Raw genomic sequence first — 144179 nt, forward strand, 5'->3', positions numbered from 1 at the left:
GTGAGAGACTATTTATTTTTTGGATTTTGATAGGGAGAAAGTTGGTCCATGGGATTATGGTTCCTATTAACCAAGTTACCCATGTTTTTTTTTTAAGATTTATGTGGGGTCCCTAGAAAATTAATTTCTTTAGGTATCACTATCTCCTATCTCCTAGGTAGGTAAGTAACATTTTCACTTGGGAGAGAAATAAAAGAACATGGGTAAATGCACTTACCCGTATAAGTATTTCCCAGGGAACACATACCTGGGTAAGTAACTTCTTGAAAAGTGGACAAAGCCTAGGTGGAAGATTAGAATTAGATGCCCATCAATGAGTATTGAGTACTAGAAAAATGTATTTGTAATTTAGATCATATCATAGTCATGTGTAAATGAACTCTAACCTCCTAAAATAGTACTTGAGTTGAAAGTAGTGGGAAAAGATTGGTCTTTAGCGCATAGTCTTTGATCTTATAACATCTCAAGCATAAAAATGCTCAGTTCAATGGATGACAATTTTCGCCATGATTGTGGTAGAGTTATCTTGATCGAACCCAAAACAAAACTCGTGAGCTTTTTCTAACCATCTTCTTCCTACATTTTTCAATTATTGTTGAATTTCCATGTTTTTGTACTGGCACCGTTATGAATTGAATGAACTATGAAGAGGGCAAAATTGGGTTTCATAAAAGTTATAACAATAACGTCTAATCACATGTGAAACGGAATATGGTAGTATATTAATGATAAGGGCAGAGTTAGTCAATTGTTAGAAAACTTAGGAATAGTTTAAGGAATTTTCTAAATAGTAGGGGTGTATAAGTCCATTTCCTAAAATTTAAGGATAGTTTAAGAGAATACTTTAAGGTATTTTGGTTCGCATATTTAATATTTTACATCCTCACTCTATCCTTGTAGAGAATCTCTGGATTTAAGTATGCTGTCAATGGATTGGGTCTGGGTTGGGATAGGGTAGAACTAGCCCCAAATTTAGACCTAGAATTGAATCGATCGATTTTGGATTCGATCTTAATAAACCTATTAAAAATATTATATCTTTAATATATATAGCTCAGGTCAGGTCTGAATCGGCTCGAAACAGGGTAGAACCGGTCCCAGTCCAACAATAATGATGACCAATAAACAATAACCAGAACCGACCCTCTCTAAACCCTAGAGCCAGAATCGATACAGTCGGTTCGGTCCTGTCGGCGTCTATCGGGTTAGACCCGACCTATTAACAGCCCTTTAGATTTGAGAACGCGTTTCACGCTCCGAGAGCGCGAGGGCCCCCACTCCCCAGTACCCACCCCAAGCTGATCTGATCTCGGAACTAATTCACATCTGCGCCCACAACGTCCCACAGCACATCTCCACCGTGCATTGGGAACATCGACATCATCGGGAGATGCTCCCAATACACGGCGGGGATGTGCTCTGGGATACTGTGGGGCGCCCACTTGTGGGGCGCAGATCTGAACTCCCATGGAACCACCTTCCATTTGGATTCCTGAAACTGTGTCTCAAATCTCACAATTCACATTTTCAGAGAAACAATGGCTTCGATGAACGGAGCAGTATCCGTCGCCGAAGAGGATCAAGAAACTGGCGTTGCCTCCGTAAAATTCGGCAGCCGCGAAGCCCTCGAGCAGGTCCGCAAGCTCACTGATGTTGGCGCCATGACCCGTCTTCTCCATGAATGCATCGCGTATCAGCGAGGCCTGGATGTCGAACTCGAGAAACTACTCACTCAACGCACGGAATTGGACAAACAGCTCCTCAATCTTCAGAAATCGGCCGAGGTTCTCGAGATTGTCAAGGCCGATTCCGACTATATGCTCTCCAACGTCCGCTCGACTTGCGACCTCGCCGACCAGGTGAGCGGAAAAGTTCGAGAGCTCGATCTCGCTCAGTCTCGTGTTCAGAAAACGTTATCACGAATAGATGCCATTGTTGAGAGGGGTAATTGTATCGAAGGGGTGAAAAGAGCCCTAGAGACTGAAGATTATGAATCGGCTGCCAAGTACGTCCAGACGTTTCTGCAGATCGATGCGAAGTACAGGGATTCGGGGTCGGATCAAAGGGAACAGTTGCTGGCGTCGAAGAAACAGCTCGAAGGAATCGTTCGGAAGAGATTATCCGCGGCGATTGATCAAAGGGACCATCCGACTATTCTGCGCTTCATCCGGCTCTTCCCCCCGCTCGGCCTTGAAGAAGAGGGATTGCAGTTTTATGTTTCTTATTTGAGAAAGGTGATTGCTATGAGATCGAGAATGGAGTTTGAGCATTTGACCGAGATCGTGGATCAGAACTTGGGTGCACAGAATCAGGTTAATTTCGTTGGCTGTTTGACAAACCTATTCAAAGACATCGTGTTGGCTGTCGAAGAAAATGATGAGATCTTGCGTAGCCTTTGCGGAGAAGATGCAATTGTTTATGCCATCTGTGAGCTTCAAGAAGAGTGTGATTCTAGAGGTTCTCTCATCTTGAAGAAGTATATGGATTACAGGAATTTGGGTAAATTGGCGTCGGATATCAACTCTTATAGCAAGAATTTGCTTTCTGTTGGATCTGCAGAAGGACCCGATCCGAGGGAGATAGAATTGTATTTGGAAGAGATATTGTCGCTGACGCAGTTGGGCGAGGATTACACTGAATTCATGGTGTCAAAGATAAGGGGATTGAGTTCTGTTGACCCGGAGTTGGGACCCCGAGCTACAAAAGCATTTAGGAGTGGAAGTTTTAACAAAGTAGTTCAGGAAATTACTGGGTTTTATGTGATTCTGGAGGAATTCTTCATGGTGGAAAACGTGAGGAAGGCTATAAAGATCGATGAGCACGTCCCAGACAGTCTTACTACTTCCATGGTGGACGATGTGTTTTATGTTTTGCAGAGTTGTTGCAGAAGGGCCATATCAACATCAAATATCAACTCGGTCCTTGCTGTTCTTAGTGGTACCATGAACTTGTTGGGCAATGAGTACCAAGATGCATTGCAACAGAAAATAAGAGAGCCGAACCTTGGCGCAAGACTGTTCTTGGGTGGTGTTGGGGCTCAGAAGACTGCAACGGAGATCACAACGGCTCTAAACAACATGGACGTGAGTGCTGAGTATGTTCTGAAATTGAGACATGAGATTGAGGAGCAATGCGTAGAGGTGAGTAACAAATTTCCTATATTTATCCATTCATTTGCCAGTTAAAGTAGTGGGACATGTTTTCCTTTTTGAATTTCATGAATAACCATAAAAAAAATAAATGGCCTTTAGTCAGATTATCCAGCTGAGAACTCCGAGCAAAGGGGTTTGGATATTCTTAGATCTAATTCTATAGGAAGGCCAATTGGTTGCTTTTACTTTTCGTTCCAAATGATGTGGGTTCTTGGTGATCTATCAGGCATCCAGTAAGATGCTTTCTGGTGCTAGTTAAGCTTAGTCTACCTTCCAAAAGCTATATGGGGTAGCTCTTGCCCATAATCTTTTTTTTTTTTTTTCTCTTTCTTTTTGTTTTTCCTCCTTAACTTCTTCAATGGTATTTACTTGGAAACCTAAACTCAACAGAAACCTTTAAGAAATGGAGGTAGATGACATTAACCAATCTAAGCGGATCCTTAACAAGGCATTACTTTGTACCTCGTGTATGACAAATTATTATGACCCTTTGTCATCTGCTGGGATCTCCTGTCTATTGCCTTAAATGAGTTCAGACTGTTCAGTATATGCAGTTTATTTCAAAACGGAAGGAAAAGTATACTTCAGGTAAGAAGGAAAGCCAAAGGTACATGTGCTTAATGTGTAAGAAGGATGTGTTTACCATGAGAAAAGGAAAAAAAAATCATTAAGGAAGAGCTCCTTAACCTAAAGCATTATGGTGAAAGTCAAACCAATGGTAGTTTATACAGTGGCAAATTGAGACTGGAGCTTGCTTCATTATTGTAGTTGCAGTAACCAGTGGATATGACTGATATACCAAAAGAGCTTGTGCTTGATGGTAGGACAGATAATGGGAGCTAGATGGGTGTATGGCCTAGGAGAATGGCCTAGGAGAATTGCAGATATAGGAGGCTTATTCGAGCCATTTAAGATGTATTATCTTAAAAGCAACTAGAAAAATTCACAAACAACAACAAATAGAAGAAGGCAATTACCTGCACTATTTGTTTGAAGAATATTGATCTATTTGATCAAAATCAAAGAAGAACAATCCTTCTACAAAAATTGGTTCTGGAGAAAAGAAGTGGCCATCTTTGTTTGCCATCAAGGTTCAAAGTATCGATAAACCTGATACTCACAAATGTATGTATTGGGTGTTTCTCTGATGACTCCTATTTTTAGCTTTTTTTTTTTCAAAATTTCACAGGGGGTTGGTCTCAGGCCAACCTACACCCATGAAAAACATTAAACCCTGAAACAACCCTTATTTAGCGTATCAGGGCGCTATTAATATGATACGATATGCCCCAATACATTGTGATTTTTTGAACCTTGTTTGCCATATATGGCTATGGTTCATGGTCTATGCTTTCTCCTACATATGTTGTGTTAAAAAAGCAATGTATGTCATTGTTGTCTATATGTTGGCTAGTAGCGGTCTTATTAGGTAATCTTCCTTGGGAGTTTTGTTACTGTCAGGGAGAGGTGGCAAAATATTTTTCTCTTTTCCTTGAGTGATTCCTTAATAAGAAAGCAGGGGCAATTTGGTAACATCTGAAGTTGCTGAACTAAATTACTTATTGCTTTGTCTTAGATAAATCAATTAAATAGTAAAATATTCAATGGTATAGTAGCCTATCCAACTTCAGCAGCAGCATTAAGGAGCCCTTGACCTCCTTAAAATCTTATTCACTGAAAGACGAAGCAATAAGCTTCTCATGTCAGCCACTTCAGCTGTTAAGCTGTTATAAGAAAAAGACAAAACTAGACACTTCCCACCTTTACCACGACTCTACCATAACTTACATATGCCTTAAGAAAAACTTGTGAAATTTCAACCACATATTGCACCCTGGGAAAATCAATTGCTGTGCCCACTTCAAAAAATACATATATACTTCCACCATTATCCATTGGCTGCAACTCAGTCAGTACTAAAATGGCTATAAACACATAGGCCACTAGGTGTAAGGGTACTTTTGTCAGTGTACCTTGTATTATGTTTCATCCTAAATACATAAGAGAGTGGGGCACCAACCACTCTGATTTTTGGCTCTTAAGAAAAATACAAGGGGCTTTTCATGCCCAGGCACAAGGCACACTAGGCACACACCTTTTCAAAGGGGCCGTGCTTGAGCCTAGGCAAGGCATATGCCTTGAAATGCACGTCATCTGTGCAGCCAGGCATGCCTTATTTTTTAAAGGGGGCTAACCATAAATTTTATTAACAGTCCAAGAAATAAACCCGGGGGGGGGGGATGTAAAAGTCTTACCTCTCGAAGAAGCTATGCACCGAGGTTAGCCCTCAAAGCAGCTAGAGGGCATGCCTTTTAAATCACTTGTTGTCATGGTGCTGTACAGTCACTTCAGCTCTTTTTTTCAGCTTCTTTTGGAATTTGGTTAAGACAAGACTGAACTGCATCGGACTTGACCTATAAATGGTCCTAGGTCCAGTTCAGCAGTCTGCTGATTTCTCTGCCAGCGTTATCAATGTGGTGAGGGGCTTACTAGTTGTTTTGGCCTCTTTAGTCAATACAGTTACTAGTCACTAGTTGATGAAAAATATATGTTCTAAATTTAAAATATCAATATAATCGCATAAATAAGTTAACATAGTTGTGTTAGGCAGTCAAGAAACGACAATGTCCAGAAAATGAATGTGGTAGAAATGTGAATGCTAAGATGGTTTGGGCACATGCATAGAAGACTGCTAACTGCACCAGTTAGAAGAAGTGATTTGTTACACATTGAAGGGGCTAGAAGAGCTCGGGGTAGACCAAAAAGGACATGTGTAGAAGTAGTAAGAAATGAGTTAAGCACTAATACTTCACAACCTTTGGGATAAGGACATGGATGATGATGATGAGACTGCAACCATGTAATAAAAGAATGATATTTAAATTTAGTTTGCTTTGTTTTCCAAACATAAAATGTTAAGCTGGATAAGCTAGGATAAGGTATTACAACCTTTGTTCTTTGAAGAGTCAACCTTAACCATTCTTTGTGCCTTTTGTTTGTGGAAACTCTGTACCAGCAGGCAACTGATTGAAAGAAAAGTAGAAAACTTAAAAGAACTCCTTTACTACCTTCTTTTATTTTATTTTATTTTATTTTATGTCTTTTTTCTATTTTATATATTTATATATTGGTAGCCAGAGTTCTAAATTGATACCACAAAGTCACCTTCTCACATCCCTTTTGTTTATTTGCATAACTTAATCTCTAAGTAGACTCTATAATATGTTGTGGAAGGAGATTATCTTGGTACTCAACATAACCCAACCCTCTTTACAGAGGAAGAGGGTTGATCTCCTAGAATTAAGAACACAAGATGTTTAACATCACTCTAGCTACTTGAAGTCTTGAAGCAATGCAAGTATGCAACTGGGAGATAAATAAACAGATCAAAAGTTTTAACATGTTTGAATTTTTAAGTGCTTGAAGCACTTTAGTGCAATCCACATATTTTGCTTTTACTTGTGCATTTTTACTTTGGATATATTTTATGTCTCATGTGTATATATTTTAATTTGAACCATGGGCTTCTTAAAATATTTAATTTCTTTAATATTAAAGTTTTTATTTTTCTATTTTTTATTTTTTGATAAAAAATTTGCACCTCACTTCGAAAAGGAGTGCACCTCACCTTGTTCCTTGAGTGCTAAACGGTTGTTGTGCTTTTCTTGTGTGTTGCCCTTTTAAAATATTGACCTGGATCAATCACAACGGATGTATCTTAAATTTGTGCTCACAGCTCACATGGTTTGAGGAGTCTCAAGGCTTCATATTATCTAGCAAAGAGCCAAAGGGCAAAACTATGGCTGTAGGAGAGATACAAAACATAGAAGATATGGCATTGATGCTTGGCTGTAAGTTGGTGCACGTCCCTCAACCTATCTAGGGCTACCATTGACTGATATATGTATATCTAAGACAATTTGGAAACCAATCATAGAGTGTTCTGAAAGGATGCTAACATCATGGAAGATTATGTATCTTTCAAGGATGGTAAACTGTATTAATCAAAAGTGCTCTAGCTAACTTACCTAATATTTTCTCTTTTTTTTTTTTCTATCAATAACAGAATTTCATTAGAATTATGATAAAACAATTACAGGAATAGGAGAGGTAAACTTTCTCAACTCTCCAAAGTAGAATTTTGCTATTACAATTGAGCCCAAAACAAATGATTTCTTCTCACTCCTTGCTTAGCTAATACATCAGCAAAACCATTCGCGGTTCTTTTAACCCAACTGAATTTCACATCCATATCTTGTTTCAACCACTTAAATCTTTTCTTTTCGTTATTAAAAACCCAAAATCCTTTTTCTTCTTTTTGCAGCCACTCCACTACCAGCTTTGAATTGCCTTCTATATAATCAGCTTCCTTAGATTCATGTTGCCTTTGGCGGTCCCTCCATGACAGCCATAACCTCAGCCCTTAAAGAATCACCTACTCCAATTGGGTGGGCCTTACCTAATATTTTCTTTCCCTATTCCGTATTCTATTTGCAGTGGTAGAAAGATTGGAAAAACTCCAAAAGGATTTCCTATGGCATCACTGGAGGGATGAGTGAGTTCAACTTAATCAATTGGGATAAAATTTCTATACCTAAACAGAAAAGTGGCCTGGGTTTGAAAAGATTTTAGCAAGTTAATATTTGCACCACTAGAAAAATGTTGGTAGAGGTTTGGCTAAAAATCAAGTGGCATATGGAGATGAACTGTGACTGCTAAATTTGGATACCAAACTGTTGTAATGTACAGCGGCCTGTGGCCTTGTAGCAGCATTTCTGCCCTTTCCTCTTGTATTTCTTATGAGCTGTGGCCCTAAGTATAAATACTAACTTAGGCGCCGCCAGCTTTAGATTAATAGAATAGATTCTTCTCTTTTCTCTCTTCTCTCTTCCCTCTTCTCTGTCGAACTACATGGTATCAGAGCATCTCTGATCTGGGCGCAAGCTTCTCTTCTCAGATCGTGGTTTCTTTCCTTTTCTGGAAATCTGTTTTTTCTCAGATCGTGGTTTCTTCTTCTGGGCATAACCTTCAGCCCCTGATTTTTTCTTTCTTCTCTCTTGGTCGCTATACCAAAGAGAAGAGTGTGGTGGCAGCCGAATGCAGTAAAAGATCTCTCCAGATCTATGGTGGCAACCAAATGTAGTAAGAGATCTTTGTAGATCTGTGGTGGCAACCGAATGCAGTAAGGTGTATTTTTGGATTTGTGGTGGCAGCCGAATGGATCAAAACTTGATTTTCTGAGGGTTTTTCTATGTGCTGTGGGTCGTGGAAGATAGGTATATATTATTACATTCATACATAAACATTTGACCACTGTGAATGTCACAGTTTTGAGGCTGTAGGGACAGGTTGTCTCCTCCTCTTGTAAACCGAGGTGTTTCAACTAAGAGTTATCACCTACAGTACTGTTAAACATTTTTTTGGAGACTGCTATTTTTTTTTTTCAGCTGAAGAACCCTCTAGGCCTCTATATCAGATTCGGTTTTTGAAAAAAAAAACAGCAGTAGATTTTCTATGAAAATGGCTACTAAGGATTCAGCAACCTCTAGTATTACTTCCTAGCAAGGAAACTTAAATGGGGGGATGGACAGCATGAATTTCTCTATGTTTATTACCCCCTTTGATGGTCTGAACTATCTGGAATAATCCAAAGGCATCAAACTTTATGTTACAACTAGGGGAAAGGCTGGTTATATAAGTGGAAAAATAAAATAACCAAAGTCTGGTACTGCTGAATATGATTGATGGGATCAAGAAAACAGCATGGTTATGTTATGGCTGTTAGGCTCCATGTTACCTCATGTAAGGAAAAATTTCATATGGGCTGACACAGCCTGTGAAATTTGGGAACAAGCCAAGGCAACCTATTCTAAACAGAGGCACTTTGTCAAGATTTATCAACTTTAAGCAGAATCATCTACGTGTAAGCAAGGAGACCGTAGTCTATCTACATACTACTCAACCCTTACATCTGTCTAGAAGGAACTGGACTATTATCAGACCATTGACTGGAGGAATGATGAAGATGCAAAGGACTATAAAAAACTTGTCTCCCAACAACAAGTTTTTGCTTTCTTGCATGGGCTGAATCCGGCTTATGAGCCTCTTCGGGTCCAGATTTTGGGAAGTAGGGAACTTCCTTCAGTTCAGGAAGTATATGCTCTAGTCCAATCTGAAGAGAGCAAAAAAAATCTTGTGAATGTTTCTGAGGGGGAATAACCTATTGCCCTAGTTGCAAGAGGGGATAACATAGGAATTAAAAAGGGAGAACCAAGGAAAGGTGAAGATAAAGACAAATTGTGGTGTACTCACTTCTAGAAGCTTAGACACACTCGAGAAACTTGTTGGGAGATAGTGGGCAACCAAAAAACGAGACACTTCAAAGAAGCCTCCTTAGAAGAAATTTACTTCTGCAAATTTGGCCACACAAGACTATCAACAAAATAATCGAGCTACTATTTTTCCCCAAGATCCCAAGGAAGACATCATCAACTCCTTCAAAGATCATTTGGAATTGTATGGTAGGACATTCAGGCAGATAGATAGGTCGGTTCCTACCCCCTTCTACTTCATTCGCTTCTACATCAGGTAAAGGTGCTTCTACATTTCATGTGTGTACCTCTGCTCCCGAGTCACCTTGGTCATTGACTCAGTGGCATCAAACCATATGACTGGTAAGTCCAATCTCTTTTAGACCTACACTCTTCTCTCTGGAAGGGATAAAGTGAGACTTGTTGATGGGTCTCTATCCACCATTGCTGGTCAGGGATCTGTGGCCCTTCCTGATGGCATTGTCTTATCCAATACCCTTCATGTTCCTAAACTTCCTATTAATTTGTTATCTATAAGCAGTATTACATAGTCCTTAAACTGTTGTGCAACTTTTTCTCCCCATTCTTGTATTTTCCAAGATTTAACCTCGGAGAGGACAATTGGTAAAAGAAATATGGTTGATGGCCTCTACATCTTGAAGAATAAAGTTGGTCCTGCGGCATCAACCTCTGTGAGTCTTATGAATTAGTCTACAAACAGTCAACTGTGGTTATGGCATAATTGCCTTGGTTGTTTGTCCTTTTGAGTCCTTGAAAGTTGTGTTTCCTGAATTGTTCAAGTCAATGTCTATTACTAGTTTACATTGTCAAACATGTTAGTTGAGCAAGCATTGTAGAACAACTTTTTCATCAAATAATAAAAGATCTACTTTGCCTTTCCATGTTGTCTTTTCTGATGTTTGGGGCCTTGTAAACATACCTATTGAGGGTGGGTACAAGTACTTTATCAGTTTTATTGATGACTATTCGAGATACACTTGGCTATATCCCATGTATTCGAGAGAAGAGGTACCCAAGATTGTGCAAGATTTCCATTGCATGGTTTTCACTCAATTTCATGTTGAAGTCTAAATCTTCCAATCGGATAATGCGAAGGAGTATTTCCATCATGACTTAGCCGAGTTTTTCTCCTCTCATGGGTCTCTTCATAGAAGCTCATGTGCTAGAACACCACAACAGAATGGCATTGTTGAAAGGAAGAACCGCCATCTCCTTGAAGTTGCCCATAGAATGATGCTTCACATGCATGTTCCAAAACGGTCTTGGGTTGATGCTGTGATGGCTGTAGCTTATGTTATTAATCATATGCCATCGTGCCTCCTACAATACAAGGCCCCACATCAACTTCTTTTTCCTCAATCTCCTTTATTTTCCATTCTCCTACATGTGTTTGGGTGTAAGTGTTTTGTTCACGATCTCTCTCCTAGTCGGGGTAAATTGGATCCCAAATCTGTTCCATGTGTTTTCTTGGGTTATCCCTCTTCCCAGAAAGGTTACAAATGCTTCAATCCGATCACACATAAATACTTTGTGTTGATGGATGTGTCCTTCTTTGAATCTGAACCCTTCTTCCAAGCCTCTCCTCAAGGGGAGAATAGTGTGAAGGAGGAGAGGCAAGGTCCAACTCCTCAAATTCCTCTTCCCTTTATTCCTAACTCCTCTCCATTCTGTCTTCTTGAGGCACCGCAAGGGAAAGCTGAACTCAAAGGCTGTGGAGCAACTTGAGACTATACATCCAGCACCATCTGACTCCTTGAAGGAAAATCTAGGTACCCTTGTTCATTCTGATATTACTGAACCTATTGCTATTGATGACTCTACTAATGATCTTGATGTCCCAATTGCTCATAGAAAAGGGGTTTGATCATGTACTACTAAGCATCCTATTGCTTAGTTATTGTCCTACAAAAACATTGCTCCCTCATTTCGTGCCTTTTTGACTGCCATTGGTTGTGTCTCCATTCCCAAAAGTGTTGCAGATGCCTTATTTATACTTGAATGGACAGAGGCAATGAAGGAAGAAGTTGGTGCTCTTCACAAAAACAACACTTGGGAGTTAGTGAATCTTCCTGAAGGCAAAGAGCTAGTGGGATGTAAGTGGGTATTCACAGTAAAGCATAGAGCAGATGGGTCAGTTGAGAGGTATAAAGCCAGGTTAGTTGCAAAAGGGTATACTCAGGTGTATGGGGTTGACTACGCTAGGACTTTTGCCCCGGTTGCTAAAATGAACACTATTCAGATTATACTATCCTTGGCTGTTAACTTTGATTGGGAGCTCCACCAATTGGACATAAAAAATGCATTCTTAAATGGGGATCTGAAAGAAGTGTACATGATTTAGCCTCCTGGCTTTATAGCACAAGGGTGTGAAGGAAAAGTTTGCAAACTAAAAAAATCTTTATATGGTTTGAGATGTGATTCAAACCAATAAAATTAGTAGAATATTTTAGAATAAAGCAAAAGAAATTAGGGAAGAAGAAGACAACAAGAAAAAGAAGGAAGATTGGAGAAGAAAGGAGGAGTTCGATAATCTCCTCTTTCTCCCACTAATCCTTTTTAATAAACTTGCTTAAGTTACATAATTTACAAGATTGCCCTTAAGTAGGCATCCACAGCAGCATTATACTTAGAAAACATAAGCAAGAGCTAAAGGCCCATAAAGAAAAGGCCCAATAAGAAAACATAACAAGAAAGAACCAATTAGAAAGACACGAATGGGCTAGGGCCCATTCGGCCTAGTCCCTTTACTCTCCCCCTCAAGCTGAACATAGATATCCATCATGCCCAGCTTGCTTATATAATGAGCCAACTTTCCTTTAGGAACACCTTTTATTAAAACATCAGCCAATTGTTTTTCAGAAGCAACAAATGGTAGACAGGCTTCTCCTAAGGCAACTCTCTCTCGTATAAAATGCCTTTCAACTTCAATGTGCTTAATTCTGTCATGTTGAACAAAATTATGTGCAATGCTGATAGCAGCTTAGTTGTCACAATATAACATCATTAGCTTCTCACAGTCTATACCCAATTCATCTATAAGTGATTTCAACCACAAAAGTTCAGAAACTCCATGTGCCATTGCCCTGTACTCCGCTTCAGCTGAAGATCTTGCCACTATAGACTACTTCTTACTCTTCCATGATACAATGTTCCCTGCTACCATAGCACAGTAACCCGAAATCGACCTCCTATCATCAATACATCTAGCCTAGTTAGCATCAGTGTATGCTTCCAGCTTCATGTGTCCATGCTTAGCAAATAAGATACCTTTCCCTGGAGTCCCTTTTAGATAGCACAGAACTCTCTCAGCAGCTACTAAATGTGTATCTCTAGGAGAATGCATAAATTGCCTGATTACACTAATTGCATAGGAAATATCTAGCCAAGTCATGCAAAGGTATAGTAACTTTCCGACCAGTCTCTAGAACACTCCCTTATCAAGCAATAGTTCACCTTTAGTCGCTGACAACTTATGATTTAGGTCAATAGGAGTAGAAGCAGGTCGAGCCCCCAGTTTCCCAGTCTCTACAAGGAGATCAAGAACATACTTCCGCTGAGAAATGAAGATACCATCCTTAGATATGGCAACTTCAATTCCTAAGACATATACCCCTGGAGGTAAAGACATATAGACCTCTTCATTTAGGTCCCCATTCAAAAAAGCATTCTTTACATCAAATTGATGAAGAGGCCAATCAAAAGTAGTAGCTAAAGATAGCAAAAGTCGAACTGAAGTCATCTTGGCTACTAGGGTAAAAGTTTCTAAGTAGTCAATACCATACATCTGAGTATATCCTTTAGCAACCAAACGGGCCTTATATCTCTCAACAGTACCATCAGAATGATACTTAATAGTGAACACCTGCTTACAGCCAACCAGATCCTTTCCCTTAGGCAAATCCACAATTTCCCAGGTATTGTTCTTATGCAAAGCATCTAGTTCAGTCATCATAGCATCCCTTCATTCTGGTTTGGACAAGGCATCTGGGACAGATCTAGGAGTTACATGCGTGGAAACAGAGGCAACGAAGGAATAGTAGGAAGGGGAAAGAAGGCTATAGGACAGGTGTTTGGAAATGCAATGAGCTGTACATTTCCGTTTGCCTTTGTGAAGGGCAATAGGGAGATCAAGGTTAGGGAAGGTATCCGAAGTGGTAGAAGAGGGCTGACCTGTTACCTCAGTAGTGATGGGAGGAGTAAGAGGCACATCTAAAGGCGTGGAAACAACTTGCATGTCTCTGAGTCTTTGTCTCTGGTATCACCTCTGGATAATAGGATGGGAAGGAAAAGTAGGGGGATGAAGTAGGAGGAGGGCGAGTAGGGATAGATGACTCGACTGGAGGAGACTCTATAGAAGATTCAATGGGAATTGGAAGAGGAACAGATGGTGACAATGCAAACAACTTGTCTAAATTCTCTCCCTCAAGAGAAGTAGCAAAGAAAGGAACAAACTCTACAAATGTGACATCTCTAGAAACAAAGCGAGTGCCACGAACTGGATCAAAATAGCAGTACCTCTTCTGTGTGGAGGCATATCCCAAAAAGACACACTTGTGTGCTTTAGGCTCAAACTTATGTCTTTGATGACTGTGAATATGGACATAGCAAGAGGAAGTTCAAGTTGGCGGGGAAATGGAGACTGGATTTGTCCATTGAAGCAAAATCTTTCCTCTTTGAGCAGGGAAGGACAAAGGGGAAGGCTCTTTTGAAAATCAGAGAAGGGAGCAAGGCGTCGGAGAGGAGATAACTGAACTGTTAAGAATATGGGAGAGGAGAGGAAGTTCAAGCTGGCGGGGAAATGGAGACTGGATTTGTCCATTGAAGTAAAATCTTTCCTCTTTGAGTAGGGAAGGACAAAGGGGAAGGCTCTTTTGAAAATCAGAGAAGGGAGCAGGGCGTCGGTTCTCCTACCAGAGGAGGCCTGTGTGTGGCTGAAAGGTTTTGTAGATGGAGCTGTAAATTCCTTTCGAGAAGAAGGTTGGAGAAACTCGTTGACCTATGAGAACAAGAGGTTCGAAGCGGTGCTAAAAAGGAATGGAAAAGGGTGGTTCATTATGGTCACCGAATTCTTTGGTTTTAACAAAAAGCAAGTGTTGTGTATTCCAGAAGGTCTGAAGCGAAGAGGGTGGGCTTCTTTCGCTTCTAATCTTCAGGCTTTTCTCTTGGAGGTCGAAGGTGGAGTAGAAGAAGCCCCTGGCTCGAGGGATTATTCAGTGCTCCGCCCAAAGCTTTACCCTGAAGTTTTGGTGTCCAGCTCGTCTGTCCTCCGACGAGTAGCAGTGGAAGAAGGGAGAGGGAGCTGGGAGAAGAGGGTGGTTTTAGTGGCAGAAAGGGTGTTAGAAGACTGGACGAAATTTTTAGAAGTTTTAACTGAGAGGCTGGGATCAGAGGAAGATGTATTGTTGCTACCTTTTGCTGAAAAGAAAGCCCTCCTAGATATTGGAAATAAGACTTTGTTCTTCAATTCTTTCCTTGTAGAAGGAAGCCTGATTAAGGTCCAGAATTGGGCCCAGATTGCAACGAAGTTGAACCCAGAGCCGGCAGTTTTTGGATTAAACTTCTCGGTCTTCCCTTCAACCTTTGGAATGACCTTATTCTGGGGAAAATTACTAGAGCGATGGGTGGAGTTCTGTTGGAGGCTAACTTAAGTAACTTGAGAGCGGTGGAACTCAAGGTTGCTGGGATCAATCCGGAGAACTTGCCGCGGATCTTCGAAGTTCTCTCAGAAGAAGCTTGGCACAAGGTCTGGTTAGTTTCAGAAGTTGAAGCTTTGCTTTGGGGAAGACGACCAGAGGTTGAAGAATCTGACAAGCTCGCAGGGGGGTGTACATGTGGCCTTCAGGGGCTGGCGGGTAAGTCTGTTGAGTGTGGGCGTTTTACAGAGGAAGGGGAACAGGGGCAGGGGTGTCCCAAGTCTCGAAGCCTTCCTATTTTGGCTTCTTTTTCAATTTTTTTTGAAGAAGGGTTGTGTAAAGAGGGTGGCCCGTCCTATGCTGATGTGGCTAAGTTGGGAAAGATCGGTTCGCGCGCTAAGTCTCTCTCCGAACCGGCTCTAAGAATGGTTGAGCCGGTCGGGCCAGTGGGTGAACTTCCTATCGGTTTTAAAAGCTCACGTGACAACTTAAGTCATCACGTGGGGCGAGGCAGGCATGGGACGGTGATAGATGACTTCTTTCATCTATCATCGTCTAAGTTTCGCCCTCTCGATTGTGGAGGGGCGAATTCTGCGAACAAGGCTGGAGAGCGCCGGCCTTTGTGCTGGGTCTGACGGGCAGCCGACGACGAGCTAAATCTCAGCCTTTCTGATCGCCCGAACCCACGCTATTCAAGAGACAGACCAGAAGAGAAAGAAGAGGCTGATCAAGGCTGGTTGAGCTGCGGTTTAGTTTCTGATCATGTTGACAGTTCAGATGATTGTGGGAGTTTAGGCAGTGTGGCAGTTGAAGCTCTATCTAAAGGTCAGAACAATGATTCTTTTAGCCTGGACTGTTTGTTCTTAGGGGATTCGGTGGGGGAAGGAAAGGTGGAGGGGGAGGAGCGGGTGTTTGAATTTAACCCTTTACTGGCTGAGCCCCCCCTCAGTTCTAGTGCTTTGCAAGAGGCCGAAAAGGAGGTTGCTCGGGTTTTCTCAGAGCAGAACAAGGGTACTTCACAGAGAGGTACATACTTGGGTACAGAAAGGGGTCTTTGTGTTGATACAGCGACAGGGATTTCCCTCCCCCATCTCTGGGAGACAGAGTGCTCTGTTTTCCCAAAAAAGAAAGTGACTACCTCTTCGCCTTTGCTCTCTCCTCACTTCTCTACCTCAGGTAAATCCCTCAACTCTGTCAATTCAGTTTTGGATACTGATGAGCGCTCTGTATCTCTTGGGTGAAGTGGAAAGGAAGGATTTGCAGAGAGGGAGCCTCGAGGGGACAGACAGGGTTGTGGTTGGAGGTAAAGTGAGAAGGAACAAGAAGCTTCCTAGGAGTGAAGAGAGTGCTTCTTTAGGGAAAGAGGAAATTTTTGTGGAAGATTCAGTTGCAGAGTTTGTGAAAAAGTTGGGGTGCAAGCTGAAGAACCCGAATGACCTAAAAGCCTACATGCAGAATAAAGAGGACAGCAAGATGAAGTTTAGAAGGCTGAGTGAAGTGGAGAGATTAAAAAAAGATATTGAGGGGGACAAGAAGTTCGAAGTGAAAGGGATTAGAAGAAAAGGGTCTAAATAGTTCTTGGAGGACTTAGGGTTAAAGCCTTTAGTTTTCAATGAGAATCCTAAGTTGGAATGTGAGGGGGTTGGGCAGCTTTAGGAAGAGAGCAACAATTAAAGAGGTAATTAAGAAGTTCAATCTGGATGTGGTTATGCTTCAGGAGTCCAAAAGAATGGATTTTGATTGCAGCTGGGCAAGGAATGTGTGGAGTTTTAGAGGTATTAAGTGGGTGGCTGCTCCTTCGTGGGGTTCCTCAGGAGGGATTGTGACCCTGTGGAAAGAAGAGATTCTCTTAGGTGTGGAGGAGCTAATTGGAGATCACTCTGTCTCCCTGAAGTTCAAACAGGTGGCTGATGGGTATGAATGGGTACTATCAAATGTGTATGGCCCCAATGACTATAGGCAAAGGGAGAAATTATGGGAAGAATTGAGTGACATTAGAGGCCTTTGGGATGGACCCTGGTGTGTGGGAGGGGACTTTAATGTAGTGAGATTTATGGAGGAAACCAACAACCCCAGACAGAGAGTGACAACAAGTATGAGGAAGTTCAACCAATTTGTGGACTCTTTTAATCTCAAAGAACTTCCTTTCCTAAATAATAACTTCACTTGGTCCAACCTTCAATCTCAGCCAATTTGCTCTAAGTTGGACAGATTTTTGTTCTCAACAGATTGGGAGGATCATTGGGGCAACCTTACTTCTAGGGCTCTCCCTAGACTCACCTCAGACCACTGGCCAATAGTTTTGGTAAAAGAGGATTTAAGAGGAGTAGGGCCTACCCCTTTCAAGTTTGAAAATATGTGGTTGTCTCATCTGGGTTTCACTGAGAAAATCAAAGTGGTGGGAACAAGCGAATCCGGTAGTTGATTGGGAGGGAATGAGGTTCCACAAGAAACTCCAATACCTAAAATCTCAATTAAAGGAGTGGAATAGGCTGGAATTTGGAAGATTAGAAGAGACAAAGCAAGTTCTGGTGGAGCAAATTGAGGATTTGGACCTGAAGGAAGAGAGAGGCCCCTTTGGAGAGGAAGAAAGGAAGTTGAGATGGGTTTTAAGGAGGAAGTTGGAGGACATCCTAATCAAGGAGGAAATCAGTTGGAGGCAAAAATCTAGGTGTAAGTGGCTAAGGGAGGGAGACAGAAACACAAGGTTTTTCCATTCAGTGGCAAATGGAAGGAGAAAGAAGAATTACATCTCTAACTTGGAAGTTGATGGAACAGTTTTGTCTCACCCGGCTGAAATTGCAGAGACCCTAGTAAATCACTTCAAATCTATTTTCAGAAGGCCTATGAATGAGAGAGTGTGGTTGGAAGGTTTGGATTGGCCGACTCTAAGTGCAGAGAAGAGAGAGTGGCTAGAAAAAAGATTCGATATGGAGGAGGTAAAGGAAGCAGTTTTCTCTATGGATAGGACAAAAGCTCCGGGTCCAGATGGGTTCACAATGGCCTTTTACCAGGATTGCTGGGATATCTTGGAGAATGATCTTGCTTCGGTCTTTGAGGAGTTCCATAGGAGGGGTGTAATAAACCCGGGGTTGAACTCAACTTTCATTGCCGTAGTCCCAAAGAAAAAAGATGCCTCTCAACCAAAAGATTTTAGACCTATTAGTCTGGTGACTAGCTTGTACAAAATCATTGCTAAGGTGCTGTCTCTCAGGATAAATAAGGTGCTCCCCTCTATTATTGCACCCAACCAAAGTGCTTTTGTGGAGGGAAGACAAATCACCGATCAGATCCTCATTGCAAATGAGAGCTTGGAGAGCTTTAGAAAGTCAAAGAAGAAGGGAGTGGCCTGCAAATTGGATCTAGAGAAGGCTTTCGACTTGGTTGATTGGTCATTCTTGATGGAGGTGTTGAGGAGTTTTGGTTTTGGTGACAGGTGGTGCAAGTGGATCTAGGGCTGTGTTAGGACTTGCCATTATTCTATCCTGGTGAACGGGACTGTGGTTGACTTCTTTCCGGCGTTGAGAGGTCTAAGACAAGGAGATCCTCTTTCCCCTTTTTCTTTTCACCCTTATTGTTGATGTGTTTGGGCGTTTGATCCATAGAGCAAACTCGAGGAATCTGATAAGAGGGTGAAGAGTAGGAAGGGAGGAGGTTCCCTTAACTCTTCTACAATTTGCAGATGATACTATCCTTTTTCTGTGAGGGAACCTTAGTTGGATCCGGAATCTAAAGTTGACAATACAACTTTTTGAGTAGATATCTAACCTCAAGGTAAACTTCGACAAGAGTTGTGTGGCGGGAGTGAATGTGAACGAAAGAGACCTAAGGGAATCTGCAGATGAGCTAGGTTGTGCTATTACGAACTGGCCTCTAACTTACTTGGGCCTCCCTTTAGGAGATAATCCTAAGAGTATCAGCTTTTGGGCTCCGGTTGTGGAGAGGTTTGAGAAGAGGCTAGCGGCCTGGAAGAGGAGTTATCTTTCTTTAGGTGGAAGAGTCTTTCTCATTAGATCTACCCTAACTAACCTTCCTGTTTACTATCTGTCAGTGTTTAAGATCCCCTCAAAGGTTTCAAATCTTTTGGAAAAATTAATAAGGAACTTTCTCTGGGAGCCTGGAGAGGAGAAGAGAGATCATAGGGTGAGTTGGGAGGTGGTCTCTAGGTGTAAAACAATAGGAGGTCTAGGGATTGGTAATTTCAAGAAAAGGAACATGGCTCTTCTAGGGAAGTGGTTGTGGAGGTTCTCTTTGGAAAGGGATAAATTGTGGACTAAGATTGTGGCTAGCATTCATGGGCTAGAAGACAATGGCTGGGATCCTAGAATCTTGGCAAGGGCTTTTGCTGCTTCTCCTTGGAAATCCATCCACGATCTGCTTCCAGTTTTCTCCCCTTGGATCAGGTATGGTCTAAACTCTGGTAACCGAATAATTTTCTGAGAACATCTTTGGGTCGGGGATTCTCCTCTGAAAGACAAGTTTCCTTCCTTGTATGCTTTTTCAGACTTGAAAAATGAACCCATTTCTTCTTTCTTAGTCCCTTCAGCTTCCACTTCGGGCTTTGGTTGGAACCTTGGCCTGCGTAGGGCAATTAGGGATACGGACTTAGATAGCCTGGTAGCTCTGCTAGCCTCCCTTGAGGGTGTCTTCCTAAACCCTGCTAAGGAAGACACCAGATTTTAGACCCTTTCTAGCTCTGGTACATTTTCTTGTGCTTCTTTCTTTGAAACTTTAACTCAGCCTCCTACCCCCCTGGGGTTGTCTTTTCCAGTTAAGGAAATTTGGAGCAGACCTATTCCTCCTCGGGTGGGGTTTTTTTGTTGGGAAATTTTCCTGGAAAGAATCAACACTTTAGACTTACTCCAAAGAGAGAGACCCAACTATTGTCTACTTCCTAATAGATGTGCTCTTTGTAAAGCTGATGGGGAATCTGGCTACCACCTCATGGTCTCTTGTAAGGTTGCTAAATCTGTTTGGGAGTGGGTTTTCTCTCGTTTTGGGTGTTCTTGGTATCCTCCGGAGACTGTCCAAGGTTTGTTTTCCCCATCTTTTTTCAGTTGGCCTAAGAAGCGAGGAAGACTATGTGGAGGTGTATTAGGGCAGCGGTTTGCTGGTCTTTGTGGGAAGAAAGAAACTCGCGCATATTTTCTGATAAGGAAAAAACTTTGGAAGATTTGTTAGATCGAATCCTTATAAAAGCGGTCCACTGGCTAAAATCTTTGGAGTTGTTTTCAAATTGTCCTATGGACGACTTGCTAAGAAACTGGAAAGAGATTGCTCTCACTGCAAGATGCAAGAGGACTCTTTGTCCGTTCTGGTCCCCTCCCCCCTCGGGCTTTTTAAAGCTGAATTTTGATGGTAGCAGTGTAAGGAATCCAGAGCCCTCTGGGATTGGAGGAGTCTTCAAGAATGAGGAAGGGATTGTTACTGCTTTATTCTCTGGCCCTATTGGAGAAGGTCTCTTAGGGCTGAGATCCTTGCAGCGCTTGAAGGAATTCGAAGAGCAAAAGATCTAAATATTAGCCGTTTGATTCTGGAAGGTGACTCGAAGGTGGTGATTAATTGGTTGAAGACAGAGGACAGTGGTTTGTGGAACTTTAACAATGAGAAAAAGCAGTTCTTATGGCTGGGTAGGGACATAGAGATTCAGTACAGCTGGGTGAAGAGGAGTGCCAACTCATTTGCGGATGAGTTGGCCAAGCAAGGAGTGAATAGGGAGGCTGTTTTCTGGGCTAGTTTTTAATTTTCTTTGCTTTCCCTGAGTTTTTTGTTTTTGGGGAGCTAAGTTATTTTATCTCCCTTTGTATTCCTTTCCCTCTATTCTCTTAATTTAATGAAATTGATGTTAATGATAAAAAAAAAAATATGGACATAGCAAGTGCACCCAGACACCCTGAGAGGAAAAGAGAAGAGATCCTCATTTGGGAAAAGCAAGCTAAAGGGAGTTTTAAACCCCAGAACCCGAGAAGGCATTCAGTTTATCAAGTATGTAGTTGTAAGGACAGCATCACCCCAAAACTTAACAGGAACATGGGAAGCAGAAAGGAGGCTCCTTGTAACCTCAACCACATGTCTGTTTTTTCCTTTCCGCCACTCCATTTTATTGAGGAGTGTAGGAATAGGAACTCTAATGAATAACTCCAAAGGTATCAAAGTAGGAGGAGAGACTCTTCTCAAAATATTCCTTTGCATTATCAGATCGGAATATTTTGATCCAACTGTTAAACTGGGTAAGTATAAGTTCATGAAATTTTTGTACAATATTTGGTACTTCATCCCGGGATTTCAGAAGGTAAATCCATGTGTAATGAAAGAAATAATCAATAAAAAGAATGAAATATTTGTAGCCCCCCATAGCAGGTAAATGATATGGCCCCCACACATCAAAGTGCATAATATGGAAAGGAGAAACAAATCTTTTATTGCTCACTGAAAAAGATTGTCTACAATGTTTCGCAAATTCACATGACTCACAATGAAGACTCGATAGGGATATTCCCTTAAACATTTTTAGAAACAAATGACTCAAAGTTGGAAAAGACAAATGACCAAATCTGAAATGACATATCATGACTCTATTAAATGACTTTGATAAAATAGACTCCAAAGCTGCTCCACTAGGTAATCCAGGGCTTTGATCAAAGACATCCAACAAGTATATCCCATTCGCCTCGTGGCCACTCCCAATCGTCCTCTAAGACTTTAGGTCCTAAAAAACATAATAAGTAGGAAAGAAGGTTATGCTGCAATTTATTGATTTTGTTAAACTACTAATAGATAAAAAGCTAGTGCTAAGTTTGGGAACATGAAGGACAAAGGATAATACAAGTGAGTCAGAGGCTTTAATATTCCTCTTGCCAGAGATGAGAGCAAGAGACCCATCAGCAAGAGAAATCTTCTCTCTACCTGAGAGGAGCTGGTATGAACAAAAAAGGTTGGGTATGCTAGTCATATGGTTTGGTGCACTAGAATCTATGATCCAAGGAATTCTACGGTTACATGAGGCTATAGCATGATTTGCAGAAGCACGAATGCTTGAATGGGCAAAAGTGGATGTAGAAGGGGTGCCTGAGGAGGAAAATGCAACAATAGACTCCAAGTGGTTTATCAACTTCCCATCTCTCTCAAATTCTACCTTCACTGCTGCCAACTGTTCCATAGCAGATTTTTCTTCACATTCAGATAGTGTAGCAACATTTGCATTCTTGGGTTTTCCATACTGATCACCCTTCTTAAAGTTGTTGTTGTTCTGAAACCTCTCAGGAAGAAGATCTAGATGAAGCTTCCAACAAGAATCCTTAGTATGTTTCGGCTTCTTGCAGTATTCACATATCACCTCCTTTTTTTTCATTTAGCCCCTTTGGTTTTATTCTAGCATGTGCAAAATGTTCTGGAGGAAGTGGGGTCTGTAGCTGTACCTGTTGCCTGTTCTCTTCACTGCTCACTATAGAGTATGCTTGTGCAAGTAACACTTCATCCTTGGCCAGGATATTCTGCCTTGTAATATCAAATTCAGGATTGAGTCCTGTAAGGAACTCAAACACCATGTTTCTTTCCACAAATTTCCTAAAAGTTTCAACATCTTTGGTGCTTTCCCATACAAATGCTTCCATAACATCTATCTCCTGCCATAGTGATTTCAACATCGAATAATAGACAACCACACTCTTCTCCCCCTGTCTTAAATTCTTCACATCACTCTTTATTTTGCAGGCCCTTGCAACATTTAATTTTTGAGAATATGTCTCTGTCACACTATCCTAAATCTCCTTGGCTGAAGTCATCCATAGATAGTGTTGACTTATATGGGGCTGTATAGAATTTACCAACCACCCAATAACTGCATAGTTTATCCTGCATTCATTTCTCATATGTAGGATCAGTCTTATCCGGCATCGCCTTACTATCCGTTAGAAACCCTAGTTTACCTCTACTACAGACATGGATCTTAATAGATTGTGCCCAAGCAAAGGTAATTTGTCCTGTCAAGTTTAATTGTTGTCATTCTTGTCAAAATGGAATCTACGGGACCAACCCCCGACACCGGGATCTGCTTCACCTCACTTCCAGATTGCTTTATCAATCAAACGAAAAAAAAAAACAATGTTTTTAACCTTTATAGACCTAACTAAGGTCAGTCAAGCACTCAAAAGTCCCAAAACTAGGGTTTCACCGTACTTGGCCTTCGGGGAGAAAGAGAGAAGAGGTAGCCGCTCAAACCAGAGTTATCCAAAACACTTCCAACTGCAGCCACCCACTTTTGGAGATAAAAAGGAACCCTCCAAGCCTTGAGCGCCACACCCAAATAGCCTCTTCAACCCGTAACTGAAAATTCTCTAATTGGCTAGGGTTTTGGGAAAAAAAATCTACAGTCCCACTTTCTTGGCAATCTTCAGCCAGATTCTCACTCTCCAAACCCTCTACCAACTAGGCAAATAAGATCTCTGAATAATCAACAATTTATCTCTTCATACACCTTTCGATTAGAAAAAAAAGTGTATGGAAAAAAGAAAAAAAGGGGAAAAACGGAAGGGAAACCTGCTCTGATATCAAGATGTGATTCAAACCAATAAATTTAGTAGAATATTTTAGAATAAAGCAAAAAAAAATTAGGGAGGAAGAAGAAGACAGCAAGAAGAAGGAAGATTGGAGAAGAAAGGAGGAGTTTGATAATCTCCTCTTTCTCCCAGTAATCCTTTTTAATAAATTTGCTTAAGTTACATAATTTACAAGATTGCCCTTAAGTAGGCGTCCACATCAGCACTATACTTAGAAAACATAAACAAGAGCTAAAGGCCCATAAAGAAAAGGCCCAATAAGAAAACATAATTAGAAAGAACCAATTAGAAAGACACAAATGGGCTAGGGCCCATTCAGCCCAGTCTTTCTACAGTTTGAAACAATCTCCAAGGACCTAGTTTAGTAGATTTCACTTGGCCCTTCAGCAAATTGGGTTCAAGTAGTGCCAATCTAACCATACTCTATTTGTCAAGAGAAACCAGATGAATGTTGTGGTAATTGTCTATGTTGATAACATTGTGATTACGGGAAATTGGGACTCTGAGATTAAAAAGGTCAAAGAATCCCTTGCAATGCAGTTTGAGGTGAAAGATCTGGGACAGCTACGTTATTTCCTTGGTATTGAGGTTGCTCACTCAAAAAAAGGCATCTTCATTTCCCAAAGGAAGTATGTCCTAGATCTCTTGCAGGACATAGGAAAGTTGGGAGCAAAGCCTGTAAATTCTCCTATTGAGGAAAACCATCGGCTTGGTGATTGTATTGGAGAACCCGTGACAAATGTCAAGAAATTTCAAAGGCTGGTAGAAAGACTTCTCTACCTATCAATGACTTGGCCAAATATAACTTGTTGTTTATGTACTTAGTCAGTTTATGCATGCACCAACATCCTCTCATTTAGAGGCAGTTGAGAGGGTTCTCAGGTATCTGAAGAAGTATCTAGGAACTTGGTTACTTTTCAAGAAACATGATTATATGAAAGTGGAAGTCTACACAGATGTAGATTGGGTTGGGGCAGTTGATGATAGGAAATCAACTAGTGGGTATTGTACGTTTGTTGGTGGAAACTTGGTTACTTGGAGAAGCAAAATACAAAGTGTTGTGGCCAGATCTAGTGCTAAGGCCGAGTATAGGGCTTAGCACTAGAGTTTCTGAAGTACTATGGGTAAAGAATTTGATTGGAGAGTTGGGTCTCTATTGTGACAACAAGGCTGCCATAATATTGCTGCCAATCCAGTTCTTCATGACAAGACCAAGCATATTGAAGTTGACAAGCACTTCAGAAGGGAGAAACTTGAAAAGGGGGAAGTCTGTACTCCTTACATCAGTTCCAAGGAACAATTAGTAGATGTTCTTACAAAGGGTCTTCACTATTTACGGCATAATGAACTATGTAACAAGTTGGGCATGATTGACATATATGCTCCAACTTGAGGGGGAGTGTTGTAATGTGTAGTGGCCTGTGGCCTTGTAGGGATATTTCTGTCCTTTCCTCTTGTATTTCTTATGAGCTGTCGCCCCAAGTATAAATACTTTGGCGCTGCAAGCTTTAGATTAATAGAATAGATTCTTCTCTTTTCTCTCTTCTCTCTTCTCTGTCGAACTACATAAACAAAGTCAGAACCTTGTTCAGTTGCATTTGATGGCAAGGATTTGAGAAAAGTTGATTTGATACTCACATACATCTTTGCCATATCCAGAGCCAAGAGGCATTGGTAAGTGAATGCTATATGTTGGGCCCTGAGGCATTAACCACATTACTCAGATATGGCAAGGATCAGGCTCGATAAGGTATTGGATATGAAATTTCTACTAACAACTCAAGTGCTCAACATATGGCACCCTTGTGCAGGTATCAAGGTATCATAGATCATTGATTATGAATATGAAGTCTTCTGATAATTAATTGTGTCCTCTTTTCATGAGTATGCAAAAAGATAATTAAATTATATCACTAATCTGGGATCTGGTCCTTTTTGGAGAGTTAAAATTTTTTTTCCTTGTTTAAGCAAAGCAAATCTTTTTCCCGTGTTCTCCTCTCCCTTGTCCTTCTGAGTGATGGAAAGATCTCCAGTCTTTTTAAGAGTTGTGGAACTTCCAAGTCGTGGAACTTGAGAATAGAGACACATCTGATTTAATTAAGAAGCCCATCAAGACTGCTGCCAACCTCAAGTTATACAAATGATATTCCATGCTTAGTTGAAACATATGGGACTCTTGCTGATCTGAAAATCAAAATTCTCTTCTTGCCTATTATGCAGAACTAAGTGGGGTGGAGTTGCATGCTATTTCCTGATGTGTCAAGATTTTTTAAAATTCTTTTTCTTGAGAGCAATGGTTGTCAAAGAACATTCCATTATTATATCATGAGGTTCAAGAAACAGTCCTTGGATACAATGGGGACCATATTTTTGATATTTGCCAATATCTGGTAATAGTTCTGCCCATATCTTAGAGGCTAGTTTGGTGTATTTGAATGGTGTGAAGGCCAAGTTGGATCAGAAGTTTGAAATTACAGTTTTCTGTTGGGCTATACATGAACTGAAAGCCATATCTTAGAGGATTGAAATAACAGTGCAAAGGCCATTTCTGTAATGAGTGGGAATCCATATTATTAAAAAAAAGAAAACATGACCTTTCTTCTCTTTTCTTTTTTTCTGGTTAAGGGCATTATTGTTCCACTTCTCTCTTTTTGTTTATGCAATACAACTAAACCATAATAATCAAAATATTTGGTGCATACTTGAGGAAATCAGTTCCATTTGACTGCATTCGTACTGTTTGTTTTGGTAGGCAAGTGGGCTACACAACAGGGGTAGCCCTCCCCCAACCCCCCCACCCAGCCCTGGTGAAGGTGGGACTTTGATCTCAGGTCTCTGGTACAACCAACTGGAGACTTTGGGCCCATTTGGCGCGTTTGGTTTGTGGAAGATCTAGCCGCCAAAAGCCGGAGCACTGAAAAGACGCGAGAAGCCCATTTTGGGCTGATTTCAGGAAGCTCTTTGCGTCTTTCACGTTTTATTCTTATGTGGAAAGACACGGAAAGACGTGTATCTGCCAAACTAGCTTCGGGCCGGAAGATCTTCCCAAAAAGACTTGCCAAACGGGCCCTTTACCAGCGAGATAGCCAGTGCCTCTGACTGTATATGTAATTTGGTGATACAATTTGTTCATAACCACATGTATTGGTTGGCTCTTATATAATTCACCAGATTGTGTTCTTGTGAACATAATTGGGTCTTAGCTTGCTGTAGTTTGTACATTACATGATTATTATGATTGAACCTAAGCCTGTGTTTGGTTTGAAAGATAAGGTAGGGAAAGGTGGGGAAACCTATACAAACCCTTCCTTTCCCTACCTTTTCTTTTCTTTCAAGCCAAACACAGCCTAAAGGAACTCGGTTCCCTTTGCCATGTTTTCAGAACTGCTATTGCTGGCTCTGAAATCATTCACTAGATTGTGTTCTAGTACACATGATTGTCTCTTTGCATGTTTGGAAACATCATATGTAGTTTATCCATTAACATGATCATTAACTTTTTCATCAGGTATTCCCTGCTCCAGCTGACAGAGAGAGGGTGAAATCCTGTCTATCTGAATTGGGTGAGATGAGCAACAGTTTTAAGCAAACCTTGAATGTTGGCATGGAACAATTAGTGTCAACTGTGACACCCCGCATTCGTCCTGTGCTGGATAGTGTGGCTACCATTAGCTATGAATTGTCTGAAGCCGATTATGCAGAAAATGAGGTAAATGACCCATGGGTACAGAAACTACTCCACGCTGTTGAGACCAATGCCGCATGGCTTCAGCCACTGATGACACCCAACAATTATGACTCATTTGTTCATCTCATCATTGACTTCATTGTGAAGAGGCTGGAAGTCATCATGATGCAAAAGAGGTTCAGTCAGCTTGGGGGTCTGCAGCTTGACAGAGATGTGAGGGCTTTGGTGAGTCATTTCTCTGGCATGACCCAGAGGACTGTGAGGGACAAGTTCGCTCGTCTAACACAGATGGCAACTATCCTCAACTTGGAGAAGGTCTCTGAGATATTGGATTTCTGGGGTGAGAATTCAGGACCCATGACCTGGAGATTAACTCCAGCAGAGGTAAGGAGGGTGCTGGGCCTTAGGGTTGATTTTAAACCTGAAGCAATTGCTGCTCTTAAACTGTAACCTCCCTTCACATAGTGTATCTTATTCATCTCATTTTTTTTTATTTCTTATTATGTAGTTGAGTTTCTTCTTTTTCCTTTGGTTGGATCCATTTTGTTAGCTTTACGTTGAAGGAAACATATTAGGAAATGGAGGAATACCTATCAATGAATATATTCTCAGATCTCCATTTTTTTGTTGTAACAAGGAAGCAACAAAGAATAAAGATTATAAATAGGAACCATCTCAATATTTTTCTGATCTTGCCCATTTGGTGTTTTTCATGTATATGATTCTTCTTCACATTTGACATTCTCAACGGATGGTTACAATACTTCTTAGTTCCTTTACCATCTTCCTTTTATATCTCCGTTTGATCCCATCGTCTTGTAACTGAGATGGACAGAATTTCACCCATTTCCATAATCAAGTTCATGATTTTCATCCATCTCTTTTTATATCTCTGTTTGATCCCATGAGTTAAAAGACTTGAAGCTTTTATTTCCTGTGCCTCACTGTTGAGATCAACAAGAATTAGCATTCAACGGAATAAGAAGAATCATTGCCACAGTCTGAACAGCTATGGAATGGTATTTGAAGAATCATTGCCATAGGATTGGGAGAAAAGCTTGGCTATTTGAAGAAAAATAATGCTTCAGCTGTTTTAAAACTTCTTCCACGAGTCCAAATTTTCAATCTCTAAGCCAGTGAGTTTGACTGATCTGTTGATCAATTTAATTTTTTGTGCCTATATGCAAGGTTAAAAGTATCGTTATGTATGGGCCGATACGTATCGTTCCGGGACCCTTCCGATATGCCTATATAGTGGGTGTATCGGGGGTCTGACCGATTCAGGGGATGGAGGGGTCTTAGACCAGCTCCCTTGAACCAGTTTTGAAAAAAAATAAATAAAAAAACAAGTATCGAAACGCCCGATATGCCCCTACCGGCGTATCGGACGTATCGATATTTTGAACCTTGTCTATATGTAAGAGGGGGCAGTTAGAGCAATGGAGATGGAGGATTTGGGAAGGACAAATATACTTCAAACATTTTTTAAAAAACTCAGATCTCCTATCCACAAACTCTTCCCATAGGACACTACATTTGGACATTGCGAATCAAGGTTTTTAAAACTAGACCAGACAAGGAACCATTCTGGGTCCGATTTCCGGGTTGAATGACCTGACCGTCTAGTCCGAATGGATGGCATGTTCTGACAAAAAAAATAAAAAAAAGTTAAAAAATTGTTGTTTGGGTCGATGATTCAACCACTTGGGTCAATGGTTCGTTGGTCAAATCAATGGTTTTTGGTCAAAAGCAGCTATGAGGTAAAACAGGGTGGCCGGTTCCCAGTTTTTTTAGTCCTAGTGTCTGGTCCGATTCGGTTTTGAAAACTATGTTGCAAATTTCTCATGGGGAAATGTTTTCAATACATGTGGATGAAAGAATGGTAGGATCCATCCAATGGATGCCATGAAGGTTGCGGAATGGGTGGGCGAATTTCAAAAATTTTCCTACCTTCTCCCAACTAGGAATCATATTCTCTAAATTTAGAATATAATATTCAAGGATCCTACCTGAACCATAATCAAACCAGATCTGTACCAAAAGACAAATGGGAGGAATATACCTGATCCAGAGAAGCACTATCTCCCAAAGTTGGTGTTCACGCCCAAAGAATGCTCCAAGATCCGTTCCTGCTGAAGATGACACAGCTGTCGATAGAACAAAACTAGCAGGGTGCGTCCTACACACTGGATCCTTCACAAGAATCCTCTAGAAGTACTAAACACTGAATATTTTTCAGTCTTTCTTGCAAGACCGATGTCAAGAACAGATTTCTTGACTTTATTTTCTGCAAAGATCTAATCTTGCAATGGCAGATGGCGGCGGCAGGAGGAGATCTCCAAAAAAACGAAAAGGGCTAAACTGCTTTTCTCTTTTTCTGGAGAGTATGAGATCTGATCTCAATTCGCAGGAACCTTTCTTGCGATTTTTCTTGGTTCAAAATCTGTTGTATTTCTCTCTCAATTTGTTAGGGTTTCTCCTCCTTTCTTCTTGATTAAGAAACCTCCTAAATCAGGAGTCATCCCAATCCAAATCAGTATTTGGATAGGGGATTATCTTAATCCTATCTGCAGATAGAGTTAGGTTACTCCTGATCTTATCAGGAGGTTACCATATTCAAATCTAATTTGAATTTGGTCTCTAAGAGTGGATAAGGCTAAAGGCCCAATCCTTTTACTAACTTCAATCTCAAATTCGCCCCATGGATGGGTGATCATATCAGCCCACCTCGAAATGGGCTTTTGGCCCATTAAGTGTTCAGTGTCTAATTACTTTCCAATCTGCTGCCCGGTTGGACTTCTTTGTATGGCGTGGGACCCAAGCATTGATCTACACACCAACCACATGGGTTCAGCCCAGCCTTTAATACAAGGCCCAGCCGAATTCACTGAAAAACTCAATGAACCCCTTGAGTCCATCATATGGACCCTATGGGCCCAACACTTACATTAAGTGGTCCCTGGGCCAAGCCATCTTATAAAAATCCAGGGACTGTGGGCAGGTGCAAGATTAGCCCATCAGGTATTATCCTAAATGGTCTTACACTTAACCTCTCAGCCCTTAATGATCAAGCACTGCCTGACAAGAGATGACCTCTCCCTCGGTTGCAAGGAACAGTGCCGCACTCCCCTCTCACATGGATCCCGGGAATTAAAACCATTTGCAAACATTTTGAAACCGTACATATAAATATAAGTATGTTAATTTTGCAAAACAAAATTCCAACGATTGAAATCAATTGTCGGCAGTTTGGTTTCCATCAGAGAGAGTGCATTCCCGATCATTACCCTTTGTCCGACAAAGTGGCTGATTCTGTCACTATGATCACCCACTCAGATGAATTCTCAAACTGCCCCAACATACCCAGGTTTTGATCCCCGCTAAGGATCTCATTGATTGGCATATCAAAGGCAGCCTGATCCAGCACCTAGTGAAGTGTCATAATCGAGTCTAGGGGTCAGGTGTAACTTTCCAGTTTTGCCCATCTATCTCCAAGGTCCAGGGCAAGACTGGAAATCTGGTCCAGTTCAAGGATTCAAGTAATCTCATACTGCATGTGCCTCGGGTCTTACCCTGGTGGCTGAGACAGGCCATCCCAACACTTGGTGGCACACTAGCATCAGCCTTGGCAGGATAAATCTCCCCAGACTTATCCAACGGCTGTGAACATTTAAAACTAACATGAATCTCTATAAATGTCCAGTTTTAGGGTTTTACACAGAATTAAACCAAACAACATGAATCAAACATGCACTTTATTTATTTCCACTAAATAACAAAAGTACATCAAATCAGATTGAAGCTAAGGGCATACATAAACTGTCTAACAGTGGACATGCGGTAGTGTCTCGTAGGAGATCTAGAATGCTATTTAAATTCATCCATGTCATTTTTGTAATAACACATACAGGTATGGGAAAGGTGATTTTAAGACATTGAGATATGCTTTCGACATGGTATAAAAAATTAAGATATATATGCCTGTATTATGTTAGAAAAACTGAAAAAAAATTATAGGGGTAATAATTTTCAACCCAGCCTGGGCTTTGGCCCACATCAAGTCTGGAAATTTGTGGATCGGGCCTGGGCCCAACACTTCAGGCCCAGCCCATCTTGTAATATATTCATAGGTCTGGGCAGGGCTGACCACAAGGCTAGGCTATGGTAAGGTTTTAAAAATTAAAACAGAGAACTGTTTTGACCACTGGTTCCCGGTTCAAATGGTCCAGCCAACTGGTTCAAACAGATGGTCGATTCTGATTTCAAAAATAAATAAAATAAAAAAACAGCCAAAATACTTTGTTCAGGTTGACAGGTTGACAGTTCAACTGCCTAGGTCAATAGGTTGCCGACCAAATCAATGGTTTTTGGCCGATGAACAGTTTTAAGGTGAAACAGAACCGATTACCTAGATGGTTCCTAGGTCAACCAATCTGACCATCTGATCCAGTCCGATTTCAAAACCATGGGCTAGCCCTTACCTATCCTGGCCTCGCTTATGATCACCCATAATGTATGTATATACGCATAAGAAACATGTTTTAATAGTTTATGTGAAGTGTGAACTATTTGGATACGTTGAATAAACATTAAGGAATAGTAGAAGAATCAAAAGATGGCTTAAATTAAGAAAAATGATTAATTTCAACAATCAATTTATTATTTTTCTATTTTTGTTTCACATAAAGTTAACAAAAATTGATGAAAATGAATTACAAAGTTAGAACTTAAAGCACATTGTGACTTGACAAGTTTTTATATTATAGTCTTGTATCAATTGTTGGTCTCACCTATTTGGAGCCTTAGAAAAGTTCAAACCATCTACACTTGATACAAGGCATATCATATAGGTATCTAAAGGTAGGGTATGGACCTTCTACATGGGTCAATAGATTGCAATTATAATCATTGCTAAAAGCTTCTAACCGCTAGCATAGGTCAATAGATTGCAATTTAATATTCATCGGAACTTTTTAACAGTTTTTATAGGTTGTCTTGATAATCCAATTACATTGGCAATCCAAACTTTGTTAGATCCATGAATTTTTTCCAAAAAATATGGAAAGCCCAAGCATTAGTGATTTTAATATATATTATAAATGATTTTCATTGCAAGAAAGAACTATAATATGGATTTATCAATAATATATTAAATTCATAGATCTAAGAATAATTTATGCCAAAAATGATTTTTTCTTAATTTTAAAAACAAAAATTAAAGAATAATTTATTTTATGGGAAAATCTATAATACTAGAAAAGACATGGTGCCGGAAGAGTTTTGACCAATCAAAGCTCCACTGTGAATTTTGATGAATACCAGCTGATTGGTCAATCTCTTTTATGATATTGGTTGATTGGGTATAAGTTTTTCCGGTGTCATAGTTGAACCCTTTATTTTAAATATTCTAAATGATTTTCATGATAAATGAGAACCATAAGATGGATATATCAATGATATATTAAACTCATTGATCTAGAAACAATTTGATGTCTTGTAATGGATTTTTAGTAGATTGGAAGCTCAAATATTGTTTGTTGTTAGGGTGGCAATTTCTACCCCGCATATTGTTAGAAAGCATATAAACTTTATGTATTTGGTGTTGAATTTAATAATATTTTGAATTTTATGTGAAGGATAATTGATAGTTTACATATTTTTTAAATGTCTTAATCAAATAATTAAAAATTTGTTGTTTGTTTTTGTTACTTTACTTATTTGTTGTTTATATCTAACAAGAAATAATAGAAAATTAGATGTAGGTTCTAAATCCAATCCACCCCTACCCTTGAATGCAGGGAGGGTAGGGTCAAAGAGGGTTTTGCATTTTCATGTGCAGGGGGAGTTTGGATTTTCAAAATCCAACCTGCTATGGGTTTTGGGGCAGGTACGGGGGATGGTTTAGAGAGACGGGTAGGGTCTAGAATTTATAGAACCCTCCCCAAACCCACCTTATTTTTATGGTATCGACATTTTAGACTCCCATATTGTTGATTGTAATGTTACTAATGTATTCGTACAAATTCTGATTTGGAGAAACTTCAAATTCCGATTTCTCCTAATGGCCCATCATTTATTGAAATGTAATGTTGGCCTGATGCATTGTAAGTTGATGTGAAAAAATAGCTTTATGGAGTGTTACTTGAAACATCTAACCAAACAACAAAAAACAATAAACGTTTAAGTGATATTTTTCGATAAAACATTTATTTGAGAAACAACCCATCTATAAATGTCAATGAAATCAAACACATACTTAAACCTTCCTTAAAATTTATGATAAATACTAAACCCCCCCTTATCCTTAATTACCAAAAAGAAATACTAAAACCTCCCCTCTTTTAAAAAAATCTAAGACCTCCCCTATCAAACGTTTTAGCTATTATTTCTAACAGAGGAGTTAAAAGACAAATATGCCTTGGACAGAAAGCAAAACCTAATGTAAACACAACCGAGTTTGACTTTTGTAGACTTTTTTATGCATAAAGATCCATTCTTTTAGATATATAGCATAAAGATCCATTTGCAAGCATATCAAAAGTGAATACCATTTACACAGTATTTCTTTTGAGACATGAAAAATCCCAACAGAGGCAACAACTCCATGTTTGTAGATTGCAGACGACAATTCATATTGGTTTGTAGTGGAAATCTGAACAAGATAAAAGTGTTATATCTGGTCCAATTTTGCATCCATTTATTTATAATCATATGCAGAATTTGTACATTTACACACACCGACAGTGCAAAATTTGCATTCCAAAAATTAATGCAAATTTTGCACCACTTTGCTCCTACCTCAATTCTCTCTGTATAAAGTTGGGACTGCATCATCTTGCTTCTTACCTAACTCCCAAATAAATAATTCTTCTGTTACGTCCATTTGTACTTTTTACACGCACTGGTAGTGCAAAATTTGCATTCCAGAAACCGATGCAAATTTTGTTCCTACCTCAATTCTCTCTCTTATAAAATTGGGATTGCATCATCTTACTTCTTACTCACTCCCAAATAAATAATTCTTCTCCTACCTCCATTATCTACATTCTCTTTCATTTAAGGTGGAGATCACATCATTTAACTTTTTACAAATAGATAGGGGAAGTCGAATTTAAAGCAAAAGTACACCATGCACTTCCATGCATTTACACCAATGCAAATAAAATTTACATCCAAAACAAACTGACCTTTAAATTACTTGATTAGAGAGTGTAAATTGGGTCGTGCCACTTGCGGCCCGACACGAACTTGGATCGGCCTATCACGACGGTTTGCGGGCCGTACCAGGCCGGCATGACCATGCAGGCCATGTTGGGCTTGAGATTTTAGGTCCATGGGCCGGCACGACCCATATATATTTTATATATATTTATATATATATTATAATTATATAATAATATATAGTATATAATATATTAATAAAATAAATATTTTTTAAATTTTATTATACTAATTTATTTAATTATTGCATATATAAGCAATTTTATACACAAAATTCATATAAAATTAAAGTTTTAAGTTTTTTTATCAATTTTTTTTAAATAAATAGCTTTGGCCCGATAAACGGCCTGACCTGACCCAAGGCTCGGCCCATGGGTCCACATGGGCCCAGGCCATGGACCGTACTGGGTCGACCCCCAAAATTTTCACCAGAGAGGGTGGCATAGCCCGTGATGGCCTGTGGCCCAGCACAGCCCACACAAAGTGCGAACCACCCAGCACGGCCCACTTTACACATCTATACTGAACGTGCCATTTGTTGGAAGTTATTTGTCATTTTGCAATTAAGCTATATTCCTACTACAATTCATAATAATTACACAAATTGTCAGCAACTTTTCATTTTATCTCATATTTAAATAATGTGTTCTTACCATTTCGATAACTAATTATCAATTTCAGATGTTTGCTATAAAGTAGTTTTATTAAACTCTAATTAGTTTGCTTCAATTTTTACTCATCATTATATATAATGTAATTCGTTGTCTAGATTTTTATTTTTATGTCTTTATCAACTATGATGCCATGATACCGGAAAAACTTATAACCAATCAGGTGGTTTTTGTCAAAATTCACTGGATTTTGATTGTCATTGATCTTCCGGTATCATACCTTATTAATTTTTTTTTTTTTTTTTTCTGTATTTCTGTTACTTCATCCGAAATTTCGGCTGCAAGATCGGTGAAAATGGTTCCGTCGTTTTGCAGCCGAAATTCCGTATTTAACAAGTCGGAATGTCGGATGGCCTGGCGAAATGACGGAAATTTCGCCCTCAAACTTCGATCGGCTTTGTTCAAGTGGTTGGAAGCCAATCCGTGATTTTAGTGTTGGTGTCTGAAATGAAATGGGTTACCGGTGTTCGGTGGATTCGACTCTGGTATGGACGCTAGAAATGCGATCTCTTTCTTGTAAGTGCTATTTTTCCTTGCAAGCTTCTGAATTCTGATCTTATTCTCTTTGTATATGGGCTAAGAATTGCCATCTGGGTTTTGATCTGGAGTTCTCTCTGTCTTGAAAGTGGCTGATGTACTGATATGGTGGCAGATGGGATCTGGTTGTGAGAAGAGTGTGAACAGGTTTGTGCACTGGAAGCAGAGCATGGAAGGAAGAGACTCGTTTAATGTAGAGTGAATTTACTGGTTTTGTCAAGAATGGGAGGTCCCCTGCTATCTTTTCACTAAATCTTGGGTAATATTATCTTTTTTCCTTTTAGAATTACTTTGTTTTGATTGTTATCAACTTCATTCACTTTGATTTGGACTGATACAAGCAACTGTTGTGTAAGAGCTCGAAATTGTTTGGGTATTGAAGTTAGAAAACCACTTTAGAAATAAAATATGCCAACCACCGATGTTTAAGAGCTCAATGATATTTGGAATGCTAAAATGATTTTGTCCTAAACAAAGTAAAACAACAAGTAGGTGAATTTTTAAAAACTTTTGAAAGACCAATTGAAGGGGAGAAAAAAAAATCCCAATTCCATGAGAGTGAGATAGAGATTTATAATTTATAATGGTTTTGTAAGAAAAAATGCAGTAGGACATGGAAAAGTGAAGATTATAGGAGGAACCACTTTGAAAAATAACTTAGCTTCTTATCATTTTCTATGCTCTTCCTGAGGAGTTCGGAGAAAAGTTGATGAAGACCAAGTGCACTGACAATTTCACAAAAGAGAAGTGTGGATCCAGATAGAGAAATATTGATATGGAGAAACATAAGCGTGCTTAGCCTTACTAGAGACCACGAACTGATATTCAGCTTCTACACTTATGAGAGACAATATATTGTTTCTCTGCACACCAAGAGACAGAATCAAACCCTAAAAAAGTGCAAAAGGGCTGTAGCCCGTAGTCACATGGACTCTCCTAAAGGATGATGTGTCTATGTCAGACACATTGTTGGAGTTTGACACTTAATGGATTCTTGAGGACACTTCTACATAACATTTCCTTTTATTTCCTGGCTTATTTGACATAAATGAACAGATAATGTACAAGACAAAATTGCTATTTTTCATATCAGACTTTACTTAGGCTGCATTTTTTTGAAGGTGTTTAATGTTAGAGTTCAAAAAATATGAACTATTTTATTATATACTTTTTCATAGATGTTTCTGCAAGTCTACGTTTTCTCACCTTGCTGAATAAGACTCTTGGGCACACACTCGTAAAAAAAAAAAAGACTCTTGGATGTACATCGGATTCTGATTCCTGTATCCATGTGACACTATGCTGTAGTATTGTGATGAATGTAGGGACAACCAACCTACTCTGCATCTGAGAAACCATAAAGATGATGACAACTTTGAAGATGAATAAAGAAACCCAAATGCAATGTTCCATGAACATGAAGGAGAATGTGCTTAATAGCTTGAAATTCACCCAATTGCGAGATCATTCATCTTCCGGTAAAGGAAATATTTGGTCATTTCCTTGTTAAATATTGTACATTCCATAATACTACAATAGAAAGTGATATCAGGAAAGGGGTCCTTTGGAATAGCCATTCCCAACAATGACCCCAGCCAGCTCTCTGGAGCCTTGAGGGAGTGGATTGGATACAGAGCTAACATTGAGCACTTTTTACATAAAATGACCACTCTCACTACATTCTCACACCTATCAGCCTGACATTTTACCATCAAATTTAGAATAACCAATGCATTTTTTTGGAGCCATAGGAGCAGTAGGGTTTGCAACCATCCATCTGTCTTATTCAATAAATCGAGAGCATGTTTAGGCTGCATTTGGCATTCCTTATTTTAAGGACTTATCTCCTTTTTGCAGTTAAAATGCCCCTATGAACACTGATTTTTTAACAGAAAAAAGGAGATAAGTCCTTAAAATAACGAATGCTAAATGCAGCCTTAGATTGTGTGAAAGTACTTATCCAATAAAAGAAAGATTGTGTAAAAGTCATACTAGAAGAAGAACATTATATCTTAATACCAAGAAAAATACTGCAGAGGTCCTGGGGGACTGAGATCTTTCATGGAAAATCCCTTGCCAAGTTGAATGATGCACCAGGCTTCCTCCATGCATAAAAGCAGTAACTTAGGGCCCGTTTTGCTTGCAGGAATAGGGGTCTGGAATCAGAATTGGAATGACCCATTTCAATTCCAACTGTTTGGTTGGGCAGAATTGGAATCCCATTCCCATTCTTGGTAGAATGACATTCCCCTATTTGAGGGAATGGCCATTCTCTCCCCCTCCCTTGGGAATGAAATCCCATTCCAGCTGATCCCAATTCTCATTCTGATTCTGTCTGAACCAAACAGACTATGGGAATAGACCATTCCGGTTCTGATTCTGACTGTGAACTAAATGGACCCCTAGTTCTCTCAGAGGATTGGAATACAAAGAGGAGTCAGCATGGCTACAAATAAACCTCATAATATGAATATTGTCATGAAAGAAACCAAACCAGACCTTCAAAGCACATACATGATCTTGAAAATTAGGATACTGGAATCCTAGATATTGTATGGAGATTCATTTTTATAAGACAATGTTTAAAAATGTGGTATAAGGTGAGGTACCAAGGCTGTTTGATGTATAAGTCATGGGAAACCTAATTTTAAGAAAAACATCGAGATGAAAACTAACCAGCAACTATTTCTTCCCTTTAATCAGAAAAGACACAGTTAAGAAGGTAACCAGAGCACCTCTCTTCTTTACAAAGAGAGTATGGTATGAATGTGTCTGCGTGTATTCAAAGTGAAAAGGGCAGCCCTGAACCTCCCAAACCAAGCTCTCAGCAGTTGCTTAAAGCCATAGAGTGGCTTCTCCAATTTACATACCTTACCCTACATTTCTTTCCCATACATCCTAGGAGGAAGAGACATATACACTTATTCATGCAACTCCCCATTCAAGAAGGCATTCTTTACATCAAACTGATACTGTGGCCAATCAAAATTAGCTGCCAAAGATAACAAGACTCTTACAAATGTCATCTTAGCAACAGGGGCAAATGTCTCCAAGTAGTTTATCCCATATGTCTGTATATACCCTCTAGCAACTAAATGATCCTTGTACCATTCAATAGATCCATTTGCATGGTATTTTATAGTGTCAACTCATTTGCATCGAACAAGCTCCTTGCCCTTAGGTAAATGTCAACTCATTTGCACGATATTTTATAGTGTCAACTCATTTGCATCAAACAAGCTCCTTTGCTAATCAAAATTAGCTGCCAAAGATAACAAGACTCTTACAAATGTCATCTTAGCAACAGGGGCAAATGTCTCCAAGTAGTTTATCCCATATGTTTGTATATACCCTTTAGCAACTAAATGATCCTTGTACCATTCAATAGATCCATTTGCATGGTATTTTATAGTGCCAACTCATTTGCATCAAACAAGCTCCTTGCCCTTTGGTAAATCAACCACATTCCAAGTAGCATTCTTATGCAATACCTCTATCTCAATTTTCGTAGACTTAGGGATAGGCCGATATACTGATAAAAAAAAGTGCCTCTGATATAGACTTAGGGATAGGCTAATAAGAAATAAAGGCTAAGAAGGAATAATATGATGGGAAGAGCAAACCATAAGAGAGACACTTTGAGGATACAATGTGTAGTGCATTTTCTGATACCCTTTTTTATGGCAATGAGTATATTAAGGTCAGGGAAAGGCTGTTGCAAAGGTATGGGCTCAATACCTGTTGTCTCTTCAGCAACTTGGAATGTAGGAGGCTCAATTGCAGAAGTGGAAACAACCTATTCATTCCTAAACCTTTGCTGCTAGTACCACCTTTGAAGGATAGGAGGAGGTGCAAATGAAAGAGGGCATGGAGGCAATGGTCAAGGAACTGGAATGGGATAACTAGGAGATGGCTCAATAGGAGGTGACTCAACAAGAGGCTCAGATGAAGTCTCCCCCTTAGGAGAATGACTATAAAAGGGAATGGAGACAAAACAAATGCCACTAATAATAGTAACCCTTTTATGTGGAGGCATAATCAAGGAATATATCTCTACAAGCCTTTGGTTCAAATTTGTGTCTTTGTGAGTTAGGGATATGAACGTAGAAAATGCAACCAAAGACATGAAGAGGAAGAGAAAAAAGATCTCTATTTGGAAATGATAGGCTAAAAGGAGACTTGAAACCCAATACTCTAGATGGCATACGATTGATAAGATAAGTTGCTATAATAACAACTGAAGGGATGGGATATCCATCTCATGGACGCCCAAATCTTGCGGAATGGATAGGGCGAATTTCAAAAATTTCTCCCATCTTTGCAGGGAATCGAATTCCCTATTTCAGAAAACATATTTTCAAGGATCAATCTTGAATCAAGAACCAAATCAGATCTGAACCAAAAGTAGGAGGGAGGATATACCTGATACAGAGAATCAATATCTCCCAATGGAGGTGTTCACGTCCAAGGAAGGATCCAAAATCTGCTCCCACTGAAGATGGCGCAGTGAAGGATGGAGCAGAATCAGCAACGTTCTTCCAAAAGAATTTGACCCTTCGCAAGAATCAACTGGATGGCTTGTGGGTACAGCTCCAACCAATCTTTTCCCAAAAGATTGGAATCAAGATCAAATCTTGATTTCTCCCAAGAACTGGAGATCGAACTAAAGGGAATGGCAATGACAGGAAGGAGGCGGCAAGAGAGAATTCGCAATATGCACTCTCTTTCTGTGATTTCTTTGCTCTGAAGAGAATTGAACCTCAATCACACAAAAACTATATTCGCCCCTTTCTTCTTTCACAATCTTAAAGGGATCAGCTCCTAATCAGATTAGGAGTTGCTAATCCAAATCATATTTGGGTTAGAAGTCCCTTTAAGTGATAAGGGATAATCCTTATCTTATCTGCAGATCAGATCAGCCATCTCCTAATCTAATTAGGAGGTTTCCAGATCTAAATCACATTTAGATCTTGGACTCTCTAAGTGGATAGGGTCTAAGCCCAATCCCATTAGCTGATCCACTTCAGAATTCGCCCCCCTTTAATTGACTGATCAAATCAGCCCAGTTCGAAATGGGCTTAAGGCCCATTTAAGGTTATGTACTCAATTAGCCTTCCAAACTGCTGTCCAATTGGGCTTCCTTGTATGGCGTGGGACCCAAACATTGATATACACATCCGCCACATGGGTTCAGCCCAGCCTTTGTTACAAGGCCTGGCCGAATACACTGTTATGGACAGTGCACCCCCTAAATCCCATCTTATGGGCTCTATGGGCCCAACACTTACCCTAAGTGGTCTTTGGCCCAAGCCACCTTGTAACACCCAGGGACTGTGGGCAGATGCAAGATTAGCCCATCAGGTATTATCCTCAATGGTCTTACACTTAACCTCTCAGCCCATAATGATCATACACTTCCCGACAAGAGAGGACCTCTCCCTCGGCTGCAAGGAACAGTGTTGCACTCTCTACTTATATGGATCCCGGGAATTAAAACCTTTTGCAAACATTTTAGAAACCATAATATATACTTTTATATCTCATATAAAATATACTTTGCAAAAACAAATCTCAACGGTTGAAATCGGCTGTCGGCAGTCTTGGTTTCCATTAGAGAGAGTGCATCCCCGATCATTACCTTTGTCCGACAAAGGGGCTGATCCTTTCACTATGATCACCCACTCAGATGAATTCTCGGATTGTCCCAACATACCCAGGTTTTGACCCTTGCTAAGGATCTCACTGATTGGTACATCAAAGACAGCCCAATCCGACATCTAGTGTAGTATCATAATCGAGTCTAGGGGTTAAGTGTAACTTTCCAGTTTTGCCCATCTATCTCCAAGGTCCAGGGCAATACTGAAAATCTGGTCCGGTTCAAAGGTTCTATTAATCCTACACTGTATGTGCCTAGGGTCTCACCCTAGCAACTGAGACAGGCCACCCCAACCGATTTGGTGGCACTACAGTGTCAGCCTTGTCAGGATAGGTCTCCCCAAACCGATCCACTGGCTGTGAACATTCTAAACTAACACGAGTCTCATTAAGTGTCCTGTTTAAGGGTATTACACAGAAACATACCAAGGGAACATGAATCAAATATGTACTTTTATTCATTTACAATAAATTCATAAAGTACATCATTCTTGATTGAAGCTAAGGGCATACAAAACTGTCTAACAACAACAGCCCCCCAAAATTTGGTAGGAACATGTGAGGTAAATAAAATGCTTCTAGATACTTCAACAATATGACAGTTTTTCTGTTCAGCAAGTCCATTTTTTGTGGAGTGTGTACACAAGGGATTTGGTGAATAGCCCCAAAAGTATCAAGATAAGAAACAAGACTCTTCTCAAAATATTCCTTTCATTATCCAATTAGAATATCTTGATGAGTATCAAATTGGGTAAGGATTGTTTTTTGATAATTGAGAATTGAATTCATTAATAAAAAAGAATAAGACTTTACAAGCATCCCTTGGAGAGGCGCGAAATGCAGCCTCTCCTAAACATTATAGAAGATCAGAAAGAGAGATTACAGAGCTGCCCAAAATAACCCATCCCTAGAGGACCCTTATTTAGCAAGAGCATCAGCCAAAGCATTTGCCAACCTACCCACCCATTGGACTCTAAGAGTTATGTGTCTGATTAAGCATTTGACTTTTTCTATGATATCTTTATAACTCTAAACAATTGAGTCTAGATTCAACAACCAGCCCACAATTACCTTAGAGTCCCCTTCAATTAATAATTTCTCTACTCCTAGTTGGTTGGCAATCTGGATTCCTTGTATTACAGCAAATAACTCAACCCTTCATGAAATTGTTTCACAATCTTTAGGACTTCATCACATGAACGCATCAAATATATCCAAGTGTCCCAAGAAAAGTCATCAATAAACAAAATAAAGTATTGGTAACCACCCATGGAAAGTAAATGGTAAGGCTCCCACAAATTAGAGTGCACAAATATGGAAAGGAAAAGTAGATCTTTTATTACTCAAAGGATAAGTGTTTCTACAATGCTTTGAAAACTCACATAGCTCATAATACAAACTTGACATACCAACTTCTCTAAAAAATTCTAGAAATAAATGACTCAAATCTGAAAAATACAAATTTCCTAGCCGAAAATGGCACAGCATAACATGACTGATGGACTCTGAAGAGGAAGATCCAAAAGCAACTTTCAGGGGTTGTCGTTGGCATTGCTCAAGAACATCAAGCAGGTATATTCCATTCACCTCATGGCCACTCCCAATCACCTTCCAAGATTGCAAATCCTAAAAAAAATGCAATAAGAAGGGAAAAAGGTTATACAACAGTTTAATGATTTAGTCAGGCTACTTACAGACAAAAGGTTGGTGTAGAGTTTAAGGGCATGAAGGACAGAGGTAAGGGTGAGGGAATTTGTGGTCTTGATGTCTCCCTTGCTAGAAATAAGAGCAAGAGATCCATCGGCTAGGATTATTTTGTCAAGACCAAAAATTAAGTTATAGGAATTAAATAAGGTAGAAACACTAGTTATATGATTAGAAGCTCTAGAATCTAGAATCCAAGGAATTCTACAATTACCTAAGGTAGTTGCATGGTTGGAAGTAACACGTATACCTCAATGTGCAAAAGTAGTGGAAGTTGAATTACTTGAACGATTAGAAGCTGATGCAACTGTGCTCTCAAGGTGATTAATCATCCTCCCATACTTTCAAATACTGCCTTCACTTCTGCCAACTGTTCAATAATAATCTTTTCATTAGAACCCTTGTCACTATCTGGAACCATGGCTGCATTAGTGTTCTTGGTCTTTCCATTTCCATCTTTCTTATTGTTATTAGCATTCTTGAACTGAGTCAGCAAAAGTTTTGGGTGTTAGTTCTAGCAAGTATCTGTTGTATGTTTTGGATTTTTGCAATACTCACATATAGCATCCCTCCTTCCCTAATATCCCTTAGGTTTCACCCCTACATTAGCAAAGTAGTTGACTGGAAATACCCCTTGAACCTATACTTTCCTTCTACTTTCTTCACTACTCACAATAGAATAAGCTCGAGAGAGGGTTACATCATCCTTTGCCAATAGATTTTGTCTAGTAATGTCATATTCTGGATTCAGCCTTGTAGAAATTCAAATGCCCTATTTCTTTCTACAAGTTTTCTATATGTTTCAGCATCCTTTTTACTCTCCCAAACAATTACCTCCATCAAATCAATGTCTTGCCACAACTTATTTTTGATCAATGACAAATAGCTTTCATTAGCAAATAGAACTTGAGTACAAGATTTATGTTTTTTATTTTTGGGTGGGGGGGGGGAGATAAGCTCTTTTAACTGTCCCACCAAAAGAGACAAAAACAAAGTTATACATGAGCCCAAAACAAAGCATCCCTATTTACCCCTTGGTTAGCTAACCCATCAGCCATGGAGTTGTCACTTCTATTTACCCAATTCAACTTGACTTCAATATCCTTTGTCAACCATTTGAATGTCCTTTTTTGTCATTGATGTAATTCCAATCCAGTCACCTCTTCCTTCAGCCAGCTCACCACCAACTTAGAATCTCCCTCTATAACAAGTTTATTAATATATTGGACCTGAAAAGAGAGCTATCACATTTCCATCCTCATTCCTTAGTACTCCTCCGATGCCCGGGGGATCTGGATTCCCCACACTACTTACATCAAAGTTCGGCTTAATAAACCCACTGGGAGGAGGGGCCCAAACATGTACTAAAGACACTATAGATGGGGTTGAACTTGCAATTTCCTTCCAATTCCTTATCAAATCATCACTCTATTGTGAATCACCTCCAATATGGATTGTACCCCTCTTTCCCTGTCTTCAAAAATTTTCCTGTTCCTTTCTTCCCATATAGCCCAACATGCTGCAGCCCTTATGCTTCTCCACATAATTCTCCCTAAAGATTTTAGCATTGAATAATAAACTGCTAATGGTTTCTCTCTCTGTCGTAAATTAGTCACATCATTTTTCAATTTATATGCTCTAGCCACATTCAGTATCTAGGAGTATATCTCTGCAACACTATCCCAAATCTCCTTTGCAGAATTTACCCACAAGTAACGTTGGTTGATATGAGGCTGCATTGAATTCAACAATCAACCAATAACAATATAATTTTCTTGCATCCACTTCCCGTGGGAGGGATCATCTTCCTTAGGTTCCTTCTTACTACCGGAGATATATCCCCACTTTCCTCTACTACAAACATATTCTCTCACTGACTATGATCAATCCAAATAATTGGTTCCGTTAAGCTTCACTATGGTCACAACCAGTGGAGTGTCAACAGAGGCTCCCGAAGCCTGTCCGAACTCTGAGCTATGCTTGATCTCTATTTCAGAGTGCTCCATCACTTCTAAAAATTTAAGAAACAATCTTCAAACAACAAATAAGAATGACCAAAAAAGATAGCAATTGATATTGACCTCAACAGGATCCCCAGACTGTGATTTCACTATACCTAGCAACCCGGAAGAAAACAAGAAAAACACAGCCGCTCCTTGTAGGCCTTCCAGAATTCAGTTCTACTTGAATCGATCTCTATAGGGATCAAAAGAAACCCTTCAAGCCCTAAGTGCCAAGTTGGAACCCCCTCTAGGACCTTTAATTCAATAATCTCCAATTACTAGGGTTTTGAGTAAAAACTCAAAGAACCGTCTTGGGCACCAATCTGATTGCTTCTTTTCTCCTGAAATCCTCTACCAACTGAGCTGATTATCTTCTTTAATCAATTATCCATTCAGTTCTCCTTACACACTACGTATGGGATTAAAAAGAAAAGAAAAAAGGTAGTTGTATGCTCTGATACCAAGAAGAAAACTAACCAGCAACTATTTCTTCCCTTTAATCAGAAAATACAGAAAAGAAAAGAAGTATGAGAGCAAGAGAGTAAGACAAGAGAAGAGAAGAGAGGAGAAGAAAAGAAGGAGAAGGAGAAGAGTCAATCGTACTCTCTCTCCAGCCCTAGTATCTTTTATTTAAAATAAATTAGATGTAATTGTAATTACATAAAACACCCTTGATGGATGGCTGCTTCTAACACTTGAATAAAAAAGGTTAACAGGCCCATTAACATAAAAACCAAAAACACATAAGACTGAACTAAGTTATGGCCTATCCGGCTCAATATTTCTACACATCAAACTAATTCCAAATATGAAATGTGCAGTGGATCTAAGGGACCACAGTCCAATTAGTCTCATGTGTGTATAAAATTATACTAAAGGTGTTGGCTATAAGAATGAGAAGGGTGCTGGAGAATGTCGTCTCAGAAACCCATGGTGCTTTTGTGGATGGGAGACTAATGGTGGATGGGATCCTAGTATCTAATGAGCTTTCTTATTACTTCTAGAGTCAGAGGTGGAAGAACAGGGCTCTTATGCAAAATTGATTTGGAGAAGTCATATGACCATGTAAACCGGCAGTTCTTGGACTATATTCTTAGAAGAATGCATTTGGGCTCTAAAGAAGAGAAATTGGGTGAAGGTGTGCATGGAGGCTTTGAGAAAAGTGGTGCATAGAACTTCTACAAGGGATTTCTTGGAAGGCTGCAAAGTTGGAGGGGACCAAGTTGAAATGATTCTGCTTAAGTTTGCTGATGACAACCTGTTTTTCTGTAGTTCATCCCAAGAACAGATAGAAAATCTCACTTCTATTCGAAGGTCATGATAAATCTTCAGATAAATATACTCATAAATGTGAATTAATGGCTGTGGGAGAGGTGAAGAATTTAGAATAGTGGGCCGAGAAATGGGGGTACAATGTGGGTAAGCTGCCTTCCAAATGCTTGGGGATGCCTTTGTGTGCCAAATGCCTTCCAAGTATCCTTTTTCTTTTTGATAAGTGAAGAAAATTTATTAAATAAAAAAAAACAAATACAACCTAGAACGGTGTTGAGGGAAAACCTCCATAAGAGCTAAGAAACAATAGGCATCCAAATCCCAAACAAAAGGCCCCCAAATGACTTACACCCCAACCAACCCAAAAGGAAACAGAAAAAACCAGCAACCCAAAACTAGAAGCAACCTCTAGAACAATCCATCTGAGCCCAGGAACCAACATAGAGCAACCATAGACATCCATTTCTCACCCTCTCACCTGCATCGTTACCCACATCTCCCTTCACTCTTCACCAATGAAATCTAACTCCTTCCTTTCACCTTCCTCCCATTTCTCCCCAAATGCCTTCCAAGTACCCTTGGGTGGACGAATAGGGCAATCTGGAATAATGTGATCATGTTGTTTATAATAAGTTTAGACATTCTTTTTCTTGCAATGAGAAGCAATTTGTCCAAATGCTTTACATTCATAAGTAGTCATAAGTCTAGTTTCTTCTCTTAGCAGCTCCCTCATTACTGAATCCAAATCTGGAAGTGTGCCTCTACTCAAAATGTTAGACCTTATAATTTCATATTCAGGTCAAGGCCTCGTAAGGAACTGACACTTCATCTTCTCAAATTTTTCTGAAGGTACTTAACATACTCAAAAGAGTCAAAAGGATCAATGTGAATTAATTCATGTTCAGCCCACTAGTCAAGGAACCCAGCATAATGGTCATGGCATTTCCTCTTCTCAAAATGTTTCTGAAGGTACTTAACAAACTCAAAAGAGTCAGTTGTCAAGTGTAGGAAGAGGAAGAGGAAGAAAGAAGAAGAAGAAGAAGAGTTACGGGAGAGAATAGGGTGTTTTTATTCACACCTAGAATGTTTCATTATATATTAAGTCAGAAATTACAGTCATGTCCCTATAAGGGTGCCCACAATACAAATAATAGGAAAAGACAACAATACCCCTAAAGCCAAATGCACATTCCCAACACTCCCCCTCAAGCTGAGCATATATATCTATCATGCCCAGCTTACTCAAGTTTCTATCAAGTTTTGGCTTGTTGAGACCCGTAGTGAGGCAATCAGCAAGTTCGTTCTCTGTCCTTACAAAAGGCACACATATTTCTCCATTAGCTATCTTTTCTCTAATGAAGTGTCTGTCAACTTCAATATGCTTTGTGCAGTCATGTTGAACAAGGTTATGAACAATGTTTATGGTAGCTTGATTATCACAGTGTAGCATCATTGGGGTTTCAGCTTGGATCCCAATCTCTGATAACAAAGACTTCAACCATAGAAACTCTGATACACCATGATCCATAGCTCTATATTCAGCTTTAGCATTAGATCAGGCAACAATAGATTATTTTTGCTTTTCCAAAATACAACATTACCGCCTACCAAGGTGCAGTAACCGGAGGTGGATCTTCTATCATCTATAGAACCTGCCCAATCAGCATCAGTATAAGCCTCAACCTTGAGATGTCCCTGGTTAGAGTATAACATTCCTTTACCTGGACACCCCTTTAGGTAGGCAAGAATCTGTTGACAGCCTGCATATGTGAAGTTCCAGGACTGTGCATATACTGACTCACCATTCTAACAACATAGGATATATCAGGTCGAGTCAGGCACAAGTAAAAAAGCTGACCAACAAGCCTGGTAGACACCCTTGTCTGGAAGAATATCTCCATCATCAGCACTCAGTTTATGGTTGGGGTCAATAGGAGTTTCAATTGGCTTGCACCCCAATTTCCCAACCTCATGAAGGAGATCAAGGACATACTTCCTCTATGAAATGAATATCCCTCCCTTTGACCTTGCCACTTCGATCCAAGAAAGTATCTGAGATTCCCAAGATCTTTGATTTTAAATTCAGAAGCAAGGAATGACTTTAGTTGGTTTATCCCAAAGTGATCATCTCCAGTGACAACAATATCATCCACATACACTATCAGTAAGGTGAATAGGCCATTAACCCTTCATATAACAATGTATGGTCTGCTTGTGATTGTGTAAACCCAATTCTAAGAATAGCCTTCTTGAATCTATCAAACCAAGCTCTAGGGGACTATTTAAGCCCATAGAGAGATTTTCTTAAACGACAAACCTTCCCCTCACTATTGGGTAAGATTACCCCTTGTGGTAAATACATGTATACCTCCTTCTGAAGATCTCCATTTAGGAAGGCATTCTTCACATCCATCTGATATAGAGGCCATGAATGGTGAGTAGCGAAAGATTCGGATAGAGTTCATTTTGGCTACAAGAGCAAAGGTCTCTTGATAGCCAATCTCATATGTTTGGGTGTATCCTTTTGCCACCAACCTAGTTTTGTGTCTTTCAATTGATCCATCAGCCTGATGTTTAATGGTATACACCCACTTGCAGCTCACTAGGACTTTGCCTTCAGGAAGAGGCACAAGCTCCCAGGTGTGGTTTTTTAAGAGAGCCTCTATCTCTTAGTTCATAGCATCCTTCCATTGAGGTAACTGCACTGCATCTGAAGCATTACGAGGAACAGAAACAGAGGAGATAGCAGTAACATAGGCATGATAGGAAGGTGAAACCGTGAAAGAGCATCATAAGAAACATAGTGATGGGGTAGGCAGTGCATTTCCTTTTTCCTTTTCTAACTGCAATGGAAAGGTCAAGGTCAAATTCTGAGACATCAGGCTCAATAATAGTAGGAGAAGGAAGTTTAGGGTTGCTTTCAGAGTTACCTGGAGCCGGGTGATTTGATTGTTGTGGACATTCAGCCTTAGGAGTATCCTTCTATGCCTTATAAACCATTGTTGCCAGGACCGTTGGAGAGGAATAGGAGGAGGAAGAGGAAGAGGAGGAGCAGGAATATTGTTACTACAATGGGAAGACGAACTAGGTATGTCCATAGAGGTAGGAACATGAAAACAAAAGGGAGTCCGATCATCACAAACACTCTCTCCTGAAGAAAAGGACGAGTGGACTGAAAATATGGAGTAGACTCAAGGAATGTAACATCCTTAGATACATACCTTTGGCCATTATGGGGATCAAAGCACTTGTCCCCCTTTTGGACTAGAGAGTAGCCCAAAAATATGCGTTTGACAAATTTAGGGTCAAGTTTCAGGCGAGAAGGATTCATGTCATGAACAAAGCAATTACAACCAAAGACTTTGAGAGGCAAACTAAAAATAGGATCCTTAGGAAACAAAAGTTGATGAGGTGATTGAAGAGAAAGGGATTGTGAAGGATGTCTATTAATGAGATACATTGCTGCTTCAATTGCATTTCCCCAAAATCGAGTTGGTACGTTCATCTAGAAGAGTAGGCCTCTTGCCACCTCAACAACATGTCTATTTTTTCTCTTTGCTACACCATTCTGTTGCAGAGTATGAGAACATGAACTTTGATGAGTTGCTCCCTTTCCTTCAAGGAATAATCACAAATGCTTTTCAAAATACTCCTTAGCATTGCCAAACCATATTATCTTGATGTGCCTTTCAAATTGTGTTTCCACCATCTTGAAGAAGTTTTGAACAATGGAAGGGACCTCATCTCTACTCTTCATCAGGTAAAGCCAAGTATATCATGAGTAATTAATCATCAATGAACAATATAAAATATTTATAGCCACCCATACATGGAATAGAGTATGGGCCCCAAACATCAGTGTATATCAAGTTGAAAGCAACATCATTCCTATTACTTGCAAGATATATAGTTCTACATTGTTTTGAGAGATGACAATCTTCACATTGCATACCCAAACTAGACCTAGACTGACATAAGTTTGGAAACAAAAATTTAATGGACTTAAAAGACACATGACTAAGGCGACAATGCCACAACTTCAAAAGATTCAAATTTTCATCATGACATGACTCAATCTGGCACAGTAATCATTGCTCAGAGGTTTGATAAAAAAGGTAAACTCCATCATCTTCATGTCCAATTCCAATCATCCTTCCCATTCTCAGGTCCTGAAAAACACAATGAGAAGGGAAAAAGGTCACTAAACAGTTATGTGGTAAAGTGCTAACAGACAAAATATTCTTGTACAAGTGGGGAACATGAAGGATAGAGCTTAGGGAACAATCACGAGTAAGCTTAACTCCCCCAGACCAGAGATAGGGGTATGAGATCCATCAGGTACAGTGATTTTTCCTTCCCCTGGAGCCAACTTATAAGAAGTGAAGTGGGAAGACATACCAATCATATGTGCACTAGCTCCAGAGTCCACAATCTAGGAGCTAGTAAGAGATGATTGACAAGTAAGTGCAGTACCTGTTTTTGCAAAAGCACTGGAAGAATTACTAGAACTAGTAGAGGCAAAGGGCCCAGACTTCTCAAGCTGAGTCAACAGAATCCTAAGTTTCTCCATCACATATCATGTGTGGGAGCCTATACATTAGGAGGGCAATCAGCTCCAACAGTAGTAAGATGAGCATTACCCTTCTTTGCGGTTTTAAACTTGTCAGGCTTTAAATGTGGATTCAATTTCCAACACCTATCCTTCGTATGTCTCGGCCTCTTGTAGTAATCATAATCACATACCACATCATCATGCTTTTCATTAGTACCCTATTTGTTTGTACTCGGCTTGGACCTTGAAGACATGTAGGCAGAATGATCCATCACTGGGGTCTGCATCATAGCATCCCTTGTACTCTCCTCTCCCTGCACAAAGAGTATACCGTAGCAAGGGAAACAATATCTGCACTCAAAATGTTTTATCAACTAAAATCATTCTCACCCATTCAATCCAGCCAAGAAGACAAACACTCGGTTCTTCTCAACATACGTTCGATACTGTTCACTGTCCTTAGGATTCTTCCATTCCAAGTTCTCCAAATGGTTCATTTCTTCCCATAGAGACTACAAAGAAGAGAAGTACATGGCTATAGTCCTCTCCCCCTGACATATATTACAAGCTTCTCTTCAGAGCTAATAGACTCAGGCTGTATTTTTTGCTTGAGAGTATGTGGCTTTAACACGATCCCAAATATCCTTGGCAGTGGAGAGGAACATATAATTGCAGGCAATATGTGACTGCATTGAACACACCAGCCATCACATAACCAAGGAATTATCCTGTTCCCTTCTAGAAAGTTTGGGGTCATCAGCTTTTGGCTTCTCCTCTCTACTAGTAATAAATCCCAGCTTACCCCTACCTCCAATAGTAAGCTTGGCTGATTGAGACCACTCTAGGAAGTTGGTTCCATCAAGTTTTTTAGTGGTTATCATACCACTAGAGACATTGACATTACCTGGAAGCACTCCGGAAACAGTTTGTAACTCCTTAGGCACTTCCATTTGAGTTGGGTAAGCCTCTTAACAGTTCTACAGCACTCCAACAACCAACCGACACACACAAGACCCACAAAAGATGGGAAACACTCGGCTGGAATCCAATGGGAGGCCCAAAACTGAACTGGCGGCAATATAGGAAGGAAAAAAGACCTCCCATAGAAAGATTAGAGGTTATTAGGATGTGGAACCACTTCCCATACCTTTAGCGATGCCAAATAAACCAAAACCAAAAGTTTCAAGCATGCATTGAACTTAGACAAGGAAGAAAAAATCCAAACACCAAACCAGTATTTTTCTGTAATTTTTTATTGTAAAATCCAGGAAAAATCAGACACATCAGGTGAAGATAAGAACCATACCAAAATAACCCTAAAATCAGGGCACACCAGAGTATATCAGATTCAAGGGTTGCCGTTGATACCTGTACGGACTGCTGACATCAACCAGCGGCGGTCTGACGTCAGCAGGTCATCTTGAGTTCAGGAGTTGGCAGAGGAACCTAGTCCAAGACTTCTTCCCGCTCTGATACCAAGTTGTCAAGTGTAGGAAGAGAAGGAAGAGGAAGAAAGAAGAAGAGTTACGGGAGAGAATAGGGTGTTTCTATTCACACCTAGAATATTTCATTATATATTAAGTCAGAAATTACAGTCATGTCCCTATAAGGGTGCCCAAAATACAAATAATAGGAAAAGACAACAATACCCCTAAAGCCAAATGCACATTCTCAACAGAGTCAAAAGGATCAATATGAACTAGTTCATATTCAGCTCACAAGTCAAGGAACCCAGCATAATACTCCTTTTATCTTATCTCCTTGAGAATAAGCAAAGATTTCAGATTCTATTTGATATTGCCTTGACATGTTGGACTGACAAACTTTCTTCAGGTAAGCATACAAGACTAATTTCCTATTGTCAAGCTTTCATTGCTGAAAATCTTTCACTACAGTTTCATCTAGTTTAGTAACAGTCCCATTCAAGTAACCTCTAATCCTTTTCCTTCAACAAAGAAGTCGAAATGGAACTTCCACATGGTGTAATTAGTTCAATCAAACTTCACAGGTATGATCCATTTTTTCAGCCATCTTCAAGAAATAAACACAGTCAAGAGAGAGAAAACAGCACTGAAATCGATATTAGAACTGAGAAAACCAAGCAGACTACCAACTAAAACTGATCAAGGTTCTGTTAGACACTTGAGAATACCAACCACTGAAGGAGAAAAAGATTCTTTAAGAAAAAAGTCCTTAACATCAAGTTTTCAGTGATGACAGTCCAAAAAAGAAAGATTTCAGGACTGCCGATCCAAAGGAGGGATCAAATACCCTTCAAAAAGTAATCCAAACTCAAATGAAACAATAGGTATGATACATAACCCTAGGGCAACACCAAATCTGAAAACCTAGGATGATTGGATCAGCCGATTGATAGAAAACTATAAAATACCAACCTGCTAGGCATCTTTTCCAGGTAGAACAATAGCTTCTTGGACTGATCAAAACAGCCTCCAGAGAGCTCTCAATCCAGCAGCTGAAGATGGAATAAGAAGCCCTTGTTGAAACACTTCTAAACCCAAGAATCAAACTTCTTTCTCTGTTGATCAAATCACCAGATCTGATACCATGTCAACTTGGTGGTTCGAACAAGAGAGAAAACAAACATTTTAGGGTTGTCAAGAGAATGACTCGACCCCCACCCCCAAAGAGCCCCTTATATATATACAATTACAGAAAAGCCCTTACAGGACTAAAGAAAAAGAAAAGAAATAAAGAGTACATAAAATACAATAGGGGCTATGATAGTACAGTACATCATCAGTAGGGGTGATCAAGAAAAAACAAAAAACTGAACCGAACCAACAAGACTAAACAAAAAATTCTGGTTGACCGAACCGATCGGTTTGGTATGTTCAAAAAACCGAAGGTACCAGTTTGGTTTCGGTTAACCAATATAAAAAACTGGCAGTTAACCGAATTGACCGGTATATATACATATTTATAGCATATAACATATTATTTATTCTTTACAATATAATATTTTATATGTATTTCTAAAAGTTGTACTATATATTTGTATATTTAATTATAATATATTTTATAAAAATAAAAAAATAAAAAACCGATGAACCAAACCGACAGTTAACCAAAGTGATCAACCGGTTAACCGATCGGGTTCAATTCGGTTTTGGTTACCAATTTTCCAAAAAACCGGTACAACCAGTTCGGTTTGGAAATTAGGCCCACGGTCAGTTAACCGAACCATGAGCACCCCTAATCATCAGGATTCTTCACATTTAGCATGAGAATGCCACTCAAGTGGTTCTCAAAATGTACCAAGTAGCAATTTAGATGCCACCTACATTATGTGCTAACAAGACTTGATAACTTGTTCCACATATGGCTGACATGAATTTTGTTTGTTGTAAATGGGTCTTTAAAATTAAGTTATGATCTAATGGTTCCCCAAAGTGTTTGAATGGTCAATTTGTTGTTAAAGATTGTAATCAAGTGGTTGTTGTAATTATCATTATTTTTAGCTAGCTTACCTTTAGCTTAATCATTAAACCTGCAATGATACAGTTAATTCTCTCCATTGATATTGCTAGTGGTTAGGAGGTTTAACAACCTGTTATCAAGAATACTATTTTTTTTTCTTTGCATTGATGTCTTAAAAGAATCAGTCTTCATGGAATGACCTTGGATTTCAAAATCCTATATTTCCTGATCATGCCTACTTGTTAGAAAATGCTCTGTATAGTATTAAACAAATTCCCAGGCATTGGTTTGACAGATTTCGTGGTTACATCTTAACAAAGGGTTTTTTTTTAATCATACTAATTTTTCATTATTTATTTGTTATTCTTTTTATGGGACTAATTTTTTTACTTCTTTATGCTGAAGGTATTATTGTTGCTAACAAAAACGAGTCATTTTTGGATTGGTTTGTTTTTCAGCTTAGGAGGGAATTTATTATCAAGGACTTGGATCCTCTTCATTATTTTCTAGGCATTTGGTAAAAAAAATTATTTTCTAGGCATTAAGGTACATCGTTCTCCCTCTACTATGGTCATTGCTAAATCCAAATATTCTCTTGAGAAGATTATTCTTGTCTTATTTCTTATTTCTTATTTTATATGTTGTACATATATTAGCAGGCAAAAGGGTATTTTTTTATACACACTTCATTTAAACAATAAAAAATAGGGCTGCACACATAACCCTAAGAGGATTCTCTTTTCCTCATTCTCTCTTCTCTTTTCTCTCCTCTTCTTCTCTTGCTACTGATTCTTTATCAAATATTTCTCTGTTTTTATTTTGACTAAAACTCTAATCTGATCAAACTTTCAAGTTGGTATCAGAGCAGAGTTTTTTCTCCTTTCTCCCTTGCATTTGGCCCATGTGCTGCTCAGATCAACTAGGTGTATGGGGCTATGAGTTGCTGATAAACACTGCTCTGGATCACCTGTTTTTGTGGAGGGTTTTGGAGAGTTTTCAGTTTCAGATCTGAAGCCTAGAGGATGTGACTGCTGGGGTCTAGTTACCTTTTTTGTTTGTGGCACTTAATGCTCTGTCTGTTTGATCAGTTGGAACTAAGGAGGAAACCGTAGTGATAAGTTCTGTTCTCTGAGTTGCTTATAGGTTGTGGCACCTGTTCTCCAGTTTAAGTTCAGGTGATTTTTGATCTGTGGAGACATAGAAAGGTGACTGTAGGTCACTTCTGTTTTCCAGGTTAAAGATATCAAAGAAGGAGAAGAAGAGAGGAGGAAGGGAGAAGAGGAAGAGAGGAGAAAAAATTTTGGATTCAAAATCCCATAGCTGGCGCCACCAGCTATTAGCTTTTAAATTAGGGCGACCCAACTAATAATAAAAATAAATAGAATTACAAAAGTGCCCCCTACGGCACTAAAGGACAGAAATATAAATAAAAACTGAAAACAACTAACTGATTTCAACTCTCCCCCTCAAGTTGGGACAGATATCAATCATGCCCAACTTGTCACATAAATCGTTGTGCCATGGATGATGTAATCCCTTGGTAAAGATGTCTGCAAGTTGGTCTGTGGAACTGACATATGGAGTGCACACTTCCCCATTTATAACTTTTCCCTAATAAAATGCTTGTCAACCTCGTATGTTTAATTCTATCATGAAGCATTGGATTGGCAGCAATGTTGATAGCAGCTTTGTTATCACAATACAAGGATATGGGACCATCAATAGGAAATCCCAACTCATTCAACAAATTCTTTATCCACATTACTTCAGCCACTCCATGGGACATTGCTCTATATTCAACTTCAGCACTAGACCTCGCCACAACATTCTGTTTCTTGCTTCTCCAAGTGACTAGGTTTCCTCCTACAAAGGTACAATACCCACTAGTAGACTTTTTGTCATCAACTGAGGATTCTATCGGCTGCTTCTAAGTGTGTAATCTTAGGAGCATGCATGAATTGGCTAAGAACACCCACAACATAAGCAATGTCTGGCTGTGTCATAGACAAATATAATAGTCTACCCACAAATCTCTAGAATTGTTTTACATCCTTGATAGTCTCACCTTGACAATCACCTAATTTGTGGTTTGGATCATGGGGGAGTCAACAGGCTTGTCTCCAAGTTTTCTTATATCCTGTAATAAATCTAGGATGTATTTTCTTTGAGAAATGAAGATCCCCTTTTTCGAACGGGCCACTTCATTTCCAAGAAAATACTTCAAGGGACCCAGATCCTTCACCTCAAATTGAATGGCTAGGAACTCCTTTAGTCTCTGAATTTCCACCTTCCAGTTGCCTATGATCACTATGTCATCAACATACACTATCAAGGCTGCAATTTTTCCCTCTCCTCTTTTCACAAATAATGTATGATCAATCTGACACTGTTTATAACCAATCTGTTGTACAACTAGGTGAAACTTGCTAAACCAAGCTCTCGATTGTTTTAGTCCGTACAAGGACTTCTTTAACCTACACACCTTTTCCTCTTCTTCAAGATCACCATTTAGGAAGGCATTTTTAATATCTAACTGGTGGAGATCCCAATCAAGGTTAGCAGTAAGAGAAAAAAGAAATCTGATAGAATTCATCTTAGCAATCAGAGCAAATGTCTCTGCATAGTCTAATCCATACACCTAAGTAAACCCTTTTGCCACCAACCGAGCTTTGTACCTTTCTACTATGCCATCAGCCCTATGCTTTATTATAAAAATCCACTTACACCCTACTGGTTCATTTCCTACAAGAAGATCCACTAATTCCCATGTACCATTTTTATGTAAAGCATTCATCTCTTCTTTCATTGCATCTGTCCATTCAGGTACTAAAAGAGCTTCTGCCACATTTTTGGGGATAGGGACACTGTTAGTGGAAGAGAGAAAAGCACGAAAGGAGGATGAGATGTTCTCATATGATATAAAGTGGGAGATAGGATGTTTGGTGGTATAGGACCTAACTCCCCTCCTTTGAGCAATAGGGATGTCAAGGTCATTGGCAGAAGAAGAATCAATAGCAATAGGATTAGGAATGCCAACATGAATAATAGTACTTGGTAGGATGGGATCTGTCCCCGATGAATCTGATGATGTTGGCGGTACAGTTTCAAGTTGCTCCACAGCTTTTGACCCCGACTGGCCCTTGCGGTGATGGAGAAAGACACGGAACGGAGGAGAGTCAGGTAGGGGAGGTTGCACTTGAAACAGTTTCTCCTCCACCCTATTCTCCTCTTGAGGAGAAACAAGAAAGAAAGGATCACTCTCAAGAAAAGACACATCCATGGAAACCTAGTATTTCCGAGAAACAGGGTTGAAACAACGGTAACCCTTTTGAGAAGGGTAGCCAAGAATACACAAGGAAGAGCACGAGGGTCAAGCTTACCACAGGTAGGAGACAAGTTTTGAACAAAACAACAACAACCAAACACACAAATGGGAATAGAAAAGAGGGGAGCTTTAGGGAATAGGAGATGATGAGGGGACTTGTACCCTAACACACGAGATGGCATATGGTTAATGAGATAGGTAGCAGATAACACAACATCCAACCAAAAACGTTTTGGAACACTCATATGGATCAGTAACACACAAACCACTTAAGTAAAAGGTGGTTTTTTCTTTTTGCAACGCCATTTTGTTAAGGAGTTTTTGCACAAGAGCTACGGTGGATAGACCCACACGAAGCAAAGAACTCCATGAGATCACTGTGGAAGTTCTTGACAGTATGGCCGGCCAGAAATAAGAGGAAGAGAAGAAAAGAGAAGAGGAGAAGAGAAGAGAAGAGAGGAGAGAAGAAAGAAGGGTTTTGCAATGTAACAGTGCTGGTGGCGCCAGCCTTTATTTTAATATATATAGGGCGACAGAAATAACAAGGGAAAAGACCCTTGGGCCCCTGAGTACAATAACAGACATAACAGAAAGAAAAAAACGAAAGAAAAAACGAAATAAAAAACACTTTAATTAACCAAACAAACCCTAACATCAACAACTAAATTATTTTAACACTCCCCCTCAAGTTGGAGCATAGATGTCAATCATGCCCAACTTGTCACACAAATCTTTGTGCCGCACATGATGAAGACCTTTGGTGAAGATATTTGCAAGTTGTTCTTCTAAGCTGACATATGGTGTACACACTTCTCCACTTTCAAGTTTCTCTCTAATAAAATGCTTGTCCACTTCAATGTGTTTTGTCCTATCATGCAGAACTGGATTAGCAGCAATATTGATGGCAGCTTTATTGTCACAGTAGAGTGACATAGGATTGCTCACTATGAAACCCAGTTCACCTAATAGATTTCGTATCCACATGATTTCCGCAACCCCATGAGCCATCGCTCTATACTCTGCTTCAACACTGGATCTAGCCACCACACTTTGTTTTTTGATTCTCCATGTGACAAGGTTTCCTCCTACAAAGGCACAATACCCACTGGTAGACTTTCGGTCATTGACTGCTCTTGCCCAATCTGCATCAGTATATACTTCCACTTTTAAGTGATTGTGTTTCTGGAACAACAAACCAGCTCCAGGAAACTTCTTGAGATATCTCAAGATCCTCTCTGCAGCCTCAAAGTGAGTTGTCCTAGGGTTGTGCATGAATTGACTAAGGACACCCACTGCATAGGCAATATCAAGCCTGGTCATAGACAAATACAAAAGTCTCTCCACGAGTCTCTGGAACATCTTTACATCTTTCAAAAACTCTCCCTGACTGTCTCCCAGATGATGATTAGGTTCAATAGGTGAATCAAATGGTTTTACCCCCAACTTGCATGTATCTTCTAGTAGATCTAGTACATATTTCCGTTGGGAAATAAAGATGCCCTTGTGAGAGCGGGCAACTTCAATTTCAAGGAAGTATCGTAAGGGTCCTAGATCCTTCACCTCAAATTTAGTGGCTAAGAATTTTTTCAGTCTCCAGATTTCAGCCTCCCAATCTCCTGTGATCACTATGTCATCCACATACACAATAAGAGTTGCAATTTTACCTTTACCTCTTTTCACAAATAGAGTATGATCTGACTGGCATTGGCACAAAACCCTAGAGATTTTTTTAACCTGCACACCTTTTGTTCACTGCCTTTGGCACAAAACCCTAGGGGTTGGGTCATGTACACTTCCTCTTCCAAGTCACCATTCAAGAAAGCATTTTTGATGTCCAATTGGTGAAGATCCCAGTCAAGACTTGCTGCCAAGGATAGAAGAATCCTGATAGAATTCATCTTGGCTACTAGAGCAAAAGTCTCTGCATAGTCCACTCCATATACCTGTGTAAAGCCTCTTGCTACTACTCTAGCCTTGTACCTTTCAACAGTTCCATCAGCCTTGTGTTTCACTGTGAACACCCACTTGCACCCCACTGGTTCCTTCCCTTCAGGAAGGTCTACCAACTCCCAAGTGCCATTTTTGTGTAAAGCATCAATTTCTTCCTGCATTGCATCTGTCCATTCAGGTTTATACAAAGCTTCTGCCACAGTCTTAGGAACGGGGACACTGTCCACAGAAGATAGAAAGGCACGGTATGAAGGCGAAACATGCTCATAGGACACAAAATTAGAGATAGGATATGATTAGTGGTACAAGACCTAACACCCTTCCTCTTAGCAATAGGAATATTAAGATCATTGGTGACAGGTGAATCAACATTTAGAGGAACAGATATATCAATGGGAGCAAGTGTACCTGGCTGATGAGACGGATCTGCCTCGGGTGAATCCGATGATGTTGGCTGCATAGTGTCAGGCTTCACGGCTCTTGAACTCTGCCGGCTCTTATGGCGACGATGAAAAACCCAGAATGGAGGAGGATCGGGTAAAGGAGGTAGTTGAATTTGAGTCGTCGCCTGTTTCTCCTCAACCCTACTCTCCCCCTGAGGAGAAACCGAGAAAAAAGGTTGATTCTCAAAGAATGAGACATCAATGGAAACATAGTACTTGCGAGCAATGGGATCATAGCAGCGATACCCCTTTTGAGATAAAGGGTAACCAAGAACAACACAAGGAATAGCCCGAGGATCAAGCTTACCACGAGTAGGGGACAGGTTATGGACAAAACAACGACACCCAAAAACACGCATCAGAATGGTGGACAGCGGGGCTGTAGGGAACAAGATCTGATATGGGGCCTTATACTCTAGTAGCCGAGAGGGCATGTGATTGATGATATATGTCGCACACAAGATTGCATCCGTCCAAAACTGTTTTGGCACATTCATATGAATCAATAAGCCACGAGCGACTTCGAGAAGGTGACGGTTCTTCCGTTCAGCCACACCATTTTGTTGGGGTGTCCTGGCACAAGAACTTCGCTGAAGTGACCCACTCGAAGCAAAAAACTTTGTGAGATCACTATGGAAATATTCCTTTGCATTGTCCGACTGGAAGATATGGATTTCCGTTTGAAACTGAGTGAACACCATGCATTGAAAATTGTAGAGAACACTGATGTGGACCCCACAGCTATGGTCCCACTCTGTCCGTAGGGCAGAATGTTCCTAGTCATCCTAGGGTTAGCTGTTGTTATTCTAGTTGTTATTTATTTTTCAGTTTTATATTATTATGTGTTATGTAAATACCAAGGGCAGATGTGTCCTTTCATGTACCTAGCATAACCTATAAATATTAAATAGAAGTGGCGGCAGCAGAATTATTCTGATTCTGTCCTTCCTTTCAAAGTTTGTGTTCTACTGCTCTCTCTCTACTCTTTCTCCTCTTTCCTCTACACTTTCTCTTCTTTTCGAACCTGAAATTTCTTACTGCAGTCTTGAACACCTACATGGTATCAGAGCCAAGTTAGGGTTTCTCATGTGAGTCTAATACCAGCTGACCACATGAGAATCTCCTAGGACTGGAAGCTGAAAAGGTGGAGTTCGCAAACTGATTCTTGGAGATCGCCAGAAGTGCTAGCAGCTGTTAGAAAATTGTTATGGTTGCAGAGTGTTGGTGGTCAGGAAGGATCAGAGAAGACTAGGGTTCGGGTAACCTTAGAAGGCAGCGAACAATTTTTCCTTGTAAGTTATTTATTTTCTAAGAGAAGTTCTATTAGAGAAGATAGGTTGGACCTATCTGGAGAGGGAGGCCGAACCATTCTAGAGTTTTCTCCCTTCGATTCTCTAGGGTTTTACAACAAACCCTACTGTTGGGCCGAACTGTCTCAGCTTTGTTTCTCTCTGCTCTAGGGTTTGAAAGTGATCTTGCGGCAAGCCCTAGTGTTAGACTGAACCTTGCGATCTACCTATTGTTGTCCTCAAGTTTATTGTTAGAATTGATCAGATTCTAGGGTTTCATATTAACCCTACTGCAAGTCTATCTATACGGTACTGATTGGGTTGTGCAACGGAACTGTTCACTCTAAGGACTAATTAAAACCCTAATTCTTCCAAGCATATCAGACTTACTTCTAAGCTGTTTTCAGAGTCTTTTGGGGTTTTCGAACTCTCTTAAGGGGTGAGAACCCTACAGACAGCTGCTGTTGTGTTTGCTAGTTGGTTTCAGATCAGAGTTATCTCAGTTTTGTGCACATACACTGTGAATACAGATCGGTTCTACATTGTTGTTGATTGTGATTGGTAGTCCAAGTGCTGTTTTTGAGACTTGACCGAGATGGAGTTTAAAAATCAGGCAGAAGGCAGCTTTGGGAACATCAGTTATGGTGGTGTTTCTGAGACGGGTGGTCAGATTACTACCGTAAAGTTTGATGGATCAAACTATTTGGAATGGGCCCAATCAGCCAGGATGGCTATTGGGGGAAGAGGTAAATTAGGGTACCTCTTGGGAGATGTGAAAAAACCCCCCAAGGGAGACCCTACGTATACCAAGTGGATCCAAGAAAACTACTTGGTTATGACATGGCTGTGTAATTCTATGCAGCCTCATATTAGCCGGAATTATTTGTGGGCTAAGACAGCTAAGGAGATATGGGATATTATGAAAGAAACTTATTCCCAATCCCTTAATGTTGCCAGAGCATATGAATTGAAATGTGAAGTGAAAAATCTTAGACAAGGAGAGAGACCGGTTTCAGTATATTTCTCTACCTTGCAGTCCCTGTGGCGTGAGATTGATCACTTAGAGACTCTTGAGTGGGAGAGTCCCAGAGATGCACAGATATATAGAAAGCAGGTCGAGACAAACCGGGTGTTTGAGTTTCTGGCGGGCCTAAATTCAGAGTATGATATTGTGCGGCAACAGATTTTGACTAGAGACAGTGTGACTCTCTCTCAGGCATACTCATTCATACACAGTGAAGGGACCAGAAGGAAAGATATGATGCAGCCTTAGCCCCTCACACCAGCCTTTGTAGCGGTCACACCCAAATCAGGAGGTGATTCAGAGAAGGACAGGAGGAAGGAAGACAAGAAGATTGTGGTATGTGAACATTGTAAGAAACCCAAACATACAAAAGAAACATATTGGAAACCGCATCCTCACTTGGTTCCTGCGAAGTTGAGAAGCAAGAAGGGCACTGCTCATGTGGCCGTGAACACTGATTCAGCATCCTCCTCTAGCACAAGAGGAACACCTTTAGAGACCTTAGCTGCAGTTCGAGCTGCCCTAATACAGTTAGAAAAGGAAGTTGGAAATTCAGCTCAGCCACCGCAGTCACCATCAGCTCCTGCCACATCTGCCTTCACACATTCAGGTACTCGAGCTTCAGCCTACCATGCCTCAGCTCCAGGTACTACTGAACCTTGTTGGGTAATAGATTCAGGTGCATCCGACCACATGACTAGCTTGCCTTCACTATTCACCACTTACCATTTGTCTTCTGGTAGGGATAAAGTGTCTATTGCTGATGGCTCCCTGGTTCCTATTTCTGGGAAGGGTGACATCAAGTTATCAGATACTATCTCCCTGTCATCTATTTTGCATGTTCCTAAGCTTGACACTAACCTTCTTTCAGTCAATAGTATTACCAAGCATATGAACTGCTCAGTAACCTTCTTCCCTGACCGATGTGTTTTTCAGGACTTGGAGACGAAGAAGGTGATTGGGACTGGCCGTGAGACGAATGGGATCTATCTGCTCGGGGAGAGGTTCCGTCAGGAAGAGTCAGTAGAGAAGGTGTCTTTTGTTTCTCAAAGTGTGAGTCCGGTTATGCTTTGGCATAACCGATTAGGTCATTTGTCCTTTCGATCTCTAAAGAGTCTATTTCCAGCTTTATTTGAGTCTGTTGAGTTGTCTCAGTTGCAGTGTAAAAGTTGTGAGTTTGCTAAGCATTGTAGAAAGCCTTATTTATTGAGCAATAAAAGGAGTAATAATTTTTTTTATATTGTGCATACTGATGTTTGGGGGCCTTATCACATCCCTTCCATGGGTGGGTATAGATATTTCTTGTTATTTGTTGATGACCATACCCATTTTTCTAGGGTTTATCTCATGCGTTCACGAGATGAGGTACCTGCCCTGACCCAAAACTTTCACCAAATGATCCTAACCCAATTTGATGCCAAGATTAAAGTTCTCAGATCTGATAACGCAAAGGAATACTTTGCTAAACCATTGACATCTTACCTTCTCAATCATGGGGTTATCCACCAGAGCTCTTGCCCTCACACACCTCAGCAAAATGGAGTTGCAGAAATGAAGAATAGGCACATCTTGGAAGTGGCTAGAAGTCTCATGTTTACTTCCAATGTTCCTATTCGCTTCTGGGGTGATGCTATCCTCACGACGGTATATCTTATTAATCGGGTCCCTTCTCGGGTCCTTGATATGAGATCTCCTTTTTCCCTTCTATACCCAAGTGAGGAGTTGTTTTCTATTCCCCTTAAAACATTCGGTTGTACCTGCTTTGTTCAGCTTCTCGGACCCCATCACTCCAAGTTCGAACCCAAGGCCTCCAAATGCATTTTCCTTGGTTATAGACAAACTCAAAAGGGTTATTACTGCTATGATCCTGTCTCAAGGAGGAAGTTTGTCTCCATGGATGTCACTTTCTTTGAGGGGACACCCTATTATCCTCGGGTTTCTCCTCAGGGGGAGAGCAGTGAGAGTGGGGGTTTGAGTCCTTGTCTTCAGGGGGAGAGCAGTGAGAGTGGGGCAGTTCCTTTACCTATTCCATTGGGTGATGAGAGCTACAATGGTGAGGGCAGTCAGAGGGATCAGGAGTTGAGGGAGAGCTGCAATGGTGAGGGTGGTCAAAGGGATCAGGAGTTGAGGGTCAATCACAGGCGGTGCAGGCAGGTTGATATCATCAGCAGTCCAGGCCAGCTCCAATCTCATCTGCAGCTCCAAGTCCAGGTATTACAGTCCCAGGGCCCACAGAGACTTCCTCTATTGTTACCATTTCACCTCCTACAGATGACCTTGACCTTCCGATTGTCATTCATAAAGGGAAACAACATTGTATCACATCTACAACCCACTGTATTTCCTAGTTCTTATCCTATGATCGCCTATCTCCTACCTACAGGTCCTACCTTAGTTCCATTTCCAATGTCCCTACTCCAAGAACAGTGCAAAAAGCCATATCCGTCCCAGAATGGAAAGATGCAATGCAGGTTGAGATGGATGCCTTGTTGAAAAATAACACCTGGGAGGTAGTTGATCTGCCCAAAGGAAAGAAACCAGTTGGATGCAAATGGGTATTTACGGTGAAGAATAATGCAGATGGCTCCATTGAGAGGTACAAGGCTCGGTTAGTTGCAAAAGGGTTTACACAGACTTATGGCATAGATTACTTGGAGACTTTTGCCCCTGTAGCAAAGATGACTACCATTCGGGTCCTATTATCCCTTGTAGCGAGTCACACTTGGCCTTTTATACCAAATGGATGTGAAAAATGCTTTTCTGAATGGAGACCTGTAGGAAGAGGTTTACATGCGTTTGCCTCCTGGATTCTATGATGCAAAAATAGGTAAGAAGGTCTGCCGGCTCAACAAGGCTTTGTATGGTTTGAAACAGTCACCTAGGGCTTGGTTCGATAGATTCAGACTAGCCCTTGTGACGTTTGGTATCGTACAAGCTAAGTCAGATCATACTCTATTCATCAAGAGGGTAGAGTCCTCCTTGACACTACTGGCAGTATATGTTGATGATATTGTGGTGACAGGGAGTGATAGCCATGAGATTGAGTCCCTTAAATAGCTCCTTCATCAAGAATTTGAGGTGAAAGACCTTGGTGTACTCCGGTATTTTTTGGGTATTGAGGTTGCTAGATCCAAACAGGGGATCTTTATCTCTCAGAGGAAATATGTCCTAGACCTGTTGGCAGAAACTGGAAAGTTAAGTGTCAAGCCTGCAGATACACCCATTGAACAGAACCACAGGATTAGTGCAGAGAGTGGGGAGCTTATTGAAGACAAGGTTATGTTCCAGCGATTGGTAGGAAAGCTCTTATATCTCTGCCTCACTCGGCCAGATATTACTTATGTTGTTAGTGTTGTCAGCCAGTACATGCATTCTCCTAGAACCTCACATCTTCTTGCGGCAGAAAGAATTTTAGCCTACTTGAAGAGATGCCCAGGTAGGGGTTTACTGTTCAAGAACAATAACCACATGAAGGTAGAGGTCTATACGGATGCCGATTGGGCTGGGAGTGTTAATGACAGAAGGTCTACCTCTGGATATTATGCCCTTGTGGGAGGTAACATTGTCTCCTGGAGAAGTAAGAAACAAAGTGTTGTCTCCCGGTCTAGTGCTGAAGCAGAATACAGGTCCATGGCTAACGGAGTGGCTGAAATCCTATGGCTAAGATCTCTACTTGAGGAGTTGGGTATTGAGTATGAGAAGCCCCTGATGCTGTATTGTGATAATCAAGCAGCTATTAACATAGCACATAATCCAGTACAGCATGACAGAACCAAGCACATTGAAGTTGACCGACATTTTGTACGAGAGAGGGTCTCATCTCAAGAAGTATGCCTCCCTTACATCACATCTAGTATGCAACTAGCAGATATCCTCACTAAAGCTGTGTCAAGAAAGAAGCTAGAGGCGGATCTATCCAAGTTGGGAATGATAAACATTTACTCCCAACTTGAGGGGGAGTGTAGAGAACACTGATGTGGGCCCCACAGCTGTGTTCCCACTCTATCCGTAGGGCAGAATGTTCCTAGTCATCCTAGGGTTAGCTGCTGTTATTCTAGTTGTTATTTATTTTTCAGTTTTATATTATTATGTGTTATGTAAATACCAAGGGCAGATGTGTCCTTTCATGTAACTAGTATAACCTATAAATATTAAATAGAAGTGGTGACGGCAGAATTATTCAGATTCTGTCCTTCCTTTCAAAGTTTGTGTTCTACTGCTCTCTCTCTTCTCTTTCTCCTCTTTCCTATACACTTTCTCTTCTTTTCGAACCTGAAATTTCTTAGTGTTCAAGACTGATAGCAGTCTTGAACACCTACAAAAATCTTTCACAATTTGTGGCACTTCATCTCGATATCGCATAGGGTAAACCCAAGTGTATCTAGAATAATCATCAATCAAGGTAATGAAGTACTTATAGCTAGCCGCAGTAGGTAGAGTAACAGGGCCCCAAACATCAGAATAAACAATATGAAATGGAAATTCAGATCTTTTATTTCGTAAAGGTAAAGAACTTCTACAATGCTTACTCAACTGACAAGTTTGACACTGTAACTGACTCACTGACAAGGATTTAAACAACTTTGGAAACATAACTTTTAACGACTCAAAAGAAAGATGACCTAAACGACTATGCCATAAATAGGCTTGACTCTCACTTGACGAACTCATGGACTCTGTCGCCACTAGACCAGCATTATTCTCCAACACGTAGAGACCACCCACCATGCTTCCTCTAACAATCGTCTTCCCCGAGGTCAAATCCTAAAACACACATGACGACGGAAAAAAGTGACTAAGCAGTTCAAGGAGTGAGTCAGACTACTAATAGACAACAAATTAATAGGTAATTTCGGAACATGCAGTACATTAGGAAGAGTAAGGCCAAGTGGGAGAGGTATGGTGCCTCGGCCAGGTATGGTAGAAAAAGAACCATCAGCCAGTCTTACCTTATCTTTCCTAGAGAGAAGGTTATATGTCTGAAACAAATTTGACTTATCGATCATGTGATTTGAGGCTCCAGAGTCAATAATCCAAGGAGAATCAGTAGTATGAGATGACACATGGAAGGCTGTGGCATTACCTGATGTAGACGCAAACGAGGTAGAGGGATTAGGACCAGAATCCATCTGGCGGAGAGTCCTATCATTCAATTCCAAATGTTCACGGAAGGAGTTGATAATATCTTCCTTAGGTCATAATTGGGATGCCTCTCCTGAGTTACCAAAGGACTAGTCTCTGTCGATGCCATATTAGCTGAGTTATACCTTTTTTGATTATGCTGGCCTGGTTTCTTGCCCTGATCAGGTGCTAACTTCTTACCCAAATCTTGTGCCCATTTAGGTTTTCCATGGAGATCCCAACATGTATCTTTCATGTGTCATGTCTTCTGGCAGTGAGTGCACCAATGTTTGCTCTTATCATCTGATTTTTTCTGAGTGTCACCCTTTTTAAAACCACCTCCGACATTTGTATCTGAATTTCCCCGGACAGCTAGGGCAACTGACTCCCCTTCTACACCATTCATCACACTTCTTTTGCTTTCTTCTGACTGCACCAAGGCATACACCTCCTGAACTGATGGCAAGTCTTTACTACCCAAGATCTACACCCTGATGGACTCATACAAAGGATTCAGCACTAGGAGGAAGGCAAACACTCGTTGCTGAGATACAAGTGACTTATAGGCCTTTGCATCTTCACCACACTTCCAATTCACATTCTGATAGAGATCAAGTTCTTTCCATATTGATGTCAAATCAGAATAGTACATCGAGAGACTCCTCTCCCCCTGCTTGCAAGTAGAGGATTCAGCTTGCAATTGATATATCTTGGCATAGTGTCTCTGCTCTGAATAGGTGAACTTCGCTTGTTCCCATATCTCACAAGCAGTTTCAGCCCATATAAAAGTCTTCCTTACTTGTGGCAGCATTGAAACCAAGAGCCAAGACATCACCATACTGTTCTCTTGGTTCCACCTATCATGCTCAGCACTTCCATACTTCGGTTCCTTCACTCTACCATTGATGTATCCTATTTTCCCCTTAGCAGTGATGTAGAGTTTTATTCCCCTAGACCACTCAAGGTAATTCAGACCATCAAAGGGAATAACAGCCATGGGGAAGCTCATATCCATTCCCCCACTCACTCCATTGTGGCTCCCTGAAATCTCTGAAGTAGTAGAATTCTCAGTCGACATGGTCAAACAGATAATCAGTCCCAAACACCGGACTTAGGACCCCTCCTTACTCCACAAAACAATGCTCCACTTAGTCCACACCCACACACTTGGGTTTTGTAGAGAACACTGATGTGGTTCCCACAGCTATGGTCCCATTGTGTTCGTAGGGTAGAATGTGTTCTATTCATCCTAGGGTTAGTTGGTGGTCAGTTGGTTATTTTAGTTGTTATTTATTTCAGTTTTATTTTGTTCTATTTGTTATGTAAATACTAAGGGTAGATCTGTCCTTTCCATGTAATGAGCATAACCTATAAATACTAAATAAAAGTGGCGGCAGCAGAACATTAAGATTTTGTCCCTCCTTTCAACCCTTGTGTTCTACTGCTCTCTCTTCTCTTTCTCCTCTCTTCTCTATACTTTTTCTTCTACTTTCGAACCTGAAATCTATTAGGGTTCAAGGTTGATAGCAGTCCTGAACGTCTACTTGGTATCAGAGCTAGGGTTTCTCATGTGAGTTTAGTCCAGCCGACCACATGAGAACCATCTAGGGTTGGAAGCTGAGAAAGTAGAGTTCGTTGACTAATTCTTGGAGATCGCCAGAGGGTTTAGTAGCTGTTGAAGATTTTCCACGGTTGCAGAGTGTTGGTGATCAGGAAGAATCCGAGAAGGCTAGGGTTCGGGTAACCTTGGAAGGCAGCGAACAGCATTCTCTTGTAAGTTTTTTATTTTCTGAGAGTACTATCAGAGAAGATAGGTTGGACCTATCTAGAAAGGGCGGCCGAACCACTCTAGGGTTTTCTTCCTTTTATTCTCTAGGGTTTTGTCTTAACCCTGCGGCAAACCCTAATGTTGGGCCGAGCCTTGTGATCTACCTGTGAAGCTCTTCTTAAGTTCTCTCCTCAACATTGATCAGTTTTAGGGTTTCATATTAACCCTACTACAAGTCTTATCTGTACGGTACTGCCTGGAATGTGCGGCTGAGAATTTTCTTTCAAGGACTGATTAAAACCCTAATTCTGCTTCAGCATATCAGATTATTCTCCAAGCTATTTTCAGATCTTTTTTTGGGTTTCGAACTCTTCTAAGGGGTGAAAACTGTACGGACTGTTGCTGTTGTGTTTGCTAATTGGTTTCAGATCAGACTTATACCTGTTTCATGCACATATACCGTGAATACAGATTGGTTCTATACTGATTTTTTATTGTGATTGATAGTCCAAGTGCTGTTTTTGATTGTAGTAACCCTAATTTTTTAGACTACTGGTTCTTGACCGAAATGGAGTTTAAGAATTAGGCAGAAGGTAGTTTTGGGAACAGCAGTTATGGTGGTGTTTCTGAGACAGGTTTTCAGATTACAACCGTAAGATTTGATGGATCAAATTATTTGGAATGGGCCCAATCAGCCATGATGACTATTGGGGGAAGGGGTAAAGTAGGGTATCTCTTGGGAGATGTGAAAGAACCCTCCAAGGGAGACCCCATGTATACCAAGTGGGTCCAAGAAAACTACTTGGTTATGACATGGCTGTGTAATTTTATGCAGCGTCATATCAACCGAAATTATTTGTGGGCAAAGACAGCCAAGGAGATATGGGATGTTATGAAAGAAACTTACTCCCAACCCCTTAATGTTGCCAGAGCATATGAATTGAAATGTGAAGTGAATACTCTTAAACAAGGAGAGAAACCGGTTTCGGTCTACTTCTCTACCTTGAAGTCCCTGTGGCATGAGATTGATCACTTAGAGACTCTTGAGTGAGAGAGTCCCAAAGATGCACAGACCCATAGAAAGCACATCGAGACAAACATGGTGTTTGAGTTTCTGGCAGGCCTGAATTCAGAGTATGATATTGTGCAGCAACATATTTTGACCAGAGATAGTGTGACCCTCTCTCAGGTATACTCCTTAGTGCATAGTGAAGAGACCAGGAGGAAAGTCATGATGCAACCTCAGCCTCTTACACCGGCCCTTGTAGCTGTTAAACCCAAATCAGGGGGGTGATTCAGAGAGGGACAGGAAGAAGGAAGATAAAAGGGATGTGGTATGTGAGCATTGTAAGAAAGCTAAACACACAAAAGAAACATGTTGGAAGTTGCATCCTCATTTGGTCCCGGCAAAGTTGAGAAGCAAGAAGGGTAATGCTCATGTGGCCGTGACTACTGATTCAGCATCCTCGTCTGGCACAAGAGGCACACCCTTAGAGACCTTAGCTGCAGTTCGGGCTGCTCTAATACAGTTGGAAAAGGAAGTTGGGAACTCAGCTCAGTCACCGCAGTCACCTTCAACCCCTGCCACATCTGCTTTTGCACATTCAGGTACTCGAGCCTCAGCCTACCATGCCTCGGCTCCAGGTACTACTGAACCCTGTTGGGTAATAGATTCAGGTGCATCCAACCATATGACTAGCTTGCCTTCATTGTTTACCACTTATCATTTATCTTCTGGTAGGGATAAAGTATCTATTGATGATGACTCTCTTGTCCTCATTTCTGGCAAGAGTGACATCAAATTGTCGGATACTATCTCCTTGTCTTCTGTCTTGCATGTTCCTAAACTTGATACTAACCTTCTTTCAGTTAGTAATATTACCAAACATATGAACTGCTCAATAATTTTCTTCCCTGACCGATGTGTTTTTCAGGACCTGGAGACGAAGAAGGTGATTGGGACTGGCCGTGAGACGAATGGGATCTATCTGCTCAGGGAGAGTTCTCGTCGAGAAGAGTCAGTGGACAAGAAGTCACTTGTTTCTCAGATTGTGAGTCCGGTTATGCTTTGGCATAACCGATTGGGTCATTTGTCTTTTCGATCCTTAAAGAGTCTGTTTCCTACTTTGTTTGAGTCTGTTGAGTTGTTCCAGTTGAAATGTGAAAGTTGTGAGTTTGCTAAACATTTTTGAAACTCTTATTCATTGAGTAATAAAAGGAGTAATAGTTCTTTTGATATTGTGCATACTGATGTTTGGGGGCCATATCACATCCCTTCTATGGGTGGGTACAAATATTTTTTGTTATTTGTTGATGACCATACTCGGTTTTCTTGGGTTTATCTTATGCGTTCACGAGATGAGGTTCCCACCCTGACCCAAAACTTCCACCAAATGATCATAACCCTGTTTGATGCCAAGATCAAAGTTCTTAGATCTGATAATGCAAAGGAATACTTTGCTAAGCCATTGGCATCTTACCTTCTTAATCATGGGGTTATCCACTATAGCACTTGCCCTCATACACCTCTGCAGAATGGGGTTGCAGAAAGGAAGAATAGGCACATCTTGGAGGTGGCTAGAAGTATTATGTTTACCTCCAATGTCCCTATTCGCTTCTGGGGTGATGCTATCCTCACGGCGGTATATCTTATTAATCGGTTCCTTCCCGGGTTCTTGATATGAAACCTCCTTTTCCCCTTCTATACCCAAATGAGGAGTTGTTTACTGTTCCCCTTAAAACATTTGGTTGTACCTATTTTGTTTAGCTTCTCAGACCCCATCACTCCAAGTTCGAACCAAAGGCCTCCAAATGCATCTTTCTTGGTTATGCACAAACTCAAAAGGGTTATTGCTGCTATGATCCCGTCTCAGGGAAGAAGTTTGTCTCCATGGATGTCACTTTCATTGAGGAGACACCCTATTATTCTCGGGTTTCTCCTCAGGGGGAGAGCAGTGAGAGTGGGGATTTGAGTCCTTTTCTTCAGGGGGAGCGCAGTGAAGGTAGGGTTAATACTTTTGGGGTTGTTCATTTACCTATTCCATTGGGTGATGAGGGCTGCAGTAGTGAGGGTGGTCAAAGGGATCAGGAGTTGAGAGTCTATCACAGGCGATGCAGGCAGGTTGATCCCGGTCATCAACAGTCTAGGCCAGCTCCAACCTCTTCTGCGGCTCCAAGTCCAGGTATTACAGTCCCAGGGCCCACTGAGACTCCTTCCATTGTTGCCACTTCACCTCTTGCAGACGACCTTGAACTTCCCATTGCCATCCGTAAAGGGAAACGGCATTGCACCACATCTACAGCCCACTGCATTTCCTAGTTTTTATCCTATGATCGCCTATCTCCCTCCTATAGGTCCTATCTTACTTCCGTTGCTAATGTCCCTATTCCAAGAACAGTGCAAGAAGCCCTATCAGTCCCGGAGTGGAGAGGTGCAATGCAAGTTGAAATGGATGCCCTGTTGAAAAATAATACCTGGGAGCTAGTTGATCTGCCCAAAGGAAAGAAACCGGTTGGATGCAGATGGGTATTTACTGTGAAGCACAATGCGGATGGCTCCATTGAGAGGTACAAAGCTCGGCTAGTTGCAAAAGGGTTCACCCAGACTTATGGTATAGATTACTTGGAGACATTTGCCCCGGTAGCCAAGATGACCACCATTCTATTATCTCTTGCAGCAAGCAACACTTGGCCTTTGTACCAAATGGACGTTAAGAATGCTTTTCTGAATGGAGACCTGCAGGAAGAGGTTTACATGCATTGCCTCCTGGATTCTATGATACAGAGACAGGTAAGAAGGTCTATCGGCTCAATAAGGCATTGTATGGTTTGAAACAGTCACCTAGAGCTTAGTTCGATAGATTCAGACTAGACCTTGGGAAGTTCGGTTATGTACAGGCCCAGTCAGATCATACACTGTTCATCAAGAGGGTGGAGTCCTCTCTGACACTACTTGCAGTATATGTTGATGATATTGTGGTGACAGGAAATGATAGCCATGAGATTGAGTCCCTCAAACAGCTCCTTCGTCAAGAGTTTGAGGTGAAAGATCTTGGTGCACTACGGTATTTTTTGGGTATTGAGGTTGATAGATCTAAACAGGGGATCTTTGTCTCTCAAAGGAAATATGTTCTAGATCTGTTGGCGGAAACTGGAAAGTTAGGTGTCAAGCCTACGGATACACCCATTGAACAGAACCACGGGATTAGTGTAGAGAGTGGGGAGCCTCTTGAAGACAAAGTTATATTCCAGCGGTTAGTGGGAAAGCTCCTATATCTCTGCCTCACTCAGCCAGATATCATTTATACAGTTAGTGTTGTCAGCCAGTACATGCATTCTCCTAGAACCACACACCTTCTTGCAGCAAAAAGAATATTAGCATACTTGAAGAGATGCCCGGGTAGGGGTATACTGTTCAAGAACAATGACCACATGAAGGTGGAGGTCTATATGGATGCCGATTGGGCTGGGAGTGTTGATGACAGAAGGTCTACCTCTGGATATTGTGCCCTTGTGGGAGGTAACCTTGTCTCTTGGAGGAGTAAAAAACAGAGTGTTGTCTCCCGATCTAGTGCTGAAGCTGAATACAGGTCAATGGCTAACGGAGTGGCTGAAATTCTATGGCTGAGATCACTACTTGAGGAGTTGGGTATTGAGTATGAGAAGCCCCTGATGTTGTATTGTGATAATCAAGCGGCTATTAATATAGCACACAATCCGATGCAGCATGACAAAACTAAACATATTGAAGTTGATCGACATTTTGTACGAGAGAGGGTCTCATCACAAGAAGTGTGTCTCCTGTACATCACATCCAACATGCAGCTAGCAGATATCCTCACCAAAGCTGTACCAAGGAAGAAGCTAGAGGCGGATCTCTCCAAGTTGAGAATGATAAACATTTATTCCCAACTTGAGGGGGAGTGTAGAGACCACTAATGTGGACCCCACAGCTATGGTCCCACTGTGTTCGTAGGGTAGAATGTGTTCTAGTCATCCTAGGGTTAGCTGGTGGTTAATTGGTTATTTCAGTTTTATTTTGTTCTATTTGTTATGTAAATACTAAGGGCAGATCTGTCCTTTCCATGTAATGAGCATAACCTATAAATACTAAATAAAAGTGGTGGCGGCAGAACATTAAGATTTTGTCCCTCCTTTCAACCCTTGTGTTCTACTGCTCTCTCTTCTCTTTCTCCTCTCTTCTCTATACTTTTTCTTCTACTTTCGAACCTGAAATCTATTAGGGTTCAAGGCTGATAGCAGTCCTGAACGTCTACTGGTTTAACAACCAAGTTGAGCACAAATAGTACCAAATTCAGGACAAAAAAGGAAATAAAAGACCCTTGTGCCCCTGAGTACAATAACAAACATAACAGAAAGAAAAAAGGAAATAAAAAACACTTTAATTAGCCAAATAGACCCTAACATCAGCAACTAAATTATTTTAACAGAAGTATTCTTTAGCATTATCAGACTAGAAATTTTGGATCTCTATCTAAAATTGGGTGAATATCATGTGTTGGAAATCTTTCACAATCTTTGGGACTTCATCCCTGGACCGCATGGGGTACACCCATGTATATCTAGAATAGTCATCAATAAAAGTAATGAAATATTTATAGCCAAGCTCATATGGTAAAGTAACAGGGCCCCAAACATCAGAATAAACAATATGGAAAGGAAAATTGGATTTATTATTTCTTGAAGAAAAATGGTTTCTACAATGTTTGCTCAACTGACAAGTTTGACATTTGAACTCAGACACTAACACTAATTTAAATAAATCTGGAAGTAAGACCTTTAGTGACTCAAAAGATAAATGACCCAAACGACTATCATAAGTAGACTTGACTCATACTAGACTAACTCGAAGACTCAATGACCACAAGACTAACTTTGTTCTCCAACATGTAGAGACCATCCACCATACGACATCTACCAATCATCTTCCTCGAGTCCAAATCCTGTAGTACACAAGAAGAAGGGAAAAAGGTCACTGAACAATTTAATGAATTTGTAATGCTATAGATAGAAAACAAGTTTATAGGTAATTTCGGAACATGTAATACATTAGAAAGGGTAAGTCCAAAAGGAAGGGATATGGTTCCTTGACCAGCTATGATGGAAAAAGAACCATCAGCTAATCTCACTTTGTCCCCACTAGATAAAAGGTGATAGGGTTGAAAACAATTTGACTTGCCCATCATATGGTTTGAAGCTCCAGAGTCAATTATCCAAGGGGAATCAGATGAAGGCGGTGGCAGGATTACCATTACCTGAAGTAGATGCAAATGAAATCAAGGAAGGAGGAGCAGAATCCATCAGGCGGATTGCTCTCCCATATAGATCCAAGTGGTCACGGAAAGAATTAATGATATCTTCCCGGGGATCGGCAATGGATGGGTAGTCCTGGTTGATAGCAGTAGATGACTGAGGCTCATGAGAGGCCAAATTTGTTGTATTGAACTTTTTTTTTGACTCAGCTGTCCCGGGTTCTTATTCTGATCTGATTTCTTACTCAACTTCTGATCCCACTTTGGCTTTCCATGGAGGTCCCAACAAGTATCTTGAGTATGTCTAGTCTTCTGGCAATGAGTACACCATAACTTATCCTTATCATCCACTCTCTTCTAGAAGTTACCCTTCGTAAAGGAATTATTACCTTCTACACCCACACTCCCTTTAGCTGCTAAGGCAATCTGCTCCCCCTCGGAGCTATTCATCACACTCCGCCTGCTCTCTTCAGACTGTACTAGAGCATACACTTGTACTGAAGGAAGATCTTTACTTCCTAATATCTGAACTCTGAGGGACTCATATACAGGGTTCAGCCCCAAGAGGAAGGCAAAGACCCATTGTTGGGAAACCCAAGACTTGGCCTTAGCATCAGCATCGCACTTCCAATCAATGTTCTAATAGTGATCTAGTTCTTTCCATATTGAGGTCAAATCTGAATAGTAAGCTGAGAGGGTTCTCTCCCCCTGCTTACTAGTAGAGGAGGCAGCTTGCAACTAGTATATTTTGGCATAATGACGTTGCTCTGAATAGATAGATTTTGCCTGCTCCCAAATCTCAAAAACTGTTTCAGTCCACATGAAGGTCTTCCTGACTTGAGACAACATAAAGTAACAGCCATGACATCACCATGTTGTTTTCCTGATCCCACCTATCATGCTCTAGCCCCTGAGACTTTAGTTCTTTAGTTTTACCATTAATATAGCCTACCTTCCCCCTAGCTGTTATGTATAGTTTGATTCCCCTTGACCATTCTAAGCAGTTAAGACCATCAAAAGGTATCACAGCCATGGGGAAACTCATGTCAAATCACCCACTCACTGCACCTTGTCTGGAGGACCCACTAGAGAGGATAGAATCCTCAGAAGACATGTTATAAGATTTAGATCCACAGATCAGTTCTGTTCAAAATCAGTCACAGTTCAGCCACAATTCATTCACATTTCAGTTCAGATTAGTTCATTTCAGCCACAGTTCAATCCCCAATTCAGTTCAGTTCCACAGTTCAATCCTCAATTCAGTCTCAGTCAAGAATAAATTATGGGGATACCACACAGATCAGCTTGCTTGCACACTGCGGAAAGACATTTCAGAGACAAAAGAGGACAACTCTGGAGCTAGGCCGGCTTTGTATCTACCCTTTCATCACTTTTCTTGGATACACTGCTACTGAAAAAATTCCCAAGGAAGATAGCCGACTACTGTCTTACAGTTACAGGTCATTTAGACCTACACTGCCCAGTTATCTGGGTACAAAAAATATCAGGGTCACACGATCCACAGTTCAAAGAGAACATAGCAGTTTCAGGTCATCTAGACCTCCAAAACCCACTTACCTGAGTACAAGAGAGGATCACACGATCCACAGAAGAAAGATCTATCTTCACATCATCAGAGTTCCCTTCCTTTAAGGGTTTCTTGGCACACGACCGAGGGAGGGAAGAAGACTAGTAGAACCCCCTTCAGATCAGTCCGATCTACTTCTTGATCAGATTCGATCCACAGCAAGGTGAAGTCAAAAAAGGAAGGATTCAGAAGACTTATCGCACTCTTTCTAATCTCAGAAAACCCGCTCTGATAACCATTTTTCAGGTTAAAGATATCGGAGAAGGAGAAGAAGAGAGGAGGAAGGGAGAAGAGGAAGAGAGGAGAGAAAAAATTTTGGATTCAAAATCCCATAGCTGCCGGCGCCAGCTATTAGCTTTTATATTAGGGCGACCCAACTAATAATAAAAATTAGAATTACAAGAGTGCCCCCTGCGGCACTAAAGGACAGAAATATAAATAAAAACTGAGAACAACTAACTGATTTCAACAACTTTTATTTGATGAGATAGTATTGTTTTTTTTTTTTTTTGGGTTCAGTTGTAGTTTTTATTGGTTCAGACCTGATGGAGGTGAAGTTATTGGGGACTGATTTGAAGCAAATCTTAGATGCTAGCATGATTTCAGGAGGGATAATTGATCTTTCTTTGGGCTCAGTTACCACTGCAATACCAGATGGGAACAACCATATAGAGTGGTCGGTGCAGGAGCATGAAGGGCATACAACCCGTAGAACTGTAGTATCGCTGTTCATGGGTTACTGTAGCAGATTGTAGCCAGGGGGTCTTTTGAGGGTTTTTTTGTAATTTTTATAGATTAAACGTTTTGTTGTCTTTTGTTGTTAGTTTGTGGCTTTTTCTTTAATGTGGCTTGCAAGGCAAGCTTCTTTTCAATCAACATTATCAAATTGAAAGGCTTGTTACAGCCCTTTCAACATATTCCTTGTTCTGATCATCCTCACCCTTTAAACCTATCTCTTCCCCTACTCTCCCTGCATCAGTTTGGTACCAGAGCAAACTGATCTATTGCCATGGCTGCAAGAGGAAGAGTTGGTCATGGAGGCAGAGGACAGCAAGCTTAGATTTTAGATATGTGACATATGATCAAACAGTTTTCGCGCCAAGTGCAAGCACTGCAAATGCAGTGAGCGGAGGCCCAAATGGAGGTACGGGAGGGCAACCATGAGCCTGCTGGTGGACCAGAAGGTGACCAGAAGGAATATGAAGGATCTAATTATGAAGAGGATATTAATCCTTTTCATAATCTTCAAGGGAGAGACAAGATCATGGAAGTTTAGAGGAAAGACTGGTAAGAGCTCTGGACTTGAATATGGGAAGAGTTAAAGTACCTGATTTTTATGGGATGTCAGGTGCTGAGGTTTATTTAGATTGGGTGACAACTGTTGAAAATTTCTTTGAATGGAAGGCAATGTCAGAAGAAAGAAAAGTTAAGTTTGTTAAGATAAAATTGAAGGGAACTGCTCTTCAATTGAGGAAGAAAGTTGAGGAAGTATGCTTTCGTCAAGGAAAAGCAAAGATCAGTTCGTGGGAAGACATGAAGAGAAAGATACAGAAACAGTTCCTGCCTGTTGATTATTTAAGGGACCTGTACCACCGCTTCCATGAGTTGAAACAAAAGGATCGTATTGTTGAGGACTATTCTAATGAATTAAATAACTTCTTAGTGTGTAAAAGTCTCCAAGAAACTAATGGTCAACTTACTGTCCATTATTTATCAGGCCTGAATCTCTCAATTCAAGATGAGATTGGGGTGGTGTTGCTCACAAATCTGGAGGATGCCAAACAGCATGCCCTTTGGGCTGAAGCTAGAATCAGAAGATTAGGGTCAAGGAGAGTTCCAGCTGTATGCATGGATGCCAGATTCAAATCAGAGGTCTTACAGGGCTGCTAGGAACACAAGGACTGAGCTTATTGCTTCCTGTTATGATAGAGGTGCTGCTGGTGGCAGCTAGGCTGGGTTCAAGGGTGTTGGAGGTATGGACAGAAGCAAGAAAGGAAAAGAAGTTGCCAAAAATCAATTGGTTGCACAGGTGATGAATCTTCCAAGGATGTCAGCATGCTCTCAATACATTGTTATACATGTGAGGAAAGGGGACATGCCTGTTATGCATGTCCACAACAAAGAGTTAATCTTGTTGAAGGAGATGATGAAGAAGAACTTGTGGAGCCTATGTATGATGACTATGAAGATGAAGAGGAAGAAGTTGATGTATCTCCTTCCCAAGGTGAGAGTTTTCTGGTGAAAAGGGTGCTAACATCCCCTAAGAGTGAAGAAGAGGATTGGCGTTGTCAAAGCATATTCCGTACATGTGCCACTTCTGGTGCAAAGGTGTGCAATCTTATTTTGGATGGAGGGAGCAGAGGAAATATCATCTCCAATCCAAGGATACTGTAAAAAAGCTAAAGCTGCCTATGGAATGTGGAGAGTTTTGATGTATTCTGTTATTATAGTCCCTGTTATATTGTGTTATTTTATTCGTTTATTTTTCTCCTTCAGCCCTATAAGGGCTTTCTTGTAATCTATTATCCCCATAAGGGCTTACTTGCAAATATACATAATATAATAAAGGCTCTTTGGGGGTGGGGGTCGAATTCATTCTTTGACACCTCTTAAACCTTGTGTTAAGACTCTCTTCAGTTCAGCTTATTGTCACGGAGAAACATCCACAACCTTACAAGGTTGCTTGCTTCCAAAAAGGTATGGAGTTTCCCATTACTTCACGTTGCCTTGTAAGATTTACTTCTGGTGATAAATATGACAATGAAGCATGGTGTGATGTGGCTCCTATGGATGTTTGTCATATACTTTTGGGAAGACCTTGGTTATATGATCACAAAATGGTGCATCTTATGGATGCCAATACTTACACCTACCAGAAGGATGGGAAGAAGATAACTTTGCATCCCATGAAGGAGAAGCTACAAGTCCTAAGGACAGAAAGGTTGCAGGTTACCTTTCAGCCCATAAACTTGAGGAGTAATGTAAGAAGTCAGGTGTGATGTATATGCTGGTTGGTAGGAATTTAATGGGTAACCAGTTGGAAGAGTTCATAAAAATCCCTAAGTGCAGCCATTACTAGAAGAATTTGATGATTTTGTTAATGGGGAGTTACCAAGTGGTATACCTCCATTATGCAATGTGCATGCCATAGATTTGGTATCAGTTAAAACCTTGTCAAGTCTTCCTACCTATCGTATGCCACCTACTCATAGGGCTGAAGTGAAGAGGCAAGTGGAAGACCTGATTGCAAAGGGGTTGATTCGTGAAAGCAAAAGCCCATGTGCAGTCCCAGCATTGCTTACACAAAAGAAAGATGGCTCATGGAGGAGCCGCCTGCAAGCTACAACAAAAGCAAGGTCATATGGTTGGGAGATGGAGAATCAATGTGAAGAGCTCTTTGTTCCAGCCAGGAGATGAAGAACTGAATGGCATTTGAAGCGAAAAAACTTCATTCTAGAGAAAGGTAAGAGTCGAAGTCTGACGGTGCTCAAGGTTCAAGAGGAAGGAAGAGCTAACATTTTCCTAATAGGAGAAGCAGTTTCATGGTTGAAAGGTTTCATTGACATGTCTATCTTCTCTGTAAGAAAATAAGGGTGTAGCAGTTCTCTGGAGTTTACAAGGAGAAAATATCATGTGGTATTGAAGAATAATCAGAAAGGTTGGTATCTGGTAGTGTCTGAGATTTTCAGAAATCATAAGAACCAGTTAATCCGTACTCCTGAAGGAACATAGATTGGAAAGGTTGGTATTTGATTTCTCTCAGAACTTTTGTCTTCTTGAATCTGCTTTTGCTATTACCTACTTATCCAGATGTTAGTGAAAGTAAAGATTCTAGTAGGCATGCCACTATACATACTGTAGGGTGGTCTAGATTGGTATTGTGAGAGTCTTTGCCTGAAAGACAGCAAATGGCACTCGGAGATAGGTATGAGGTTGAAGAGGGAAGAAGAGCTGAGGAAATCATGGCAAAAAGAGTCTCTAAGAGCAGGAATGGTTGCAACTGCCTCAAGGATTCAGGAGGGAAGTGTGTGACAAAATGATCATGTTCAGGTCTCTTCAGAGGCCCCCTATTTATAGCTTTCTTAGAGGCCTTTTCCTTCTAGAAAGTTACTTTCTGGACTTGTTTCTATAAGGTTAACTCAATTCACTCCATCTAGACTAGTGAGGTGCTTCCATCTAGACTCATGACACTCTTTCCTGGATTTGGATGCGAACATGCTTTGACGATGTGTGATCTGGCCAAACATTGACCTGAGAATATGTGATTTATGTGTCCGGCAAAGTGCTCTATTAAGAAGTTAAGTATTATAAATTGTGATGCGATGCGGATGACTCGCAATGCACTTCAGATCACGAGCTATGATCACTTGAGGTCGCTACTCTTCACTATTATCTTCATCGTATCTCATGCAATGTGCGATCGTTGATTGCATCTCCTACACATCCTGGTGCTCCTTTCTTTCTACTAACTAGTGGGAGCATTACCGTTGGTCTTTACTACCATCTTCTGCAGTCTGCACTAAAGTCTCACCCTATTGAATCAAAATAACAATCTCATCCATTAAACCATTCAAAAGTTGCTACATTCTTTTGAACCATCAAAAGGAAACTGGTGATATGATAATTATGACAATTGAACGGGTTAGCTTTCACCACAGTTATCTAAACGTGATCCTTCAAATATTGAACCAAAAATTCCCGTGTATATACCATCTGAATGGCCTAAGAGAGAAGTTTTTTCTTGATTTTCCATTAACACATGTGTTATACTATTATTCTTTTTTTTTTGCCTTGAAATTAGTATGATAAAACGCTACAGGTTAGCAATTTTTCCCTACATAATAATATCCAGCTTTACACTGTTCACTTTCTACAAAAAAATTTCGTTTGAGTAGGACCATTATGTGCTATTTCTTTTTCTTTCTCTTGAAGACCTCTTAGGCTTGTCAATTCATTACTTCTGATCAATTGATTATGAAGTTTGAACTTCAATTTTTATTCTAAAATGTATTGATAGAAGTAGAATGTTTCATTCTAATATTTGTTAAATATTAAATAGGTTTTTACCCAATGGTGAAAGCTAAAAGAAGACATCCGATTGCAATATCCAAAAATGAAGACAACACTAGGGCAGAAAGTGACTTTTTTTATGAAGATAGTTGGGTGATTGTTAAGAAACAAAGAATTACCATTTTGGTTCCTCCTCTACTAGCACCAATTAGATCTGCATCTGAGAATCAGAGAAAGAAACAAGTCAACTCCAAGGGGACAGTTAAAAGCAAACCAGTGGTCCCAACTGAGACCCATACTCAGAATTGTCCAATGGATGAAAAGAAGTCTTTGTCCTTGGTACAAAAAGTGAATATTCAGATGAATAGAGGAACTCTTTCCACAAAGTTAAATCCTATAAAAGAGAAGTTACCAAAGTGCACCATTAGAACAGTTTCAGAATGTCCATATCAGTGTGCTGGAGAAACCATGCAGCAGCCATCATCTTCAGATCTTATTTGTGACAAGAAAGTGCAAAGTGCACGTAGATCGTCAAAAACAGTTGGGTTGTCAAGAGCCCCAAAATCTGTTGTGGATCCATGCCTTCCTCTGCAGATTTGTCCAACTAGGTCCACATTTTCTCATGGATCAGTCAGTTGCCTTTATGGAGGTGTGTTGCAGAATCATAGGATGCGGGCCTTGAGCCTTGAAAGAAAACTAGCAATAGCTGGTGGGTTGAGCAGATGGCTTGTATCACTGGGATTGGGGCAATTCATACAAATATTTCAGAGTAGGAATATTGATAAATTTCAGTTAGTAAATCTAACCATGAACAAGCTCAAGGATATGGGTGCAAATGCAGTAGGACCAAGGAGAAAGTTGTTACATGCCATAGACTGTCTCTACCAGCCACATCCTTTGAAGACCTTCTAGATTCTATGATGATTCAAGAGATATTGGAACCACCTAGAATAAAAGGATGGAAATTATGAGCATTTTTTGTCCAAGAAATGGCTTTCCAATAGAACTATATTTATCTTTTGCATAGACAAGAAGAGAGCGGCCACATTGAGTAAAAAATTTCAAATGTTAGGACCATATCCGGTCTACTCCTCCCAAGACCCTAGATAGTTGGGACCAACATTTGATAATGACCCTTTTTTTGTATAGGTAGGAAATAGGATGTCTTGAAGATTACAACATTTTGGTCCCCCAGTAATATGCCTCCCTTCCAACTACCAATCCTTTGTTTGCATTGGAAGGAGTATCATTCTGAAAGCAATGTGGAACAACACAAATAGTTACTCTGTTCAGTGTCTCCCCTAAATTTCACTAGCTTATTTTGTAGTTGCTAGTATAACAAAAATTATTGTTCTCAAATACTGATATCATGATAATCAGGAAATCACCTCTTGCAGTCTGATGTTTGGACATTTTTTTATTGCAAAATCATTGACAATCTGTTTTCTAACAAGTCAAATTCAATATGTTCTATCATAATGGAATTTGGGTTATTTCCATTCCAGGCTCTCATCCATGGCTCAAACGATATATATGGGTATTTGCTTTAGCTGCTTATATAGTGGAGGAAGGGACATGGAATTTATCCCATATTTGCTTCCTATGAGCATTATTAATTTCTCATACATAATCCCTCTAATGGTTCTTCTAGAGTAAATTCCTAAGGGCGACATTAATGTGATGGAAAATTTGTCAACTTCATTCCCTCATAGGATCAAGGATTAAAATATCAATACACGGTTTATCGAATCAGTACTAGTGTACCTAGATGCACTTGGATACACCAATACACGTTTTTGAAACATTTAGAAGGTGACAATACTCTTCCCTAACCTGTTGATCATTACAAAATAAAAATTAAAAAAAATAAGAATGAGTATCGACTATATGATATACACAAATACTGGGTACCGAGCATATTGATATTTTAATCCTTGCATAGGATTCTACCATTATATTAAGCTAGTACTTTGACCATAAATTAGTTTCTCTATCGGCCTAATTATTGGGTGTTAACTGATAACAACTCATGGGACTAAAATCCTGGTAGGAGCTACTTAGCAAAATCTAAGAGGCCGGTTGGGACCAAGGGCCAAAAGAGGGCGATCCATTTTGTTCCGTCTATAGTGGAGAGTTTGCTTCCATGAATCCCATGAGCGTGGAACTGAGTTTTGGGTTGGCGTTCACCCTCGGAAAAACCTAACCCTTAGGATGAGACCCTTCTTCACTAGTCTTTCTTCTGCTATTAATTCTCTCCAACTATTACCTCTGTGTCAACCTTAATGACTTCCCAAGGGGGGTATTTATAGCTGCCCCAACCTTCCCTTCCCTTTGTCCCCTTGTACATGGTGGAGGGGAGAGTCAGCTTTAGTGTCTTCATTATACCTATCCCTTCCCCGGGGTCTTTTCAAATACATGGTCTTTCCCAAATTATCCCTCTTAATCTTGCACGCCATCTTGGTTTAACCAATAATAGGTCTCGCCATGGTGCGGTTTCACCGGGTCATAATTGTGCATCACCAACTTCACGCCAGACGGTCTCCCCAGCCTGGCAGACCTTGTCCGGTTCATCACGCATTCGGGGTTTCTTGTACAAGTGAGCCTATGAGCGCGTAGCAGTTCATCTTTTGGCCTTTTTACCCAGTTCGCGTGCCAAGTGAGCATACTAACTCGAATCTAGTCCATCGTCCCATCCTCTAACACGTGTTGCACCATATTCCTTTGGATGACTGGCCTCGATTCGGTCTACTGCCCTATCATCTTGATATGGACATCATGATATGTTCAGAATCTAGATTTTAGACCATTAGCTTGATGTTGTGTTAATTTCCTAATGAATGCAAATAATGGAAGTAGTTTGATCCTCAATAGAGAGATTTCCTAAGAATTCAAAGGCACATTATGAATATTTGTTATATGTTAAATCAAAATTTCAACCAATAATGCTAAAGAAGTCACATGGTATATTTATTTTTCTTTGGTTCATATTTCACATGGTGTATTTACCATTAAAGACTTCAACAATGTTAAAAGATTCAATTCTTACATATTGTTTCATCATTGGTTTAAGTTTTTCAGTTCATGGTTTAATTCATGTACCATAGATTTTGCCATTTTTTCTAATAAATGCAAATATTATTTGGAACTAAATGTTGATCTAATTAAGCAAAGGTCAGCTTAATTCTAGGGATTGGACATTTGGTGACCACTTTCCAATAAAAGTGGATAAATAACCTCACATCTTCCAGGTTTGCCACTTGAGAGTATTTCTCATGTCATCTTTTCTTTGAAAGGCTATCATACAGAAAATCATTAATCAAAACCTCCACTTCATTGTCATTCTTGCTTCTCTAATCGATTTAACGATTCCATAGGTGTTCATCTTCTTGTAAATCAAGACCTTGCCAAACAAACACACTACATTATTGTTTTGCCATATTCGCTTTCTTTTGTCCTACAAGCATGCATCTGTCTAAAATCTCCTATTGCAAGGTTCAAAGTATCGGTACGTATCAGCCCGTATCAGCCGATATGTGTCATGCCAGGAGCTTCCCGATACACCGCTACAAGGGTTGTATCAGGTCAGACCATGGTTCAGAGGGTAGTCGGGACTTAAACCGACCCCTCTGAACCGATTTTGAAAAAAAAAATAAATAAAACAAAAAAAACACCAACACAGGCCGATACGCCGGTATTTAGAACCTTGAAAAACTATTGATGGTTTGTATATCAATGTCTCGCTGCACCTTTCACTCATAGGAGCTTTTCTACAAAAATCAACCATGTTTTCTTACCTAGAAAAGAAAAAAAGAAAACCAACATAGAAAAGGTGATTCAAGATCCTCGTACTTGGGTTTGTTGTGAGCTTATTTATTAGCAACAATCAAACTCTTAATAAGGATTTGGATGAACTCTACTAATTATATATCTAAAACTCAGCCAACAATAGAAATCCCAAAAAGTGGGGATTACACCTTTTTTACCATGACCTCTTTTTCTCAATTTTGAAGAATAAAATTATCATATTTCTTTATTCACATAAGTTTCTTTCCAAAGACTAGACACTTCAATGCTGAAAATCTTTCAATTTTAAGGGGACAAGGATCATCCTAGCCGAACAACCTGATCATATTTTAACTTACTAAAAACATCCTTGGTTACCTTATACATAGACCCCACAACATGGTTTTGAAAACCAGACCAGACTAGATGGTTGGACAAGTTGACCTGAGAATCAGTCATGGTTCCAGGTCCGGCCCGTAGCATACTTTAGACCAAACGGTCAGACCATTTGACCCAAAAATCAATGGTCATAAGTTGTTGAATTTCCGGTTTGGTTTTCAAAACCATGCTCTACAATGAAGTTTCCTTTTTGATTAAGACCCCATAAAAGTTTGTCAAGCTTGTCATGATCCAAAGTTTCTATGGAAAATTTATTTTGAGGATACCCATCTGCAATGGCTGAAGAGATTACCAAGGGTCAAATTCCACTTTCTATTTTGGAGGTCAATAAGGTGTATTTCTGATTAGTGTTCATTTGCATTTGGTTTTGGACCAATAACTTTGAAGCTTGGAATAATGAGGTTTTATATTAGCTCATATGTTTAAACTAAAACCTAGATCCAATTATTGCCCAATAACCATGACACTTGAGCACTTTCTTTACCTATGGAATACTTTTGCACATCCAATAGGCCAATTCTTATTACTAGGAAGTTGGGATGAGATAAAGCTTCCTCTAGGGGCATATCTCATTGACTATTTGCTAAGAAAAGATATTTTGTTCCCACAAAAAACCATTAATAGCTATTGGAGAGTGGCTTAGCTACAAAGAGATATATAAAATAAGGAAATATAGAAAACAAGTAAAAGAACAAATAAGAAAAAACCTTTGTCTAGAGTCTAAAATCTATGTCTAGCTTTCATTTGTTGCAACAAAGCACGAAAATGGAGAGAGAAAGCAAGAGTTGAGACATAGATATTCGGTTTGGAATTTTGAAATATCTATTTGTAGCTTTCATTCAATGCAACAAAGTATGGAGGGAGAGAAAAGTGAGAGTTGGGACTTAGAGATTGGGTTTGCAGATTTCAAAATTTGAAGAATATTGGAGAGTAAAGTAAAAATTGGTTAATTTAAAATTTTTCAAATGCTTTAATTTGAAAATTTAAAGAAGAATGATAGGTAAAATAGTATATTTCTACCTTTCCATTAATGGAGCTAACGGTAGGAGGATTTTGTCAATTGTTAGAAAGTTAGGGGTACTTTAAGTCAGTTTCTAAATAGTAGGGGTCAACCCATGTCCTTAAAAATCAAAATTTTCCTTCTCATTATTGCACATGGTAGACCAGGGTTGTGTAAACCCACATATTCAAACCAACCATAATTTAAGAAAACAAACCACCACTTTGAGATAAAATTGGGTTGGGCCAACCTATATACCTGAAATTTACGAGCATAGACATCGATAAAAATTAAAAAAAAAAACATATGATTCACCAAAAAATTAAAAAAATAATATATATTCCAACTAAAAAACATAGAAAATGAAAAATGTATACATTTCAAAGAACGAAAAGGCATAAAGATGATAAAAAATATAAATATATATATACAACTAAAAATCAGAAAATAATACATATTTCATTATAAAAAACATAACTTGCAAAAAACATACATAATGATAAAATATTAAATAAAGGTATACATTTCAGCTACAAACATAAATTATAAAAAAACATAGGAAGTGATAAAAAAAAATTAAAGGAAAAGTATATATTAAGGCTAAAAAAGAAAAAAAAAATCAGATGTCAAGTTTTATGACGGTTATCAGGAGATGTAAGTAGGATTAGTAGCATTTAAACTACGAAAACTTGAAGCAAGATAAAGAAGGACAAAGAAAATATAGAGATTTGGTAGAAACCACTGCTTATATCTTCTACCTCAGGCCAACCCTGAGGATTTCCACTAACTAGTTGGACATTCCCATGTATACACCATCTAAATGGCCTAAGAGAGATGATTTTTTTCCTGATTTCCCATTAACACATGTATTATACTATTATTCTTTTTTTTTTTGCATTGAAATTAGTATGATAAAACCCTACAGGTTAGCAAATTTTCCCTACATAATAAAAATTGTTTGAGTAGGACCATTATGTGCTATTTCTTTTTTTTTTCTCTTGAAAACCTCTTAGGCTTATCAATTCATTAATTTTGATCAATTGATTATGAAGTTTGGACTTCAATTTTTATTCTAAAATGTATTGATAGAAGTGGAGTGTTTCATTCTAATATTTGTTAAATATTAAACAGGTTTTTTTCCCAATGGTGAAAGCTAAAAGAAGAGAGTTGATTGCAGTATCCAAAAATGAAGACAACACTGGGGCAGAAAGTGACTTTTTTGATGAAGATAGTTGGGTGATTGTTAAGAAACAAAGAATTACCATTCTGGTTCCTCCTTTACCAACACCCATCAGATTTGCATATGAGAATCAGAGAAAGAAACAAGTCAACTCCAAGGGGACAGTTAAAAGCAGACTAGTGGTCCCAACTGAGACCCATACTCAAAATTGTCCAATGGATGAAAAGAAGTCTTTGTCCTTGGTACCAAAAGTGAATGTTCAGATGAACAGAGGAACTCTTGCCACAAAGTTAAATCCTATAAAAGAGAAGTTACCAGAGCCCACCATTAGAACAGTTTCAGAATGTCCAAATCAGTGTGCTGGAGAAACCATGCAGCAGCCACCATCTTTAGATCTTATTTGTGACAAGCAAGTGCAAAGTGCACATAGATCGTCAAAAATAGTTGGGTTGTTAAGAGGCCCAAAACCTACTATGGATCCATGCCTTCCTCTGCAGATTTGTCCAACTAGGGCCACATTTTCTCATGGATCAGTCAATTGCCTCGATGGGGGTGTGTTGCAAAATCATAGGATGCGGGCCTTGAGACTTGAAAGAAAACTAGCAATAGCTGGTGGGTTGAGCAGATGGCTTGTATCACTGGGATTGGGGCAGTTCATACAAATATTCCAGAGTAGGAATATTGATAAATTTCAGTTAGTAAATCTAACCATGAACAAGCTCAAGGATATGGGTGCAAATGCAGTAGGACCAAGGAGAAAGTTATTACATGCCATAGACTGTCTCTACCAGCCACATCCTTTGAAGACCTTCTAGATTCGATGGTGATTCAAGAGATATTGGGACCATCTGGAATAAATGGATGCAAATTATGAGCATCCTTTGTCCAAGAAATGTCTTTCCAATAGAATTATATTTTATCTTTTGCCTAGACAGGAAGAGAGCAGCCACTTTGAGAAAAAATTTTCAAATGTTAGGACCATATTCGGTCTACTCCCAAGACCCCAGATAGTTAGGACCAACATTCGATAATGACCCTTTTTTCGCACAGACAGGAAATAGGATGTCTTGAAGATTACAACATTTTGGTCCCCCAGTAATTTGCCTCCCTTCCAACTACCAATCCTTTGTTTGCATTAGAAGGAGTATCATTCTGAAGGCAATGTGGAACAACACAAATAGTAACTTTGTTCAGTGTCTCCCATAAATTTCATTAGCTTATTTTGTAGTTGCTAGTATAACAAAAATTATGGTTCTCAAATACTAATATCATGATAATCAGGAAATCATCTCTTGCAATTTGATGTCTGGACATTTTTCTTATTGCAAATTCATTGACAATCTGTTTTCTATTAATTCAAATTCTAGCTCGGATTTAGATAGTTGTATAGCATTAATTTGGGTTATTTCAATTCCAGTCTCTCATCCATGGTTTAAACGATATAGATGGGTATTTGCTTCAGTTGCTTATACAATGGGGGACGGGACATGGAATTTATCCCATATATGCTTCATATGAGCATTCTCAATTTCTCATGCATAATCCCTCTAATGGTTCTTCTAGAGGAAATTCCTAAGTAGGACATTAATGTGATGGGAAAATTGTCAACCTCATTCCCTCATAGGATCAAGGATTAAAATACCAATACATGGCTTATCGAATCTGTACCAATGTACCTAGATGCACTTGGCTACACCAATACATGTTTTTGAAACATTTAAAAGGTGTTAGTCATCTTTAGACCTATTCATGGGCTGGGTTGGGCTTTCACTTGTCATTAAGGGAAATATGCTAGGCCCGAGCCCGAGCCCGAGCCCAGCCTGACCAATGGGCCTATAACTTGGGCCCAGGCCCGGCCCTGATAAAAAGCCCAAAGTCTGACCTAATAAAAAAAACAATTTTCCCTATTCAAATTAGAATTAAAAATTTAAATAGTTTTTTTTCCTATTTAAATGAACAACGGGCCTACAAGATGGTTTTTTTCCCCTTTCTTTTATATTTTAAAACACAGTTTTACATTCTTAAATCAAAAAATTTATTCAAATGAACATAATCACATTACTCACTTTAAGTCTAATATTAGGTCGGGTCGAGCCGGGTTTGGGTCAGGCTATTTTGATAAAACCCAAGCCCGGCTCGAATTTATTGGGAGTCGAGCTTTTTGGCCCGAATTTAAGCCCGTGAGCCTATAACCACGAACAGGTCTAGTCCTCTTCCCCAACTTGTCGATCATTACAAAATAAAAATTAAAATAATAAGAATGAGTATCAACTATATGACACACACAAATACTGGGTACCGAGAATATTGATATTTTAATCCTTGCATAGGATTGTACCATTATATTAGGCTAGTACTTTGACCATAAATTAGTGTCTCTATCAGCCTAATTATTGGGTGATAGACGATAACCATTCATGGGACTGATTAATGGATCATGTTCCAAATCCCATCTCAAGTATGTGGGAATCAAATCTTAGTAGGAGCTACGTGGCAAAATCTAAGAGGTTGGTTGGGACCAGGGGCCAAAAGAGGGTGATCTAGTTTGGTCTGTCTATAGTGGAGAGTTTGCTTCCATGAGTTTTGGGTTGGCTTTTGCCCTCGGAGAGACCTGACCCTTAGGACAAGACCATTCTTCACTAGTCTTTCCAGTTTGTGTGTCGAGTGAGGTCAGTATCCACCATTAATGCGTCGTCAATAGACTAACTCAAGTCTTGTCCACCATCCCACCCTCTGACACATGTTGCACCGTATTCCTTTGGATGACTGGCCTCAATTTGATCACAACAAAGTACGAACCTATCATCTGAATATGGACATCATGATATGTTCAGAATCTGGATTCTAGACCCACCACATTAGCTTGATGTTGTGTTAACTTCCTAATGAATGCAAGTAATGGAAGTAGCTTGATCCTCAATAAAGAGATTTCCTAAGAATTCAAAGGCTTATTTCGAATATTTGTTGTATGTTAAATCAAAATTTCAACCAATCATGTTAAAAAAGTCATAGTCTATTTACTTTTCATTGGTTCATGTTTCACAAGGTGTATTTACCATTAAAGACTTCAATAATGTTAAAGATTCAATTCTTACATATCGCTTCATCATTGTTATAAGTTTTTTAGTTCTTAGTTTAGTTCATGCACCATAGATTTTGCCATTTTTCTTATAAATACAAATATTATTTGGAGCCAAATGTTGATCTAATTAAGAAAAGGTCAACTTAATTCTAGGGATTGGACATTTGGTGACCACTTTCCTATAAAAGTGGATAAATAACCTCACATCTTCCAGGTTTGCCACTTGAGAGTATTTCTAATGTCATCTTTTCTTTGAAAGGCTATCATACGGACAATCATTAATCAAAAACACCACTTCATTGTCATTCTTGCTTCTCTAATCGATTTAACGATTCCATAGGTATTCATCTTCTTGTAAATCAAGACCTTGCCAAACAAACACACTACACTATTGTTTTGTCATATTTGCTTTCTTTTGTCCTACAAGCATGCATCTGTCTAAAACCTCCTATTACAAGGTTCAAAGTATCGATATGTATCAGCCCGTATCAGCCGATATGTGTCATTCCGGGAGCTTCCCGATACACCCCTACAGGGGTTGTATCGGGTTAGACCATGGTTCAGAGGGTAGTCGGGACTTAAATCGACCCCTCTGAACCAATTTTGAAAAAAAAAAATAAATACAACATAAAAAAAGCACCAGCACAAGTCGATACGCTGGTATTTAGAACCTTGAAAAACCATGGGAGCACCTTTCACCCATCTCGTTCATGGGAGCACCTTTCACCTATAGGAGCTTTTTCCTACAAAAATCAACCATGTTTTCTTACCTAGAAAAGAAAAAAGAAAATCAACATAGAAAAGGTGATTCAAGATCCTCGTACTTGGGTTTGTTGTGAGCTCATTTATTAGCAACAATCAAACTCTTAATAAGGATTTGGATGAACTCAACCAATTATATATCTAAAATTCAGCCAACAATAGAAATCCCAAAAAGTGGGCATTGCAGCTTTTTTACCATGACCTCATTTTTTCAATTTTGAAGAATAAAATTATCATATTTCTTTGTTCACATAAGTTTCTTTCAAATGATCAGACACTTCAATGCTGAAAATCTTTCAATTTTAAGGGGACAAGGATCATCCTAGCCGAACAACCTGATCATATTTTAACTTGTTAAAAGCATCCTTGGTTACCTTATACATAGACTCTACAACAGGGTTTTGAAAACCAAACCAGACCGGATGATTGGACTGGTTGACCTGAGAATCAGTCATGGTTCCAGGTCCCATAGCAAACTTTAGACCAAATGGTCAGACCATTTGGCCTAGAAACTAGTGGTCAAAGTGGTTTAATTTCCGGTTTGGTTTTCAAAACCATGCTCCACAATGAAGTTTTCTTTATGATTAGGACCCCATAAAAGTTTGTCAAGCTAGTCCTAATCCAAAGTTTTTAGGGGGAATGATGATTCAGCACAAGGTCAGAATTTTTAGGCCCAAAGTATAGTTTGGGTCAGTGCCATCTTGGGATTGATATGTGTAGAGTGGGGGTTTTTGACATTTTGAATGTTTATAGATCTGCAATGGAAATCAGAAATCTGCATTGGGCCTGTCCGTACTTCTCCGAAAGTTTTTATGGAAATTTTATTTTGAGGATACCCATCTGCAATGGCAAAAGACATTACCAATGAGGTTCAGATTCCACTTTCTATTTTGGAGGTCAATAAGGTGTCTTTCTATTAGAGTTCATTATGGACCAATAACTTTGAAGCTTGGAATAATGAGGTTTTAATATTAGCTCATATGTTTAAACTAAAACCTACATCCAATTATTGCCCAATAGCTTCTTATTACTAGGAAGTTGGGATGAGATAAAGCTTCCTCTAGGGACATATCTCATTGACTATTTGCTAAGAAAAGATATTTTGTTCCCACAAAAAAACCATTAATAGCTATTGGAGAGTGGCTTAGCTACAAAGAGATATATAAAATAAGGAAATATAGAAAACAAGTAAAAGAACAAATAAGAAAAAACCTTTGTCTAGAGTCTCAAATCTATGTCTAGCTTTCATTTGTTGCAACAAAGCACGAAAATGGAGTGAGACAACAAGAGTTGAGACATAGAGATTCAGTTTGGAAATTTGAAATATATGTTTGTAACTTTCATTCAATGCAACAAAGTATGGAGATGGAGAGAAAAGTGAGAGTTAGGACTTAGAGATTGGGTTTGCATATTTGAAAATTCGAAGAATAATGGAGAGTAAAATCGAAATTAGTTAATTTAAAATTTTTCAAATGCTTCAATTTGAAAATTTAAAGAAGAATGATAGATAAAATAGTCTTTTTCCACCTTTTCATTAATGGAGCTAACGGTAGAAAGATTTAGTCAATTGTCATAAAGTTGGGGGTACTTTAAGTCAATTTCTAAATAGTAGGGGTCAACCCATGTCCTTGCAAATCAATTTTTTTTCCTTATCATTATTGTACATGGTATCGAGTTGTGTAAACCCACATATCCAAACCAATCATAATTTAGGAAAACAAGCTTTGAGATAAAATTGGGTTGGGCCAACCTATATACCTGAAATTGACCAACATAGACATCAATGAAAACTAGAAAAACATATGGTGCACCAAAAATCAGAAAATAATATATTTCAACTAAAAAACATAAAAAAAGAAAATGTATACATTTCAAAGAACGAAAATACCTCAAAATGATATAATTCTAAAAATATATATCCAACTAAAAAAAATCAGAAAATAAAACATATTTCATATAAAACAACATAAATTGCAAAAAAAAAAAACATACACAATGATAAAAAATTAAATAGAGGTATACATTTCAGCTACAAACATAAATTGTAAAAAACATAGAAAGTGATATCCAACTAAAAAAAAAACAGAAAATAAAACATATTCATATAAAACAACATAAATTGCAAAAAAATATACAAAATGATAAAAAATTAAATAGAGGTATACATTTCAGCTACAAACATAAATTGTAAAAAACATAGAAAGTGAAACAATTTTATGGAAAAGTATATATTAAGGTTAAAAAAGCAAAAAAATAGATGTCAAGTTTTACAACGGTTATCAAGAGATGTAAGTAGGATTAGTAGCATGTAAACTACAAAAACTTGAAGCAAGATAAAGAAAGACAAAGCAAATATAGAGATTTGATAGAAACCCCTACCTATATCTTCTACCTCAGGCCAACCCTGAGGATTTCCACTAAGTAGTTGGACTTTATGGGTGCTAGCAAAGCCTTTACAACTAGAAAAACTCCCAGGTCTTGCAATACCTTTTCTAGCATGACTTACAAATGCCTGTAATATCTAACCAGTAAGACTTGTGGGAGCCAACAATGCAATAGGGCTTATAGGTGCCTACAATACCTTGTAGTTGGGCTTTTTTCTTGGTGCTAACAAGACCTTAAAAGTGTTTAAAATTAAACACTTACCTGCACACAAGATAATGCATGTATAGCAAGAGACCTCTAAGTAGGTAGATATATCAATACAAAGTTCAAACTAATCAATTGCAAGAGTTTTCTCAAGATGCTCAACCTAGTGAAGGGATTTGCTACAAATAGATGAGACTATACAAGGTCAAAGGCCTTTAAACTTTTTTTACCTCTAAAACTATTAACGCTTAAGAATCCTTTCAAAACAATGATTCTTGCTAACTTTCTCTCTATAAAAAATAATTATACATTATATACAAGGACAACACAGGTTGTTTTTTCTCTTGATTTTTCTTTCTTGCTTTGAATCAAATTAAACACATCTATTTGTAGAGGGATAAAAAGCAATAAGTCATTTTCTACCCATTTGAGGGGTTTTTACTTTCTTAGAAATGATTCAAATTTGCTCCAATATGATAGAAGGCTTTCCAAATATGGCAATAGTTGTTTACGCCTTCAAATGGCACTAAATGCTTTGAAGTTGTTGATTGCCAAATTTATTACTAGTCAACTACGATATAGAGGAAATAATCTTTTTTTCCACTTCTAGTAGTAAGTTGGTTTCTTCAATCAATTGATTGATATCAATTTGAACTTAGTTTTCTTGGGTTAGTTGACTATGCATTTTTTAATAGTTGACTATCTCAAGCAAAACATTTTTATGCCTCAACTATCCAGTTAGTTGACTATGCCTTTTAGGGTAGCCAATTATGTCTCATAGTCTTGGCAAGACATGTATTTCAAATAACCCAACACTTAGAAATCTTGGAATTGTTCATCCTATGGTTTGGAATTTCTTCATTTGTCTTTCAAACTGAAATCTTAAGATTGTGGTCTCTTATTTAAATCCACAAAAGCTTAGAAACCAAATCTATTCTAACCATTAGTCTCTAAAATTGCCTAACCTATGTTCAATATTGTTGATAAAGATTGCATTTTAAACAACTATTACATCAAGATCCTAAAAGACCAATACATTTGAGCATAAGTTTATGTAGTTTTCCTCCTTAATGAGTTGTTATAACAAATAGCCATTTGAGCAACTCCAAATCATTTAGTTCTTGTAATAACCTTGTCAAGCTTGATTTTTCTTAGAGCATCCACACTGAAGAGAATTGATGATGGTGATGATATCATGAATCTCAAGCAACTAATCAAGTAGAATTTTCAATATTCATATTTGGTAGCAGCCTTCCTTTTACACAATTGAGGCTTAAGGAAAATTACTTGAGATAATGACAATCTTAGTCACACCATTAGTACTCTCAATGAGTTAGTTATCATAAAAGCACATAGGGTAAACACCTTCATCATAATTCACTTAACATAAAGGACTTCTTGGGTTTAGAAGTTCAATGTAGTGATTAGGGGTATTTTGTCTATTAGCAAAAATGTCGCTAGTCTTGTCAAATTGGCCAAGATTACAAATGATAAGCATGTTAATACTCCCTTAAAGTTGAATGTTAATTAGTCTAAATCAAATGGCTCCTTACTTCTTAATACCACTTTATATCGGCAAATTGTGGGATCTTTTATTTATTTAATTATGACTCAGCTTGATATCTATCATGATGTTCATGTTGTAGGTTAGTTTGTTTCTGCTCCTCGTTAGCCTAACATGGTTGTAGTTCAATGTGCAATTCATTATGTTCGCCGCACAATTACTTAAGGCTTCTTCTTCACCTATACAGTTGAGAGGCAATTGTATATTAGGCTAGTTTCCTGAACACCCATGTTTTTTAGTCAAGTGAGTCCTTCTAAATTACTTAAACCCCTACTATAGTTTACCATCTACAAAAAGCCTCTCATATTTAATTTGTAATGCAATTTCCTAAATGACCTTGTTAGTTATTAAAATCAATGAATAAAAAATCTAAAATTGATTAAAAGATTTAAATCATAAAATTCCTTCAATTTCAATTTCTTCTCACAAAGCCCGTGCATCGCATAGGTGTCAACTAGTACGAGCATACATAGATGTGGTAGAGTGAGAAGTGAGATGTGGAGTATTGCATCCAAATCCAAGGATCAAAACTTTTTTTATTTGATAATTAAGAATAAGAAAGAAATGAAGAAATATTTTTGCATTTGAAAGATATACTAAAAGAGACTTTTAGGTGTGCTGATTTGATTGGTGATTAAGTAAGATTCTATTTGGATAAGTTTTTGCTTTTAACCTTTTAGGCTGTGAAAAGAAATCTTGAGCCAAAAGAAGCATTTTTTAAGTGTTCAATAAAAGTTTTATAAGTAAAATGGGTATGGAAAGAGCATTCATTTTGCTTCAAATGGAATCTCAGCATGTGAGGGCTCTATGAGCTTACATGAAATACTTTGTTGTTTTGGCACCAATGGTGCATGTGGATGTTCATGAGCATTTGCTAATTACAAGAATATCATTATTTGTCACTTTAAGTTATTTACTAATTACAAGAATGTCATTATTTGTCACATTCAATTTTTTACTAATTACAAGAGTGCCATTGAAAGCAATCATTGGGCCTAGAAGCCCACCTTAGGCCCAAGCTCATCTCAAACCCAAGTCCAAATCTACCTTGGCCATAAAGGCCAAGCAAATGCTAGTCCAAGCCTATTCCATGCACAAGCCTGAATTCAAAACTTGATTTGAATAAGAATAAACAAATTCACATACTTGTCGATACTAACATAATTCATATACTTGGATTCAGGTATATTATTATTGTGGCTAGTAGTCAAGGGAGAAATGGGGGGAGTTCTCAAGCTACGTGGACTCCTGAACTGCATAAAACTTGGGTGGATGTATGCTTGCAACAAGGCATTGCCGACTACCAAACCAATACCACATTGGATAGACAAGGATGGGCAAATGTGATTCAAGATTTCAATAGAATAATGGGGAAAAACTACACCCAGAAACAAATGAAGAACCATTGGGATGCAGTAAATAATGAGTGGAAGATATTCCATAAACCGTCAACTTTTACCGAATCGAGTTGGGATCCAGTGAATGAAACATTCACTGCTGGAGATGACTTTTGGAATGACTATCTAAAGGTATGGTGTAATTTAGCATTTTTAACATAATAAACATGTAGGTTAATCATTTTGTTATGTAGAACCTTACATAGTTTTGTACCTGTGTGATAGACATACCCTTATGCGGCTCAATTTAGATACAAGGGTCTTCCCCGTGCGGCAGATTTGGACATCATATTTGGTGGCACAATTGCCCACGGCTACAATAGTTGGGCACCAAATGAGGGTACACTACCAGAGGTGGTGCCCTTAACCTGACCGACTCTAGATGATGACCAGATGGATGAGGAATTATTACATGAACCAGAGACACCCATGTCTGCATCTGAAACAATGCAGGATGCTAGAAGGATCCCAACAAGCACTCACTCATATAAAGTTGTCAGTGGAGACATAAGGGAGAGTAGCAACTCTACCAGGAAAAAGAAGACATTGGGTGCTATGCAAATTGGCAAGTGTATGGACAGAATTGCATCTGCATTTGAGCTATCAATTACCCATAAAATTGGCCAGGACAAGAGACTAGGTTCTTGGAATGATGCTTTAACCTCCTAAAAGAGATCCCTGAGATTGAGGAGGGGAGTCCTTTATTCATGTTTGCTAGTCTCCAATTCATGAAAGGTGAATTCCGTGACTTGTCTATTGCAATCGGGTCTCCTGCCTTACGACTGAAGATGATTCAAGAGTTGTATGAGCGTCCCAATAGTGTGTGAAACTTGTTTGCATCAATTTGTGTTTAAGTTTATTTTTGTCACATAGACTGGAGAACTTGAGTACTCTTCATTTTGACTAGTATTTCGTAGGATTATTATTGTTGGACTTGATTTATATTTTAATGTTAATTAAATGTGTGTTTTTTATTTTTTTTGCATTTATGTCTTCATTCATTGATTATTAATTTTGTTTGTCTTTACTAAATTGCATGATAGTTTAAGAGATGGCTATTGATAAGGAAATTGAAACGAAGACTGAGGTAGTATCAGATACACAGTCTGATTCCGATAGTAGCTTCTCTTACAATGGGGTGATGGATACTGATGATGAGCATGAGTGCATTGTGAATGTTGTCTCTATGGTGAGTGAGTTTTATTATGATACTTGGGTTCACAAAGAACCCAAACACACCATGGACTATACGGGAGCAGTGTACACAAGGTCTCTCCTTGAAGGGCACGATGACCGATTGTATGAACTTTGTCGTATGGACAAAGATGTATTTATACGACTGTGCAATACTCTGAAAGAACGTGGCATCATTGCAAACAATCGAGATATTTCAATGGAGGAACAACTAGCCATTTTCCTTCATATTGTTGGACATAATGAGAGGAATCGGATGATGCAAGAGCAGTTCCAACATTCCGGCGAGACAATTAGTCACTTTTTCAATGACATGCTGATGGCGATAGTCAAGCTCTCATTGTTAATAATATGCCCTCCCAACTTTGACATTGTCCCTCCACACATCCGCTAGAATCCAAAATACTTGCCATATTTCAAGGTAGCATTCTTATACTATGAGCCCATTTTAAAACTACATCATAAATAACTAATACTGAAAGCTATTGTTTTTTTTTTTTTTTTTGTAGAATTGCATAGGAGCTATTGATGGGACACATATATCAGCATGGGTCCCTACTGATAAGCAAACACTGTACCGGCATAGAAAAGGGCCTTGCACACAAAATGTAATGGTCGCATGTGATTTCAACATGTGGTTTGCATTTGTTCTTGCTGGATGGGAGGGAACCACACATGACTATCACATATTTGCTGAAGCTGTGCATAATCCAAAATATAATTTCCCACATCCACCGTGAGGTATGGTTGCATACATTACAACTTGTTGTGTATTATATGAAGTGTAAAAATATATTCATATTCTCTTTATTATTCTTAGGTAAGTATTATGTTGTTGATTTTGCGTACCCCAACACTGCTGGCTACATGGCATCGTGCCATAATACACGATACCACTTGCTTGGTTTTCAAAGGGGAGGACAACCTACAACAAAGGAAGAGTACTTCAATAATGTCCATGCCTCATTGAGAAGTGTCATTGAGAGAAGTTTCGATGTGTTAAATGCTTGATTCCCTATTCTGAAGTGTATGCCATGTTATCCATTAAAGACACAACAGTTGATAGTTGTGGCTTGCATGGCAATACACAACTTCATCCGGGACAACTAGGACAGAGACACCCTATAGTTGATAGTATATATTCTCTCATTACAGTTCATTAATGGCTGGTAAGAAATACCACATAGTGTTCATTGGTCGTCGCCCAGCTATATACGATACCTGGGCCGAATGCAACTTGCAGGTCCATCGGTACAATGGTGCAGTGTTCTGCTCATATAAAATATACGAAGTAGATTGTCAATTTAGCCATTTTATAACTTTTCATGATTCTTCAACTGCTAGGCCGTCTAGTTGGAATGATGCATCCAAATTAACCTATGTGTATGGGACATCCATGTGTGTTTTACTAGTTGAAGTTATTACATTGGGCATATTGTACATCTCCAAATGATATGCAATTTTACAAATGTTCGCACTTTTATGTTACTTTAGGGCACATTAAACAAATATGGACAGGGAATTTGTTTGTGAAAACTGATCTTTAATTACATCTTCTATAAGTATTTTGTGAAAACTATGCCTCGAAAGCACTTTTTGGAAGTATTATGTGAAAATTGTCTTGAAAGTGCTTTCTAGAAGTATTTTGTGAAAATTGCACCTTAAAAGTACTTTCTAGAAGTATTTTGTGAAAATTATGCCTTAAAAATACTTTTTGAAAGTATTTTGTGAAAACTGCACCTTAAAAGTACTTTCTAGAAGTATTTTATGAAAATTGCACCTTAAAAGTACTTTTTGGAAGTATTTTGTGTAAATTGCACCTTAAAAGCACTTCCTAGAAGTATTTTGTGTAAATCATGCCTTAAAAATGCTTTCTAGAAGTATTTTGTGAAAAGTACGCCTTAAAAGTACTTTCTAAAAGTATTTTGTGAAAATTGCGCCTTAAAAGTATTTTCTGGAAGTATTTTATGTAAACTGCGCCTTAAAAGTATTTCCTATAAGTATTTTGTGTAAACTGCGCCTTAAAAGTACTTTTTGGAAGTATTGTGTGTCGCCTTAAAAACACTTTCTAGAAGTATTTTGTGAAAATTGCACTTTAAAAGCACTTTTTGAAAGTATTTTGTGTAAATTGCACCTTGAAGATACTTTCTGGAAGTATTTTGTGTGAACTACACCTTAAAAGTGCTTTGTGGAAGTAATTTGTGAAATATGTGTAGTAAAAGCACTTTCTAGTAGTATTTTGTTATTATCAATATTATTCGTTATTTGTTAATATTAGTTATTATTATTATTTATAATTATTATTATTATTATTATTATTTAGATCAACATGGCAGCCTACGTGGAGGTCCATGTGGGCTCTTAGTTGAAATGTATAATATAACAGGTGAAAAGCATTGTATATATGTATGAGTGAAGTGAGGGTTAAAATTGTCGTTTGTGTAAATATAAGCACTAATGGGGAAAGTAGCTTACCAAACATTCCCACCCCAATAAGTGCTTAAAAACATAATAAGTGATTTGAAAAGTGAGTTACCAAATAGCCTTAAGGGTTGTTAACTAAGAAATACTTACGAAACAAGTACTTCTTTTAACAAGTACTTATTCATCAAACAAGGCCTAAAACTGCCTATTTAATGCGTTCTTGTATTCTTATCAGCCCCTGAAATGCAACGCGGGGGTACCCTGCTTCAAAGCCTAAGTTCTTGTTTGGGAGCGCTTTTATATAGCCGCTTTTAGTGTTGTAGGATAGACTCCACATGGAAAGTAATGAAGAAGCTATATTCGTTGAAAAACCCAAAAAGCTCAAAATTTCTTATATTTAGCTGAGAATTCAACTTTCCAAGCAGTTCAATCAACGGTAAAGCACTAAAGCCCCCTCCAAAATGGGAGTCTAGATTTCTAACAAATTCATATGGAGATGTTCCCAATGTGCAGCTGGATCCCATGTCTCTTCAGAATGCATGATGAGTTTTTGCTTGCAGGAATCTCAAACAGACCCTAAAAATGGAGCTGTGTTTTTGTGCTTTAAAAAGCACATGCCCTGAAACTTATCCAAACGCAACCTTAACACCAACAATCTTATCATATATTTCTCATTTCATTTTCATTTTTACAAACTATTTATATTTACATTAGGTGTGCGCCTCACTGAACTTGAGGCTTAAGCCTCAGGATTCTTATACAAAGGCGACACTGGCAGCACTCTCCACCAAACAAACTGAGAAGAAATTCCTTTAGCCATCTGAACTACTCGCTGCTCCATTACATCTCCTGTTTATATAAGAATACTTTAACAAAAAGAGAAGAGATCAGCTTAATTCTATCCAAGACATCCCAATAGATCCACGGTATGGCAGAATCTGATCCGTGGTTCGATGTAGTTGTGTTCTCTGATTCTGTTTGTAATTGTTGAGTATGAAGCGGTTGTCTGCGATCTGAGAACCAGAGGAATGCTGGGCGCCCTCCAATTCGGCGTCTTGGCGGCGTCTATCGTCCTCTTTGTTCCAATGGGAATGGCGGGGTGGCATCTCAGTCGCAACAAGATGCTCTTCTTCAGTGGAGCTCTCTTCATCACCCTTGCGGTAGGTGTTCATCTCACACCTTACTTCCCTTCGATTTCCGATCTGGTTTCTTCTTTGTCAGCTTCTGTTGTGCTAGAGAATCGAGATTCCTGTGTTTCTTTTCTTCATGAGATTGTTTGGGATGTACAACCGGTTAGGGTTAGTGAATTCTCTTCAAACTCTTCGAATTATGAAGAATCATGGAGTTGGGCCCAGTCTACGCCTGTAACTGCTTGTGGGTTTCAAAAATTGGGTCGTTCTGATGCCTCGGATCTGCTTAATGGGTCCTGGATTGTTGTAGCTGGGGACTCACAAGCACGACTGGTTGTTCTGTCGTTGCTGAATTTAGTTTTGGATCCGGAGGAGATGGAATCTATCAGAGGTGACCTGTTTAAACGACACAGTGACTATAAAGCCTTGATTAAAGGAATTGGAGTGAGATTGGATTTTATTTGGGCACCTTACACTAGGAATCTGACTGAATTGCTTATGGAATTTAAGCATAATCGGCAGTATCCTGATGTATTGGTAATGGGGTCTGGTCTGTGGCATATGTTACACATCACGGATGCAATGGATTATGGTGTTTCTCTAAGATTGATGAGGAGATCGTTGGTCTCGCTTTTGCCTATTTCTCCAGATTTTGGAATGGATGGGCCTGTTACAGGTTCTATTTCCATCCGATCACCCCATATGTTTTGGCTTGGAATGCCAACTCTGGTAAGCTCAATGTTAAATACAGAGGAGAAGAGGGAGAAGATGAGCAGTGTGATGTATGATGCTTATAATAGTGAACTCTATGAAAGTAAACTTTTGCGGCAGTCTGGCGGTCCACTCCTGCTTCTGGATATCCAGTCTTTGAGCAGGAACTGTGGGGCTCTGTGTACTGTTGATGGAATGCATTATGATGGAGTTGTTTATGAAGCTGCAATTCACATCATGCTCAATGCATTGCTTATTGAATCTCAGCAACAGCTTTGAAAGGGATATGGGTATTTTTGGTTTCTTCAATTTTTAAACCCTTTATTGAAAAATACAAGCAACTATATTTGAAGTACACATGTGGCAAACAAAGAAATTCAAAATATTTTATCTGCATGATCCTTACAAGAGGTCAGAGTTTCCCATCTAATCTTGTACTTTTTCTTTTACCCATCTTTTCCCCACATTCAGATTAAGTTGGTATTGACTTTGTTTCTTTTTTCATAATAGCCTTTTTATGGGGTGAGGGGAGGTTCCTTTCCTTTTTTTTTCTAATTTCCCCTCTGTTAATATGTACGAATATCTACTCATACCTTATCATCTGTATTTTGGAGAAGAGTTTGGATGTTAAAAAATTAATTTTTGAGTTGAACAGTTTAAGAAGTTCAATTTGTGCAGCATAGCATATATTTTCTGCAATTTTAATGTAACTATTGTGATCTTGTCAGCTAGAGGCACCTTAATAGCAAGGTGCTCTTCTGCAGTATGAATTCATGATTACAAATGCATTTAGCCCACTTAGGGTTTTTTTTATCCTCAAAATTCAACTGATCAGGAAACCTTAGTAGGTATCCATTTGTGTATGAGTACAACTATGCCCATGTGTCATTTAATTGGAGTAGGCTCTTGTATATGACTAAACTAGAGCTGCTTCTTGGGAATCTTCCATGTAAGCAACAGATGCCATCTTAGCCTTTTCAGGTGTCCTGTGCCTGATGAAAAGTTCTCTGTCAGGGATTTCCATAGCAGTGCTTTCAATGCCTAGATGCTTCACTAGAGATCAGTAATTTACCTTCCAGGAAATCTTACAAGTAATAGTAATAATTTTATATCAGTATTATCAGAGTGCCAACTCAACCTACTAGTCAATCAAGGGTCATACTGACCACTTCACTAACTAGTTGATATTCATGGTGCAGTATTTTATTTGTTTATATTTGTATATAATTATTTAAAATAGTATTAATATGTTTTTATTTGGATACATTGGTGCTAATTGCTTTAAGCATTTTTTGTACTACATTGTTGGTTGATATATAAAGAGAAATAATGCATATAATAAAAGAAGGGTGTAGGTGTTCTCTTAAGTTTTCCTCCGATCAGTGGTGTGCTGGTATGGAGTTGTTACAAACAAGGGACTCACTGAATAGTCAGGGCTGCACTCTTTTGCTGATAAACAAAGGCTTACTCTAAATCCTAGCCTATCCAGCCTTCCTTTCCTATATTTTCTAAACAAAGATTGTAAACTAAATGTTTTGTATCATTATTTTATTGCATATTTGCAGTCTAAATGGATTTACATATGAGATTGTATCAATACTAATGCTAAAACATTTCCTTTTCGTGAGAGATAATGATGGAAATGTTACAACATTGTTCCCAGGACGGTAGGAGTAGGAGATTCTCTTAGGGCTGAATCGCCCGCTGCCATACAAGGAATCCAAATTGGAAATGAGTTTAGTGTGGAGAATTTAATGATTGAAGGAGATTCTAAGGTGGTAGTGGGGTGGTTGAAAGATCTAGAGTCTATTATATGGTGTTATAAGGGTGGTTGGAGGATAATGGAGATGATACGAGTTGACCTAAGGAGAGTTAGGAGGATGGAGGAAAGGATGATGGTGTTGAGAGCGAGTTTGGTTGGAAGATTCATGGGTTTTGATTTGGAGGTGGATAAGGTTGAAGCTTGGGGAAGCAACAAAGTCATGAGGGTTAGGTAGCTGAATGGAGGTTTATTCCTCTTCATGCTTCATAGCAAAGAATGAGCAGAAAAGGCATTGGAAGCATAATAGAGGATGGAGAGGAAGCTCAACCCCAAACTTGGGTGGTGGTTCCCTGTGGCAGGTGCACCGAGTGAAGTAGGAGGAGAAGGGCAATGTGGATCGCCTTGGTGGGGATCCCAAACTATGTGCTTGGAGCATTAGCATGTTTGAGGAGATAGGGAAGCAATGTGGGAGGTTCTTGAAATTCAATGATAAAATAGAACATGGGATAGATTGGACATGGCCAAACTGTTGGTAGAGATGGGGGATGTTTTAGAGATCTCGAATAGAATGAGATTGCAGTTTGTAGGGGAAAGTTATGAGTTGAGACTCGTGGTAGAAGGGGAAGATAGTACAACACTACAACCCTAAGTTCAATTCAGGAGAATATGTGGAGAGAAGGGGGTGGGGAGAGAGGAAGGAAGAGAGTGAGAGCGGGAACTAGGGCAACAAAGCAGGCGATGGGAAGACAAATAGTCAGTCAAAGGAAGAAGGAGATGAGATGGGGAGTGAGAAGGACAAAAATGGAATTTTTGATGTCTTGGAGGATGTGGGAATTAATAGGGGTGGACATGTGGAGGTGAAGGAGAAGGGGAGTAAGGAATATCAAGAAACGTGTATGGGAATAAGGGGAGGTGAACAATAAATGGTGGGGGAGATAGTGGAGAATCGAATTCATGTGTGGGTCCCACAAAGGCACAAAAATAATGGAGGGATAGACAATATCAGTTTTGGCCTTTGGTCGAATGGGATGAGGGTTATGAGAGGTAAGGGTACAATTAGTAAAAAGCCAATTAGGAGGGGTCTTTCAAAAAATTTGAAGGAAGGAATTTCAAGAACTCAAGAGGATTCGGTCTAGGTGATTGCTAGGTTCGAGGGAGGTAAGAAGACATTAGAAGTTCAGCAGAGCAGAGGAATTAGAGAAGTGACCAGCAGAGCGTGGAATTGACAAGAAGGTGGAGTTCAAGGAAGAGAAAGGGAGGTGTAGGAAACAAAGCTTCAGACGTAGGACGATATTGCAGAGGAGTGGTTAGGGGTGGTGGGCTTGAAGATGAGGTAAGAACCCATATTGAGTTGACTCTAGAGGAGGTGTATGAGGCTCAATCGAAGGTGGATCAAAGGGTTGGGAAGAAGAGTGGATGACTGGTGAGAGGAAGAGAAGTCATTCTACTAATAGTGAAGGGGGTGATAAGTAGGAGAGAGTTTATAATAGGAAGAGAAGACTAGTGGGAATTGATACAGTTGCTGAAGAGGGGAAAGGGGTTGACGTAAGAGATTGGGAGAAGTATCTATATGAAAAGAGAAGGGACATGGAGTAGGCCTATAAATGGAGCAAATTCAAATCAAATCAGTCTATTCAAATTTGAATTCAAATTCAATTACAAAGCAGATGATTCGAATTCAATTAAATATCCCTCGGATATTCAAAACTACCAACCAAATTCAAAATCGATCAAAACATCAAATATTCTATTCAAATGCGACCAGTTACTTTCCTCCAAAACCCTAACATAGCTAGATGCATTGAGAGAAGAGGAAGAAGCACTCTACGGTGTTGATATTGTTCACGGCTTCATGCCCTACCTCCTCTACAAATAAAACTAACAAGAAACATCCAACAACTGCAACAAGACATTGAACAAGAGAAAAAATAAAAAACTGAATAAACTAAAAAACCTAAAAAATAATGTGATATATGATTAGGGTTAGGTGGAGAATTATGAGAAGATAAAGAGAGAAAAATAATTGAGAGTTATTGTTCTGGTGATGTTGGAGACACTAGGATGGATCACCTGTTGTTTTCAAAGTATGGACGTATCACTATTGTTATTTGGTTATGGATGCATCACCTGTTGTTGTTCTTGAAAAACTTCAGAAAATATTGGACATGGATGGCAGCTCCAGTGGATGGTAGGAGCTATCTGTAAACTTGCAAAAGTTGTAGAGAATAGGAAAGGCTCAGGGGGGGGGGGAAGAGAGAGAGGTGAGGGAAAAGTGGAAGGAAAGAAAAAGAAAGCGAGGGGTCATCGAGTATTGATGGAAAGGATAGGAGGGAGAGAGAGAGAGAGAGTTATCAAGCATTAATGGTACTCAATAGTAACATCATTGCAGCCTTTTTGCAAACATGTCACTTTTTTTTTCTGATGGGCATTTGACAATTGTAAGTGTTAAAAATCAGTATTTGTTTTAGGGTTATTTTGGTCTTTTTCTCTATTTTTTGCCTCTGTTCTTGAAGTATAGTATCAGGGCTAATATTGTAATTTTCTTTTCCATTATGAATGAAACATATAGACGGCAGCAGTTTAGTCTCTCTCGATGGAGACTATTCAGCCTATTTTCTTCATATTCCCTTTCTCTTCTTTCTTCTCTCTCTCTTTTTTCTCTTCCAGGAACTAGTGCAGGTATTTTTCTGTGTTTATTAGATTTAATACAGGTCTGATAACATGGTGTCAGACTTGGTTGATTGTCCAACTCACCTGCATCAGTGAAGGACGCCCTAGACTACATCAGTTGAAATTTTTTTGCTCATAAAAGTTGAAAGGAAGGGGAAAGACTAAAAAGGACTGATCGCACAAAAGTTTAGGAGGCTTCCATGCCTCAGGTTGCATCATTGGGTGGTTGGCTGATGGTGTATTAACTCCCTTTGTTTGGCAGTTCGAAGAGGGACTATGAATGTGCAGGTTGGATGTTTGTTGTTTATGTGTGGTAGGTTGGTCTTTGTGAAAGGCAAGGTCGGTTAGCTCGTAGAAGGGTTTCTTGGGGTTCTTATGTTCTAGTTTAAGGGGTTGTGGCTAGACTGTTGTTGTTTCCAGGCCAGTAGAGAAGTCGGTTGGGTATTTTATTGTCTCAAGGTGTTCGGCTTGAGTGAGTGTTGCAGAAATCCTGTTGTGATTGATGGCAGCTTCTAGTAGTGAGAACAAAACAAGTGTGACGGTGCAACCGGATTTCATGGCTGTACAAATGACATCAGTCAAACTTAATGGTACAAATTATGTACCATGGGCAAAATCTGTTGAGGTGAATCTGACAGCCAAAGGGAAATTAAAGTATATTAAAGAAAATAAACCAGACCCAGGGGCTGCAGTGTATAATGACTGGATTCAAGAAAATGTGCAGATCATGATATGCCTTTGGAACAGTATGGAACCTCATATTAGTGTGAACTTGATGTTCTTTGATACTGCAAAAGAAATTTGGGAACATGCCAAGCAGTTGTATTCTGGACAAGATAATGTAGCCAAAATATATCAATTATACTTGGAATATTTTCAGCTGCAACAAGGTGATAAGAGTGTGGAGGAGTACCATGCTAGTTTAAAAAGTTTGCGCAATGAGTTGGATTCGTATCATTCCCTTTCAATTGATCTCAAGGTAATAACAACAACAGAGAGATTAGTTGGATATGGCGAGATTTCTTTCTAGATTAAGGACTGAATTTGAACCAGTGCATGCTCAGATTTTAGGTAGTGGTGATATACCCACACTATCAGAAGTCTTTTCTAGAGTCAAAAGGGTTATGAGCCCATATACAGACAGAAAATACTCCAGTATTAGAGAGGTCGGCTTTAGCCGCAACCAAAGGTGATAGAGGTAGCTCACATGGTAGGAGCAGCTATCCCAGAGGGGGTAACCGTGGCAGAAGAGGAGGTCGTGGTGTGGTGCTAGAGATGGGAACATCAGAGATCGTGGTATAAGTAAAGTGGTGGATTAGTGGTACGAGCCCATATACAAACAGATAGTACTCCAGTATTAGAGAGGTCGGCTTTAGACGCAACCAAAGGTGGTAGAGGTAGCTCACATGGTAGGAGCAGCTATCCCAGAGGGGGTAACCGTGGCATAAGAGGAGGTCGTGGTGGTGCTAGAGATGGGAACATCAGAGGTCGTGTTATAAGTAAAGAGGTGGATTAGTGGTAATTAAGTAATCTGTGAAAATAAGAGGTCTTAGGTTCAAATCTTGTTAACAACATTTTAAATTATTAAAAAAAAATATTAGAGGTCGTGGTGTCGATGTTGGTGGTCAAGGAATGGTCAAAAGAATGCAGCTATTGTGGTAGGGAAGGACATACTGTGAACTATTGTTATGATCTGCATGGCCCGCTGTCTACTTGGGCCAATGATGCTGTTGTAGAAGGAGATAGTAGTGCTACGGGTGATGAGTCTGCTACTTTAGGAACTAGGAAAGAGAAGGAAATGGTCTCTATCACCCGAGAAGAGTATGAAAAACTTCGTTTGTCCTCTTTTTCTCTCGGTAATATTGCAACTCTTGCAAAGTCAGGTACAACATGTCTTGTTTCCTCTTCTAAACCATGGATTATTGATTTTGGGGCTTCAGGTCACATGGCTGGGTCCTCAAATCTATTTACATCTTTATCCTTTCCCTCCACCACCTAATCGGTTACTTTGGCTAATGGTACTACGTCTCTTGTTTGTTGTACCGGTGATGTAACTTGTATTCTGATTTAACCTTGCTTTCAGTACTTTATGTTCCCAAATTTCCCTTTAGCCTTATGTCTGTTAGTAAGTCGACAAAATCCTTGAATTCTCATTCTTTCCGTTTTATTGTATTTTTCAAGATCTCAAGATTGGGAAGACGATTGGTGGTGGGCATGAAGCTGGAGGATTGTATTATCTCAATGGTGGTGGATCACAGACAGCTCTTAATTCTTTCGTTACACCGTTGCAGTGACACTATCGGATGGGTCATCCCTCTCTTTCAACTCTCGAGAGTCTTGTTCTAGATGTGGTGCATGTTCATGAGTTACAGTCGGAAGTTTGTCAGCTTGGTAAGCATCATTGTGTCTCTTTTCTTCCAAGGGAATTTACCAGAGTCTCAAGTCTTTTTGAATTAGTGCATTCAGATCCTTGGGGTCCTTGTCCAGCAGAGTCTTATAATGGTTTTAAGTATTTTGTGTCATTTGTTGATGATTTTTCAAGGATGACTTGGGTTTATTTAATGAAATCTCGTACTGAAGTGTTTGATATTTTCTCTCTTTTTATGCTGAAATCCAGAATCAGTTTGGTATCTCCATTAAATATTTTCGTTCTGACAATGCGAAAGAATATTTTCAACAAGTTTCGTATATTTTTTGAATCTCATGGCATTATACACCAATTATTCCTACTCCTCTACTCCACAACAAAATGGAGTGGTTGAACGGAAGAATAGACATCTACTTGACACTGCTTGGATGGCATTATTTTTCTCTCTTGATCTCAAAGTGGATATTTTTCCTCTCTTCCTGTGGATGTAAGCTACCAAGCCAAACCACGTCAAATCTTGGTGTTCTCTCTATTTCTTCTTATTTTCCCTCCTTGATTTGCTATTCTATTTTTTGTTATTTGGCATGGTATCAGAGCGGGTTGCCCTATAATATGTGTTTGCTCCATGCTCACTCATGAATCTCTCAAGGGCTGCTAATTTTTGGGTGCATCAATTGAAGATAGAGTAGGAGATGTGAAGAAGGTTTAGTAGGGTTTCCTTTCATAGTCGATCTATCTAGGGTTTCTTTTTGGAAGATGAACAGTGAGGTGTGTATCCCTCTAGTGGATCAAATCCATGAGGGAATGTTGTGACATAAATATTTCTAGGTTAGTGATTAATGCTGTGAAAAGTTTAATAGTGGTGTGATAGGTGATTTTGTAAGTTGTGGAGGTGTTCAGGTTGCTACTATTTCATGTTTAGTATAGGTAGTAGTCGACTACTACGAAACCTCTTCGTGTAGTAATCGACTACAAGGAATAGGATACTGCTAGTAGTCGACTACTACAAAATCTCTTCGTGTAGTAGTTGACTACTAGCAATAGGGTATTGTTAACAACTTTGAAATATAAATATCAGTGCCTCAGGCTGTAGTATTTTTGTGAGTTGGTGGTGTTTTTGTGACTTGGAAAAGAGGCTTTAATGCCTCAAGTTGTGGTTGTTTGTGAGTAGGTGATGGTTTTGTGAGTTGAAAAAGAGGTTTGATGCCTCAAGTTGTGGATGTTTGTGAGTTGGTAATGGTTTGTGGTGGTGTGATAACTTTGTTGGTGAGCGTGTGAAGTGTGGTGATGATTAGTGATGGTTTGTGCTGTTGTGAGAACTTTATTGATGAGTGTGTGAAGCTCCCATGGTATTCAAAAACAGTGTAGTGATGTGGCAGTTTATGGTGTATTGACGGATTGTTGGTGAACGTGTAAAGCTCATTTGGTTCGAGAAAAGTGTAGTGATGTGATAATTTGTGGTGTATTGGTGAATTCTTGCTTGAAGTCCCTTCAACATCTCAAGGTTTATGGCTGTTACCTCAATAGTAAACTTGTTTTCATGGAAGTTGCTTCAACATCCTTACTTGCAAACTCAAGCTGGTTTTTCCCACCTTAAGTTTGAGGGGGTGTGTTAAGAGATATATTGTAATTGGTTGTATTTGGGTGGTTGGATGTTGTAGGGGTATATTTGTAATATTGATAAGTTATGGGACCCATGTATATTTATGGGAGAAAGAGTGGCTTATGTGTAATTCTAATATAGTCTGGTCCTTTGCTTATTTAAGCTAGTAAGTGTGTGAGGTTAGGATTTGAAGAGAGTGAGTGAAGAGAGAGAGTGAGAGTAAAGCCATGTATCTCTTATTCTCATAGTGGATATTTTTCCTCTCTTCCCGTGGATGTAGGCTATTGAGTCGAACCACATTAAATCTTGATGTTCTCTCTATTTCTTCTTATTTTCTCTCCTTGATTTTCTATTCTATTTGTTATTTGACAGGGTTAGAGGAAGGGGGAAGAACCAAAGAAAAATGACAGGTTGGTTCGAGACCCAAAGTGTATTAACAAGGAGAGAGCATACAAAATAAGGCCACAAACTAAGACTAAGATTGGAAAGAATCAGGATGAATTTTCTTCATCAAATGATGATGGAAGTTTGATGTAGGTGAGGATGAAGTTTGTTTAGATGAGACTCACCAAATAAACACAACTGTTTACTTAACGAAGATTGCAGATAAGCTGGTGGATGTTGGTAAGGCTTTTAGGCTTGATCTTTTTTTTTTTTTTTTTGAAGAGTAACAATAAAAATTTTATTAATAGAAAAAAGATTACAAAAAGGAGGTGACAAGATGGCACCTCCATAAAACACAACAACTAAAAACCAATCAAAAACATACTAATAACTGTTACAATTCTGGATTTCAAGTACATTCCAAAAGTTCTCCCCCAAGTATGATCTACTAATCAGATCAAACTCGGAGCACTAGAACCTAATCCGAGACAAAATGACCTACTGAGGCCACCAACACCTTGATATTTTTGGATTTGTCTTCAAATAGTCTCCTGATCCTCTCGTTCCAAATGACCCAACACACAGCAAAGGAATGCAACTCCAGACTATTCTTGCTTTTCTGCTCCCATTGATCTTTGGCCAAGAAGAGAACAGTTCAGCTGAAGACCTTGATTGGAAAGTAATTGCACCTAAAAGGGACAAGTAGAAATTCCACATGAAGTTTGCAATCTTGCAAGAATAGAACAAGTGGTGAAGTGATTCCTCTGCTGAGCCACATAAATAGCAGTAACTTGCCAAGCTGATGCTCCTATTTGTTCAAATGGTCCAAGGTTAGGATGCTGTCCAAGGCTACCAGCCATGCAAAAGCCTCTACTCTGGGTGGCACCAGGTTCCCCCATACTGTTTTAACCTGATCTGCCTCCAAATCATCTTTGACTAGTGCCTAGCAAAAGGATTTTACTGTGAACTTGCAATTTCTAGATTCTTTCCACCACATGCTATCTGATAAAGAAGCTGACACCTTTGTCTGTTGTAGCTTTTCCAGGAGCTGAATGCACTCTTCTTCTTGGTCTATCAAGGGTCTTTTAAACTTGGGGCACCATACTGTGAACTTGCAATTTCTAGATTCTTTCCACCACATGCTATCTGATAAAGAAGCTGACACCTTTGTTGTCAAAGCAATAACTGAAATTTGATAGTCTTGGGCATAGCTCATATGATCTCCCTTCCCCACACCAATCATCCTCCCAAAATCTTACCCATGACCCATCTCCCACCTTAAAACTCACTGGGTTTCTAAGCATCTGGCTAAAAGTCATAATTCCTTTCCAGACAATCTGAAACCTCCCTCGACTCCCACCCAAACCTCACCACCCAGTCCACCCCATACTTCCCAACTACCAACCTTCTCCAAAGAGTCCTTTTAAATCACTGATCACCCCATACTTCCCAACTACCACCCTTCTCCAAAGAGAGTCCCTTTCCCTCCCTGACCAAAATCTTCACGCCACCCAATAAGGCTTTGTTAAACAGCCTTATCTTCCTAATACCAACCCACCTACTTATTTAGGCCTACACACTTTTCCCCATTTTACTAGATGAAATTTCTTAGGACCCCCCACACCCTCCCATTGAAAGTCCCTCTGGTTTTTCAATTTTCTCAGCCTCCTTTGGGATTTTCAGTAAAGACAGGTAGTATGTTGGCAAACTCAAGAGAACAATTCTAATGAGGGTAGTCCTGCCCCCCCCCCCCCCCCAAAGAAAGATATTTAGCCTTCCACCTCTCCAGCCTTTTTTTCCACCCTATCCACAATTGGCCTCCAACTCTCAGCTGCAGACGCCTTGCTCCCCACTGGTAAGCCCAAATAGAGGAAAGGTAACTTCCCAATTTGCAATCAAACACAGTAGCCAATTACTCCAGCTCTTCCCTACTTGTTCCCCCACACCAATCAGCTGACTTTTGTTTAGATTAACCTTCAAACCTGTCAACAATTCAAAGTTGGCTAGCAATACCAGGGATTCTCAACTTATACAGAAAGATTTGGATTGTAAGTGAAAATTCTGCCAAGTATGCAATCTGCTTTGTGCTTAGAGATACATTTGGCAGGTGAAGGGGGACATAAAAGGGGCAGCCCAGTGCACAAGGCTCCTGCCAATGCAGGGTCTGGGGAGGGACAGATGTACGCAGCCTTATCCCTGCACATACAGAGATGCTGTTTCCAAGATTTGAACCCTAGTCACCCACATCACAATGGAGCTACCCAACCGTTGCACCAAGGCTCTGGCAGGTGAAGGATATAATGAATGAAAATATCACAGGTATCAACCACCGCAAAATAGTCCCTGCCACCTTGGCTGTAGCTTCATCTTGGCCTGAGAGCTCAAAATTGGGGTTGTGGAAATGAAAAGGTAGAAGCAGAAATAATGAACAAATGAATAGAACAACCATGATCTTTAAAGATAATCACCTAGCATATGGTATTGATTAGCACAATATGCTTACCCACAGAGTCTAATGCCACTGGCCATGCTTAATTGCATACACCAAATGAATAATCAACCATATTGAACTGTGCATCAGTCAGGCTTTCAATATAAATATGGAGGTTCTTTTCCATTTTCATGTCGCATTGGATACTACTTTTTTGTGATCGATGCAATTATACTTGTGACACTAGTTAGCACCTGAAACCAATTCTTCTGTAATTCATCTTTTTTTCTGCAACGTGATCACTGATCACACACTTTTCAGATGTTTCTTAAGCCTTGAAACTGTAAGAGATTTATCTGGATTGTAGATGTTCCCAATGCACAGTTGCAACGTGATGTGAGGTGGATGTGAGGTGGATGTGAGGAGTGCTTTGTTGAACAAATCCAGATTTCAGTAAGATAAGGGAAAATCTATGCTGCTGGAAAGACATGATACTGGAAGGGCTTTGACCAATCAACCCCCCCCTCCCAAATGCTATCCCATTTTTTTAAACCATAAATAATCTCTGATTGGTTACCACTTTTATGGTATTAGTTCATTGGTTACAAGTTTTTCTGATATTAATTATTATCAAAACAAACGCGGTTGAATCACTTTTAGGCAGATGATTGCGTTGATAATGCCCTATTAAAGAATATGATAGAAAAAAACAGAGACCGGTTAATGGAAGACCTAAGGCTCAGTTTGGAAGGAGTACAAATACAAATATGTACAGTACAAATTCATACAAAATAATATACAATACATAGTTTTGCACTCTACAATTTTGTATTTGTACTCCTTCCAAACTGAGCCTAAACTGTAAGGCTATATTTGGTCGTAGTGCAAATCTGAAGATTCTGAACTACATACAAATTTTGCACCCAGTTCAGTTTTGCATCTATTTGTTTGTGTTGTGATTATGATTTGCACTGCTTTTTTATACAAAATTTGTACATTTGTCTTGTTTGCACTCACTAACAGTAAGTTTTGCATCTCAAAACCTTAAGTCAAAATTTTCAACACCCTCCTCCTGCATTCCCACCTCGATTATGTATGGTATAAAGTGGGAATCACACATTACCTTTCTTCTTACCTTTTTGTTTTCTGTTTTGATAAGGATCTTGCTTCCTACCTCAGCTCCAATTTATTGCATATAAGGTGGGATCGCACCATTTTACTTCCTATTTTACTTTTCACAAAAAGTAAAGAAAAGGCTAAATCTAAAGCAAAAGTAAATCAAAATGTACACTCAACCTATTTGCACTCAACAGCATTTACTCGGGTGCAGCCATACACAGCCTAAAGTGATTGACCTGTCAGATCAAAAGCAAAATGAAGGAATACGAACAGAACCCAAAAATTGGTACTAAGAGAGAGAGTAAATGAAATCCTCACTCTACCAGTTCCAATAGAAAACGAGGATAAACTAATAAGAGCAGATCCTAAAGAAATTTTCACTGTAAATCAGCATCTTTGTGCATTAGCTTTGTATGGAAAAGCACTTCTTGAATGAAAAGAAATCAACAAAATTTTGAAATGTCCAAAAAATGGGAAATCAATAGAAAAATATTGGGAAAATTTGCTTTTTTCAAAAATCAAAGCAATTAAGCTTGCAATAACTTAACGCAAGCCCTCCAAATAGTATTGAAAACAAGGTTCAAAGTATCGACACGGACATATTTTAGCAGTTTACAGACCTCTATAATGTAAAGACTATAGATTTCAACTTTTTAAAACTCTAATATGAGATGTAACAAGTCTTATGTTAAATTGTCAGACCAAAACATTCAAAAAATAATAAATTTCGATGAGAGTAAACACTTGATACACAAAATTTATATATAGAGGTATCAATACTTTGAACTATGATGGAAAAGGCTGGTGCTATACTATTTCGAATTTAATTCTTGACTATCAATAAGAAGCTCAACCTTAATTGATGTGGCACGATCCGGACATTCCTATCTGGCAGTTGACTGGCTCCTTGTTGGCAACGAGCAGCACCTGAGAAGATGAAATGAAGGATTCCCATGGATTTGCCCGATGGGAATACTCCGATGCTTAAGTTAGTACTGTGTAGGGGGAGTAAAAAGAGAAAACGAAAGCTAAGAGTGGAGGTCGTGCTTTATCACTATATTCGAGAGGTTAAAGGTCTCAAGAGAGAGAGAGTTTCTCCTCTGCCCTGGGGGCTTTTATAGGAGCGCTCTTGTGAGATCGGGCATAACTGCCACTGGGTCCCTGCCACACCCGTTACTTGCCAGGGCTGCGCAGGTGGCCGTTGGGACGTACTCCTTACTCGGGCGAGTGACATGTCCCCAAAGTGACAGGCACGCCTCCGCCTACTGAGAGACGTGGGCGCAGACTATCGAAAGGACAGGGACTGCGCCGTCAGTTAGGGACGTGGCCCAGTCTGACAGGTATGGCTTAGTAAATAGAAGCTTCCTGAGGAAAGATCGTGTGGCCCATTCGCGAGCTACTTTCCAACGAGCTCTGAATACTTCAGGAGTACCCTTAGTAGAATTGGTCCTCGGATGATTTGCCTTGAAAGCCAGCTCGCTCGAGCTGGCTTTCTTAGATTGCAAGTTAAAGTTTGCCTCGAAATATCCCTTGAGGTAGCTCGGGGAACTCAAAGCTCGCATTGTAGCGAGCCTCTCCTTTACCTCGCTACCACGTAGCGGGCTGCTTTATGGGCCTATCACTTAGCCGTACCGGAACACAATGTTGAGTTGTCGCTTACGCTGGGTCAACATCCACGTGTCGCCGTTTCATAGGTCGGGTCAAATCATCATTCATCAATTGCCCCCCACTCCTCGGGCTAAGAGTGTCGCCTTAGCGGGGGGAGTTTATGAAGCGCGATGGACTGATTTGATCGAAATTCAAACTTGATTGACTGTCTTCAATAAATGCATTTGCGGGAATCAAGAGATCTCCTGACTTCTCCGACTTTTCGAATTCCGAAAATGTGCTGAGGTGGCATTTAATTCCGAATGTTGTGCGGCTGCGACTACCTCAATCGTGGAAGATGTGCCGCCAATCGCCTTCGGTTTTCAGAAGGCGTGCGGTCAGGGCGCCCGCGGACCGTTGGATCTGCTTTGATCCGGGCCGTTGATTTGAGAGGGCGATGGCTATAAATGGGGAGCCCCCCTCGGCCCCATCTCCGTCCACGCCATCTTGCTTTGGATTCTGAGGTCGCGTGCTTCGCCTAGTCTACTTGAGTTTCTCAGTCTGCTTCGTTCCGTCTACTCTGGTGAGTCCCAATCGCCGTCAGCCATGTCTGGGTACCCATGCCATACCTACCACAGGGGCGATAGCCAAGATGATGATGCTCCCTCGAGCTCGGGGGGAGCCTGGGAGCATATCCCTGAGGCTCGGGAGGCTTCTGGCAACATGGCATCCACTTCTAGGGGGAGGGAGCCTGATACCTTTGGCCCTTCCTTAATGACAGCGGAGAGGCTCAGGTCTCTGACCGCTACTTTTGCCTTTTTGGGGACCTGGCTTACAGCCTCCCTACTGGCAACTTCCCTTGGGAGCATGGTCCCAATGACATAGTGATCTTTCAGGAACAGCTCGAGGTTGGCCTGCGTCTTCCCCTGCACCCCTTGATAGTGGAGGTGCTGAACCAATTCAACGTCACTATAGACCAGCTTCACCCCAACGTTGTTCGAAACATGGTTGGGACTATATCCCTATGTCACGAGTACTGCCTCCCTTTAGACCTTGACATTTTCGCCTCTATCATTTGTATAAAGAATGCTGCTCCTGGGGTTCCTCCGGAGAGGCGCTTTTACTACCTCTCTCCCCGTCGCGGCTACAAGCTCTTGTACGAGCTGCCGAATAGGATCCCCGCCTAGAAGCGGGACTACTTTGTGGTCCGTAACCCCGAGGGGTGGCCCTTTCCCACCGCTTGGAGGGGCGCTATCCAGGACCCCGGGGCCGAGCTGAACCCTGAGATTCGGAAAACGATGTTGTCCTGGGCGTCGGTAGGCTTCCTTTGCTTGGACTACTTGGCCGAGGAGAAGCTCGTGCAGGCAGGCTTGAGCCCGGGTATGTCGGGCTTTTAGGTCGCGTAGTGTCTTGTGACTATTGTGTACACATGCATTTTGCTTTCCTGTGGTCTTTGGCAGCCATCATGTCTAGTGCCGATTCGTGCCGCCTTCTCTCGGGCAGCCAGAGACGCCAGGTGAAGACGACGCGCCCCAACCGAACCCCTCCTTCGGGAAGCACTGAGTTCGGGTCTGCCAAGTCGGTCCTGCCCTCTCCTCTGCCCGAGGTTCCGATGCCCCCTCCTGAGGGGACTAGTGGGGTCAACCCTGGGGGAAGCGAGCCCTCTCTGCTGGGGGAGGCCCCCTTTAACCCCCTTCAGCCCCGTCCTTACCCCCGGTTCCCAGTGGGGAACTGAGAAGGGGTAAATGATTATCTGGTAGCTCGCTGGAGGAGTCGGAAGGCAATCAATAATGACGAGATCGCTCAGTGGGGAAACATGGAGCCCGGGGATCTCTCTGCGTTCACCTCTGCCCACTGCATGGTGGTAAGTGGCCTTTTTCCCTTTTTCCCTCTTGTTTTGCCCTTTTTCGTTGTCTTCTGATCTTCTTTTTCATCGATAGGTAAATTCCGCCATCCATGCCATGGCTCTCCAGACGCACATCCATCGCATCAATGCCCTCGACCAACGTGCTACCAATCAGAAGCTCCAGGTCGAGCTCAACCGGATCCGGGGCGAGCTCCATCACACTCGCAAGGGGAGCGAGTCTCAGGAGCTGCTCGTTCACGACCAGGAGGCTCAAATCGCTCGGCTTACTGAAGAGAGCGCACGCTATAGGGAGGAATCGTCGAGGATGGCAGAGGAGAGGGAGCTCCTCAGGCAACAGGTGCGGGACTTGGAGTCCACTCTTCTGAATCGGACCCGAAACTTTGACCAGATGGTGGAGGCTGAGCGAGAGAAAGCAGTCTGGGATTTTAAAGACTCCTAGGAATTTCATGACCTCCAGGCGGAGTATGGCTCGGGTTCGTACCGCTCAGGGTTTAAGCTCTGCCGGTGGCTGGTTTGGAAGAAGTTCTCCGGGCTTAACCTCGATGACATTACTATGAAAGGTCTGTCCCCTGAGACAGCAGACCAAGCGGATGAAGAGGAGCCTGACTCTCCGGAGGATGAGGAGGCGGATCCTTGAAGTGGCATTTCCCTGAGCTTCTGTGGCTTCCAGGTGTCATGAACCCGGTCTTTCACCAGTTTTTCGGTTGGGCGGTTGTGCCCTATGATGATCAAAACCTTTCCCGAGCTGCTTAGCTCGGTTGCTACACTTGTTATTTTCCTTTACTGCATTTTTTTGTTGTTTGTTTTTTTTTTGACAATGAAAATTTCTCCCATCTTCTGAGTATGATGAACTCCTTTTATTTTTGCTAAAGCGATCTCATCATTTGGGTTATTGAAGTTACCTGCCCAAAGTAGGGCTCTTCGGTAGGTGTTCTCCCTATTTGTCACATTTAGGGCCACTGTGGCATACCGCGAAGTGATTACTACGTACGTCCGAACTAAGCATTGGTTGGTTATCCCTTAGACGTATCGAGACGAGCTATGCTTCGTAGGGTTTGAACCCGAGCTGCTTACGCCTTTAATATTTCATACTTTGCCTTCGCCATTGAGGTAGATGTCTTTCTTCACGCCGAGGTCTTTGTTAGCTCGGTGTTTTGGCCCTTAGGCTTAGGGAGGGACCCGTAGTCCGCTCTTGGATTCTCCCAAACCGAAGTGGCGATTGGGATCTGTCTTTCTTCACGCTGAGGTCTTTGTTAGCTCAGTGTTTTGGCCCTTAGGCTTAAGGAGGGACCCGTAGTCCGCTCTTGGATTCTCCCAAGCCGAAGTGGCGATTGGGGTCTTCTTGTGCCGAGGTCATGTTAGCTCGGTATTCTGGCCCTTAGGCTTTGGGAGTAGCTCGTGGCCTACTCGCTTCTTACAGATAGTATTGCCTCAAGTTGACAATATTCCATGCTCGAGGTACTTGTTTCCCTTCGAGGGACTCGAGCTCGTATGTTCCTTCCCCGAGCACTCGTTTCACTCGGTAAGGACCTTCTCAATTGGACCCGAGTTTTTTAGTGTCGGGTTCAGGTACCATAACTTTACGAAGGGCCAGGTCGCCAACGCGGAGGTTCCGCTTCTTGACCCTGGCGTTGTAGTACCGAGCTACTCTCTGCTGGTAAGCTGCGGTCCTAATGTACGCGAGATCCCTTACTTCGTCAAGTAGGTCGAGGTTGGTGTGTAGCTCATCTTCGTTTGTTTGATCACTGTATGCTTCTAGGCGCAACGTAGGTACTTCGATCTCTACGGGGATCACTGCTTTGGTGCCGTAAGTGAGGTTGAAAGGTGTTTCTCCCGTGGCGGTTTTTTCCGTGGTCTGGTAGGCCCATAGAACACTGGGTAGTTTATCTGCCCACAATCCTTTAGCTCGATCCAGCCGTGCCTTTAGTCCGCAGAGGATGGCTCTGTTCGTGACTTCTACGTGACCATTTGCCTGAGGGTGCGCGACTGAAGTAAAGTTCTATTGGATCCCCATGTCTCGGCACCGGTCTTGAAATTTGATGTCCTCGAACTGTTTGCCGTTGTCGGAGATCAATACCCGAGGTAATCCGAAGTGGCATACGATGTTCTTCCAAAAGAAGTTTTGGGCATTTCAAGTTGTTATTGCTACTAGGGGTTCGGCTTCTACCCACTTGGTAAAATAGTCCACTGCTACCACTAAGAACTTCCTTCCACCCGTTGCTGGCGGGAATGGCCCGAGTAGATCAATGCCCCACTGTGCGAAAGGCCACAGACTGGTGAGGTATTTGAGGTCGGCAGCGGGTTGGTGGTGAGCATTGGCATGTCTCTGGCATTTATCACATTTTCTAACGAGTTCAATGGCATCTACCTTTCTGGGCGAGGGCCCTACCCCCCAAGTGTCCGCCACACAGACCTTCATGAGTGTCGCGGAGTACGAGTTTGGCTTCGGTAGGTCACAAGCAACGCAAGTAGGGGAGTGTGTAGGATCTCCTGTATAGCCGCTCGTCTATCATGACGTATTTAGCTACTTGACATTGCACCCTTCTGGCTGCATTGCGCTCTGCAGGGAGGGTCCCGTGTAACAAGAAGCTCATGAGTGGGTCAATCCAGCTCGGCTCTGCTTGAACAACGGGAGCGACCTCCTCTTCCCCCCCAAGAATGCTAGGCCGAGATAGGTCCTCTATGTACACGGTTCTCATGGTGATGTCGCTAGTGCTGGCTAACCTGGACAGGGCATCGGCCTCGGCGTTCTCCGACCTAGGGATCTGTCTGATAAAGTGTGACTGGAAGTTGGGCATGGCCTTTTTGACTTTGACAAAATAGGCGACCATGGTCGGCTTGCGAGCTTCATACTCGCCCGTGACCTGGTTGACCACGAGCTGGGAGTCGCTGCAGATAACGATGTGCTTGGCTTTTACTTCTCTGGCTAAGGCTAGTCCGGCTATCAACGCCTCATATTCTGCTTCATTGTTAGACGCCTCGAACTCGAAGCGTAGCGCGTACTCCAGTTTTGTGCCGCTTGGGCCGTGTAGAACTATTCCGGCACCACTGCCCTGTTGGTTCGAGGAGCCATCTACGTGAAGGATCTAGAGCTCCTCATCCCAGCTCACGGTTGGCCAAGCTAGGAGAGGTGCCACACTGGATACTACTTCACGGGGTTCGGACTCGACCGACCCGGGAGCTTCAGGCTCACCCGAGGTGGGAGCCTCGCGCTCAACCGGCCCGGGAACCTCGGAGCTGAATGTGCATTCGGCTATGAAATCTGCTAAGGCTTAGGCCTTAATGGTAGTTCGTGGCTTGTACTGGAGGTCGTACTCGCTGAGCTCAATGGCCCACTTCGTCAACCAACCGGAGACCTCGGGCTTAAGCAATACTTGCCTCAGAGGTTTGTCGGTAAGAACGATAACAGTATGAGCTTGGAAGTATGGGTGGAGCTTCCGAGCTGCAATTATCAATGCATATGCTAGCTTTTCCATCTCCGGGTATCTTGTTTCTGCTCCCTGCAATACTTTACTAACATAATAGATGGGTCGTTGGACCCGATCTACTTTCTTTATTAGTACCGAACTGACCACCTCGTCGCTTGCCGAGAGGTAGAGTTCTAAAACATCGCCCTCATCGGGTCGGGTTAGGGTCGGCACGCTAGTAAGGTATTCCTTGAGCTCATCGAACGCGAGCTGGCAATCTTGGGTCCATTCGAACCATTTGCTCTTTATTGCCTTAAAGAACGGCAGACAGCGGTCCGCCGACTTAGACATGAAACGGCTCAGGGCGGCTATGCGGTCGTTCAACCTCTGAACCTCCTTCGGCTTCCGGGGTGGTTTCATGTCTAAGATGGCCTTAACCTTATCTGGGTTGGCTACAATGCCGCACCGGTTAACGATGTATCCCAGGAACTTACCTGAGGTTACACCGAACACACACTTGTTTGGATTCAATTTCATATTGAACTCACGCAAAATTCTGAAAACAGAATGCAAGTCTTGTATTAATTCATGTGAGAATTGAGTTTTGACGACCATGTCATCTACATAGCATTCTACTTTTCTACCGATTAACGGCGCAAACAATTTATTTACAAGCCTTTGAAAGGTTTCCCCTGCGTTTTTCAACCCGAAGGGCATAACCTTGTAACAGTATAGGCCGAATTTAGGGATGAAGGCAGTCTTTTCTTCATCCGCCGGGTCCATCTTGATCTGGTTGTATCCCGAGTAGGCATCCAAGAAACTTAGCAACTCATGCCCTGAGCTCGCGTCCACCAAACGGTCGATTCTAGGGAGCGGGAAGCAGTCTTTCGAGCAAGCCCGGTTCAGGTCGGTGTAGTCGACGCACATGCGCCACTTGCCATTGGCCTTCTTTACCAGGATGGGATTGGCTACCCAGCTTGGGTAGTGGACTTCTCTTATGAAGTCCGCCGCGAGGAGCTTCTCGACTTCCTCATCAACCGCTTTCCACCATTCCGGGGCTAGGTTGCGTTTCTTCTATCTAACGGGCCTAACTACAGGATCAGTGTTCAGTTTGTGAGTTATGAGTTCGGGGTCTATACCAGGCATTTCTGCCGCGGACCATGCAAAAATATCTAAATTTTGAAGTAAAAAACTTACCAGTTTGGATCGTAGGGGCTCCCGGATGGAAGCGCCAATCTGGAGCGTCCGAGCTGGGTTTGCTATCGAGGTCGGGACAGCGACTGTTTCTTCCATGGGCGCGGCTCGTTCTTTGCCTTTCTCCATGGGTCGTTCCAGTTCAAGGTCATCGGCCTCCTTGGTTTTCCCCTTTAGGGCGGCAACGTAGCACTTGCGGGACTCGAGTTGGTCGCCCTGCGCTACTCCCACACCGAAGTCTGTTGGGAACTTCATAGCCAAGTGGTAAGTGGAGACCACCGCCCGTAGGACATGGGTGATCGGTCGACCTACTATGGCATTGTAGGGAGAGGGGGTCGCTACCACTAGGAAGTTGTGTTTGAACCTGACCACACAAGGCCATGAGCCGATCTCTACAGGTACTGTTATTTTCCCAAGGGGTCGGACTTCTTCTCCATTGAAGCCTACCAAAGGAGTGTCTGCGGGCTTCAGGTCGCTTCTCTACAACTGGAGCTGGTCAAACGCAGCTTTGAAGAGTATGTCGGCCGAGCTGCCCGAGTCAATGAGTATGCGCCTAACCTCGAAGTCATTGATTCTCAGCTTTATTACGAGCGCGTCGTCGTGGGGGTAATGGACCCCTCGCGCATCGTCTTCTGTGAATAAAATTGGCTCTTCCATTCTCGGCCGCTTTGGGGGGTTTTGCTCCTCCCGAGTGACCTCGCGAACCGACGTCCGAGCTGCCGCTGAGGTGCACCCCGCAACGATCGAACCTCCCACTATCATGTGTATGGTTCCCCGAACTGGCCTCTCCTCTGGAGGCTGTCTCTACGGTTGTTTGGTCGGCCTGCTACTGGACTCGGGAGCGTCTTTACCGTGCTCCCCTTGCTGACCTGTTCTATTACTATTATTATTGTTATTATTATTTCGTACAAAGTTTCTTAAGTATCCGCAACGGATGAGCTCCTCTATCTCGTCGCGGAGGTTTTTACAACTCTTGGTACTGTGATCGTGGTCCTTGTGAAAACTGCAATACAGACTCTTATTTCTTTCACTGGGATTCCCCCTCAGGCGGGGCGGCCACTTCACGTACGGGGCGTCCTTGATTGCCATCAGAATTTTTGCCTGCTTTGCGTTCAGTGGAGTGTAGTCAGCCCAGTCTGGTGCAGGAGCTCGAAACAACTGACCCGGCTTTGCACCATGAACTAATTCCTTTTTTCTTCGGGTGTCCTCTTGACTGGGAGGTTCCCCTTCTCTCTTTCTTTTTTCGGGTGCACCCTCACCCTTCTGGTTGATCTCCTCTTCAGTAGCTATGAACTTATCCGCAAGCTTTAGAAACTCAGTTATGGTCGCGGGTTGGTTGACGACCATATACCGCTTGAACTCTTTGTGCTTTACGCCCTTCTTGGCCGCTGCTAGGCGTACGGCAGGGTCCAGGCGCGGTATCTGTATACAAGCGTCGTTGAACCGCTTGATATAACTTCGGATGGATTCTCCCTCTCTTTGGGCTACTTTGAAGATGCTTTCTTCAGTCCGCGGCCACCGTTTGCTGGTGACAAAGTGGGACGTGAAGGCTTGTGCGAACTGCGCCCAACTTCTTATCGACCCGGGTGCCAAGTTCCGGTACCATGTGCGGCCTGCTCCCCTGAAAGTAGTGGAGAAGGCCACGCACATGCATGACTCACTGGCTCGCGCCAGGTGCATCTGTGACTGAATGGCATCTACATGATCATTCGGGTCGAACGACCCGTCATACTTGTCAAGAGGGGGAAGCTTGAAATCCTTGGGCATCGGGACTGCCAAGAGTTCGGAGGACAGGGGGGACGGAACCGAGAGGAGGGGAGCCTTGGCTTCGGCCAATCCTACCTCTTCTTTGCCCATGAGCTCGGGCAAATCGCAGGTGACAGATCGGCGAGCTCGGCGGCGGCGTCTCTGCTTCTTGGTGGGCTCGGCGTTCGTGCTGCTCACCTCTGCGCTGTCCATAATGGTTTGCGCTGGGAGTAGCCCAGTCTGCTGGTGATGGCTGCAGACAGAAGGGGCCTGCTTAGAGTCTGTTGCCAGGATCTCGAACTGGTTTTCAAGGATCGGGGTTCCGAACTTCGACTGTCGAGGAGACGTTGACCTGCCGAGCCGGGGTCATCCCGACCTGTCCACCCGCGGCGAGATCGGGGTAGCTGGTCTCTCCCGTCTGCCGTGGGAGGAGGCCTGGTTTTTTGGGAGATTTCGGGGGGCCTCTCCTCGGCCGGAGTACTCGCTCTGGCGGCGAGATTTGGCTTGCTGCGAGGCCAGGTGCTGAGGCTGTTGAAGTTGGGGTTGGGGCAGCTGGGGAAACTGCTGCTGATACTGGTACTGGGAGACCTAGTGCAGCACGTGTTGTTGATAGAGCTGAAGTTGTTGGAACTGTTGCATTTGGGCCTGCATGGCCTTCATGCACTGCATCAGGTCCTCCAGCTGGTTCGGGCTGGCCGCTGGGGGCACGACCGAGGGTTCGGTGAACGTCGTCCCGACTATAGCGGGGAGTGGGGCGATGACGAGGCCATTGTGAGAGGCACGTTCAAGCTGGGAATTCCGTCCGCTGAGAGGGGGACGGTGAACTATCCGATACAGACAATTGGAGACTGGGGTTACTCCCTGGGGTTACCCATTTCCATGCTTCGTCCAACATTGCTAGAGGAAGCCATGAGCGCTAAGTCGTTTCAAGGAAGAAGTAACTGAAAAAATTTAAAGGGGAAGGCCTTTTGAAGTGTATTCCCACAGACGGCGCCAAATGATGTGGCGCGATCCGGACACTCCTATCTGGCGGTTGACTGGCTCCTTGTTGGCAACGAGCGGCACCTGAGAAGATGAAAGGAAGGATTCCCGTGGATTTGCCCGATGGGAATACTCCGATGCTTAAGTTAATACTGTGTAGGGGGAGTAAAAAGAGAAAACGAAAGCTAAGAGTGGAGCTCTTAGCTTTATGGGCTCTCCTTTACCTCTCCTAGCTTGTGGCGAGCCTCTCCTTTACCTCGCTACCACGTAGCAGGCTGCTTTATGGGCCTATCACTTAGCCGTACCGGAACACAATGTTGAGTTGTCGCTTATGCTGGGTCAACGTCCACGTGTCACCGTTTCATAGGTCGGGTCAAATCATCCTTCATCATTAACCATGAATATAAAGTAACCACATCAGATGAAAAAGCACCTAAACAAAGAAAAGTAAAATCAACTTTGATGCATTGAGACATCAAAATGGGCGATGTGCTGCCATAGGCTGCATAGCTAGGGATCTTTTATGTAAATTTCTTGAAATGAAAGCCAAATTTCTTGGTATATAACCTTTGTAAACAGAAATATGGGGGCAGCTAACGAAGTGCACATTGTCAAATCAAAGTGGTTATAGACAAGATTGGATTGAGGAAGACTCGAAAATAATCATGGAATGCTTAGAGAGAAGCATGGATCCGCCATGAAGCTCAAAATTTGGCATTCTAATTTGGACACCCAATTTCTGAGAGCAAGGTTTAGCTAAACTCTTTAGCTGTTCAGCTGGCCGTGGAACCAATGATAAGGTTCCACACCACGCCAGTATTAAATATATGGGATCCGCAGTGGGATCCATGAAACTTCATCATTAGTTTCTAAGCCTGTTGAACAGCTAAAGCATTCAACTAATCCAAATTTGAATAACTGGTGGAATATAAGATAGTGGTTGTGGCCTGAGTTAACCCAATGATTGAGCTGCTTGGAAGAAGCTAGTGTATGTCGACCAGTCTGCTGCTCCAATGAGTGAGGGGTAGGTCATGGGTCTAAGGACTAAGGGTCCATTTGGAAGTTCCAAAGGTTGATTGAGCTGCTTGAAGAAACTAGTTATTAAATTAAGGGAAAGTGTCTAAAATTTATCATGACTTTTTGGTATTTCTCTTAAATTAAAACTCGTCATGTAAGTGAGTTTTTATTTTCCAAAACTCATCTTGATTAAACCATCGTTAATATTTAGTTTGTCCACATCAACATAAATATAATTTTCATGACCAAATTGCCTCTGATTGGCGAATTAGAGAAAAAAAAGGTTCATTTAGGGTTTCTCTCTCCAGCATCGACTGTAATAACCGTGCGAACTGGCCGAGAAGCTATCAACATCAACCAGATGCTGAATCTCAGTAGCTCTAGTAATACATCCCGGCCCGGCGAAGGATTTCAGTGTTTTTTCTTCAAAGAACGAGAAGTGTTCGAAGTTGAATGTGTTTTTACTCGTCTGCAATGGTACATGATTTTTGCGCAGCAACCGACATTCACTACTATCGCTTTTTTTAATCTATTTTCTCGGTTTTTTCATCTTCATTTTTCCGATTGCATCAACCGTCTTTCGTTTTTGTCTATTTTTCTTGGTTTCTAAAGCCTTCGCCTGCTTAGTTTTATCGGCGAATTTCCAGCTGGGTGGAATCTATTGTTTCCCCGTGTTTGGTGAGAGTTTCAGACATCCCATTCATCTTGAGAGCTTGCTTGTCTCGAGAATTTGGCATATCGAGTGGGGATAGTAGGCGAGAATTTATTATTTTCGGCATTGACGACCACCGTAATTCTGAATGCTGGTGCGCAGTAGTTGATACCTTGACGTTATGTTTTATCTATTTCCTAAGAAATTTGGTTGTGGAATTGGACAAGGAAAGTTCTCTGATTCAGATAAGTTGCAATTGACGCTTGAGCAGTCTAAATTCTCTAGTTATTCAAAGTTCTAGGTGTAATTTCTATTTTTATCATTTAATGTATATTTGCAATTTCTGTTTTTATCCGATCTTCATAAATTTTTTTGTCTTTTTTAGTTTTTAATTTTCTTTTTTCTTTTTGCATTGTTTTAGTGTTTTGTTATAATTTACAATATTTTTTTATAATTTCTGTGTTTTTTATATTTTTCTATTTTCTACAATCTATAAATTTTCCTGTATTTTTGTTATTTATTTGTAGTTTCTGTGTTTTTCTATAACTCCTGGTGTTTTTTCTACAATTTTGTTTTTCAATTTCTATAGTTTCTATAATTTAAAAATACATATTTTCCTTTTTTTCATGTCATTTTTAATTAAAATATTAAAACATATATGTATATATTTTATATTTTTCTATGAAGGGTAAAATGGTAATATATTAACAACTGTTAATCTATTTAACGTCAACTTAGTGAAATGGTGAGTTTTAGACATTTTGAAAAGTTGTGGTGAGTTTAAGAGAAATGATGAAAAGTCATGATGAATTTTAGACAATTTCCTTTAAATTAAAATAAACCGTTTGGATAAGCTTTTACTTTCAAAAATCCAAAAAATCCATAAGTTTGCTTTTTGTACTTGGTAGCGTCTACTTTTGGAAGCCAAAGTTCAGAAAGCTAAAGTCAGTTAAGGACCAAAATACCAAAAAAAAAAAAAAAAAAAAACTTTGAACTTTAGACTTATGTTGGGTGGGTTCAAGGAAAGGCACCCACTCCCTGTCAGGGACGGGGAATCCTTGAATTTTCCCTGCCTCATATGATCATCCCCGGTGTCAAGTGGGTTTAAGGCAAGGCACCTAGTCCCCGTTAGGGATGGGGAATCTTCGAATTCTCCCCACCCCGTCCTCTATGTCGGGCGGGTTCAAGCCAAGGCACTCACTCCTCATCAATGACAGGGAATCCTCTAATTTTCCCCACCCCATCCCTAGTGTCGAGTAGGTTCAGGGCAAGGCACCCACTCCTCGTCAGGGACGGGGAATCCTCGAATTTACCCCACCCCATCCCTAGTGTCGAGTGGGTTCAGGGCAAGGCATCCACTCCTTGTCAAGGACAGGGAATCCTTGAATTTTTCCTCACCTCGTCTCTAGTGTTGGGTGGGTTTAGGCCAAGACACCCACTCATTATCAGGATGGGGAATCCTCAAATTTTTCTCGCCTCATCCTCGATGTTAAGTGGGTTCAAGGCAAGGCACCCACTCCCCATCAGGGACGAGGAGTCCTCAAATTTTCCCTACCCCATCCCCAATGTCGGGTGGGTTTAGGGCAAGGCACCCACTCTCCGTCAAGGATAAGGAATCTTTGAATTTTCCTTGCCTCATCCTCGGTATCGGGCGGGTTCAGGGCAAGGCACCCACTTCCCATCAAGGATGAGGAATCATCAAATTTTCCTCGCCCCGTCCCCAGTGTCAAATAGGTGCAGGGCAAGGCACCCACTCCCTATCAGGGACAGGGGATCCTCAAATTTTCCATGCCCTGTACCCGATGTTGGGGCAAGTTCAAGGAAAGACATCCTCTTCCACAAGGACGGGAATCCTTGAATTTTCCTTGCCCCGAGGCAACCACCTAAAAATAATCTAATTTGTGGTTATTTTACAAATGGGATTATGGAAATTTAGAGGTATTTTAAGAATTGGATTATGACAATTTGGAGTACTTTATAAATAAATGGAATTATGGATCCAAGGAAAGCACAGAGAGATTTTAAAAATCAATATTAAACCTAAGGATATTTTACTAATTTACCATTGGGTTTAGGGAATTATATGTAAACCCTATCCCCGCCCCATCGCTGATTTGGAGTAAAAATATTTTCCCCGTTTAAGATCAGGGAAAACTTGCCCCGTTCAGGGCGAAGTGGGGCATGTCCCCATTTTTGTGGGGAAAATTGTCGTCCTTATAATTATAATTAGTAAAAAATATAAAGCTTACAGATCAATGACTAAGATACTTAATCACTTAATAATTGGGTAGAGATTATATATTATCAAAATTAACATAACTAATTAGTTGTAAGTGGGACCTAGTGCGATGCACGAGCTTTGTTAATCAAAATTGAATCAGAATCAATTCAAAACTTGCTGAAAAGATTTAGAAATTACAATTACTACAAAAGCATTGCTAATTATGGCAACTTTTGGCATATTTTGATTATTTACTAATATTTAATTACTTATAATTATAGATAATTTCGGGTAAAGTTTGGCAATTCATTGTAAATTATGGTGAAATTTAGTTAATTTTGGTATTTTTTAATTTCTAGCAGTTTTTGATAATTTACAATTAACTTCTGGTAATTAAAGAAATTTCTAGTAATTTCTGATAAATTTCTTTAAATGTTTTATATCATTTGATAATTTACAGATAATTTTTGTTAATTACAACTAGTTTCTACTAATTTCTAGTAAATTTTGGCAATTTCTAGTAAAATTTGGTATTTTTTTAGTAATTTGTGTTTATTACAGCTAAGCTATACTAATTTTAGCTAAGTTTTGGCAATATCTAGTAAAACTCTAATAAATATAGGGAATAAATGATAATTTGTGATAATTATTTACTCATAAATAATTAAAGGGCCACATTAGATCAGTGTTTTCAACTTGTTGTTGACCTGGTCGGTTGAACTGCTCAAACCGTCATCGGTCAAGATTCTGGGTCCGATTTTAGTAAAACCCGGTGGATGGTTAAAAACTGTTGGCTTGGTGAAAAACCATCCAACTTTTTGAATCGTTGACCCGATGACAAGGTAACTGGTTGCACACTAACTGTGTATGCAAACTTTGGGGAGCCCATAACTTTGCACTCCAATGTCCAATTGAGATGATTTTTTTTATTTTGGGTAACTTTTCGAGATCTATTCGTCAAGCGCCTTGCTCCTCTATTTTTCCAGAAAAATCCATTTTTTCCTCAAATAACAATTTTTAATATTTTTTACAAATAAAAAATTTAAAACAGAATTAAAAATATAAATTATATATATTACATGTAGAACATAATTATACATTATTTATTGATGAAATACATGTTTATACATACCTATGTATGAATTTATGTATTGCTAATGTGGCATAGTATGACCTAGCCAACCCGAATAGTCGATCCGGCGACCTGCAACCTGTAGGCAAAAACGGTTTGGCCTCCAAGTCAATTTTTAAAACATTGTGTTAGATTGCCTCTCCTTTCTCCCTTCCTGATGCAGTAGGGCTGGAACAAACTAACACAAAACAAAAAGAGAGAGGAAGAGAGAATAGAAAGGGTAGAAAAAGAGAAGAGAGAGAAATCCCAAGGAATCACTCCAAGGGGTCCTAGAATCACTCTAGGGTTTGTAGGAATCACTCCATATAGCAAGAGAGCTCTTAAGAAATCTTCATTCATTTATGAGCACTATTTTCAAAACCGGACCGAAACGGACGGTTGGGCTAGAAAAATCGGGAACCGATCACCTGACTGGTTTCGTTTTCCTCCAAAACTGCCTTTTCCCCCAAAACCGTTGATTTTGGTCAACAAACCGCTGAACCGGCCGGTTAATCGTTCAAACGGTTTTAACCATTTTCCAATTTTTTTATTTTTTTGTTTGAACGGGCCGATCAAACAGTCGGCTGTTTGAACTGGTAACCAAACCCCTGACCGGTTCGGTCACCGGTTCATTTTTAAAAACCATGTTTATTAGCTTCAAAAGGAAGAGAATGACTTGTGTGGCCCGGAACACTGTTCACCATAATTACAAAAAGTGTCACTCTGTCTACTAATGCAAATAAACTGAAAATTGAAAGACAAGCACTACTAAGCTAGAAGAACAAGATACTATAGCCCAAGTCCACGTTGGGCTGCTTAAAATAATGAAAATACCCCTGACCGATTAGTCCAAATCTCAAGAGTCTTCTCCATGCCAAATCAGAACCTATTTGTTGGCCTTCTTACGAGAATAGGCCTTATAATGCATGGACTGATCCCCATCACTTCCACAGCCCTACGACTACTAATAATTTGTGATAAATTAAATTTACTCATAAATAGTTAAAGGAAAATAACATTTAAGTTATTAAGTGATAGTTTCTAGTCATCATCAATAATTTATTACTATATACTAAGACAAAACTGACCACGTCAGAAGGCCTTTCCTTTCTTGTCTCTCCCTTATACCTTTTCTAACTATCCAACTTGCCACCTCTACATGACCCACTCCCGTTCTGACAAAATAATTAAAAATAAATAAAAATAGCCAAAAACCGTTAGACGGTTTAAATAATTCGACTGCTCAGGCCAGCGGTTTGCTGACCAAATCATTGGTTTTTGGCCAAAATGACAGTTTTGGAGTAAAACAAAACCAGTCAAATGACTGATTCCCAGTTTTTTTTCGGTCAGACCATCCGATCCGGTCAGATTTTGAAAATCATGCTTCATAGGGTCTCCCTTTTTTTATCAATAGATACTCCAATATTATCATTCATGGCCAAATTAAAAATTTTAGCATGTTTAAAAGCACGGCATCATCTTTTTTTGTTAAGATTATTAACGTCAATCGTCAAATACTAAATCTTTTTGAATAATTTTTTCAAATATTACGATAAAATTTGGTACTTAGAACACCAAAAGTACACGAGTGGTTAAACATAGAGGAGGTTTAAGTAATTTACCCTACTTGATATGAAGGGTGCTTGGGTCTAAATTGTTATTATATAGATCTAAGTGCAAATAGATCTAGGACCATCTAAACTAATGGACAATGGGAGTGAGATCCTAGAAAGTAAAAAAATAAAAAATAGAATAAATGTTGTCAAACATTTAAATAACATATTAGCCATGTTCCTTTAGTTTAAAGAAAAGATAGCTACTAAGAACCTTTTTTGGTACTTACACAACACACATTAACTTTTTAATGTAGGTGATAATAGCAGGATTTGAATCCGGGATTCTGCTGGGTTAAGGTCTAATTGTCCGGTTTTTTGGACCATGGTCCAATCGTCCAGTTTGAATGGATGGCCTATTCTGATAAATAAATTAAAAATAATAAAAAACGGTCAAAAATTATTGAACAGGTTGACAGATCGACTGTCCGGATCAATAGGTTATTGACTTTTTCAATGATTTGTGACCAAAAACCGGATTTGGGATAAAATGAAACCGATTACCTGAATAGTTCCCAGGCTGAATAGTCCAACCATCCAGATCAATAGCGGTTTGAAAACCTTGATAACAACTACTGAGAACCAAGAAGAAGAAGAATAAAGAAGACGTGGTGGTGATGGCACCACTTGCTGTTATAACATCACAGTCGTCTCTCTTTCTCCCCAACTATCTCTCTTAAGTCGATCTCAATTTTGCCTCTCTATTTTCTCTCAAATTCCTCTTTTGTCATTATACAGATCACAGATCTTAATATTTTTGGTATTTTATTTCTAAAGAAAATAATTTAATCATTTTATGGTTAATGCACGACGATTCAACAGTCAAGTCGTCTAGGTCAACGGTTCATTGACCAAATCAAATTTTTTTTCCATAACAGGTCGGGTATTAAATGGGACTGGAATGGTGGCCGGTTTCTAGGTTGAATGGTTCAAGTCTACAATATTTTTCCTTATGCAACTTGGGCAAGGTCGGGTTGAGAAATTGTTAATGGGCCTAGGCATCTAACCCAAAAGCACAGGCCCAATACAGTGTAAATTCTTCAAATCTGGCATTTAATTTCCACTCCTCTAATAAGTGATTCCTTTTTCTCATATAGATAAATCACTATTTAATGGAGAGGGAAAGTAGGTCAAATTGGATTAAAATGTGCCTGTCAATACATAAAATGTTGGAATGGGTGGCCACAGGCACAGGCCTTCGGTTTGGGATCCTCAACCTGTAGGAGAATCCACTGGCCATGTGAAAAGCCACACATTAATGGAGAAAGTTTGTTAATATCATTTTTATGTGTATGTTTGGTACCGTTTATGTTTATTGAATAAATGTTTGTACTTTATTTGCTGGTAAAACCGAAAAATGCAATAATTGCAACCGTTTATGACAACTGGATGCCACTAGGTGCCACTTCAACATAACAGTGAATAAACGCCTAGCTGTTTGTGGAAGCTTCAAAAAATAACTTCTACAAACGGCTGGCATACACATAAACCAAAGTTCACTTTTTAGATTTTCGATGTACAAAGAAGAGCAAAAGAGAGAAAATGCTGAGATGGCGCCTATATGACACCATCAATAAACGTAAACGGTAACAAACATCACCTACAATTTTATTATATTATTATTATTATTTATTTTCTACTAAAAATAGTATATGTTTTATCTCAGTTGTATTTGACATGTTCACAGGGTGGTTATTAGATCTGAATTGAATCCATTCAACCTTTTAACCAAGTCAGCGAGAAGATGTTTGGCTTAAAATGGGCTGAATGATCATGTGACATAAAACCATGATCATTGAGACACTTGTCTTAATCTAAAGGGGCAGAATAAGTCAATATTTGTGATGTTATACTTGCCAACGGCTCAGTCTTCTTTCACAGGATAGATGTTGTGGAAAAGGCAGAGTAGAAGTCACATATACCGACAATTTCCTCTTTGTTGGAGTTCTGCCCAATTCAGATTGTATAATCCACTTTGCAAATTCAAAGTTGGGGCTCAAGTGTAAAGGATCCATCGTCAGCAATGCAACTCATTTATTTTCATAAATCTGATTTTCTTCGCATTTTATTTCTGTTATATTTTTGTTTTTCATAAGTAAATTTGAGGGGTGGCTACATTTCATTATAATGAAAAAAAAAGGGTAAATACCTCGCTTCAGCCGTTAGGTCAGATGATAGAAAGCATTAAATTATTAAAATACCCTAATAAGCTTTCTCTATTTTCCTTTTCTTACCCTTTCTTTTAAAACTTAACCATCTCAAAATACCTCGCTTCTCACCGGGAAATACTTCTGTTGGTTCACCAGTGGTCTTGTCGGAATGGAACTCTAATAGATTTTGAGTCATTGAATTCTTTGATGGGTGTTCCATCAAAGAAAAGTGATGCGAAGACGTTGAGCTCAAACAGCCTATATATCTCTTGGTTGGTGGTGAGACATTAATCATATCAGATTTGATTAGCATAAATTTATTCTATTAATTCCTACTTGATAAAATCTATACAATGAATGTTTAACGTTAGACTTAGGTTCATTCCTGTAATTGGCATTGACCACCACTGAAAACTAGAGAAACTCCCATAAAGGTACATGCTTTGAAACAGAATGCCCAGAAACACTCTTTCTTGCCTTTGCCTTAAATTAAAGGGAAAATTCTCGATCAGTATCTTGTACTTTGGCTCTAATAACAATTTGGTCTCCAAACTTTAAAATGCAACAATCCAGTACCTAATCTTTCACAATGTGACAATCCAGTACCCAAACTTTCAAAATGTGACAATCTAGTACATGTCGTTAACCAATCCGTTAATCAACCGTTAATTGACATTTGAAAAGTCAAAAATGTCCTTCAAACCATCTAATTCTCTTTATCAACCATTCAAACGTTGACAAAAAATTGAATAGTCCCAAATCCTAGCCTCTTCTATTCAAAAAAGTTAGTGATTGTTTAGAAGAATCTAGAATTTGGGACTATTCATTTTATTGTCAATGTTTGGATGGTTGATAAAGAGAATTAGATAGCATTAGAAGGGCATTTTTTGACTTTTCAAATGTTACTTAATAGCTGATTAATGGATTGGTTAACGGCAAGTACTAGATTGTCACATTGTAAAAGATTAGGTATTGGATTATCACATTTTAAAGTTTGGGGACCAAATTGTCACTTGAGCCATAATACAGGGTACTGATAAGGAATTTTCCCTTTATTTTAAGGCAAAGGCAAGAAAGAATGGACAGAAAACTTCTGAAGAGGAAGCCTAATCACGCCTCCATTTCTTGCTCCTTCCACATGTTTTCCTCCATGGCCTTAGTCTCCTACACTCGCACTCACGTTCATTCTCAGTTTTCACCACCACCTTCCTTCCACGCACCTAAATTCAAAACGAAGCATGCCATAATGCTTTATGACCCATCTTACTTAAAACTCCATTATTCCCACCTGTAATTTCAAAGGATCCATTGTACATTTACATTTTAGAGTTCTATTTTTTTATTTATTTCTTTTTTTCTTGGAGGAAGCAATGACTTACAGCAATGCTCATAGATAAAAGTGTATGTTTGGCATTGATGCCGTTGCTCCAAAAAATGGTGATACATCAGCACTACGTTGGAAAAAATAATATTTTAGGAAACTCAATATGTATAGAATCATTTTTCCATGAAAAAATAGGTATTTCAAGCCATGCCTTGGAAATCAAGAAGGTGTGGTTTGGAGCAATGTTAAATTTGACGTTTTCTCAAATTAGAACTTGTTGCTTCCAATAAGGGCATGCTGTGACAGTGACGTGAACTTCCTATAATGGGTACCAGTGCTAAAAACAGATATGGAGCACCGGTATACCAAACAGAATGTATTGTTTCTTCAGAAAATATCTTACATGTCAGCAATGTTTCCAAACAAAAAAAACACCATTTTTATAGAAAATGATGCTTCCCACTCAAACATCAGCAGCAATGTTTCTAAGAAAACAGTGCCAAATCAGGTGGGAATAATAGAAATGATAATGATAAAATTACAACCACAAAATTTGTGATAAATTACAGCCACAAAACCATGGAAGTGATTGCTAGATTAGATATGACTGCTGCAACGAGGTAAGTATATTCTAACCTCTTGTGCTAATCTCTCTGCAACACGTGCAGCTGTAATCTGATTTTTTTTTTTTTTTGATAATAACTATGAATATATTACAAGGGGGGCTAATACGTCCCAAAAAATCAGCAGAACAAATAAAAAGAAAGGAAAAGACACTACTTTTATTTTGTTCTTCTTTAACACAAAGCAGATGGTCAAGTTTATCTTTTTCTTTCAGATGTTAAGCAAAAAGCAAATGGCTGAAGAGAAAAAGAGAAGAACTGACGATGAAATTGGGCATTTAGAAACTTTAAACGGTTGGACTTTAAAATGGTAGTTTGGGTATTTAGAAAATTTTAAATAATCAGAAGAAAATCTTTTTCAAAGATAACTGACGAAGCATTAACGAAAGAAAGTTCAGGGGTCTTAATGGCAGATTAAAATACAGGGGGTTTTTTGTAATTTAACCAAAAAATCACTTTGAGATTGGGCCCACAATCCTTGTAGCATGGGCTCTTTGTAAATGAAAAAATTGCTTGTTGAGAGTGGGATTTGAACCCACGCCCTTTCGGACCAGAACCTTAATCTGGCGCCTTAGACCAACTCGGCCATCTCAACTTGAGTTGTTGTATTGTCTTCAGATATATATCTAATATGTAAACATTAATTCTGCAGATCAAGAAACAAGAATAACCCATCGACCGGACGATGCAAATTCGGCAAAATATGCATCTCCGGCGTCTGCGATCGACGAACCCCGTCCAAACCAAATCGTCTATCCTTGGATTCATCTGAAAGATCAGAAATCAATACTCCAATCCTTGTGATGTGATGATCCAACCACGACATCCCATCCCATTTGCGGGGAAAACAAAACACTTGACCCAACTGAATTCCCCGCCCCAGCATTGAAAATTAATGTTGAATCTCTGCAAACTGCAATGGAGTTTGTGTTTGACGAGAAAGTAAACAAGACCCATGACAAAGAGTATACAATCCACACTTGAAGCCTGTGAACTCCAGAACAGTAAAAGATGGATCTTGAAATGGAACCCTTGATTGTAAAGCTTTACAGAGAATCAAGCATTTGGCTGAGATGATGCTTCATATTCATTTGCCCCATCTTGGCTTCTGTCTCCATGTTTCAAGAATCCCCAATATCCGATTAGTAAATCAGCTTGGCTCCAGAGTCCAGTTACACAGACAACAACAACAAGAAAAAAACTACAGCTTCTTATCATTCTGCACCATGGAAATTCTGGGGTTCTGCTTTAATTACCTATTGTTGAGGTTTCATTCTCCAGCCAGGGCCCTAATAAACCTCTTTCCGTAGGAATGAATAACTGATGAAAACCAGACACTTCTCATTTTAGCTTAATTGGGTTTCATTTCCAAAAGGAAAATTTACATCAGATCAGTGATCACAATTAAGGGTTTTACAACTTGAACATGAACCAAACATTGATTGAAACATACTCTGTAAGCCTAAGAGAAACAACTGAACAAATACTTAGTACAGAACAGAATGGAGAGGCGGATGTTAGAGAGAAAGAGACTAAAGAATAGATCAAGCCCTCTCTCCTCTGATTCTTCGTGCAAGCTGAATGTCCTTGGGCATAATAGTTACCCTCTTTGCGTGAATTGCACAGAGGTTGGTGTCTTCAAACAAGCCAACCAGATAAGCCTCGGCGGCCTCCTGCAAGGCAGCAACCGCGCTGCTCTGGAACCTGAGGTCGGTCTTGAAGTCCTGAGCGATCTCGCGAACGAGCCTCTGGAATGGAAGCTTTCGAATCAAAAGCTCGGTACTCTTCTGATACTTCCTGATTTCTCTCAGAGCCACCGTCCCAGGCCTGAACCTGTGGGGTTTCTTCACTCCACCGGTCGCCGGAGCCGACTTCCTGGCCGCCTTGGTCGCCAGTTGCTTCCTGGGGGCCTTACCTCCGGTCGATTTCCTTGCAGTTTGCTTGGTTCTTGCCATTTCCTAGGAAAAACGGAGGAAGAGAAAGAGAGATGTGAAGGAATTAAGGACTCTGTAAGAGATTGAAATTTGGGAGAGCGATAGAGAAATGAGTGATGCAGAGGATCGCACAAGAGCATCGTTATATAGGCGCGAAGTGAAATTTTTTAAATTTTTGTGAATGTGGCGAAAGTGCCTCAGACCGTTGGATTTGAAATGGAACTAGCGGTCAAGATTTGTTTCCTTTGGAGAACACGGATTGTGATCCGGAGCTTGGGACCTGCTCTAGTGCTGACTGTGCTGTCAATTTCGAGCCGATTCGGGTCTTATTCGGTTTGGGTATTTTTCGGATATCGTAATAATCAAATAACAATAATAATATTTATTGTAAAAAAAATCTAATACCACAGAAAAAAAAAAACAAAAAACTCACAACAAATTCGGATTAATAGTTTAATCACATTAAATAATGTTTTTATTTCTAATTAATCACAAGAAATCCAAATCAAATATTAACATGTTAATCACATTTTCCATAGGAACGTTTGGGTATTATCATTTACAATGTAGAAGGGAAACATCGAGTTCACATCTGCCCCAGCAGAACGCGCCCCAAAAATGCCCCACATGCACATCTCAGCTTTTATTGAGAATATCCCCTACTTATTATCGGAAAAACATAAGAGGGTAAATCTTTTAAATCACCCTTGAGTTTTATGAAATTGACTAAGTATGTCCTTATTTTTTGTAGGTACCCTTAAGTTTTCCTACAATTGGCATTTTCGTTAAATCCTAATGGAAAAGATGAATTATCACATTTACCCTTAAGTTAAATTAACAAAAATATAAAGAAAAAAATGATAAAATACCCGGTATTTCTGGTTGCTACATGGGGAAAGGGGAAATGGGAATATTCCCATAAGATTATGTTTTTCTAGCGCTTGTTCGAAGGGATGGGAAGGAAAACATGTGGGATGCAAGTTCCCAAAATGGAATCAACGCGACCTCGGTGCGAAAGGAAACTTCTAAGAAGTGATGAACTTATAAGTAAAAAGTGTGACATTGTACCTTGCAGCCAGGGGAAGGGTCATTCACTGTCAATAAATGATTGATTATTATGAGTCGAGAGGTTAAGTATAAGAGACCATTAAAGGTTGATTACCTGATGGGCTTTATCTTACTTAAGTCCATTATCGTTGGGTTTTCATAGGATGGTTGAATTCAATGATCATTTAAGTGTAAATGTTGGGCCCATATTAAGCCAATAGTGATATGCTCAAGGGTTCACTGTGTTTAACAGTGAATTCGGCCAAGCCATTTCATAGAGGTTGGGCCGAACCCATGTGAACTTATGTGAGGTCATTGTGGAGTCCCACACCATACAAATTAGGCCTAAGTTGGCCATGCAACACCCTTAGGTCGTGAGCCTTATAGCCGATGGGCCTAAGGCCCATAATTAATATGATTAATTAAGCTGTCACATTGACAATGGGCGAATCTAGGTATGAAGCACCTAATCTTATAAGAAGATAAGGTATATCTTTAATTAGATTCCAAATCTAATTTAGATCTGGATTATCTCCTAATTAGATTATAAGATAGCTCCATAAAAGATTATAAAAGAGGAGGGGGCGGACCAGTCCATGACAACTTCATATTTTTGCAGTTTCTAGTTCTCTTTGTACCCTTTTGTCTCCTAGTTTTTTCCCAATTCAACATCATCTTTCAATGACTAATTTAGATTAGTTTTTCTCTGATTTTTGCAAGAAAAATTTAGGGAATATCAGGCTCATCATCCTAAGTTCGATCCAAGCAGTTGGGTCTCAGTTCTCCAGAAAACTGTGTTGTTGAACTAGCTTCAAGTACACACTATGCCATATTCAATGGAAGTTGGTTTTATGACTGATTTGGGCATGAACTTCCACCTTGGGATCGGTGTTTGTGGTATCAAATTTGGTCCGGTTTGTTTGGTTTCAAATTTCCTTCTTTGATTTGTTTCAAATCTGGTCCGATTCAGTTCAAGGTCAATCTGGAAAAACGCAGTTTTTTAAAACATAGAGAATTTGATTCCCTTAAGAATTAGGAAATTTTTTAAATTTCGCCCAACCATCTAGCATGGTTCAGCCATCCATATGATGGATCCTAACCCTTCTAACATAAATGACATTACAAATAGCTTGTATGGTAGTGTAGTTGGGGTGTAAATGAGAATAGTCATCTCATTCAACCATTACAGAGGGGTTACTATAGATTTAGGTTTTGATATCAAGAAGGTTATGATAATGTGAGGGATAATAGTCATATCATTCAACCATTGTTGTTGACTAAGTGGAAAGAAGGGAAAAAATGAAGTTCTAGAATCACAAGGCCATAACCGTTCTTTTGTGTTAGTTACCTTGGGGAGAGTCAACAAATTGGACCTTCTTTCTTAGGGTGTAGAGTTGTTGAAGCTCTAGGAAATTATCTTTGTTTGAAAGTCGGTTATTTTGTTATCCCAATGGTTTGGGCTTTCTATAGATATGGGAATTTGTTTAGTTTTTGCTTCATTTATGGAAAGGTAGGTCATAGTTCTCATAGATGCAATTCTGGTATCTTGTTTCCAAGAGATACAAATGCTTATTGTGCCTCTAGACCAATGCATAATTACAGGTCATGGTTGAAAGTGGACGACCAATGATGTGAGGAGTGGATTCACCCAACCCTTAAAGGATAAATGGAATATCAGAGGAATTGTCGATAAGTGAATTATCATAGATCCTTAGGGTAAGAGCCAGGATCTAGTGGTGCAAGTAGGCGATGGGAAATAGAAAGTTCATCAATGTTGACTAACTTAAATGATGGAAGAAGGTTTAGTTACATGGAGTGCATGTAGGTGTGTTTGGCAGTCCAAGGGGCAATGAAGATATGTCGAGTTTGGGGTTCAACATAATTTTGAGTATCTTTTTACACAATTATAACACATTTTAAGTAAAATTCAATCATAACAGATTTTGAGTAGTTCAAGTGATTTAGGTATCTGATTGGGGTGCAGTTCTGCGAGGTTATTGGGGTCTGGGCCTAAACGCCCAAAGAGACAAATTAAGAAGGATCAATGGCTGATTTCTTTATGGTTGAAGATTTTGCAGCTTAGTCTGACTTAGGATGGGGAGCATAACCTAGAATTTTCAGTAGTACCTAGTGATGAGAGTAAGTCCAACCTCCGAACTACCAGACACATGGCACGTTTAGGTGGACTTGTGGCCTTGCCTTTAGCTTGGAATTCACCATCCTCCTGTCACCTCATAGGATAAGAGTCACCTCGGTGACATGTAAAACCACCTTGGTCATCCTGCTCCCAACACAATAAAACACGTAATGCACAAGAATAAGCTTCCTGCGCTTTCTAATAAAAAGTTGTCTTTCCATATTGCCTATCAACTTAATAAAAAGTTGTCTTATAAAAGCTAATTCACCTCTTGAACTAGTTTATTTTGATTTATGGGAACCAACCTTTGTATGTTCTCATTCTAGTTATCATTATTGTATGAGTTTGATTGATTCTTTTAGTCGGTTCACCTAGACATTCCCACTTACTTATAAAAGTGAGGTTCCTTCTATATTTATCTCTTTTAAGACACAAGTTAAGATTCTCCTAAATCACAAGTTAAAGATATTAAAAACTAATGGTGGATTTGAATATAAGAAACTTGATTCTTTTCTTCATCAACATGGTATTGTCCATCGACTCTCATGCCTCTACACTCCACAACAAAATGGATATGGTGAGAGAAAACATCATCATATTGTTGAAATTGGCTTAACTTTGATGGCCAAAACATCTATACCACCATGTTTTTTGACTAAAACATTTCAAACTACAGTATTTCTCATCCATAGATTACTTAAAAAGGTTCTTAACTACAAAAGTCCAAGGACCCATCTTGTTAACAATAACTCGAATTGTCTCTCTATGAGTATTTGGGTGTAAGTGCTTCCCTTACGCTCAACCCTATAATGATCATAAGCCAGAGTAGGTTTCATGAGACATGATGGAGAAAAAAAGTATGATGGAGAAGGTTTGTAGAAAAATGTTAAAAGATCAAAAAATGGAGAAGAAAAAGAGACACGATAGAGAAGGTTTCATGAGTGGAATGGATATGGAATTTTAGGATAAAAAGGTGGGATATAATTTTTTAATTAATACAAGAAAATAGATAGTGAGAGAAATTTTACGAGCAAAATGGTTGAAAAATTCCTCAAATATTGAAAGAGGGTTGGCATTGTTTGATTCCTCAATTAAGTGATTTAAAAAAATAGAAGTTGAGAAAATTAGAATAGAGATTTTGCATCAAATTTTGAAGGAGAGCAAGGGTCACATGTGGATTGGTTTTGATTACAGTATCGAAAAGACATCATATCTGAAAAACTTGTGACCAATCAACTAGTATCATAAACATGTTAACCAATTATGTGCTATCTATCAAAATTCACGGGTGGACTTTGATTGGTCAAAGCTCCTCCAATACCATGTGTTTTCACAGATTTTCCATGTATATATAAATTAGTTGGTATCACAAATTGGTAACTAATCACATGGCTTTTCATCAACCTTTTTTTGGCATGTAGCTCAATGGATAGAGTGTCTATTTCCTAAGCAGAAAGTCGTATGTTTGACCCCACTTGGTGCATCTACTTTTTTTTTTCAAAAAAAGATTTTAATACTTAATACTTGTTTTTACAGATTTTTAAAAAAAATGTGGGATATAATTTTTTAATTAATAAGAGGAAACAAATAGTAGGAGAAATTTTAGTAGCAAAGTGGTTGTAAATTTCCTTAAATATTGTTGGAAGAGGGTTGGCATTGGTTGATTCCCCAATTACATGATTTAAAAAAAATAAAAAAGTTTAAAAATTGATAAAATTAGAATAGAGATTTTGCATCAAATTTTGAAGGAGAGCAAGGATCACATATGGACTAGGTTTGATTACAATATATTTTATCAAAATTCATG

The 144179-nt window shown here is 40.0% G+C and overlaps 3 protein-coding genes and 2 non-coding genes across 5 annotated transcripts; 3 read left to right on the forward strand and 2 right to left on the reverse strand.

Moving 5' to 3' along the window:
- Positions 1 to 1498: 1498 nt before the first annotated feature.
- On the forward strand, positions 1499 to 28062 carry LOC104601480 (conserved oligomeric Golgi complex subunit 4). Its single transcript, XM_010264824.3, has 2 exons — positions 1499 to 3140; positions 27184 to 28062. The coding sequence occupies exons 1-2, from the start codon at positions 1539 to 1541 to the stop codon at positions 27811 to 27813; spliced, it is 2232 nt and encodes a 743-aa protein (XP_010263126.1). The 5' UTR covers positions 1499 to 1538; the 3' UTR covers positions 27814 to 28062.
- A 7458-nt stretch (positions 28063 to 35520) lies between these two features.
- On the forward strand, positions 35521 to 100478 carry LOC104601481 (uncharacterized). Its single transcript, XR_002022889.2, has 7 exons — positions 35521 to 35771; positions 35908 to 36051; positions 54878 to 54965; positions 88523 to 98097; positions 98191 to 99580; positions 99669 to 99900; positions 99980 to 100478. It is a non-coding gene; the product is annotated as an uncharacterized LOC104601481 (transcript).
- A 1783-nt stretch (positions 100479 to 102261) lies between these two features.
- Positions 102262 to 104104, forward strand: LOC104601483 (Pmr5/Cas1p GDSL/SGNH-like acyl-esterase family protein). The gene has a single exon (XM_010264827.3). The coding sequence runs from the start codon at positions 102612 to 102614 to the stop codon at positions 103701 to 103703; it is 1092 nt and encodes a 363-aa protein (XP_010263129.1). The 5' UTR covers positions 102262 to 102611; the 3' UTR covers positions 103704 to 104104.
- A 33664-nt stretch (positions 104105 to 137768) lies between these two features.
- On the reverse strand, positions 137769 to 137849 carry TRNAL-AAG (transfer RNA leucine (anticodon AAG)). The gene has a single exon. It is a non-coding gene; the product is annotated as a tRNA-Leu (tRNA).
- Positions 137850 to 138598: 749 nt separating this feature from the next.
- On the reverse strand, positions 138599 to 139310 carry LOC104601484 (histone H3.2). The gene has a single exon (XM_010264828.3). The coding sequence runs from the start codon at positions 139207 to 139209 to the stop codon at positions 138799 to 138801; it is 411 nt and encodes a 136-aa protein (XP_010263130.1). The 5' UTR covers positions 139210 to 139310; the 3' UTR covers positions 138599 to 138798.
- Between the last annotated feature and the right edge of the window lie 4869 nt (positions 139311 to 144179).

Source organism: Nelumbo nucifera, chromosome 2 (genome assembly GCF_055504915.1).
Source record: "Nelumbo nucifera cultivar China Antique chromosome 2, China Antique-T2T, whole genome shotgun sequence".
Lineage (NCBI taxonomy): Eukaryota > Viridiplantae > Streptophyta > Magnoliopsida > Proteales > Nelumbonaceae > Nelumbo > Nelumbo nucifera.

Coding starts and splice junctions, on each gene's coding strand:
- LOC104601480 (XM_010264824.3), top strand. CDS start 1,539: ATGGCTTCGATGAACGGAGCAGTATCCGTCGCCGAAGAGGATCAAGAA. Junction 3,141..27,183: donor TTGAGGAGCAATGCGTAGAG/GTGAGTAACAAA, acceptor CTTTTTCATCAG/GTATTCCCTGCTCCAGCTGA.
- LOC104601483 (XM_010264827.3), top strand. CDS start 102,612: ATGCTGGGCGCCCTCCAATTCGGCGTCTTGGCGGCGTCTATCGTCCTC.
- LOC104601484 (XM_010264828.3), bottom strand. CDS start 139,209: ATGGCAAGAACCAAGCAAACTGCAAGGAAATCGACCGGAGGTAAGGCC.